At 40.5% G+C, this 125321-nt stretch overlaps 2 protein-coding genes across 12 annotated transcripts; one reads left to right on the forward strand and one right to left on the reverse strand.

The window, feature by feature from the left end:
• Positions 1-7101: 7101 nt before the first annotated feature.
• Positions 7102-83422, forward strand: LOC104846195 (zinc finger protein 669-like). The gene is made up of 5 exons (XM_064279905.1): positions 7102-7166; positions 13967-14063; positions 69592-69715; positions 69788-69883; positions 70935-83422. The coding sequence occupies exons 1-4, from the start codon at positions 7102-7104 to the stop codon at positions 69856-69858; spliced, it is 357 nt and encodes a 118-aa protein (XP_064135975.1). The 3' UTR covers positions 69859-69883; positions 70935-83422.
• Positions 83423-85947: 2525 nt separating this feature from the next.
• LOC100664952 (zinc finger protein 420-like) lies at positions 85948-120816 on the reverse strand. 11 transcript variants are annotated; one of them, XM_010593259.3, is made up of 6 exons: positions 120708-120804; positions 120256-120336; positions 111349-111586; positions 100881-101004; positions 98919-99069; positions 85949-98557 (listed from the first exon to the last, which is right to left on the reverse strand). In XM_010593259.3, exons 3-6 carry the CDS (start codon positions 111349-111351, stop codon positions 96820-96822), a joined length of 2016 nt encoding a protein of 671 aa, XP_010591561.1. In that variant the 5' UTR covers positions 111352-111586; positions 120256-120336; positions 120708-120804; the 3' UTR covers positions 85949-96819. The 11 variants fall into 11 exon arrangements, with proteins under 11 accessions (XP_064136914.1, XP_064136913.1, XP_064136915.1 ...); XM_064280844.1 differs by lacking the exons at positions 100881-101004; positions 120708-120804 and adding an exon at positions 100708-100810 and having other exon boundaries at positions 85948-98557; positions 120256-120701; XM_064280843.1 differs by lacking the exons at positions 100881-101004; positions 120708-120804 and adding an exon at positions 99150-100810 and having other exon boundaries at positions 85948-98557; positions 120256-120701.
• Between the last annotated feature and the right edge of the window lie 4505 nt (positions 120817-125321).

Below are 125321 nucleotides of genomic sequence, written 5' to 3' on the forward strand. Positions count from 1 at the left end.
TCCTTAGTGTTTTATTGTTTTCAGTGTTCTCTTAAATGGAATTGTTTTCCTTGCACTGTGCATAATGCTTGGTTTAGGACTTTGCCTGACTCCCACAGTGTGGGGAACTCAGTGTTTCAGTAACAACTTCTAGGTATCTGGAATTCAAATATTTTTGAATTTTTTTAATGTTACCTTGGAATGCTGAAAAGCACTGTGATAGATACAGACGTGGGTCCTGGTTGCTATAGAAAAACATGACAGTAATAATAGATTTTTCCATTATTATAATTACTAAAGTGATACATGTTCATTGTAAAATTTCAGAAAAAGTAACAAGAATGAAATGTTATTGTTGTTAGGTGCCGTAGAGTCAGTTCCGACCCATAGCGACCCTAGGTACAACAGAACGAAACACTGCCCGGTCCTGCGACACCCTCATGATCGTTGTTACCTTTGAACCATTGTTGCAGCCACTGTGTCAGTCCATCTCGTTAAGGGTCTTCCTCTTTTTCTCTGACCTTCTACTTTACCAAGCATGATATGAAGTAGCATTTATTAATATTCCCTCTCCAACAAGTAGGTATTATCACCTTCATTTGATACATGAATAACCGGAACACTAATGTCTGTTTAGCTGCGGGAGTCCTTGTACAGTGCTGTAAAAATGACACGGCAGAAGCATTCGGACCTCCTCTAACTTTTCAAGAGGGAAGGAGAGTCATTATCAACATCAACAGCCCACGGCTGATTCCTATGAGGCAGAAGTTAGCCATACCTCCTCTTTCCAACTTTTTTTATTTATTTTGACAGCAACCATCCCTCCCACAGCACTCTCTGTTTCTTTCTTGGGTTTCATAATTCATTGCAATGGCCACACAGAACTCAGAGGCAATACTCACGATAATGGGATTTATTAAAGAAGTACTAGGTTACACTTCAGGTTAGGGAATACTCAGGATACAGTTCTTTGATCAGGACAGCCTCTTAGCCATGCCCATAGGCAGGCTACTCCCTGACCCTTGGTTCCTCGGCGCCTCGGCCCTGGGCCCCTTGGCCTGGCCTCTGCCCTGCTCAGCCAAGTGTTACAAAGCTCTTTAGCTCCACCGATAAGTGCCCAGAGGCACCCCACTCCACCAGTAAGCCTCTGCACGGAAGAGCTCATCTCTTTAGCTCCACGGGGTGGTGACCCTAGCTCCGCTGTGTGCCCAGAAGCACACTACTCCGCCAGCAAGCCTCCTGCCCATAATTGTTCAGCTTTCTTGCTCCATGGGCCAGGAAGCCCACAGCACTGTCTCTGCTGCTACCATTTCTCTGTAACTGCTTTTCACCATCTGTCTCCATATCCAATGTTATAAATCTTTCTCTCTCTGTCTCCTGGGTCTAGGAGGTTCTCAGTGCAGGGATCCCAAGCCCAAGGGACATGCTCGACTCCTAGCTTTTCTTTTGTGGTGGTAGTGAGGTCCCCCTTTTCCGCCTCTGGGGTGGCTCATTTTAAGCCTAGCAGGATTGCAAAGCTGAACAATTCCTTTGTTAGGGTTCCATACACCTTATTTGCATTGTCCCTCTATTAGCCCACTTGTCCAGTCCCCTTGCTGGGCCTCAAGCACCTTAACTGCACGGTCCCGCCCAATCATTTGGTGGGAGCTACAAGACTATGGCAAAACCAAAAAACAAAACTCATTGCAGTTCAGTTGATTCTGACTCATAGCAACACTATAGGTCAGAGTAGAACTGCCCCATAGGGTTTCCAAGGAGCGCCTGGTGGATTTGAACCACCAGCCTTTTGGTTAGCAGCGGTAGCACTTAACCACTATGCCACCAGTGCTTCCAACTATGGAAAGAAAGGCCATATAAAAGTCATCTACCACATTGCAGGTGCAAACAGTTAATATGCTCACCTGACAACTAAAAGATTGGAGGTTTTCGTCCACCCAAAGGTGCCTTGGAAGAAAGGCCTGGCAGTCTACTTGCGAAGAATCAGCCATTGAAAACCCTAAGGAATGAAGTCTACTCTGACACACATGGGGTTGCCATGAGTCAAAGTTGACTCGACATCAACTGGTGGAAGTGGTGATGTCTGGCTGCAAAATCCATGCTCAGAAACATTTTGTTACATTGTTCCAATTCTTAACTTTTTCACATGACTTCCATGGCCGTGACCTTTAAATACTCAAACTACTATAAAAGAGAAGTCGTTGGACTAAACCAGAAGGAAATAAGTTTCCTGAACAAACTGAATGCTTCGAAGGCCAGCGTAGCAGGTGCAGGGGTTTGGGAACCATGGTTTCAGGGGACATCTAGATCAATTGGCATAATAAAATCTATTAAGAAAACATTCTGCATCCTATTTTGGAGAGTGGCGTCTGGAGTCTTAAACACTAGCGAACTGCCATCTAAGATGCTTCAACTGGTCTCAACCCACCTGGAGCAAAGGAGAATGAAGAACACCAAAGACACAGGGTAAGGATGAGCCCAAGAGTGAAAATGGGCCACATAAATCAGAGACTACACCAGCCTGAGGCCAGAAGAACTAGATGGTGCCTGGCTACAATCAGTGACTGCCATGATAGGGAACAAAACAGAGAATCCCTGAAGGAGCAGGAGAGCAGTGGGATGCAGACCTCAAATTCTCATAGAAAGACCAGACTTAATGGTCTGACTGAGACTAGAATGTCCCTGGAGGTCATGGTCCCCAGACCTTGTTAGCCCAAGACAGGAAACATTCCCAAAGCCAACTCTTGAGACAGGAATTAGACTGGACTATAACACAGAAAATGATACTGGTGAGGAGTGAGCTTCTTGGATAGAGTAGACACATGAGACTAAGTGTGCAGCTCCTGTCTGGAGGGGAGATGTGAAGGCCGAGGGGGACAGAAGCTGGCTGAATGGACTCGGAAAAAGAGGTTAGAGAGAAGGAGTGTGCTGTCCCATTAATGGCAGAGCAGCTAGGAGTGTATACCAAGGTTGTATGAGAGATTGACTTGATTTGTAAACTGTCACTTAAAGCACAATAAAAATTTTTTAAAAAGAAAAGAGAAGTTGTCCCAAACATGGTTTGGGATGGAATCTTTTTACATGAGGTTATTTTGCAACCTCCTTCTGGGAAAAAATAGCATTCCTGATGAAAATGTGTAAGTAATTTTAATATTTCATTAATTTAACTTTAATGGAACACAGTCTTGTTCTAGTGGATCAGTCACCTTTGTACCCTGCTGACCGACATTCAAGAATATGATGCCTTTAAACTTTCTTTTCTTTTTGTATTTTCCTGTAAAGGGTACATCTTTCATTGGCTTACCAATGGTGTCTGTCCATGAAGCAAGACTGTGATAGACCTTGACAAGTTCTCATACCTAAATTGTCTATAGGGCTTTCTTTAACATTTTGGGTTTCCATCTCTGCCATGGAACCTAGCTTTATTATAAATCCAGAAGAAATTGATCCCCTCACCTGCCTACTGCTTACTAACCTCCTCCTACCTTCTCCCTCATCCTCTCCACCCTTCAATAATGTCTGTTCCTAATTGATCTGGACTGAAGACACAGAGATGGCCTAGTCTCCTTTCCCTACTGCTACCCATCTTGGAGAATCCTTTCTTTTAAATGATCGTGAGGCACACCTAAAATACCAGGGGCAGTTTTTCAATAAATATGTGGTGGGAGGGATGTCTTATGAGGATAAGCTTAACTACCCAGGAAAGAGGAGGGTACAGCAGCTAGTCTTTAAGGTCTTCACCTAACTGATCTGGACAGAGACTGTTTAGCCAACTCCTCCAACACAAGAGAAGGCAGTCGTCTTAGAGCCTGAGGGAATCATTCTTAGGGAAAATAAACACCACTTCCTGTGGTAGACCGAAAACAAAAGAAAACATAATAAGATAAAATATGTTTCAATATATTCATGGATAATAGAGCCATGATTAAGGAACCCTGTAATGCTTGGGAAATGTTTCATGCCAGTCAGGGGCAAATCACACCCCCAATGTGTTGTTGAAGATGCTATTGTGCAGGGTGGATCATTGATCCAATCCAGAAATTATCGCTTTTTGGGTTTGGTTTCCAGAAAGGTTTTGTTTTTATCATTTTGATCAGGATTACAGAAAAAAGGGATAAATTAGTTAGTCAGCATCTTGATAACTTTCCCCATGATAAAGGGCAGTGAGGTAAGTTGGCCGTAAAGAGGGCTCAAATACTATAATATACCATCACCTAACGTTGTTATCGTCAAGAAGGTTGAATGTACCAGCCATGAGTTATTTTTATCAAGTCATATCACCTCCATCAGTCTGTTTGATATGAGATTGGAGATAATAACAGTACCTTTTACATAAGGTTTATGAGATCATCTGCTTGTGTGGTGCTTTTCTTTCACCCTTTCCTCCTTTGTTTGGTAATGATATTGTGATTTTCCTTTGGGTAGTTGACTCTCTTTTATTTTGGCCCATATAATTCAAATATGGCTGGCCTCACTCTTCAGCTTTAAGGATGGGCAGGTGACCCAGGCCTGGTAGTAAGAGAACCCTGGCACAGCGATTGGTTCAGCTGTGGGCACGTTAGCTGCACAAGGCCAATCAGAATTCATTCTGGGATATTTGCAGAGGCTGTTGGGGGAACCCCTCTAAGTTTATCACCTTGATAGGATGTAAGCATGGAGTTGATGGCTTTCATCTCATAATGACATGAGGACAGGCTGAGGAGGAAGCAACTTAGAGGGAAGCAGAACAGAAAGAAAAAAGTGTTCCATTCCCGTGCCCATGTCTATAGACAGCTGTCACAAACACTGCCAAGTATATGAGCCAAGTTGTTTTTTCATTTACTCGAAAATTTTTCAGTTGCATTTTTGCCGATTGCAACTGAAAAATTCTTCACTAATTTTGGGTTATGGGGGTGATAAAATGAGATTATACAACTAAAATATTTAACAAAGAGAACCAAAACCCACTGCCGTCGAGTCCATTCTGACTCATAGCAACCCTATAGGACAGGGTAGAAATGCCCGATAGAGTTTCCAAGGACCGCCTGGCAGATTTTAACTGCCGACCCCTTGGTTAGCAGCCATAGCACCTAACCACTATGCCACCAGGGTTTCCTACAAAGAGTAAGTGCTCAATAAATAATATCTACTATTATTATTAGTGCGGCTGAGTCAAATGGATGTGGATTTTCTGAGACATGCACTGGAAAGATGGGACAATTTAAGAGCTGAAAACCATTATGAGAGTAATTCAAAGAACTTTGGAGGTTTGTTACAATTCCTTGAGGACACAAGGTTGTTGAACAAATTGCTCTCCGAAAAAAAGGCATAGCAGCACATAATTTGTTTTTTTAGACAATGTGATTTTTCTTTCCAAAGAGGTGATAGAAAGGCCAATGCAGACATTTTTAAGTGGAGAGCTGAAGTTACAGAATGTCATTGCTTTTGGTGTTCAATTCAATATTACAAAGTGTGAGGAGTAGAGGGAAGAGGAAGAAAAACAGGAATATATATCATTGCATCCAATTGTTCAGCCTACTGAATATAGACCATAAGTTGTGATCTGACATTTTGGTTTTTGTACTTGGTGAAACTATATATGGATGAAAAAGAAAAAGCTCTGGATATCAGTTCTTTGCATTGGACAAATCTGCTGCAAAAGACCTCTTTAAAGTGTTGAAAAGCAAAGATGTCACCTTGAAGACTAAGGTATGCCTGACCAAACCCATGGTGTTTCAATCGCCTCCTATGCATGTGAAAGTTGGACAATGAATAAGGAGGACTGAAAAATTGACACCTTTGAATTGTGGTGTTGGCGAAAAATACTGATTATACCATGGACTTCCAAAAGAACGAACAAATCTGTCTTGGAAGAAGTACAACCAGAATGCTCCTTAGAAGCAAGGATGGCAAGACTGCATCTTACATACTTCAAACATGTTGCCAGGAGGGATCAGTCCCTGGAGAATGACATCATGCTTGGCAGAGTACAGGGTCAGTAGAAAAGAGGAAGTCCCTCAAGTGTTAAAAAACAAAGATGTGAACTTGAGGACTAAGGTCCACCTGACCCAAGCCATGGTGTTTTCAATTGCCTCATATGCATGCAAAAGCTTGACAATGAATAAGGAAGACCAAAGAATCGACGCCTTTGAACTGTGGTGTTGGAGAAGAATACTGAATATACCATGGACTGCCAAAAGAACAAACAAATCTCTCTTAGAAGAAGTACAACTAAAATGCTCCTTAGAAGCAAAGATGGCGAGACTATACCTCACATACTCTGGACATGTTATCAGGAGGGATCAGTCCTTGAAGAAGGACATCATGCTTGGTAAAAGGGAGAGGGTCAGCGAAAAGAGGAAGACCTTCAGTGAGATGGATTGACACAGTGGTGGCAACAATGGGCTTAAGCACAAAAATGATTGTGAGAATGGCACGTGACTGGGCAGTGTTTTGCTTTGTTGTATGTACATAGGGTCTCTATGAGTCAGGACAGGCTCGATGGCACCTAACAACAACAACACCAGGCATTGGGGAAAAAAAAGCAAAACCAAACCCGTTGCCTTTGAGTTGATTCCGACCCATAGGGACCCAATAGGACTGAGTAGAACTGCCCCACGGGGTTTCCAAGGAGCAGCTAGTGGATTTGAACTGCCAACTTTTTGGTTAGAAGCCTGGGCTCTTAACCACTGCACCATCAGGACTCGAAAGAAGTTTTAATCATGGGCACCCATAAGGGGTATGGCCCAGAGGGGCAATGGGCAACTACAACTGGTGAGAGACTGGGCTACAAGGTAGTAATGGGTTTTTGGCTGGGAGGGCTAGTTAGAAACTACAAATGTTGAGAAACTGTGTAACAAAATAGAAATGTCCATGCCAGAAGCTAGGTGAAAGGGCAACTAGGAGGAAATATTCCATGCCAGGGTGACAAACTTTGTCGGTCCCAAATTGGCCTTAGGACAATCAACCCTGTGATGCCTTGGCATCATTAAAGTGGATATAAGACAGTGGTTGCTTGTATGGTAGTAATGTTAAAAGCAAAAAGCACTGAGTTAGTTAACTATTTAATTCAACCTTTAAGTAAGGTGATTATTAGGAATAATCTCATTATTATCATGACCAGTGATTAAAACCTAGTTTGTAGCCATGCACCCAATTTCACGAGTGACAACCAGGAAAACAGACTTGGAATCTCGGGTTCAGTGGGGCTGGTAGGCATCATTGTAGCTCACTTTGAGCCCTCGTGGTGCAGTGGTTAAGTGTTCAGCTGCTAACCGAAATGTTGGCATTTCAAATCCACCAGACTCTCCTTGAAAACACTATGCGGCAGTTCTACTCTGTCCTATAGGGTTGCTGTGAGTCAGAATTGACTTGACGGCTATGTGTTTCAATGGGTTATTTGTCTGCTAAGGGCAGTACAGATGATGAGACTTCTCGCTGAATTTTGCAGAGATTGACTGGGACGTCTCTAGTGCATTGTGTAAGTCCAAGGTGACTGGAGTCACAAATGCTGATATCATCTCCTGTGGTGAGTTGGTGGGCTTGGGGGAAATCATCCGCAATGATGAACTCTTGGGCCGGGGGAGGGGGGGGTTGTCTGAGGCGGTGTCATCAGTTGTGGTGTGGGGGGCCACACCAGCCCAGGGTAGCCCACCAAAGCAGCTATCTATTGGGGGTATGTTGGGGCATTTGGGCATAGAGCCTGGAGGAATATTTGAGCTGTCTGATGTAAGATGTTTCTGCACTCGCCCCTGGAGCTGCTAGTGCTGCAGACCTCTTTCACATTTTCAGAGTCATCAGGAGCTGTCAGCCACAACTGAGGGGCGTTCTGGGCTCACGGATAAGGTACAACCCTTAAAGAATGGAGAAAGGATGGATAATCTATTAACATAGGAGTAGACATTATTAAAGGACTTCATGTATGATGAGTTTTTATCCTTTTATAGGCACGACACACTCTTTTTTAAATATACAAAGAGGCTGTAGAAAGTTTTTTTTTTTTTTTTAACGTTCACTTGAGCTCCACCATATGTGTGATGGAGACCAACTCCCACTGCTGCTCGTTCGGTTAATCCCAAGGAGCTTCCCAGGTACTCGAGGGGCCTGGGGAAGGGTGGCCTCCGCCATGGCATCCATCAAGGGACTGAGGGCAGGGGAGGCCACTCCTCCCCCACATGTGGAATATGCCAGAGGGCCCAGTTTGGCTCCATCCTGTATCATGGAGGCCTTGGTAGCCATACCAAACTTGTGAAGTGCTGCTCACACAATCCAAGGCATAATGGACAGATGAATATAGAAAGTCATAGGCTTAGGGTCTTTGAGAACGTCTATTTTCCAAGAGAGCCCAGTATGCAGTCAACAGTGGTTGCTCTAATGATGCTAAGAAGGACAGTTTCTTATATCAGACACCCATGGCAATTACGGCCATCATGGGAGTTTCAGAGACTCCAGAAGGCGTCAGAAAATGTTGTTAAAGTTCTACAGTGAGGGAGCGTGGGAGCAAAAACTGGAGTGCCTGTTGATTTTAATTTGGACGGATTTTAGAGCCTTTCATGGGAGGATTCCTATTCAAGGTGGACTGCTTTGTAAATAGCAGCATTAGTGAGTTTAAGTAAACATTGTCAGTGAGGAATATGTTGCCTTCAGAACACAAAAGAGGACTAAAAAATGTTGGAGTGGCATGTTCTTAATTAGTATGTTGAACAAATCTCAGGGTAGTGTCATTAATTAATTAAATTAAGATGGGTGCAGTTAAGACCTTGCCTATAAAAACTGTGTGTGGTGGCAAGGCTGCTGAGGTGCCTATGGGTAGTGTGGCAAAGGTATATTGTGTCCTTTCAGAGATGCAGGCAAACTATGGCTGAGAGGCTATTGAAATAGACACTAAATAGGAAACATTAGCTAAACTTATAATAGCAAAATATTTACTGGTTGCCGATTGGAAGGAGGCAGTAATTTTAATATCAGGTACTAGGTGTGGGGACCATAGAATTAAGTTTTCAGTAATCCACTGTGAGGTGCCTGTTATTCCTTCTAGGTTTAAGAATGAGCAAAATTGTGTTGTGAAATAGAAAGGTCAATGGAGATAATCCCTTTACTGATTAAAGAAAGATTCTTACATAATAAGTTTTAATTCTTGAAGGCACTGTTTTAACATATGTTGGGCCATATTATTTTAATGGAGGGTGCATGGGGTCCCATTTTGTCAAGACACTTTGTAAATGTCAAAGACTTAATTTAATGTTAATTTATTACTCATTGTGTCAGTGTGTCCATGCCAGTTATGGGATATTTTAGGGCAATGAGTGCTGTAACCACAACAAATGTTGGCAAGGCAATAATTTTGATGGTTAAGATGAGGAATATTTTTTTTCCTTTATTTTTATATTCAGTAACTCCCCTAAGATTACAGGTGGGTACCATGTTTAAACTTAGTGGAATCCCCAGGAATAAGTGTAATTTGAGTCTCTGTATTGATTAATTCATGAAGGTTGCTGTTATGGATTGAATTGTATCCCCTAAAAATATGTGTCAACTTGGTTAGGCCATGATTTCCAGTATTGTGTGGTTGTACTTCATTTTGTGATTTTAATTTTTGTATGTGTTGTAAATTCTAATCTCTACCTGTGGTTAATGAGGCACGATTAGAGGATTAGGGTGGGATTCTAACACCCTTACTAAGGTCACATCCTTGATCCAATATAAACGGAGTTTCCCTGGGGTGTGGCCAGCACCTCAGGGAAATGAGCAGCGGGGGGGGGGGGACCTCATACCACCAAGGTACCAGCACCAGGAGCAGATTGTGTTCTTTGGACCTGAGGTTCCTGCACGGAGAAGCTCCTAGACCAGGGGAAGATTGATGACAATGGCCTTCCTGCAGAGCCAACAGAGAAAGCCTTCCCCTAGAGCTGACACCCTGAATTTGGGCTTCTAGCCTGCTAGACTGTGAGATGAATAAACTTCTATTTTGTTTGTTAAAGCCATCCACTTGTGGTATTTCTGTTACAGCAGCACTAGATGACTAAGATGCCAAACGGTGCAGTTAGCAGATACTAAAGCTAATTTAGAACTTATGTCGTACAGGCATAAAAAATCAGTGGCCATGTATCTTTTATTGTATAAGTTATTTTTACAAACACACACACAAACAAAATGATAAAGGTAGCAACAGGAGGCCTATAACTATGTAAATATTCTACTCAGAAAAGGTTGGCTTTTGACTCCTCTCACAGTAGGTATCAAGCTAATTGATCTGGTATTTAGTGGGATATAAGAAATGAAAGAGGGAGAATCCTTAGTATCCTTTTACTTCTTCACTGCTCAGATAAAGAAAAGACTGTTCTGAGAAGGGAGATAAAACCAGCCAGTTAGTAGCAGAACCAGGACCAGAACCTGGGACTCCTTCCTCTCTTTTATTGTCTCTTTCCCAGATTTTGACTGGCAGAAAACGGTTTGTTTAGACTAAGATGCAAAAATATAGGAATGGAATTTGATTTCCATGCATACACAGAATTGAGCTTTGTGTAACCAGGAAATCTTGGATGAAAAGAAATAAAGGAAGTGTCCCTCTTCCTGCAATATAATGCAATTTGGCATCTATGCTGTTAAAGATGATGTTGGCCTCAGCGGACCATTGATTTCCCCCAACTTCAGCATCACAATCTCCAGCTCGACCCACTAAAAACTAAATCCTTCTTCCCAACTACTAAATGTTATTCTTATTTAACTAAGAATTAAAATTTTGTTTTAATTCTCAGTGTATTAAAATTTTATTTTGCCTCTATTTACTACTTGGAGCCCTGGTGGCACAGTGATTAAGAGGTTGCAGCTAACCAAACGATCGGCCGTTTGAATCTACCAGGCGCTCCTTGTAAACTGTATGGGGCAGTTCTACTCTGTCCTATAGGGTCAATGTGAGTTGGAATTGACTCTATAGCAATGGGTTTGGGTTTTTTTGTTTGTTTATTTACTACTTAGTTTATGATCTTATTAACTTTATATTTTGAATAATACTAAGGGGCTTAAAGAGCATCAATAATTCTATCATAGTAAAAACCCTTTGTAATTAAAAAAAAAAAACTCACTGGCAATAAAAACTGTCCCTCATACTATGTTATCTTGTTGTGGAAATCTGTATTTTTTCCCATGAAAAGTAATTAATGTTTATTGTTTAAGCCACTTAGTTTTGGGGTTGTTTGTTATCCAGTAAAAGCCAACGAGTACACAATCCTTAAAATGATTTATGTAATACCAATGTAAAAACGGGAAAAGGCATTTTTAAGTAACCCCTGACTATGATTCAGGCATTATCAAGGAACAGCTTGGCATAGAATTTCTTACTTGGAATGAAGAAACAGTTGTCATTTATTTCAGGAACAAAGCAAGGATGTCTTCTCTTGCCATTTGGTTGTTGATGAAAATACACACAGCAGATATAATTTCTTTTAATACATTCCTGGAAATGAATTATGCGTTAAAGTAGGGCAGTGCCTTACTACATTAAGTTTAAACCCCACTAGTGCCAATTTCAGTTTCCCGAAACCTCACAAAGACTTACTCATTCCACTGTACCCATTCTCACTGGCTCTCCTTTCAAAGCCCTACGGCTTTGATGCCTTTGATTATATCGTCTCCCTGCCTAGAATTTCCAAACATTCCTTTGATAATTTGAATTAAAAAGTGGAGAGCTTCTCATAGCATGACTGGGAGGACACCCTGTTTTCTGAGAGATAACAGAAAGTCTCTGGCTGTTCAGGAATCTTCAGTGGCAATTTGACATCATTATATTTATTTTTGTATTAATTGTTTCCCGGGGGAAAGTTTTTCCCTCTGAGCTTCCTATTTTATCCATTATTTTTGTGCAAATGCTTGGTGGTCCTGGTGATGCAATCATCTTTACAGAAATATAGACAGTACATACAACTTGCCTGGGTTGTCAGCAAGCTGGACGAGATTCCAGATGGATCACACTAGCAGCTTGCTTTCCAGACACAGACGATCCCCACCGCTCCTGGGCCTCACCAGCCCAGACAGAACACAGCCCCATTCCTCTGCTGCATTCTCCCAAAGGAGCAGAGACTCCTCATCATATCAGTGGAGATATTTTAAAATGAAAGTTGAAGTTATAGAAGGGCATGGTTTTGGTCTTCATATCAATTCACCAAAGTATGGTAAGTAGTAGGGAGAGGAAGAAAAGCAGGAGAAAATGTAATGTTACACCAAACCATTTGGCTAATTGAACAAACAGAACAAAACCAGTGGTCTGGGCTTCGGTTTTATACTTGGTGTAATATGATAGTGATACAAAAGAAAAAAAATGTAGGGGATATCAGTTCTGTCATGTTAATAAATGACCTTCATTAACATCAGCAGGATTTACTTGATTTTACTGATAGAAAACAAAAGTCATCATAACTGGACTAATAAGCAATATTGTGATAAATGGAGAAAAGATTGACATTGTCAAGGATTTCATTTTACTCAGATCCACAATCAACGCCCATGGAAGCAGCAGTCAGGAAATCAAATGATATATTGCATCAGGCAAATCGTCTGTAAAGACCTCTTTAAAGATGTCACTTTGAGGACTAAGGCATGCCTGACCCAAGCCATGGTATTTTCACTCACCTCATGCATGCAAAAGCTGGACAATGCATAAGGAAGACCAAAGAATTGATGCCCTTGAATTAGGGTGTTGGCAAAGAATATTGAATACACCACGGAGTGCCAAAAGAACTAACAAATCTGTCTTGGAAGTATAGCCAGAATGCTCCTTAGAAGAGAGTATGGTGAGACTTCGTCTCAGGTACCTTGGACGTGTTATTAGGAGGGACCACTCACTGGAGAAGGACATTATGCTTGATAGAGGATCAGTGAAAAAGAGGAAGACCTTCAATGAGATAGACTGACATACTGGCTGCAACAATGGGTTCAAATGTAACGAATATGAAGATGGCACAGGACCAGGCAGTGTTTCATTCTGTTATACACAGGGTTACTATGAGTCAGAACCAACTTGACAACACTGACAGAAAACATATTTGTTTTGTTTACGGAATCATCTTCCATCAGATGTTTTTATATTCCATTTAAATTTTAATTTTGAACATTATGTATCAAATTTAAACTGATCTCTCTCTGTAAAGATGAAATATTTAAAAAGGATTGTAAGATTTTCATCTATAGTGTAATAACTCTGAATGCTTACACCTATTAACAACATTGCAGTCTTCGACTAGGAAGGAGAACCTAACAAAATGTGTGTGTTAGAGGAGAAATAATAGATTTTTGTAGCAATGAAGAAATACAGTGCTGTGTAGGACTGGAGAACCTGGAACTATTATTTTTAAGAGTGACTAAAACATAACATTCTGGGTCAAAATGTAGGAGGCCTATGCGTTAGACGAAAGTCTGTGGATTTCTTAAACTCAAAAATAAATAAACACCCGAAACTTTTGGCATTTTAGGGGATAAGGAAATATAAAACCTAAAAATTAAGCTCCTGGAAAACAGAAATATGTTTTCATTACTGACATAAATTTAAAAAATTCCTGTTTTGTAATAAGAACCATGTTGGATAGGAGGCAATGGGACACCTTGACGATGACTCAATGATCATTTTGTTGTGAATTTTTGTTTAAATTTATGTGGTGGGGGACTGGATTTTGGAATCACATTCCTGGCATTTCCATGTAATCTGTGTCCAACAAAATAAAAGATAAATTGGACTTCATCAAAATTAAGAGTTTTTGAGCATTTAAGAGCATAATCAAGAGAGTGATAAGACAACTGATAGAATGGGAGAAAATATTTGGAAACCATACATGTGGTAAAGGTTCAATATCCAGAGTATACGAAGAACACCTTCAAAAAGACAAATCTACAACTTAAACAATGAGCTTTTGGCTCGGATTCCACTTGCTGGGCCCCTGGGCCCCACACGGGGTGGCCCCTCTCTCCGTCCCGCCCCCCCAGTCCTCGTCCCCCGCCCCCACCATCCGCGTCTGTTCAGGTCCCGCCTGAGTACGTCCCTCTCCCCCAAGACCACCCCGAAGCAGAGGCAGCAGCAGCGCGTCGCGGGCGCGCGACCAGCGGCCGCGGGAGACGAGGTGGGTCTGCGCCGGGGCTCGGCCCAGACGCGCGCGGAGGGCGGGGAGCGGGCGCTCGGCCCCGGGTCGCTCTGGGTCGCTCTGGCCTGGCTCCGGCCCTCTCCCCGGGCCCTGCTCCCAGAGGAACTGCCCGTATTCGGCGATTCGGCGAGAGGGCGCGGCCTGGACTCCTCGCCAGGCCTCGTCTCCGCCTCCCGGCGTCGGGGCCGCGCTCTCCGCCATTCGGGCGCCGGGCGCCCACTTCGTCGGGCCGCCGCCTCCTCCGAGGGCTCTTCCTGCAGGGCGGGGACCCGCCTCGGCCGGGAGGACCGCGGGGACCAACATGCGGTTGGGACCCCTGACTTTCCCCGTGATCTTGGACGCCTGGGCCGCCGCGCCTCTCGTTCACCGAGCTGGAGGGCTGCAGGGCGGGCGGACTCTCCACAGCCCCAAACCCCGGGCTTTGCTGAGGGGTCCGGGGGAATCCTTTAGGATTAGGAAGGGGGTGACTACAGACACTCTGCCCCCCGTTCTCATCGCTCTGCTTTTGCCCTGGCAGCCGAGCCAGAACCCCAAAGCCGCCTGGGTGGGGTTCTGCAGCGAGAAGCGGCGTCATCTTATTCGATTTCCAGCCCGACCCAGCCCACCTATGTACGGGCCTCCTTCCACTGCCTTCTGGCATGTATTTTTTTTCTTATAAAAAGTCCGAGGGTCGTTCTTATCTTTATTCCACTTTATGTGATGTGTTTATAATTCTCTAGCTGCTTTTAAGTTCCTCTTTATCCCTGGGTTTCCGCGGCTTGATTAGGCTGGTTTTCTTTCTATCGCTCTTGAGGTTTATTGACCTTTTTGTATCTGTAGCTTATTGTTTTTATCAAATTTGGAAATAATTTGACCAGTATTTCTTTAAATATATTTTCTGAAACCCCTTTCTAGGATTCCAGTTTTATACATTTATATAAAACCTGTTACCTATTACTTCTCTATATAAATTACACCTCCGTTGAGTCAAAAGGTTTTGTTCACATTTTTATTCATTTTCTCTTCTTTCTGTGCTTCATTTTGGATAATTTCTATTTCTGTACTATCTAATGTGCTGTGAAACTTATCCAGTGAATTTTTTATCTCAGAAATTACGGTTTTTAGCTGTTGATGTTCCATTTGATTCTTTTTTTCATACCTTCCATTTCTTCCCTCCTTATGTTCGTGTTTTCCTTTATATCCCAGCACCAGCTTATCAGAGCTGCTTTCATGTCTGTTGCATCTCCAAGTTGGTGTTCCTGTGCCCAGGTCAGAGCCGAGCCCCTGCCCACTGCTCCCAGGCCTGGCTCCTGAATCTTGACTTCCTTTCAGGCCGTTCTGTTGCCTGTCAGTCGTGGCTCCCACCTCTGCCACACTCTTCTCTTGTGCCTTCACTGCCTCTCCCGAGCTTTCTCTTCTCTTGGTCTTTCCTGACCCCCCTTCCCTCAGCCCTGGTGATCTTCAGATTCCAGCTAAACAGCCTGGGTTTGAAATGGGAGCAGTTTCTTCTTTGAAGTGGTACAAGCAGGGCCTGGGTCCCCAGCTGTTTTAGACTGAGTGACTGCATGTGTAGCCTTCAGAGATGGCCTGGCCCGTGGAGAATGCTCCAAGTGTTAGCCACACTGGTGAATGTGGTGGTTCTCCTCCTTCTTCTCAGGACTTATCTAGTGGTGATCATGGCCACCATCACCACACTGCCCAAGCTTTCCCTAAATAATCCAACCCACACCTTCGTTCTCTCTTAAATGAACTAATGTGTGTGTGCTCAGTGATTTAGGAAATAATATTGGTGCCATTAGCCACTGTCCCTGAGCATAGAGAATGTGACCCAGCTGGAGTTGGAGTCACAAGAGCTCAGCAAGACTCACAAGAACACATCAACTGGGCCCTGAGGTATGAAGACTATATAGATAGAATAATCTTGAAAAATATCTTTTAGGGAACCTTTCACTTAAGCCAGAACACAAAAGACTTTCCACTCTTATCTTTTTCTATTAACATTTAGTGAATAGAAATTTGATGGACCAATGAAGACCCTCCTGACAGTTGTTACTGAAACCTGTACCAGTGATCTTTAAGAAAGACAATTCAGAGTGTTGGATGACAGTTTTTAGCCAATCTGTGAAAAAGGTGAAGCTATCAATGGTTTTGCCCATTTGTAATGTTAATATATACTCATAACTCAGACATGGCTGTGGCAGTATGCTTGTCTGTTGTTTTCCCAGTCTTGCTTACTCTGTGATATTTCCTCGGACTCAGACAGACAGGCTGTGGCAGCATGCTTGTCCGTGTTCCCACTTCGGTCTATTCTGTAATATTCTCTGGACTTGGACAAACATGTCTGTGGTAGCATGCTTGTCCGTATTCCCATTCTCGTTTATTCTGTAATATTCTCTGGACTCACACAGACACGGCTTTGGCAGCATGCTTGTCTGTTTTCCCATTCTTGTTTGTTCTGTAATATTCTCGGGACTTGGACAGACATGTCTGTGGCAGCATGCTTGTCCGTTTTCCCATTCTTGTTTATTCTGTAATGTTCCTTGGCCTTGGGCAGACAAAACTGTGAAATGTGCTGGTCCGTTTCCCCATTCTTGCGTACTCTGTAATATTTCCTTGGATTCGGGCAGACATTAACTCTGGCAGCATGCCTGTCAGCTTCCCACTTTTGTCTTTTTGAATATATGCCAAATAAAACTTTTTTTTTGCTTTACTGAACTTTGTGATGTTTTTCCCCTGCAACATCAGTGTGACACAGTTTGGCACCACACCTTTATCCTTCAAACGTTTTAATGTTAGGGTGAGCAGACTAGGGCCTGTGAGCCAAATCCCGCCCTTGGCTTTTTTTGTACTGCCCTCAAGCCAAAAATGTCTTTCGCATTTTCAAAATGTTGTAAAAAAAAAAAAACAGGAAAAATATGTGATGGAGACTTACATGGCCCAAAGCCTAAAAGTACTTGCTGTCTGGCCCTTTAAAGATAAAGTTTGCCAACCCCTGGTCTATAAGGTCTTCATGGCAAGGACAGTGTTTGTCTGCCAGTTAAGTTTTAAAAGTTGCATAGGGTGTAATTTCCAGTGTTGTAAATATTGACATTTAAAAAAAAGATATTATATTCCCCTTCTAAATGTTTCTGCTAGAGTCTATATACTGTGTAAACTTGAGACACCCGCCATCGTTTCAAAAAAAAATTATCAACAAGCTCTACTTTGATGGTTGGAAAATTCTCCTTGTTTCTTTTTCTCACACACATAATTACATTCTACTTCTCCCTCATGACTTTATCTTGGTGTAAATATTTTTATGCTTAAAAGGATTTTTTGTTGTCCTGTCATACCCTTCTGTAAGAAAATGTGTATTAATTTAAAAGCTTCTGTAATGATACGACTCTATGTGTAAACATTTTCTTTTCATTACTGCTATTATTTGACCCACTCCTGGCTTTCCTCCTTAGTGGCTGGCTACCCCTCCTCTGTGTCATTTGCTAGTTCCTTCCATGTCCCAACCCCATAAAGTAGGAATTCCTCAAGGTTTTGTCCTTGGACCTCCACCTTCAGTACCTACATGACCTTATGCAATCTTTCTGGAATCTAGGTGCTTTTAAATACCGAATACCTCTCCCTTCAGCCCCACCCTCTCCCCAACACCAAAACTATCGCTCAACTGCCTATTCAAAGTCTCCGCTTGGCTCTTTAGTTGAAATCTCAAACTTAACGTGCCCAGTAGTGAACATCGCACTAGGGCCTCTCCCTCCTCCCCCTCCAAACACTTTGCTATTAGGCTGTCTTCTGACTTGTCTTCCTGATGGCACCTCTGCCCTTTCAATTACAAGGTCAAAAACCATAGCGTCTTCTTTGACTCCTTTTTTTTTCCCCTCACTACACACCTAACCTCTCAGTGAATCCTGTTGTTGCTACCTTCAAAAAATACTTCAGCTGGTCACCTGGTCTTAAGTACCATCAATCACTCACCTGGAATACTGTAAATAGTCTGTTCCCCCTTCCCCCAGCCCTCCCAGTCTGGGCTCCCACTTCTGCCCTTGCTGCCCTGTGGTCTGGTATGTGCTCCTGCTCCTCCTCTGCTCAGAACCTTCCGGGGGACCCATCTCACTCTGAGTAAAAGCCAACATACCTAAGAGTGGCCTGCAAGGCCATGTGCAGTCTGCACCTGTCACCTCTTTGGCTTCAGCTCCTACTTCTATCCCCTGCTTTCTCTCTGGTCACACTGGCTTCCTTCCATGGTCTTCCGTGAGCACTCAGGCAGTCTCACAGGCGTTCTTTTTCTTCCTGTCCAGGAGTAGTCCTCACCTAGATGCCCCCCCGACCCTTTCCACGCCTTTTTTCTCTCTTGACCACCCTTTTTAGAGTTGCAGCACCTCCCACTGACTAGCCCTTAGCTCTTATTCTAGCATATAGTTTACCTGATTATTTTGCTTGTCTCCTTTCCACTAGAATAAAAACGTCATAAGGGTTGGAGCTTTTCTTTTGTATATTGGTGTGTCATCAATTCCTAGAACAGTGCTTGGAACATAGTAGGTACTTGTCAAGTATTTCTTGAGTGGCGAAATGAATCAAAACAATAAGTATATTGTTAATTTTTATGATTATTAAACATGAAATAACATTTTACCAGAAATGTATCTCTGAGAATGAAGGGGTTATTACTAGCCTTTTTCTCTGATTTACTTGAGATGTATTTGTGAATGAATATTATTTTATGCTGGAAAGAAGGCTTAGTATCAGTTTTCTTCCTGCCTTTTTTCTTTATATATGTAAGCATTGAGAAGTGCTTATTCACAGAAATAAGTAGACAGACAGAAAAGGTGTTATATCAATGCCATTCTGTCCTTGCAGTTCAATGTTAATGGCCAAAAATCATATAAAGTATTTCCTAGGTCTTTCAGTTGGCTATCATATTAGATCCTTCGCCATGTTGCTGAAAGTAGAGAATTGGTATCCACTTGATATTGTCATTTAGCTATCTTCACTTTGCAGTTTCTGAGGTGTGCACCAAATCCACTTTGCAAGACCCGCCTAAGGTCCACTAGTCGTGCCTTTTACTTTCACTCTGAGGGCATCTTAATTTACCTGAAATACTCTGAAAGAGTTGAGAAATTTGCAACATTGTTAATTTCAACAAATCCTTACAGCTTACTATTTAAAAAATCTTATTGCATGTTTTATATTTTCTTCAAAAACTTCGGGCTTCAGATTTAGCACATTTAGTTGATCAGAAATGTCGGCCATATCCATTAACAGGCGGAAGCTATTCTTATTGTCAAACCAAACAAACAGCCAAATCAGACTCAGTGATCTCTTGGGCAAAGCCTTACTTCACTTTTCATTTCTAATAACGTGCACCCCGCAGACAACAATTTCACTCAGAGTTTTAATTCCCTGCTAGATAGGAGAGGCATGGATCCAGTCACCTGAGTGGAAGAAGGTGCCATGGGTATAGCTTATTGGTGCTCCCTTTGTTTCTCATGGGGGTGATGCATTCCTTTACAGTAGTCATGGGATTGAAGTGTAAAGTCACTGAATATTTTAATCATCACTGCCATTGCCATTACAAAATGTGTGAACTCAAACATTCCAACACAACCGCAGATACCTTGTTTATAACACCTTGCTTTGCCCTACACAGAAATGTGTGTAAGGTGGGGAAAAGCACAACCCTACCAGAATGCCTTCATTCCAGCAGGCTTCACTGGGACCAATAGGTCACAGGGTCCTTTTCTCCTCTGGGGATTCTTTTACACCTAGAGCAGTAAGTGTATCATATTAGAGTTAGGAGAGATGAGAGACATGTTTTTCTTTTAAAAGTGGGAGAGATTTAGTGAAAGGGGAGGTGGAAAAGGTACACTGGCATGACAACTTGACCCTGAGCATCGTTGGCAGATTCTTTTTAAGATGGCATCCATGTGCAAGTGGACCATCTAGAAATTGATTCCCTTGATGCTATCTCTGCCCATAAGTCTTTGTTCTCCTAGAGAGATTCATAACCTCATTTGAAGATACTTCTGTTGGGTTCCTTGAAGACAGGAGAGGGTAGACTCCAAAGCACAGGAAGAGGGAAGGGTGATTCATCTAGCAATCATGGTGGGGGTGTGGAAAAGTTTGGACGGATTGAAGACTGTAGTGCCAGGAACTTTCTCCCACTGCATTTCATGACTGTATTGTAAAGCCCAGTTACCTTAGAGGCAGAATATTTTCAGCCACAGCAGCCGTGGGTATTAACCTGGAGTTTCCCTGTTCCAGACTTGGATATAGTGTTCTGTGCCGTGGTTCATATTGTGGTCATAGACATGCTAAATGAACCCCTCTTGCTAGCTCCAGAGTTGGGCAGACCTCCCTCCACAGTCCATACTGGAAAAGGCAAGCTTGAGAGACAGTTCAGAGTTTCAATGATAGAGAATTCCTCAACTGCGTAATCCTTGAGAAAATTAGAGTAAACAAGAGATACTTCCAGTATTAGTAGTTGGTGCATAAATTTGAATAATAGTTGTATTAACTGGTCTTCCATGTAGGGGTGTGAATATTATTCTATCACGGACAGTGTTGTACTTCATGATAGATCTTAAAATGCTGTTTGTCGACAATGAATGTGATGATGTTCCTTTTCTGTTTGTCCTTCTTGGCAGAGTAGACCATATGACTGTCTGATTCAAAATGACCAATACCAGTCTATTTCAGCTACTAATGCCTAGGATATTGATCTTGAAGCGTTCCATTTCATTTTTGACAACTTCCAATTTTCCTGGATTCATACTTCTTACATTCCACTTTCCAATTACTGATAGATGTTCCCAGCTGTTTCATCTTAATTTGAGTCATGCCACATCAGCAAATGAAAGTCCTGAAAACTTTATCCCATCCACATCATTAAGGTCAACTCTATTTTGAGGAGGTAGCCCTTCCGCAGTCGCAGTCGTATTTTGACTGCCTTCCAACCTGAGGTGTTACTGGGTGGCAATCCCAGATTCTGCTTGACGTGACTTGTATTGGCCAATAAAGAAGAGACTGAGTTGGGAGAGCAGAAATGGCGCCTGTATTTCATTGCACAAGGAAAGGAGGCAGTTGGAGCTGCTTCTGCCAAGACTGCTCAGTGAGGGTGAGGGGAAAGTTTATTTTTAAAGGGTTTGCAAGTAGGGATTTCATACAGTTACGTCAGTGACATTCTTAATCATACTGTGCAGGTGCAGTAGGGTTTAATATAGCTTCATGCAGGATTTCTATGGGGCAGGCCAAGCAAAGGAAACAGGATTCTGATGCAAAGCTGCTTCAGGCAGTGAAATTTTCCACAGCCTGGGGACATCTGCCCTTTTCCCTCTGTTTCTTTTTGGACATTGATCATTCTGGACCAGTGTCCATTTTGAACTGTAGCCCAGCTCAGAATTCTTTGGCATGTTCTCAGGGACAGTCAAATATTGGATCTAGGCTTGAACATTGTAGCCACTGATTTACTGTTTTGTTTTGTTTTGTTTTTTTTGAATTTATTAGTTGCTATGCAGTGTGGTTTTTATAGGCAACTAATAAATTCAAAAAAAAAAAAAAAAAAACACAGTAAATCTGTGGCCACAATGTACCACTGACTATTCACTAAATGTTAAAAGACAAAGATAAGAGTGGCTTTTATGCTCTGTTTATGTGAATGTTTCCTTAAAAGGTGCTTTTTCAAGATTGTTATAGCTGTTGTCTTTATACTTCTTGGCCTGGTTGATGTGTCCTTGTGAGTCCAGCTCCAGCTGGGTCATAATCCTTATGCTCGAAGACAGGGAATAATGGCCCCAATATTATCTCCTAAATCATTCTTCTCTTTTGATCGGAGATTGGAGATGACACATTGATGATTAATACCTGGACCAGATGGTGGCCATGGCATGCCCTTTAAACTCATGGTGATGGTTTTGCACTGGATACCATCTGGTTCTTCACCAGGATCTTAAATAAGAGCACCATTGCCATGAATCACATTGCCAAAGTGAGCAGATTCGATGTACATCCATATTTTATCATGAGGCCTTCTTAAGTGTGTAAGACAATAGAAGATAAGTTTGATTATGCGTAATACTATTAGGATGCAGACTAAGAATATTTCTATTACTTGCAATAGTGATTTAGCTCGTGTATTTATTCTTGATGGTAACTAACCAAAGAAATCTGGTGTTTGTAAGGGTATTACAGTGTGTAATCAAGTAGGTTGCTGTCTAATTCTATGTATATCCTGTTTTACTTCTCCTGTGTTATTTATCTGGATACATCAAGAAGTATTTGCACTTTCTTGAGCTAATAAAAAATCTCAGGCTATTTTGTTACCTCATGTCACCTTGGCTAATAAGGTCAGAGATCACTATTGGGTTTCTATCCCATTTGCAACTTCCTGTGTTCTTTGTCCCATAGTGATTCACAAATATCGTAAAGGTTTCTTCAATTCAACTATACCATAAGTAAGAATTAAAGCTACCAACCATACCCTGCGTGTTGGATCAATGGGTTTTCTTCAGGCTCTCATTTTACAATGTGGAGCAATTTAACATTACCTTTCTAATATTTTTAGCATCATTACTATGAATATGTAAAGTAATCATAAATTCCCAAAGTGTACTACCCACACATTTGCTAGGAGTCTAAATTTTCTTTTTTTTTTAAACAAGAGATTACCCACATAAATTCACTGTCAGCTGGAAAGGGATCATCTAAACTAGTACAGTTTGATAAAAAAAAAAAACAGTTTGATACATTACACAAAAACGTATATCCATAAGGAGCACACAAAGTTTGCCTAGAGGAAACAGAAGGTATAGAAAAATTTACATGTGACAACCAAGACTCCATTAGAGAATACATGATTGGCAAGATAATGCAGAGATAACTTAAGACCTCTTCTGTTGGAGGTCTTAAGTTAATCTATTTAAAGCATAAATCTAATGCTATTCTGCTTTGTAAAATCATAGCTCAAACTCCAGACACTTCTCTGGTTATATTTATAACTTTGCTCAGGTTACCAACAGGAACTTCTAATTCGAGAGTTACAGTATCTAAATTCGTTTGTCAGATAATTTAAGAGAAAAACAGTTTCTTATATTGAGAAAGTAGTACCTTAAAACATCAGCAATATTCCCACATAAAACCCATAGTAATCCTTTCGTTTACTTGGTCTTATGTAGTGAATTTCTGTTCCATGTGATTAAGACAAAATGCTCTAGATCAGAAGCAACCTCTCAGGACAAAAGGAGACAGGAAAACCGTATAAACTCACCAGACAATACCACACAAAATGTGGGGATCCTAGCTTCTTAAAGTTCATATAGCAATTTTTGGTAAGATCAACTCAATTCAATGGAGAAAACATGTTCTGACAAAACTTATTAACTTGCCAGAGCCTCAGATGGAGGAATACTAGATAGACCTTTTGACAAAACCTGAGCATCAAGCAAAAGTTCTCCAACAAGGAAAGAAAGGACAATTCAAATAAGAGCTCATTTTCCCAAAGTGGCCACTGAAGTGTCAAATTACTTCTACTATATTTGATTTATAGTGTTTTTAAATATGAACCCCAAACTAATGTCCCCATAAAATCAAACCAAAACCAAACCCGTTGCTGTCGAGTTGATTCCGACTCATAGTGACCCTATAGGACAGAGTAGAATTTCTCCATAGAGTTTCCAAGGAGTGGCTGGTGGATTTGAAAAGCCGACCTTGTGGTTAGCAGCCAAGCTCTTAACCACGGTGTCACCATGGCTCCAATGTCTCCAGGTTCATTTATCAAAGATGCTCAGCTCTAAGATTTTACCTTTTGGTTTCCTTCTTTTCTGAATGTAATTCACTCTGCTGGCTAGAGACCTAGTCTCTTATTTTAGACCTTAAATATACTAGTTCCTTCAACTGGGAAGTATTTTAAAGTAGGTACTGATGATTTTAATTTTAACCCTGTGGTTCTTTATTGAGAAACTATCATAAAACAGGTAGGGAGCTACCACTTCTCCATCCAAATTTTGTAAAACAGGTCAGGAGCTATTATTTTTCTCTGTAAATTTGGCAGAACAAAACACTATTTCCAAGGTTTTCTGTGAGTCACAAAAAGAACTCTAACAAGGAACGCCATGGGGTTTGAACAGTGTTTCGCTTGGACCAATGTGTACCTTTGTTGTGCAAGAGTTTGCTTGTAGGTGGCAGGCAGCCTAGTGCTCTGGCCTGTCTCATGACCACCTTATCCTGTCACAGGAGTCTTTAACGCTCATGATGAGCACCAGCAACCGCCCTAATGGCTTTTACTGGTGGACCTGTGCCCAAATTTTGCGGCTCATAGTGTGACCCAGATCTCTTTGAAGATAGAAATACCTCATTAATGTTTCAAGTGCCTGAATCCCCATACTGAGCTGCAGTTCACCAAAAGAGTTAGTGTCTTAGTCATCTAACCCAGTGCCATCAAGTCTAGTGCTGCTATAACAGAAATACCACAAATGGATGGCTTTAACAAAGAGAAATTTATTCTCTGACAGTCTAGGAGGCTAGGAGTATGAATTCAGGGCACCAGCTCCAGGGGAAGGCTTTCTGTCTCTGTCAGCTCTGGGGGAAGGCCCATGTCATCAATCTTCCCCTGGTCAAGGAACTTCTCAGTGCAGGGACCCTGGGTCCAAAGGATGTGCTATGCTCCCGGTGCTTCTTTCTTGGTGGTATGAGGTTCCCCATGTCTTTCTGCTCGCTTCTTTCTTTTATATCTCAAAAGAAATTGGCTTTAGACAAAACATAACTGCCACTAATCCCTCCTCATTAACATCAGAGAGGCAGGATTTACAACACACAGGAACATCACGTCAGATGACAAAGTGGTAGACAGTTACACAGAACTGGGAATCATGGCCTAGCCAACTTGACAGATATTTGTGGGGGTCACAGTTCAATCCATGACAGTTAGTAAATATCACTCTTCACCAAATGATCAAACAAAAATCTAAGAAAGATTCTCCTTAAGCAAACAACCAGTTTTCAGAACAAATATGCCAAACAAAATTTATGAAAACATGAGAAAGAGAACAAAAAAGAATAAGCAAAGGCTTGTTTTCCGGGAGCACTCACCCCGTCGAAGGGACATGAAGTGTGAACGTGTGGGTCCAGAAGATAAGAACTCTTTGCTGGCTTCTGCTCCGAATTCCAGATCTCCTCAAGGTCAGCTGGATTTGTAACTTTAGAATCCCTGCAACGACTACACTATTAACCATCCTAGGGTAAAAGCACCACAAAGTTTAGTAAAGCAAAAAGAAAGGTTTTATTCGGCATATATTTAAAGAGGCAAAAGTAGAAAACGGACAAGCATGCTGCCAGAGCCTTATCTGTCCGAGTCCAAAGAAATATTACAGAATAAAAGTGGGAAAACGGACAAGCATGCTGTCAGAGCCACGTCTGCCTGAGTCCTTTTTAACAGTTCTTAAGGATGCATCCTAGTGAGCTGCATTCTGGGATCCCTTGAACGTTCCCCATTCCCTGAACACTTATAACACACTCACACAGCCTAATTCGGTGCACCAACCTAATAACAGAAACGTAGAGCCTTTTACGCCCTCAATGGTCAATTCCTCCTGCTGCTCAGGACTCTTCTAAGGCCTTCCTAGGAATTACCTTGTCATTTACCAAATAATCACAGATACCTAATGCCCTCAAGGGTGAATTCCTCTTGTTTCTTGAGACTCTTCTAAGCCCTTACCTAGGTACTCACCAGATAACCCAGGCGTGTTTTGTGCCTCCCACAGAGGAGTCACCACTGGTCCTAGGTGGATCGGCTTCCAGAGCTGCACCAAGGTCTCCAGGAGAAACCTGATGGCGCCGGACATTGCAGCTGGGCTGTAGTTCGATCACCCAGGAATCGAACAGATGACTCCTCTGGGTGGCTTGCCAGAAATGTTACCAGGTAGAAACCCCAGGTTCTTCTCGATATGACTTATATTGGCCAATAAACAAGAGACTGAGGTGCGAGATCAAAAGAGGCACCTTTGTTTTGTTGCTCAAGGAAAGGAGTCAGTTGAGCTGCTGCTGCCAGGACTGCTCAGTAAGGGCAAGGGGAGAGGTTATTTTAAGGGGTTTTGTGGTGAATTACTTACTTTTGTGTGTGGCCTTTATAGCCACTGTCTTGTAGCTCCCACCTGGGTGATTGTGTGATAGGGTAGTGGCCTACAAAAGGGATTAGTCAGTTTTGCCTTAAAAGAGAGCCAATTCCATAGCAAAGAGGAGAGTGCACCACCACCAAAGGAGGAGAGACCCACAGTGGGCTTCCTGGCCCATGGAGTGAGAAAGCTGAGTGCCTTTGGGCAGAGACCGAGGGCCAAGAAGAAGTCTATGCCTGACCCACAAATTTGGGACTTGCCAGCCTCCAAAAATCTCGTGAGCCATTTCCTTTATATGGTCTGTGAGTTCCATGAGACATTGCAAGAAATTAGGGGACCCAAAGATGGAAGGGAGAGTAGTTGATGTTAGAGATGATGGAGTGGTACAGCAGCTTGGAAAAGTTAGACATTTGGGACATCTTTAACCTACGCCTCATAGGAACCAGTTTTGTGCTGATCCTTATAAAAGAAATTATTTGTTTAGGTTTACAGGTAGGACGTCCATGCAAGTTATGTCAGCTAACGCAGGTGCAATGGGGTTTACATTTAACTTCATGCATTGCCAGGATTTTCATGGGGCAGGCCAAGCAAAGGAACTAGGATTCCGATGCAGAGTTGTGGGGCAAGCCAAGCAAATGAACCAGGATTCCAATGCAAAGTTGTGGGGCAGGCCAAGCAAAGGAAACCGGATTCTGATGCAAAGTTGCTTGAGGCAGTGGCATTTTCCACAGCCTGGGGACCTCTGCCTTATAAGGCCATATCTTCTGGCCCAGTATCAGATAATGTTATACTGCTATTAAGGTTTTCAGTGGCCAAGTTTTTTAGAAGTAGATTGCCAGGTCCTTCTTCCTAGTCTGCCTTATTCTGGAAGCTCTGCTGAAACCTGTCTGCCTTGGGTGTTCCTCCTGGTATTTGAAATACCAGTGGCATAGCTTCCAGAGTCACAGCAACATGCAAGCCACCCCGTACGACAAACTGACATGTGAGTGGTGGATTAGAAATCTTAGACTATTGAAATCCGTGTTTAAGCTTCTATACACATTACGAAAATGTGGGCTTTTCTCTGGACCCTGATGGTGCAGTGGTTAAGAGTTTGGCTGCTAACCAAAAGGTTAGCAGTTGGAATCTACCATCTGCTCCTCAGAAACCTTATGGGACAGTTGTAGTCTGTACTATAGGGTCGCTGTCAATCAGAATCTACTCGAAGGCAATTTTTTTTTTTTTTTTTGTAGGCTTTTCTCTTGCGTCGCTCTCAGTCAGAATTGACTGGACAGCAATGGGTTTTTGATTTTTTTTTTTCCTCTATAGAGGAAATAAAGACAGCAGTAGTCAAATCTTAAATCCAAGGGGAAGCCACGGAACCGCAAGGTCACAGATTGGAGCCCTCTGGTTTGCCAGTGGAACCTTTTCCTTGGTATAGGGTGTCCCAGAAACCGGAAGTGGAAGTACATACCCCCCGCTGGCAGCCAGTTTGGTTGCACTCCTGATCTGGTGTGAGGTAGGCTTTGCATCTGTGACTGTCTGGCCTGGTCCGTTTTCAGGTGACCAGGCAGGCTCCAGTCCTGGGGTCTAAGAGTGCTGCTTCTGCTCTCTTGCACTATCCTGGCTTCTCTACCCTCCCTGGACTGCTCCAGAGAGACGCGCCACTTCCTCTAGCAGGGCTGTGTACCTACGGCTGATGGCACAGGTGCTTGTCTGACTCCACAGCCTCCTCTGAGAACCCAGCCCATTACTACAGCCTGGGTTGCAGCTGGGTCGGGAAGGCAGAGTGTTGGGCAGCACTGGGTCTCCTGATGCATTAAAAGGTGAAGTCTTGTAAATCCTCACTGATTAGAAGTGTGGTTCCCATACCAAAAGTGTTAGCTACACCTGGGAGTTTGTGAGAAATGCAGAGTTGGGACTCTTGGCGAAGCCCAGGGTACTTAGCCTGAGTCTACATGCCCTGCTCCCACTCCTCCAGTCTGCCACTCACCATGCTACCCTTCCTTTTCTGTTCTTCATCAAGGCAGGACTTTGTTAAGTATTGCTAGTCATACAAAAAGTGAGATTGTGGTGAACACTGTATTCCCACTACTTTAATGGTTAGAGGTCTTCAAGGCAGATGATGAATTAAGAAACGTTAGTTGGAACTGGTATCCCAATTTTTTTTTTTTATCCCAATTTTAGGAGGAATATATTTCCTCGAGTAATTTCTTTGGCAGTAAGGCAGAAATTTTCAGCATGATGGTGTGAAAGGCAATATGGCCAACCCTAGTTCTCTGATGTAAAATGTGATGTGGCTGAAGAAGCTTAATATAGACGTTGAGTGATTTATAGAGATCACACACCCAGTGTTTCTCTAAGATTTTAAGCCTTGGCTGAGACAGGATTTGTGCAGGATTGGATGCTGGTAATTCACTCACAGTTTCTGCTACTAGAGAGTCATACTTCTTAATAGGTTGAAGGCTTCTTGAAGCAAAAGCCATTCATATTCCCAGTGTCAGAGCAGCAGATATTGGGAAGGAGGGCAATGTGGAGGCAGGTGTAATTAATCAAAATAATTGAAAAGATCCTAAAGGGTCAGCCACACTAGATTGTTGCAAAAAGTATCTTATACTTTGTAATAATTATTTTACAAAGAACTATTGTTTAAATAAGGTCAGCTGTGTAATTGTTAGAAAGTCATTTATAGTAAATAATGTTGAATATGAAGAAGTAAAACTTGATGTGTAAGTCATGTGAGTGACATCTGTAATATGACAGAATAATGCTTTTTAAACCACACATAATTATGTATAGTGAAGGTAGTATGTACATATCAAATATATTGAATGTAAGAGCAACAGAAGGATATTATTGTACATAGAAAAAAAGGTAGGAAAAATGTATAGACACTGAGAGTTAAGCAGCAACTGCATGTATCATTTCAAAAAAATGTAAAGTATCTAAATTTAAGTGTCCTGTGTGAAAGAGCACGCTAAAGCTGAGGTGCTTGAAATAACTAAAATGGCTGACATAGTCTAATAAGGACTCCATTTTGTCCTAGCCTCCTACTTCTACTTATTAGAGTATGTGACCTTTGACAACACTCTTGACTAAGATAACTTGTTCTGCAGCGTTCTGACATGGCCCACCCAAAATGATGCAGTAAACAGAAGGAAGAAGCTCCAGGAAGCAGGAAACTGAGACTAAGTTTGGGTACCCCAGCTGTCTTAGTTATCTAGTGCTGCTGTGACAGAAATACCAAAAGTGGATGGCTGTAACAGGCAAATTAATTTTCTTAAAGTTTAGGAAGCTAGAAATCCAAAATTGGGGTGCTGACTTTAGGGGAAGGCTTTCTCAGTTAGCTCTGGAGGAAAGCCCTTCTCCCTTCTGTTTCTGCTTCCTGATTACTTGGAGATATCCATGTGTCTTGGCATCTGTCTTACCCCCATCTGTGTTCTGCTGGTTTATTTAATCTCTTTTGTATCTCAAAAGAGATTGACTCAAGATACATCCTACACTAATCCTGCCTCATTAACACAACGAAGACAGCCCATTTCCGAATGGGATTATAACCGCAGGCACAGAGGTTAGGATTTACAACACATATTTTAGGGGGATGTAATTCAATACATAACATCCACACTCTGGCCCCCCAAAATTCATGTCCTTCCTTTCCACATGCAAAGCATATTTATCTCACCACATCATCCCAAAAGTCTTAAATCAACTCCAAATCCCAAATCTCATCTTCTGAATCATCTAAATCACATATGAATGAAACTTCAGGCATATTCCATCCTGGGGCAAAATTCCTCTTCATCTGTGAACCTGTGAAATCTAGAATACATCTTGTCTGGTGGAACAGGCACAAGGTAGACATTTCCAGTGCAAACAGGAAAAATTAGAGGGAAAGAAGGGGTAACAACCACCAAGCAAGTCCAAAAGCCAGCAGAACAATTTACATTAGTTGAAAATAATCCTCTCTTCTCTGAGACCATCTGGGTAACAGCCCTGCCCTCCAGACCTTGGGTATTGGCCATGCCCTCTGGATTCTGGGTAGAGACCCTTTGACCCTGGGTTTCAGCTCCGCCTTCCAGGACCACTTGGAAGACGACTCTGCTCCGTAAGCTTGGGTGACTCCATTTTTGTAGTCCATATGAATGGTGATCCCATCCTTTTGGCCCAGTTCTTCTGCCCCATGAGCATGGCAGCCCCACCTCCTTAGTTTTAGGTGATGGCCCCATCCCCCTGGCACACTTTTAATGGCAGCCCACACTCCAGAACTGAGTTGGCAAAGATCCGACTCAAAAACCTAGGAGGCTGTGGCCCTATCCTTTGAGATCCATGACATTGTGTCCCCACCCTTTGGAACCTAGAAGGCTCTGTATCCCATATTCCTTCCAACAGTTCTGCTGATCTCTGAGCTGCTCCAGGATGGTCTTTTTCTTTTCTTGAGGGGCAAAAGATATAGCTCCTTTGGCCTTTTTCCTGCCTGTAGAATTCCAAGAGGCATGCAGAGTTCTTTCTTTTCATTCTTTCTCTGTCCCCTTCAGTCTAAGCTGATGGGTTTTCTGCTGTGGTAGTTGGGTACCATCAGTCACAGGCTTAATCTCTTTAACAAAAGATTATGTAGACACATCCTTGGTGAAACTTCTAGGACACGTGCCCCTAGTTTGAACAATAGAATTTTCCAAATCTTTAAGCTCAGTTTTCCTTTTGCACAGTGTGTTGTCCTTCTCTTCATCTAAGATAATTCTTGTCTCCTATCTAGTTAGTGAATTCCCCTCTCCCTCCCTCCCCATCCTCATAACCATCAAAGAATGTTTTCTTCTATATTTAAACCTTTTCTTGAGTTCTTATAACACTGGTCTCATACAATATTTGCCTTCCAGATTCCTCCATGTCGTGAGGTGTTTCACAGATTGATCATTGTTCGTTATCATTGTGTAGTATTCCATTATGTTTATCATAATTTGTTTATCCATTCATCTGTTGACACCTTGGTTGTTTCCATCTTTTTGCTATTGTGAACAATGCTGCAGTGAACATGGGTGTTGCCCTTGGCTTTTCGACAAGTAGTTTAGCCACTTCATGTCAAACGCAAATCTTCATTCAAAACCGGTGAATTTTCTTAGTTTAGAATCTAAGAGTTACACCTCAGAAATTCCAAAATATTAACTCTTTTTTTCTAAAGGCCTATTACATGCCAGGACTGTGCTCTTACTTCCCTCTAGCTTGAAGCTGAGAAGGTAGGAGTAGAGCCTGTTTCAGAGGTCACAGTTTGATTCCCAGTGCCAGGAGGAGGCAGCCTATCGATTTGAGATATGGACACCTGGGTACGAGTGGACTCAGACATAAAACCCTTCCCATGGTTTTTTTTTTTTTTATGGACATCCTGGGGCACTAAGGACTCTATGACTCTGAAACCTAACATCTCTAAAACAGAGCTCTCAAAATCTTACCCCAGCAAATCTGCTTCTCACCTAGCTTTCTCATGTCAGTAAATGTGCCAGCATCCATTTTTCAGATTAGAGGAAATACTCAGTCCACTTCTATCTTTTTTTCTCTTATCCTTACCTGTAGGAAAGCAAGAAAAACTGTTGGTTTCTAACCAAAATATAACCAGCATCTTCATGGTTACAACCGTAGTCCAAGCTACTTTGAGAAATCTACCTTAAGAAAACAGCTTCTGAACTTTTTCCTACTTTTTCTTTTGTCACTGGAAGATATATTCTCTTTCAGCAGCAAAAAACACTATTAAAAAATGTAAAGGTAAGCTATCAATCACATATAGAATAAAGACACATGTGATCTTGGCCAACAAGATCCTACATGGTTAGGCTTCCTTTCGTGCTCTGACTTAAATTTGTAATACCCTTATGTTAAGTGAGCTCTTGACACATTTTTTTAAAAATTCTTTCAAAGATGTCAAGATTTTCCCTGCCTTTCAGCCTTTGCTCCTGGTATTTTCTCTGACTCAAGAAAAACTGTTTATTGTAAGAATTCTGTAATTCAGGTCTCACTTCACATGTCACCTGAGAAAGTGTCCCTCCACCCTCAGTTACTCCCACTTGTTTCTATGTTTAAATATCACTGTAGTTGGCCAGAATGAGGTAAATTCAATTAAGGTGGCCAAAGGTGGCCATTAACCCCAATTATGTAAGTACAACCAAGTTGAATTGAATGCTACCTTTGCTTTTATCAGCTCTGTTTCCCTGTGTAACAGGCTTGCAGCAAACAAAAGACTGTGAATCCCTGCATTGTGGTAATGGCAGCTTTCACACCTGCACATCCTCTCAGATATGTTGGTTATTTAGGGTTTCAATGAGTGCAGTAGAGCTGTGGTGTCCGCTAGCTGTATGTGCCTATTTTAATAGAAATTAATTAAAAGTAAAGAAAATTTGTAGTTGTTTTCTAAGGAACTTAGTTACATTAGTCACATGTTAGGTGCTAACTAGCCACATGGTACTAGTGGCTACCATATTGGAATATGGAAATACAACACGTCTATCATCACAGAAAGTTCCATTGGATAGTGCTTCTTAAGAATATATGCAACACATGGTAATTTGTGTGTGTGATTATTCTGTGTGTATCCTCAATGGTCAGTGTCATAGGCCAGAAGGAACAAGAAAACAAAATATGTAGAGCCAGCTCATAGGTTAAGGAGGCCTGGTGGCATAGTGGCTAAGTGCTCGGTTGCTAGCTAAAAGGTTGCGGGCTCTAACCCACCAGCTGCTGGGAGAAAGATGTGGCAGACTGTTTCTATAAAGATTACAGCCTTGGAAATTCTATGGGTCGGTTCAGCTCTGTCCTGTAGGATCACTATGAGTCAGAATCAACTCAAAGGCAGTGAGTTTCAGTTTTTGTGTTGTATGGGAGACAGTTTTAAATAAATAATGAGAAACCAGGGACACTGATAACATATGAAAATAGAACCTTATCCTAGAGTCAGGCTACACTGCTTGAAAGGGAAAATTATTTAAGTGAAAATAAAAAAATTTTGCTTTGGCTATACACATGGTTGAGCAGGGTTGATGGCATGTGGGATGAGTGGGGGTGGAAAGAGTATTTTTCTTTAGAAAAATTAGTGTGTAAATTCTTGAGGCAGCACAGAACCCACTATCATCTATTCTTTGATGAGTATCAGCTAAAGTTGAAACAGGGAATACAAAGTAGGAGGAGGTGCAGGCCACACTGGAGGAGGCAATTGCAGTAGGTCTTTAGAGCTGTGCTGACGACTCTGAGCTTTTGTGAAGGCCAGTGGGCAACCATAGATGGTATTTAGCTGGGATGAATGTGACTATATTTGTGATTTAAAACAGAACACACCAGTTCCTGTATTGGAAATAGATTTTGGAAATGATAACCATGAATGAATGAAGTCAAGCAAGAGTTGTTATGGACTAGTTAAGGAAGAATGCGAGGTGGCCTAGACATGGAGGATGGCTTGGGATCAGGAATGACATAATGTAGGTATAGGTAGTTCAAAGGGCCTCAGTTGATAGAATGTTCATCCTTCAGCTGTAGGCTATAGAGCAGTGAGTGCTTCTCCATGTGGATGTGGACAACTGGGGATCTTGTTAAAATGCAGTCTTTGATTCAGCAGGTCTGGGGTGGGACTCGAGATTCTATAAATCTGACAAGCTCGCAGTTTATGCTGAAAAGCAGAAATATAGAAATAAGGATGTGGGTTAAAATTACAGAGTGCTATTAGAATAATAAAAGGAAGGACAATGCCTGAAGGGTAGACACTGGTATAAAGATCACCTAAGAGAATATTTACACTGAGACCAAGAAATAAAAGAATTGGAGTCAGCTGGGTTGGCAAGCAGGGTGGAAAGCCAGTGGAACAGAGGTGGGAGACTGCTGTTTAGAGAAAACCTAGTGGTGTTCTGATTTATTGGTTCTTCGGTTTATTAAAAGGTTGAAAGAGAAAGTGTTCAGGAATCCTCCCAGATTTCTGGAAATCTTGAGGACTAGTGTCATGGCCTGAGAGTGAAGAAAGAAAGAAAAAAAAACTCTAGGGGAAGAAAGATGTTAATTGTAAAATCAATTGGAAAAATATTGATCACAATTAACAGTGCTGTATATGAAATGAAAATGAAACAAAACCAAATCAAAACAAAGGAGCTTTAACTACATATAATAATAAATCAGTGAAGCATGTTGAGTTCATTCACCAAAATTGGAAAATATGTTCTCCTTAATAAAATTCACACGTTAATATCAAATTAACAGTGTATGTGTACTGATCTGCAAGGGGCAAAGTTAAATAGATGAACCCACAACCTCAACTTTGGACCTCTGAGACGAGTTAGGAAATGAGCCCTGAATCAGGGACTGTACCAGTGAAGGCTTTTGCAGGGAACTTTAGACAGCAGATTGCAGGCAAGATTGTGAGCACCCGCCCCCACAATCCTCTTTCGTTCTAATCTCCCAGCTTGTAAATGTTTTTCAGAGAAACCAGCTAAAACCAGACCTCCCCCTCCCCCACCATGCATGTGCTGTAAGACAGTGACCTGAAGTTAAACCCGAGCTCTGAGACTCAAACCAAGAAACTAAAAAACACCAGACTTCAGAAGCGGGGGTCCATCTACTACTTCCATGCTAATTCTTAGCCCGGTCCCACAATAAATATACATGTCACTTCTCAGGAATTTAATGAATATGTATGACTCCCCCTGTCCCACGTAACATACAAAACTTTCTCCAGCCCTTTGTTTGGTGAGACAGTGCTTTGAGACTGACCTCCTGGTCTCCTTACTTGCTGCAAGTAATAAACTATGTCAGATTTCAATCTGATTGATTGTTAGTTATTCTCAACCAGAGTACAAGCAGCAAACACATTGAGTTTCTTTAACACCTCTACCCACTAGAGGAAATCAGGTTCAAGTTTTCCAGCCTTGCCAGGCCTAGATGCCTCTCATGCTCTGAGATGAGCAAATTCCTCTGTTTGCCATCTGGTTGCCAGAAGGAAGAGCCCCATGGAGCTGCATGAAGCATACAATTGTGTGCCTGGAAGGCTGGATCCTGTTCTACCTTAAATGCATACACCCTCAGGGTGGAGCATTGCCTTGAGCCTGGGGAAGAGCTGAAGGCCAAAAGCCTGTCACTCCTTTACTCAACACTGTCTCTGACCCATCCTTCTCCCATTTCAGGCCCCAGGTTTGCCACACAGAGAGAACTAATCCAGTCTACGCCACTGGAGACCTAGGGTGACCATCTTGCATATCCATTGCAATCACAAATAAGAATTTTAGCCGCTTGACTAGCTGTATGAGCCAGACATTATTCATCTGCTTCCAAACTGCCTAGCGGCTCTGCTTCCACTCCCATCCCTCTTCATGAAGTGGTTTCTTGGTCTTATAGAAGACATTCACATAGGCTTCCAGAAATTGGAGGAAGGAAATGGTGAGCACTACAGAGAACTGGGTTATTCTTACTATAAGGGAGTGAGGCGAGATAAGAATTACTGGGGGACCAAATGTCTGCTTCTGGCCCTGGGGTTGCTCAGGGAGGGAAAGAGGTGGCAGAGGAGGCCAAAGGACTGGGCTCAGAGAGGTATCCAAAGGCCCTCCTGCAATGTCACTGGGCCTTTCTCCTGCATATATGGTTTTTCAAGGCTTGAATGCCTGAGGTCACTTTCCATATGTGACTCTCAGAGCTAGTATCATGGGGCCTTAACATTCCCACCCCTAAGCCTTGGTGCTCTGTGTTGAATGGCATTCTGCTGACCAGAGCAGCTCTGGCTGAGGAGGCTGAGCCCCAAGCCCTCCAGGCCCATCCTTGCTTGCCCCATCACTACGAACCACTTTCTTCACTTTCCCTATACACTGAAGCATTCTGTGCAGCTCTAAAACTCTAGCTCCATCTCTTACACACTGTCATGGGATAAAGAAGGGAAGACAGAGTTAGTAGGGGAAGAACCCTGACTCTTACAGAGTCCTGTGTGGGGCTCCACACACCAACCCCTCACCAAAGGAATGAGGCACAAGAGAGTGAGTCTAGCCGGATCATGTGTGGGGTCCCCAAAACTATCATTTTTTTTTTCCATTAGGAAATAGTTTTGCCTGAGGCTTTCAGGTTTTTGAGAAGCATGATACCCAGTGGAGGTTTCTGTCCTTCCAGCGTATCTGCGCCTAGAGGTAGAATTTAATTTTTTTTAATTTTTGACTGGTCTCCCACTCTTGGATTAGAATCTAAAATAAAATGTTCTTTTTTGCTAAAGCAGCTCAGGATATGAGATGGGTATATTTAAGTTCTCAGATCACAGTTTTCACTGGAAACACATTTCAAGATCAATTTGTTTTTACTGAGAGTTTTTTAATTTAATGGAGATAAAACTTTGCAAACACAGGAATGTCTGTTTTAACTTACAGCTTACTTAAATTTTGAGAAGGATCTTAAAGACTCCTACTGTCTTTAGGATATTATGCCAGGAACCCTAATGTGCTGAATCTTTTAGCCATTTTGGAAACATTCTCCTGAGTGAGGTAAAATCGACAGTACAGACTGTATCCCTGGTCACTGTGTTTAAGCAGAGAGCTCTGACGTTCAGTTTGGTGATTTGCTCAAATGCATTAGACCATTTCATAGCAAGTAGGCCCTAACTGATTAAATCTTAAATGGTTTTGTACTTGTGAATGGGAATTCCTAAGAAAGAAACACATTAAATATCACATTTGATTTGTATTATGTTTAAAAGTAAAATTAAGTTTTTCTAGTACATTATCCCTTCACAGTTCAAATCTCAATATGAACTTGAAAAGGACATTCTGTGTAGACTTCTACCTATTCTTGTTGTCATCCATACGGTTCTTCTACTTTAGCTAACCAGCTTTATTGTAAACTTTCTTAAGCATCTTGCCACTTTTTCTTCATGTAAATTCAAGGAAGTAGAATTAGAAATTTTTATTTCCCCTACTTTATTACACAAAAGGTAGCATGCTCTTTGTTCATAACAATACGTGGACAGTTTTGGGACAAAGAACTAGGTCTGGACTTTTGTCTCTGGTTTCTGAAAATAACATTAGTTTTGAACATAATACATTTGTTTTCCAAAATATCCAGACAAATAGGGACTACACAGGCCGCACACCTGGTGAACTAACTTCAGGGAGATGGGGAGACATGATCCAGTCATTGAAATTTTGGTGACTAAGGGAAAAAAAGGGACCAGGCCCTGGAGGACTTCAAGCTTGGTAAAGTAGAGGGTCAGCGAAAAAGAGGAAGACCCTCAATGGGATGGATTGACACAGTGGCTGCAGCAGCGGGCTCAAACAGAGCAATGATTGTGAGGATGGTGCAGGGCTGAGCAGCGTTCTGTAGTGTATAGGGTTGCTATTAGTTGGAGTCAACTCGATGGCACAACAAGGAACCCTGGACCTTGGAACTTCCTCTTTGGAGCTTGCCGGATTGGTGAGAACATTCATGCACAGTAGAAGGGGTAGCATGTCCCTAGGGACAATGGAAATCTTCTGCCAGGACCCCTCCCAGAGGTTGCCTAATGTACCTCTTTGCTTATGTTCTTTCTGGTTATAGTAAGTGAGCAACTGTAAGTATAGCTCCGTGGCTAATTCAGAGAAAGGGCTTCACAAGCAGTCAATTTTTGAAGACCCAGCATGGGTGGCTGGTGCAAAGGAAAGGCTGCAGGGATAGTCAATAAGAAAAGATAGAGTTCTTCTACTTGTGACCTAGTCGCAGGGAACTAGAAATAGAAAAAGGGAGGCTGGCTGGTCTGAAGTGCAGGGAGTTGTGCAGACTTCTGAGCCTGTGGCTGGTCCCCAATGACCAGTGATGTTTTGATCTGGGTTAGGCTGGCCAGGGATGAAGTCTGACATAAATTGGTGTGTTTAGGGTAAGAGAGATGAAATGTTGTGGAAGTGGTTGGTGATAAGGGAGTGATGAATGTGAGATTTGCCCACCTTGTCCCTTTTATAGTATAGTCCTTACAGCAGTTTAAATATAAAGTTGTGTGAAACTCCATAATACTGCACTTGGTGGATCTACTGTAGCTATTTCTTTTTCTTTTTAACTTCATGCCCGTGATTAGACATTTCTAAAGCTTCTAACATTTTGCTTTTACAAAGCTTGCTCTAAACCAAACCAAACCCACTGCCATCGAGTAGATTCCAACTCATAGGGACCCTATAGGACAGAGTAGAACTGCCCCCTAGGTTTCCAGGGAAAAACTGATGGATCTGAACTGTCAACCTTTTGGTTAGCAAGCCTGAGCTCTTAACCACTGCGCCAGCAGGGCCCCAAGCTTCCTCTAGGGAATATAGATGTAAATTTCTAAGATCCAGGTATCAAAAGTTTAGGCATATGAGCTGCTTCTACCTAAGACAAGTTAAAATGAAGGGGTTGTCGGATTACTTGGTAAAATTAATATATGAAAATTACATTTCTTTCCAAGTTTTAAATAATGCTATATCCTTTCCATTGTAAAGTGTATATATATATATGTGTGTATATATACACATATATATATGTACACACATATATACACACACACACCCATATGTCTGTCAGTTTGTCATTCTGTGGGGGTTTGTTGCCAGAAATTCAAGCGGATATAGAAGAGGATGTGGAACCAGGTATGTCGTTGCCGAAGTCGGGTGGATCCTGGCTAAATGCAGAAAATACCAGAAACATGTTTACCTGTGTTTTATTGACTGTGCAAAGGCATTTGACAGTGTGGATCGTAACAAATTATTGATAACATTGCAAAGAATGGGATTTCTGGAACACTTAATTGTGTTCATGAGGAATCTGTATATGGATCAAGAGGCAGTTGTTTGAACTGAACAAGGTGATACTGCATGGTTTAAAGTCAGGAAAGGTGTGCTTGGGGTTGTATACTTTCCCATACCTATTCAATCTGTATGCTGAGCAAATAATCCGAGAAGCTGGACTATATGAAGAAGAACGGGGCGTCAGGGTTGGAGGAAGACTTATTAACAATCTTGATATGCAGATGACAGAGCCTTGCTTGCTGAAAGTGAAGAGGACTCGAAGCACTTACCGATGAAGATCAAAGACTATAGCTTTAATAAATGGCTTTCAGTATAAATTACACCACAACATAAAGAAGACAAAAATCCTCACAACTAGACCAATAAGCAACATCATGATAAATGGAGAAAAGATTGAATTGTCAAGGATTTCATTCTACTTGGATCCACGATCAACACCCATGAAAGCAGCAGTCAAGAAATCAAATGATGCATTGCATTGGGCAAATCTGCTGCAAAAGACCTCTTTAAAGTGCTGAAAAGCAAAGATGTCGCCTTGAGGACTAAGGTGTGCCTGACCCAAGCCATGGTGTTTTCAGTTGCCTCAGATGCATGTGAAAGCTGGACAATGAATAAGGAACACCAAAGAAGAATCAGTGCCTTTGAATTGTGGTGTTGGCAAAGAATATTGAATCTACCACGGACTGCTAAAAGAGCAAACAAATCTGCCTTGGAAGAAGTACAACCAGAATGCTCCTTAGAAACAAGGATGGTGAAACTATGTCTCATATGGTTTGGACATGTTATCAGGAGGCATCCGTCCCTGGAGAAGGACATCATGCTTGGTAAACTAGAGGGTCAGTGAAACAAGAGGAAGACCCGCAATGAGATGAATTGACACAGTCGCTCCAAAAATGGGCTCCAGCATAGCAACACTTGTGAGGATGGCACAGGACCTGGTAGTGTTTTGTTCTGTTGTGCATAGGGTTGCTATGAGTCGGAAACAACGTATGTATATATATTTTGTTATACTTTAGATGAGGATTTACAGAGCAAACGTCTCTCATTAAACAAATTAATACACATATTGTTTTTGTGAGATTGGTTGCTAACCCCATGTCATGTCAACACTCTCCCTTCTTGACCTTAAGTTCTCCATTACCAGCTTCCCTGTCCCCTCCTGCCTTCTAGTCCTTGCCCCTGGGCTGGTGTGCCCATTTAATCTTGTTTTATGGGCCTGTCTAATCTTTTTTTTTTTCTAATCTTTGGCTGAAGGGTGAACCTCAGGAGTGACTTTATTACTGAGCTATAAGGGTGTCCGGGGGCCATATTCTCAGGGTTTCTCCAGTCTTTCTCAGACCAGTAAGTCTGGGTTTTTTTTTTGGTGAGTTAGAATTTTGTTCTACATTTTTCTCCCACTCTGTCCAGGACCCCCTATTTTGATCACTTTCAGAGCAGTCAGTGGTGGTAGCCAGGCACCATCTAGTTGTGGTGGACTCAGTCTGGTGGAGGCTATGGTAGTTGTGGTCCATTAGTCCTTTGGGCTAATCTTTCCTGTGTGTCTTTGATTTTCTTCACTCTCCCTTGCTCCAGATGGGGTGAGACCAGTGGAATATCTTACATGACTGCTCACAAGCTTTTAAGACCCTAGACGCTACTCACCAAAGTGGAATGTAGAACATCTTCTTTTTAAACTATGTTATGCCACTTGAGCTACATGTTCCCTGAGACCGTGGTCCCCACAGCCCTCAGCCCAGCAATCCCCAGGGAGTTTAGATGTTTCTATGGAGCTTCCATGACCTTGCCTTGGTACAAGTTGTGCTGGCTTCCCCAGCATTGTGTACTGCCTTACCCTTCACCAAAGTTACCACTTATCTATTATCTGTTTAGTGTTTTTGTCTCCCTTCCCCTCCCCTCCCCCATAACCATCAAAGATTGTTTCTTTTTGTTTGTAAACCTTTTCATGAGCTTTTATAGTAGTGGTCTCATACAGTAATTGTCTTTTTGTGATTGACTTATTTCACTCAGCATAATGCCCTCCAATTCAGCCATGTTGTGAGATGCTTCGCGGATTCATCATAAGGAACATTATCATTGTGTAGTATTCCATTGTGTGTACGTACCATAGTTTGTTTATCCATTCATCTGTTGATGGGCACCTCAGTTGTTTTCATCTTTTTGCTATTGTGAACAATGCTGCAGTGAACATGGGTGTGCATATGTCTATTCATGTGACAGCTCTTATTTCTCTAGAATATATTCCTAGGAGTGGGATTACTGAATCGTATGGTATTTCTATTTCTAGCTTTCTAAGGAAGTGCCGTATTATTTTCCAAAATGGCTGTACAATTTTGCATTCTCACCAGCAGGCATAAGAGGTCTAGTCTCCCCGCAGCCTCCCCAACATTTGTTATTTTCTGGGGTTTTTTTTTTCATGCCAGTAATGGCGGGTGAGATGGTATCTCATTATGGTTTTGATTTGCATTTCTCTAGTGGCTAGTGATCGAGAGCATTTCCTCATGTATCTGTTAGCCACTTGAATGTCTTTTTTGGTGAAGTGTCTGTTCATTTTCTTTGCTCATTGTTTAATTGCCTTTTTTTTTTTTTTTGTAGAGGTGTTGGATTTCCTTGTAGATTTTAGAGATTAGACCTTTGTTAGATTTGTCATACTCAAAATTTTTTTCCCAGTCTGTAGTTTCTCTTTTTACTGTTTTGATGAAGTCTTTTGATGAACGTAAGTGTTTAATTTTTAGAAGATCCCAGTTAACTTATCTTCTGGTGTTTGTGTGTTACTGGGTGGAAATCTCAGGTTCTTGCTTGGCATGGCTCATGTTGGCCAATAAAGGAGAGACTGAGGTTGGAGAGCAGGAAAGAAAACTTTGTTGTACAAGGAAAAGGAGTCAGTGAGAGCTGTTGCTGCCAAGACTGCTCCCCAAGGGTAAGGAGACAAGTTACTTTTAAAGGAGTTTACAAGTAGGGAGTTCATATAAGTTTCGTCAGTAACATTCTTAATCATACTTTGCAGGTGCAGTGAGGTTTACATATAACCTCCAAGCAAAAGCAGGATTCAAATGCAAAACTAGGGGGGATGAAGCCCAGCAAAGGAAACAGGGTTTTTAATGCAGCATTGTGGGGGCTGTGCCTCATGTGGTTTGTTGATTATGGTTTGTATCCTGTTAATTAAAAAAAAAAAAAAAAATTAACCTTGGAAACTCTATGGGGCAGTTCTACTCTGTCCTATAGGGTCGCTATGAGTCAGAATCGACTCGACGGCACTGGGATGGGACATCCTGTTAATGCCGGGTATTAGGGCCTCCAATGTTGACCCTATTTTTTCTTTTATGATCTTTATAGTTTTTGGTTTTATATTTAGGTCTTTGATCCATTTTGAATTTTTTTTTTGAATGGTGTGAGGTATGGGTCCTGTTTAATTTTTCGCAGATGGATATCCCGTTTTGCCCGTACCATTTTTTAAGAAGACTGTCTTTTCCCCATTTGATGGACGTTTGTTGAAGATCAGGTCACCACAGGTGGATGGATTTACATCTGGGTTCTCAATTCTGTTCCACTGGTCAATGTGTCTGTCATTGTACCAGTACCAGCCTGTTTTGTCTACCATAGCCATGTACTAGGTTCTGAGGTCAGGTAGTACGAGTCTTTCTACCTTATTCTTCTTGTTCAGTAGTTCTTTATTTATCTGGGGCTTCTTCCCTTTCCATATAAAGTTAATGATCAGCTTTTCCATTTCTTTAAAGAATGCTGTCAGTATTTGGATAAGGATTGCATTGTGTTTGTAGATTGCTTTGGGTAGAATTGACGTTTCCATATTGTAAAGTATATTATAAACAAAGAATACATGAAGCTTTTCATGTAAAGTTCTAATAACACTAATTTAAACACTCGATTGTAAGTAGAATTTGGGGAGTTCTTAGAGCCTCTCAGTGTGTTCTGCCCTGATCTCATTAACCTGGAGGTAAAATATAGAAATGTATTATTAGTGTTATTTCTGTCATTACAGCTTTGGCACCTGAGTCTAAATTCATAAACTATATATTGTTGAGTTTTTCCTCTTTTCACATTTCTGTACATGCAATGACTGGGTTCTGTAGTGAATTGTTTTTCTCATGAAGTTTTTGAGTTTCATACATGTTGGTGTCTGTAGCGCTAGTGTATCCATGTTCCTATGTTTGTGTGTTCCCATTGTATGAATGGGTCGCAATTTACCTATTCATTGTACAGCTTACAGGATTTAGCTTGTTTCGAGTTTTTGCTCTTGTGCATAGTGCTGTGTATTCATTCTCTTTCCAGGCTCCCAGTGCTCTTCTTAGACAAAAGCTCTCTAGTGAGGTGAAATTGCTTTGTTGCAGATCATAGCCAAGTTTTAAATTTACTAGGAGATGCCAATGTAGTTCATCAATTTTCTGTACCACAAAGTAGGTATAGGTACTCTTATGTTTCATTTTCTTGGCGATGTAGGGATTATCAAATAAGTTTTGTTTTGTAATAGGTATGAAATGGTATCTTAGTTCAATTTTATTCTGTAAATTATCTTAAAGTTCTCCAGTATTGACAAGGCTGTGCATATTTTCTCACTGTTAATCCATCTTTCTGTGAACTTTTAGGACTTCTGTATGGTGTTTTGAAATAAATTTTTCATTTATATGTATTAAAATATTGTTTACTAGTATATTATATAATCACTTTTTACTGCCTTTTGATGAATGGTTCTGAATTTTAATGTAGTCAGATTTGTCCATCTCATCCCTTATGTCTTACTCTTCTTATTTAACAACTTTTTCTGTATTCTGGTGTTATAAAATCATTCTTTATAACTCCTGAAAGTGTTATAATTTCACATTTTAAAACTACCTATTTGGAGTTGACTTTTGCATATGGAGTAAGTAGGAATACATTAATTAATCCAATTAGATGGTTAGTTGATTCGACCCCACATATTAAAATGTGTGTAGTTTCTGAAAATGCCCTGTGGTGCTTCCTCTGTCATGAGTCAACTTTCCATATAGGTAGGTGGCCTGTTCTCAGGGCATTTATTTCCCTTCATCTAATTTGTGTTTTTTAATACTGATACTATGCTTTCTAATTTATTTTATGCTTTTTAATTTATTATAGCCACACACACACACACACACACACACACACATTCTCTCTGTCTCACAGAGTTTTATATATACATAAATACATGTTTGGACAAGTCCATGTGCAGTATTCCTTAGAATATCTTGGCTATTTGTGGACATTTGTACTCCCACAGAAATTTTTGAAGGATTTTTTAAATAAGATGTATTTGGTTAGAATAAGTTCTTTGGAAGTAAGGTATATTTGGGTAGAACAGTGTTCTACTAAAGGCACGCTCTGTTTTTTTATTTATTTCTTTCAATCTGGATGTCATTTAATAATGTTTCATAATTTTTTATTAGGATTTTTTATTTACTTTGTTACACTCCTAGGTACATTTTGTGTTTGCTAAGATACATGCTATTCTTTTAAAATTAATTTTTCAGCTGCTTAGTACTAGAGTGTGTAAGTATATAACATAAAACTTACTTTGATATTTTGCAACCTAAAACCGTACTAAAATCTCTCAGTCCTACAATCATCTGCATACTCTTTTGGGGTTTTACATACACAATTATTTAATCTATAAAATAGAATGAGCTGTGGCTTTTTTCCTTTAAAATGCTTAATCCTTCCTTTTTGTGTGGGGGAAATACACTGTTTAAAATCTTTAGGATAAGGTTGAATATGAATGGAATAATGAATGTCCTTGTTTTTCATCAGCTTTTCTGGAAATTTGTTGAAGTTTTCACTATGTATGTTTATTGATGTACTTTTTTTGTGTATGCCCGTTTTTAGATAGTGCATGTTTCTTTCCATTTCTAAATTTGGTTAAGAGTTTTTACATACACGCAGAAAAAATTGTACTAAATATACAGTTGAATGAAATATAAAATAAATATTCATGTAATAGATATACCTTCAATCTTGCTGTCCCCCTCATGAGTTATTTTTTAATCACAGTCCTCTTCTACTCTCTTGATGTAACGAATATCTCGATATTTATGAGGATCAATTTCTTTGCTTTTCTTTATATTCACCTATGTATCGCCAAATATGTTCATTTGAATTTTGATGCTTTTTATATTGTCAGTAAATAGAATAACACTGTATGTACTCGTTATGCCAATTCTTCTAGTTCAGATTTGTATTAGGACATCCATGGGCGGTTCATTTACTTTAATTGATCTCTAGTGTTCTCTAGATGGAGTATATTGTAATAATATAGTATGAAAAAGTTCTATTTTTGTGAATATTTGCAAAATTTCCATTTTGGGACTGCTGTTAACAGTATTTTTTTTTAAAATAATTTTTATTGTGCTTTAAGTAAAAGTTTGCAAATCAAGTCAGTCTGTCACACAAAAACCCATATACACCTTGCCACACACTCCCACTTACTCTCCCCCTAATGACACAGCCTGCTCACTCCCTCCACTCTCTCTTTTCGTGTCCTTTTCGCCAGCTTCTAACCCCCTCCACCCTCTCATCTTCCCTCCAGACAGGAGATGACAACATAGTCTCAAGTGTCCACCTGATCCAAGAAGCTCCTTCCTCACCAGCTTCCCTCTCCAACCCATTGTCCAGTCCAATCCATGTTTGAAGTGTTGGCTTTGGGAATGGTTCCTGTCCTGGGCCAACAGAAGGTCTGGGGGCCATGACCACCGGGGTCCTTCCAGTCTCAGTCATACCATTAAGTCTAGTCTTATGAGAATTTGGGGTCTGCATCCCACTCCTCTCCTGCTCCCTCAGGGGTTCTGTGTTGTGTTCCCTGTCAAGGCAGTCATCGGTTGTAGCCGGGCACCATCTAGTTCTTCTGGTCTCAGGATGATGTAGTCACTGGGTGATGTGGCCCTTTCTGTCTCTTGGGCTCGTAATCACCTTGTATCCTTGGTGTTCTTCATTCTCCTTTGATCCAGGTGGGTTGAGACCAATTGATGAATCTTAGATGGCTGCTTGCTAGCATTTAAGACCCCAGACGCCACTCTTCAAAGTGGGATGCAGAATGTTTTGTTAATAGATTTTATTATGCCAATTGACTTAGATGTCCCCTGAAACCATGGTCCCCAAATCTCTGCCCCTGCTACGCTGGCCTTCGAAGCATTCAGTTTATTCAGGAAACTTCTTTGCTTTTGGTTTAGTCCAATTGCACTGTCCTCCCCTGTATCGTGTGCTGTCTTTCCCTTCACCTAAAGTAGTTCTTATCTACTATCTAATTAGTGAATACCCCTCTCCCACCCTCCCTCCCTCCCCCCTCTTGTAACCACTGAAGAATGTTTTCTTCTCAGTTTAAACTATTTCTCAAGGTCTTATAATAGTGGTCTTATACAATATTTGTCCTTTTGCAACTGACTAATTTCACTCAGCATAATGCCTTCCAGGTTCCTCCATGTTATGAAATGTTTCACAGATTCCTCACTGTTCTTTATCGATGTGTAGTATTCCATTGTGTGAATATACAATAATTTATTTATCCATTCTTCCGTTGATGGGCACCTTGGTTGCTTCCATGTTTTTGCTATTGTAAACAGTGCTGCAATAAACATGGGTGTGCATGTATCTGTTCATGTAAAGGCTCTTATTTCTCTAGGAAATATTCCAAGGAGTGGGATTGCTGGATTGTATGGTAGTTCTATTTCTAACTTTTTAAGGAAGCGCCAAATCGATTTCCAAAGTGGTTGTACCATTTTACGTTCCCACCAGCAGTGTAGAAGTGTTCCAATCTCTCCACAGCCCCTCCAGCATTTATTATTTTGTGTTTTTTGGATTAATGCCAGCCTTGTTGGAGTGAGATGAAGTCTCATTGTAGTTTTGATCTGCATTTCTCTAATGGCTAATGATCGTGAACATTTCCTCATGTATCTGTTAGCTACCTGAATGTCTTCTTTAGTGAAGCATCTATTCATATCTTTTGCCCATTTTTTCGTTGGGGTATTTGTCTTTTTGCAGTTGAGTTTTTGCAGTATCGTGTAGATTTTAGACATCAGGCCCTGATCAGAAATGTTATAGCTAAAAATATTTTCCCATTCTGTAGGTAGTCTTTTTACTCTTTTGGTGAAGTCTTTGGATGAGCATAAATGTTTGATTTTCAGGAGCTCCCAGTTATCTAGTTTTTTTTTCTACGTTCTTTATAATGTTTTCTATACTGTTTATGCCATGTATTAGGGCTCCTAATGTTGTCCCTACTTTTTCTTCCATGATCTTTATTGTTTTAGATTTTATATTTAGGTCTTTGATCCATTTTGAGTTAGTTTTTGTGCATGGAGTGAGGTATGGGTCTTGTTTCATTTTTTTGCAGATGGATATCCAGTTATGCCAGCACCATTTGTTAAAAAGACTGTCTTTCCCCCATTTAACTGTTTTGGGGCCTTTGTCAAATATCAACTGCTCATATGTGGATGGATTTATGTCTGGATTCTCAATTCTGTTCCATTGGTCCGTGTATCTGTTGTTGTACCAGTACCAGGCAGTTTTGACTACTGTGGCAGTATAATAGGTTCTAAAATCAGGTAAAGTAAGGCCTCCCACTTTGTTCTTCTTTTTCAGTAATGCCTTATTTATCTGGGGCCTCTTTCCCTTCCATATGAAATTGGTGATTTGTTTCTCTATCTCATTAAAGAATGTCGTTGGGATTTGGATCAGAAGTGCATTAAATGTATAGATTGCTTTTGGTAGAATAGACATTTTTATAATGTTAAGTCTTCCTATCCATGAGCAAGGTATGTTCTTCCACTTATGTAAGTCCCTTTTGGTTTCTTGCAGAAGTGTACAGTAGTTTTCTTTGTATGAGTCTTTTACATCTCTGGTAAGATTTATTCCTAAGTGTTTTATCTTCATGGGGGCTACTGTAAATGGCATTGATTTGGTGATTTCCTCTTCGATATTCTTTTTGTTGGTGTAGAGGAATCCGACTGATTTTTGTTTGTTTATCTTGAATCCCGATACTCTGCTGAACTCTTCTATTAGTTTCAGTAGTTTTCTTGAGGATTCCTTAGGGTTTTCTGTGTATAAGATCATGTCATCTGCAAATAGAGATAGTTTTACTTCTTCCTTGCCAATCTGGATGCCCTTTATTTCTTTATCTAGCCTAATTGCTCTGGCTAGGACTTCTAGCACAATGTTGAATAAGAGTGGTGATAAAGGCCATCCTTGTCTGGTTCCCTATCTCAGTGGGAATGTTTCAGGCACTCTCCATTTAGGGTGATTTGGCTGTTGGCTTTTTATTAATGCCCATTTTTATGTTGAGAAATTTTCCTTCTATTCCTATTTTGCTGGGAGTTTTTATCATGGAGTGTTGAACTTTGTCAAATGCCTTTTCTGCATCAATTGGTAAAATCATGTGATTCTTATCTTTTATTTATGTGGTGGATTCCATTAATTGTTTTTCTAATGTTGAACTATCTCTGCATACCTGGTATGAATCCCACTTGGTCATGGTGAATTATTTTTTTGATATGTTGTTGAATTCTATTGGCTAGAATTTTGTTGAGGATTTCTGCATCTACATTCATGAGGGATACAGGTCTATAATTTTCTTTTCTTGTGGTGTCTTTACCTGGTTTTGGTATCAGGGATATGGTAGCTTCGTAGAATGAGTTTGGTAGTATTCTATCCTTTTCTGTGCTCTGAAATACCTTTAGTAGTAGTGGTGTTGACTCTTCTCTGAAAGTTTGGTAGGACTTTGCAGTGAAGCTGTCAGGACCAGGGCTTTTTTTTGTTGGGAGTTTTTTGATTACCTTCTCAATCTCTTCTTTTGTTATGGGTCAATTTAGTTGTTCTGCCTCTGTTTGTGTTAGTTTAGGTAGGTAGTGTGTTTCTAGGAATTCATCCATTTTTTCTAGGTTTTCAAATTTGAGTATAGTTTTTCATAGTAATCTGATATGATTCTTTTAATTTCAGTTGGGTCTGTAATATCACCCATCTCATTTCTTATTCAGGTTATTTGCTTCCTCTCCTGTTTTTCTCTTGTCAGTTTGGCCAATGGTTTATCAATTTTGTTGAGTTTTTCAAAAAACCAGCTTTTGGTCTTGTTAATTCTTTCAATTGTTTTTCTGTTTTCTATTTCGTGTAGTTCAGCTCTAATTTTTATTATTTGTTTTCTTCTGGTGCCTGTGGGTTTCTTTGTTGCTCTTTTTCTATTTGTTCAAGTTGTATCGATAGTTCTCTGATTTTGGCCCTTTCTTCGTTTTGGATATGTGCATGTAGTGATATAAGTTGGCCTTTGAGCACCGCTTTTGCTGTGTCCCAAAGGTTCTGATAGGAAGTGTTTTCATTCTCATTGGATTCTATGAATTTCTTTATTCCATCCTTAATATCTTGTATAATCCAGTCTTTTTGAGCAGGGTATTGTTCAGTTTCCAAGTGTTTGATTTCTTTTCCCTGCTTTTCCTGTTATCAATTTCCACTTTTATGGCCTAAGGTCAGAGAAAATGCTTTGTAATATTTCAATGTTTTCGATTCTGCTAAGGCTTGCTTTATGACCTAATATGTGGTCTGTTTTAGAGAATGTTGCGTGTGCACTAGAAAAGAAAGTATAGTTGATTGCTGTTGGGTGGAGTGTTCTGTATATGTCTACAAGGTCAATTTGGTGGATTGTGGCAATTAGATCTTCCGTGTCTTTATTGAGCTTCTTTCTGGATGTCCTGTCCAGAAAGTGGTGTGTTGAAGTCTCCTACTATTATTGTGGAGCTGTCTATCTCACTTTTCAATGCTGATAGAGTTTGTTTTATGTATCTTGCAGCCCTGTGATTGGGTGCATAAATATTTAATATAGTTATATCTTCTTGGTGTATTTTCCCTTTAATCATTATATAGTGTCCTTCCTTATCCTTTCTGATGGATTTAACTCTAAAGTCTATTTTGTCAGAAATTAATATTGCCACTCCTGCTCTTTTTTGATTGTTGTTTGCTTGATATATCTTTGTCCATCCTTTGAGTTTTAGTTTGTGTCTCTAAGTCTAAGGTGTGTCTCTTGTAGGCAGCATATAGACGGATCTTGTTTTTTAATCCATTCTGCCACTGTCTGTCTCTTTATTGGTGCATTTAGTCCATTTACATTCAGGGTAATTATGGATAGGTATGAATTTAGTGCTATCGTTTTGATGTTTTTTTGTGTGTGTTGACAGCTTCTTTTTCCCACTTGATTTTATGTGCTGAGTAGATTTTCTTTATATATTGTCCTTTCCTCATATTTGTTGTTGTTGATTTTGTTTCTGCTGAGTATGTATTTTTCCCATGTATTTTATTTTGATGAGTAGGATAGTTTGTCTCCTTTGTGGTTACCTTATTATTTACCCTTATTTTTCTAAATTTATAACTAACTTTTATTTCTTTGTATCGCTGTATCTTCCTGTCCATATGGAAGGTATATGATTACATTTCTTAGTCCCTCTTTATTATTCTAATGTTGTCTTCTTTTAAATAATAACATTGCCATTAACCTGTGTTGGGCTTTTTTCTGTTTTGGATTTCTCTGTTTGGGTTGACTTCTGGTTGCTCTGCCCTGTGTTCGAGTGTTGGATAGATACCTGACATTATTGATTGTCTAACCGAAGAACTCTCTTTAGTATTTTTTGTAGTTTTGGTTTGGTTTTTACGAATTCCCTAAACTTCTGTTTATCTGGAAATGTCTTAATTTCACCTTCATATTTAAGAGACAGTTTTAATGGATATATGATTCTTTGCAGGCAATATTTCTCCTTCAATTTTTTAAATATGTCATTCCATTGCCTTCTTGACTGCATGGTTTCTGCCGAGTAGTCCGAGCTTATTCTTATTTGCTCTCCCTTGTAGGTGACTTTTCTTTTATCCCTCGCTGCTCTTATAATTGTCTCTTTATCTTTGGTTTTGGCAAGCTTGATTATAATAAGTCTTGGTGACTTTCTTTTACGATCTACCTTGTGTGGAGTTCGATGAGCATCTTGGATAGATATCTTCTCATCTTTCACAGTATCAAGGAAGTTTTCTGCCAACAAATCCTCAACAATTTTATTTGTATTTCCTTTTATCCCTCCCTGTTCCAGTACTCCAATCACTCGTAGGTTATTTCTCTTGATAGAGTCCCACATGATTCTTAAGGTTCTTTTTTTTTTAATTCTTTTTTTCTAATTTTTCTTCAAATATATTAGTGCCAAGTGATTTATCTTCGAGTTCAGAAATTCTAGCTTCTACTTCCTCAATTCTGCTCCTCTGACTTTCTGTTGAGTTATCTAATTCTGTAATTTTCTTGTTAATCTTCTGAATTTCTGATTGCTGTCTATGGATTTTTCCAGCTTACTAAACTTTTCATTATGTTCCTGAATAATCTTTCTGATATATTCAGTTGCTTTATTTGTGTATTCCTTGGCTTGTTCTGCGTATCGCCTCATTTCCTTCCTGATGTTTTGAAGGGTTCTGTATATTAAACTTTTGTATTCTGTATCTGGTAATTCCAGGAATGCACCTTCAACTAAAAGATCCCTGGATTCTTTGTTTGCAGAGCCTGTTGAGGTGATCATGGCCTGTTTCTTTATGTGATTTGATACTGACTGTTGTCTCCAAGCCATCTATAAGTTACCGTATTCATTTATGCTTGCTTACTGTGTCGTAGCTGCTTGCTTTGTTTTGTTTTGGTATACCCCTTTGGGTTGCTTGAGTGAGCTAGCTTTATTATTTTCACCTTTGGAGCTCTGGTGTCCTGTCCCCAGCAGTCTAGAGCTGTTATCAGGTATATCAGTCTAGGAGTCCATTCAGTTTTCTTGTATGAATTCAGCTCAGGTTTCCAGGTAGCTGATATTAAGTGTGTGGTACAGGCTCTGTCCTACAGTCTTAGAGGGGCAGGGGTGATTGGCGTATATACCCGTATCTGATTGCAGCAGGGGGTCACGCTCTGAACAAGACAGGGGGCTAAGAACCAACCCCCAAGTGTCTCTGAGGAAAATGCGTCTTTGTTCTGTAGAGCGTGCTGGTGGGTGGGCTCTGCAGAGGGACCATGCAGAGGCATCCAAAATTTTTGTTGTCAGGACTGGGAGGTACCAGTTATCCCTGGATGTCTGTCATAGGTGGCTGGGTGACCCAAGTGGAGCTACCAGTCCTTAGGTGCATGTTGTGGGTAGGTGAGGACCTTGTTTAATAGTCAAAGCAATGTCAAACGTCAAACACCCACCTCTCCACCGCACAGCTGAAATGGTTGATGTTTCCCAACAAGGGCCTATTCTCCCAAAATAGGCCCACACAGGTCCATGTAATAGGGAAAGGTGCTCAAGGTCCATGGACGGTTTTTTATGCCTGGACAGGAGCCGCTTCTGTCCTGAGCTCCCCCAGTTAATGGAGCTAGCAAATTATCTTTTACCCCCAGTTGCAAGTTTTTTCCTTCCCCAAGGCGGGGACGACGGCTGTAGCTGCTCACCAGGTTCTATCTGGGGCCCAGGGATTCAGCCACTGAAGCTGCCTTAGGGGTTGGGGGGAGGGGAGCGTGGTGAAACATACGCAAGTACTTAGCTTTTGCCGAGAGTGCCCTTCTCCTCAGGTTCTGGAGGTGTGAGTGGGCTGTGTGGCTGGCTGCTTCTCCCTGAGGAAACTGTGGCTGAACGCTAGGACCAGCCTGCCGCCACCACCGCCACCGCTGCTGCTGCCGCAGCTCTGGGAATGGTGCCTGAGGGCTCCCTGCGATTCAGGTCCGGTAACTCCTCTCCACTTATGAAAGGTCTCTTCCTTCCCCTGCCCCGCAGTTCATTGTATTAGCTTGCCTTTGATGCTCAGGGCTCCCAGCTTGTCACAACTATACTTGTTTGGCTTGTTTTTTCGGGTCTTTGCTGTAAGTAGGGCTCAACAGAAGCGTCTGTCTATTCTGCCATCTTGGCTTCGCCTCAACAGTATTTTTAAGTTTCAGCTCTTATATTTAAGTTGTTGACCCGTTCTGAATCAGTTTTTGTACACGATATGACATACGAGTCCAACTTCAACTTTTTGCATGTGGAAATCCAGTTCTCCCAGGAGCATCTTTTGTAGATTATTCTTTTTACATTACAAACCCACCCACTGCTGTCAAGTCGACTCCGAAAACAGCTCTTTAAAAAACATTTATTTTCTATTATCTTACTCACTTGGATGTCTTATCTTCATTTCAGTCTCAACATGCCCCACGTAACTTTTGCATCCTTTCCTATAAGTTCTGCTCTCCTTGATGGCTTCCACGTCTATGTTGATGGCACTCCATCTTCCCGTTTTCCTGGGCATAAGTCTTGATCTCATTCTTGCCATCTTTCTCTCACACCACTTCAGTCCATTAGGAGCTTCTATTGGATCTCCCTTAAAAGTAGCTAGAAACTATCCGTGGCACACTCACTTTTATTGCTATCATTCCAGTCTCAACATTTCTTATCCGTTTATGGCCATAGCCTCCTAATAGATCTTCCATTTTCTATATTTGCCCCTACACAGAGTTCTTTTAAGAGCTATTAGATCAGTTTTCTTCTCTGCCGAAAAGCCTGAAATTGCACTGCATTTCACCCAAAAGCCAGAGACTTTATAGTAGCCAACATGTGCCCTAGAACATGATATATCCACCTAACCTAACCACCTTTGCAGTGTCCCCTACTACTGCTCATCCACATCTCACTCTGCTCCAGTCATGCTGGCCTTTGCCTCTGCCTACAGTATTCAAGGCACACTCTCATATTCTGGCCTGTTTCCTCTTCCTGGAACAATCTTTTGTCAGATGTCCTCTTGAATAACCCCTTCACATCCCTAACCAGTTAAACCAGTTGCTTTTGAGTCTGTTCCAACTCATGGTGACACCATGTGAGTTCAGAGTAGAACCATGCTACATTAGGTTTTCATTGGCTGTTATATATCAGAAGTGGATCACCAAGGCTTTTGTCTAACGCACCTGTAGGTGGATTCAAACTGCCAACCTTAAGGTTTGTACCTGAGCACTTAATCATTTGTGCCACCCAAGGAATTGCCTTCACATTCCTAGGTCAATATTGATCTTTTTGAGGAATCAACAAATGGTTTTCTATAGTGTATTTACCATGTCACATCCCACTAGCAGTAGATGAGGGTCCTAGTCTCTCCACATTGTCAACAGCTGCCATTTTATTATTATTATTATTGCCTTCCTATTGAGTGTATACTGGAATCTCATTGTGGTTTTGACTTCTATTTCCCTAATGACTAATGCCACCAATCATCTGTCACTTGGTTGTACCGTGGTGATTTGCAAGTTGCTGTGATGCTGGAAGCTATGCCACAGGTATTTCAAATGCCAGTAGTGTCATCCATGATGCACAGACTTCAGCTGAGCTTCTAGACTAAGGCAGACTAGGAAGAAGGGCCTGGCAGTCTACTTCTGAAAAGTTGGCCAGTGAAAACCTTATGAATAGCAGCAGAACATTGTCTGATAATAGTGCTGGAAGATGAGCCCCCAGCTTGGAAGGCACTCAAAAGATGACTGGGGAAGAGCTACTTCCTCAAAGTACAGTTGCTCTTCATGATGTGGATAGAGTCAAGCTTGCAAGACCTTCATTTGCTGATGTGGCATGACTAAAAATGAGAAGAGACTGCTGTAAATGTTTGTTAATAATCGGAATGTGGAATGTATGAAGTATGAACCTGGGAAAATTGGAAGTCGTCAGAATTTAAATGGAACACATAAAGATTGATATCCTAGGCATTAGTGAACTGAAATAAACTGGCATTGGATGAGAGAATCATATGGTCTATTATGACGGGAATGACACATTGAAGAGAAATGGCATGACATTCATCATCAAAAAGAACATGTTAAGATCTATCCTGAAGTACAGTGCTGTCAGTGATAGGATAATATCCATACGTCTACAAGGAAGACCAGTTAATATGACTATTATTCAAATGTACACAGCAATCACTAATGCCAAAGATGAAGAAATTGAAGATTTTTATCAATTTCTGCAGTCTGAAATTGATCAAACACGCAATCAAGATGCATTGATAATTACTGGTGATTGAATGTGGAAGTTGGAAACAAAGAAGGGTCAGTAGTTGGAAAATATGGCCTTGGTGATAGAAATGCTGCCAGAGATCCCATTATTCAATTTTCCAAGACAAAATGCCTTCTTTCAACAACATAAACAGTGATTATACACGTGGACCTCACCAGATGGAATACACAGGAATCAATTCAACTCCATCTGTGGAAAGAGACAATGGAGAAGCTTAGTATCAATGTCAGCCTGTCACAGGCCAGGAGCTGACAATTGCTTATATGCAAATTCAACTTGAAGCTGAAGAAAATTAGAACAAGTCCACCAGAGCCAAAATATGACCTTGAGTATATCCCACCTGAATTTAGAGACCATCTCAAGAATAGATTTGACACATTGAACACTAATGACAGAAGACCAATTGAATTGTGGGATGACATCAAGGACATCAGATGTGAAGAAAGAAAAACGTCATTAGAACGAAAGAAAAGACCAAAATGAATGTCAGAAGAGACTCAAATTTGCTCTTTAACATAGAGTAGTTTAAAGCAAATGGAAGAAATGATGGAGCGAAAGAGCTGAACAGATTTCAGAGTAGCTTGAGGAGAGAGAGTAAAGTATAGTGAAATGTGTAAAGATCTGGAGTTAGGAAACCAAAAGGAAAGAAATGCTCAGCATTTCTCAATCTGAAAGAACTGAAGAAAAAATTCAAGCTTTGAGTTGCAGTATTGGAGAAATGACAAGGAACCATCAAAAGGAGATGTAAGGAATACACAGAGTCACTACCAAAAAGAATTGATTGACATTCAACCATTTCAGGAAGTAGCAAATGCTCAAGAACCAATGGTATTTTAGGAAGAAGTCCAAGTTTCAGTTAAGGCAGTAGCAAAAAACAAGATTGCAAGAATTGATGGAATACCAAGTGAAATGTTTTAATAAATGGATGTAGCACTGGAAATGCTCACTCGTCTATGCCAAGAAATTTGAAAGAGAGTTACCTGGCCATCTGACTGGAAAAGATCCATATTTGTGCCTATTCCAAAGAAAGATGGTCCGATAGAATGCAGAAATTATTGAACAGTATCATTAATATCACACCTAAATAAAATTTTGCTGAAGATAATTCAAAAACAGTTGCAGCAGTACATCGACAGAGAACGGCTAAAAAATCTAGTGAGATTCAGAAGAGGATGGAGGAGGGAGGGATTTCATTGCTGACATCAGATAGATCTTGGCTGAAAGCAGAGAATACCATTAAAATTTTTACCTGTGTTTTATTGATGATGGAAAGACATTTGACTGTGTGGATTGTAACAAATTATGGATAACATTGAGAGAATAGGAATTACAGAGCATTTGATTGTGCTCATGAGGAACCTGAGCATAGACTAAGAGGCAGTCGTTCAAGCAGAACAAGGGGATACTGACTGGTTTTAAATGAGGAAAGATGTGCATCAGGGTTCTATCTATTCATACTTATTGAATATGTATGCTGAGCAAATAATCAAAGAAGCTGGACAATGTGAAGAACAAAGTGGCATCAGGAATGGAGGAAGACTCATTAACAACCTGAGATATGCAGATGACACAACCTTACTTGATGACTTTCAAAGAAGACTTGAAGCACTTACTGATGAAGGTCAAAGCCTACAGACTTCAGAATGAGTTGCAGCTCAATATAAAGAAAATAAAAATCTCACAACTGGACCAATAAGCAACAACATGATAAGTGCAGAAAAGATTGAAGTTGTCAAGGATCTCATTTTACTTGGATTCACAACACCCATTGAAGAGGCAGTCATGAAATCAAACACCATGTTGCATTGGGCAAATCTGCTGTGAAAGATCTCTTTAAAGTGTTAAAAAGCAAAGATATCAGTTTGAGGACTAAGGTGCACCTGACCCAAGCCATGGTATTTTCAGTCACCTCATATGCATGTGAAAGCTGAACAATAGGGAAGACCAAAGAAGAATTGGTGCCTTTGAATCATAGCATTGGAGAAAAATATTGAATATACCTTGGACTGCCAGAAGAACAAACAAATCTGTCTTGGAAGAAGTACAGCCAGAACACTCCTTAGAAGTGAGGATGGTGAGACTTCATTTCTTGCACTTTGGACATGTTATCAGGAGGGACCAGTCCCTGGAAGAGGACATCATTCTTGGTAAAGTAGACGGTCAGTGAAAAAGAGGAAGACCCTCAACAAAATGATTGACATAGTGGCTGCAGTGATGGGCTCAAGAATAAAAAGGATTGTTAAGGATGCTACAGGGCCATACAGTGATTTATTCTGTCTTATGTAAGGCCAGTATGAGTTGGAACTGACTTGGTGGCACCTAGTCATTAGACAACAATGACTAATAATGTTGAGCATCTTTTCTTGTGCTGTTTGTATATCTTCTCTGGGATTATGTGTATTTTGGTTTGCCCATTTTTTAAATGGGTCATTTGTCTTTTGTTGTTGAAGTTCTTTTTATTCTTTGGATATCAAACCCTCTTTAGTTTGCCCATTTTTAAATGGGTTATTTGCCTTTTGTTGTTGAAGTTCTTTTTATCCTTTGGATATCAAACCCTCTTCAGATTCAGATTGTGAATATTTTCTCCCATTCTAGCTGTTCTCTTTTCACTTTGTTGATAATGTCTTTTGATGCACAAAATTTTCAAATTTGGTTAAGTGTAATTTATCCATTTTTTTTATTTGGTTGCTTGTCCTTTTGGTGTCATATCTAAGAATTCATTGCCAAATTCAAGATAATTAAGATTTACTCATTTGTTTCTTTTTCCAAGTTTTGTCATTTTATTTCTTATATTTAGATCATTGATCCATTTTGAGGGAATTTTTGTATATGCAGCAGTCCCTTGATGGCGCAAACGGTTAAGTGTTTGGTCACTAATTGAAAGGTGGAGATTCTTATCCACCCAGGAGCATCGTGGAAAAAAGGCTTGTTGAACTACTTTTTGAAAGATTACAGCCATTGAAAACCCTATGGCGCTCAGTTTAACCTGACTGGCGTAAGGTTCCCATGAGTCGGAACTGACGGGATCTTAATGTTTTGTTTTTCTTTTGGCATTTGGTGTGAGGTCCAATTTCATTGTTTTGCATGTGGAAATCTAATTGTCCCAGCACCTTTGTTGAGGCTGTTCTTTCCTCATGAATATTTTCAGTATCCTCATTGAAAATCAGTTGACCATAGATTAGTTTTATTTATGGACTGTCAGTTCTGTTGCATTGGTTTATATGTCCATCTTTATACCAGTGTGACTCTTTATTAGTGCAGCTTTCTATTAAGTTTTGAAGTCAGGAAATGTGAGTTCTCCTACTTTGTTCATTTATTTTCAAGATTGTTTTGACTATTCAGGACCCTTTGCAATTCTATATGAATTTGAGGATTGTCTGATCCATTTCCGAAAAAAAAAAAAAGGCCACTGGAATTTTTATCGGGATTTTCTTGAATCTTTGTACCACTTTGAGTAGTGCTGACATCATAACAATATTGAATCTTCCAATCCGTGAAGACGAAATGTCTTTGAATTTATTTAGGTCTTCGTTAATTTTTTTCTGCAGTGTATTATACTTTATAGTGTACGAATTTTTCACCTCAGTGTAAATTCTTTTAAATATTATTGTAAGTGGAATTGTTTTCTTAACTTTTCATATTATTGATTCACAATGTACAGAAACAAAACTGATTTTTACATATTAATATTGTACCCCACAACTTTGCCGAAATCCTTTATTAGGTCTAGTAGCTTTCTCATAGCATCTGAAAATAGAGAGAGTTTTATTTCCTCTCGGATTTTGTTGTTTTTACTTTGTTTGTCCTGCCAAATTTCTCTGTCTGTGATGTCCAGTACAGTTTTGAATAGCAGCAGTGAAAACAGGCATCCTTGTCTTTTTGATCTTAGTGGGAAAGCTTTCATTCTTTCACCACCAAGTATGGTGTTAGCTGTACTGTTTTCATGAATGCCTATTATCATGTTAAGGGATTTCTCTTTGATTCTTAGTGTGTTGAATGTTCTTATCATCTAAGTGTGTTGAGTTTTGTGAAATACATTTTCTTCATCTGTTAATATGGCCATGTGGTTTTTCTTCGTATTATTGATGTAGTGTATTCTGTTGATTTTCTAATGTGTAACCATTCTTCTTGCACACTGGGATAATACCTCACTTGGTCATGATGTATAGTTCTTTTAATATGCTTTTGGATTTGGTTTCCTAGTATTTTATTGAGTACTTTTGCATCTGCATTCCTACCAACATTTGCCTGCTTTTTTTTTTTCTTTCTTCTAGTCATGTCTGTGAAACCCTGGTGTGTAGTGGTTAAGAGTTCGGCTGCTAACCACAAGGTTGGCAGTTTGAATCCATGAGGCATTCCTTGGAAACCCTATAGGGCAGTTCTCCTCAGTCCTATAGGGTTGCTATGAGTCAAAGTCAACTTGACAGCAGCAAGTTAGTCATGTCTGTGTCTGGTTTTGGTATCAAAGTAATTCTCACCTCATAGAATAGGTTAGGAAATGTTCTTTCCTCTTCTATTGTTGGAGAAGAATTTAAGTGAATTTTTCTTTAAATATTTGTCAGAATTCAGCAGTGAAGCCATAATGTTTTGTTCTATTCATTGTTGGGATGAGGTTGACTACTGAGTCTATCTCTTTACTTGTTATAGTTCTGTTGAAATTTTCTGTTTCTTCTGAGTTAATTTAGGTAATTTGTGTGTTTTTAGAAATTTGCCATTTCATCTAGATTATCTAATTTGTTGGTATACAGTTGTTCATAGTGTTCTATTGTAATCCTTTTTATTTCAGTATGATCCATAGTTATATCTCCACATTCATTTCTGATTTCAGTTACTTGCCTCTTTTCTTTTTGGTCAGTCTAGTAAAAAACTTTGTCAATTTTATTGATCTCTCTTAAAAATCACATTATTTTTGCATTGATTCTTCCACTTGTTTCCCTATTCTTTATTTCGTTTATATCCACTGTGATGGTGGTGATGGTGTTAGGTTCCCTCGAGTCGGTTCCGACTCATAGAGACCCTATGTACAGAACAAAGCACTGCCTGGTTCTGCGCCGTGCTCACAATCCTTGTTATGCTTGAGGCCATTGTTGTAACCACTCTGTCAATCCATCTCTTGGAGGGTCTTCCTCTTTTTTCCTGACCCTGTACTTTACCAAACATGATGTCCTCTTCCAGGGACTGATCCTTCCTGACAACATGTCCAAAGTATGTAAGACAAAGTCGCCATCCTTGCTTCCAAGGAGCATTCTGATTGTACTTCTTCCAAGACAGAATTTGCTCGTTCTTTTGGCAGTCTGTGGTATATATTCAGTATTCTTTACCAGCACCACAACTCAAAGGCACCAATTCTTTGGTCTTCGGTATTCATTGTCCAGCTTTCACATGCATATGATACGTTTGAAAATACCATGGCTTGAATCAGGTGCACCTTAGTCTTCAAGGTGACATCTTTGCTTTTCAGCCCTTTAAAGAGGTCTTTTGCAGCAGATTTGCCCAAATGTAACTCATCTCTTGATTTCTTGACTTCTGCTTCCATCGGTGTTGATTGTGGATCCAAGTAAAATGAAATCCTGGACAATTCAATCTTTTCTTTATTCATCATGAGGTTGCTTATTGGTCCAGTTGTGAGGATTTTTGTTTTCTCCATGTTGAGGTGTAATCCATACTGAAGACTGTGGTCTTTGATCTTCATCAGTAAGTGCTTCAAGTCCTCTTCACTTTGTGCAAGGAAGGCTGTGTCATCTGCATAATGCAGATTGTTAATGAGTCTTCCTCTGGTCCTAATGCCCTGTTCTTCTTCATATAGTCCAGCTTCTTGGATTATTTGCTCAGCATACAGATTGAATAGGTATGGTGAAAGGACACAACCCTGATCCACACCTTTCCAGACTTTAAACCACGCAGCGTCCCCTTGTTCTGTCTGAACAACTTGATCTATGTACAGGTTCCTCATGACCACAATTAAGTGTTCTGAAATTCCCATTCTTCGCAATGTTATCCATAATTTGTTATGATCCACATGGTCGAATGCCTTTGCATAGTCAATAAAACACAGGTAAACATCTTTCTGGTATTCTCTGCTTTCAGCCAGGATCCATTTGACATCAACAACGATATCCCTGGTTCCATGTCCTCTTCTGAATCTGGCCTGAATTTCTGGCAGTTTCCTGTCGATACACTACTGCAGCTGCTTTTGAATGATGTTCAGCAGAATTTTGTTTGCATGTGACATTAATGATATTGTTCGATAATTTCCGCATTCAATTGGATCACCTTTCTTGGGAATAGGCATAAATATGGATCTCTTCCAGTCGGTTGGCCAGGTAGCTGTCTTCCATATTTCTTGGCATTGATGAGTGAGCACCTCCAGCACTGCATCCATTTGCTGAAGCATCTCAATTGATAGTCTTTCAATTCCTAGAGCCTTGTTTTTCACCAATGCCTTCAGTGCAGCTTGGACTTTTTCCTTCAGTATCATCAGTTCCTGATCATAGGTTACATCTTGAAATAGTTGGACGTCGACTAATTCTTTTTCGTACAATTACCGTGTGTATTCCATCCATCTTCTTTTGATGTTTCCTTTGTTGTTTAATATTTTCTCCATAGAATCGTTCACTATTACAACTCGAGGCTTGAATTTTTCCTTCAGTTCTTTTAGCTTGAGAAATGCGAGCGTGTTCTTCCTTTTTGGTATTCTGTCTCCAGCTCTTTGCACATTGGTTTTCTATCTCCACCTTTTGAAATCTTCTGTTCAGTTACTTTACTTCATCATTTCTTCCTTTTGCTTTAGCTGCTTGATGTTAAAGAGCAAGCTTCAGAGTCTCTTCTGACATTGATTTTGGTCTTTTTTTTCTGTCCTGTCTTTTTAATGAACTCTTCGTTTCTTCATCTGTGATGCCCTTGATGTTGTTCCACAACTCGTCTGGTCTTTGGTCATTAGTGTTTAGTGCATCAAATCTATTCTTGAGATGGTGTCTAAATCCAGGTGGATTATACTCAAGGTCGTACTTAGGCTCTCATGGACTTGTTCTAATTTTCTTCGGTTTCAACTTGTACTTGTATATGAGTAATTGATAGTTCTGCAGTCGGCCCCTGGCCTCATTCTGCCTGATGATATTGAGCTTTTCTGTCGTCTCTTTCCACAGATGTAGTTGATTTTATTCCTGTGTATTTCATCTGGCAAGGCCAGTGTGTATAGCTGCCGTTTATGTTGATGAAAAAAGGTATTTGCAATGAAAAAGTCGTTGGTCTTGCAAAATTCTATCAGGGATCTCCGGCGTCATTTCTGTCTCCAAGGCCGTATTTTCCAACTACTGATCCTTCTTTGTTTCCAGCTTTCACATTCCAATCACCAGTAATTATCAATGCATCCTGATTGCATGTTTGATCAATTTCAGACTGCAGAAGCTGATAAAAATCTTCAATTTCTTCATCTTTGGCCTTAGTGGTTGATGCGTAAATTTGAATAATAGTCATATTAACTGGTCTTCATTGTAGGCATATGGATATTATCCTATTACTGATAGCGTTGTAATTCAGGATATATTTTGAAATGTTCTTTTTTTGTTTGTTTTAAAGAGCAGAAATTTATTGTCTCAGAGTTCTGGAGGCTAGGAGTCCATAGCAGCAGATTGGCTGCAGGGGAAGGTCACTCCTTGACTGTAGCCATTGGCTTGTAGATGGTTCTCTAGCATTCCTTGGCTTGTAGATGGTTCCTCATACGGTCTCTTCCTTGTGTGTGTCCATCTCTCTGTGTCTGTGCTCCCCTTTATAAGACACCAGTCAGAGTAGCACCCACCCTACTTTGAAATGTGACCTCATTAACATAAAAAAAGAAGACCCCAATTTCCAAACAGGATAAGCGTCACAAGTACAGGGGTTAGGACTTCAGCATGACACAATTCAATTCACAACACAGACTGAGGCCAGATCCGTGTGACTCTGTCAGCCACACTAAAGAGCTTGGAATTTATCCTCAGTGCAGTGAGAAGCCATTGCAGGAATTTAAACAGAAGAGACTGTAGAATGGTGATTCTAAATTAGGGGTGATTTTGCCCACTGGGGAATATTTGACAATGTCTGGACGTATTTGGGAGGTCACAGTTGGGGATGGGCACAACTGGCATTTACCAAGTAGAGACTAGCATGCTGCTGAACAACCAGGGCCACTAAGCATCTAGTCTAGGGCTCAGAATAGAACAGAACCCTCAGTAGGGGGAGGGGTTGTGTTGAGTGGCTCCAGCGAGGGTGAGAGGAAGGCCCTGGGGTATATGTTGGGGGTGCGGGGGGTTGTGTGACCGAGGCAGCTCTTGAAATGTTCTTTTTGAAGATAAATGCAATGCCATCCTCTTCAAGTTGTCTTCTCCGTTAGTCTCTTATTATTTCTGTCCTTATGATATCTTTGGGCTTAGTTTCTTCTTTTTCTATTTCTTTGTGATGTAATGTTAGGTTATTGATTTGAAATCTCCCTTTTGTAATGTAAACATTTACCACTATAAATATTCCTCCGAGCACTACCTTTGCTCCATTCCCCAAGTTTTGAAGTGTTGTTTTGGTTCTTATTTTTCTGTAAGTATTTTCTAATTTCTCTTCGGATTTCTTACATTAGTCACTAATTATTTTATAGTATGTCATTTAATTTTCACATATTTGTTCAATTTCTTTTCCTTCTGTTGCTGATTTTTTAGTTTCATGGCTTTTGGTCAGAGAAGATGTAGTTTATGATTCCAGTCTTTTTAATGTATTGAGACTTCTTTGTGATGTAATATGTGGTCTGTCTTGGAGAATGGTCCGTATGCACTGGAGAAGAACGTATATGCTGCTGTTGCTGGTTGAAGTGTTGTATATATTCCATGAGGTCTGGTTACTTTGCCTATACTCTTGTTCAACTCCTCTTATTTCCTTATTGATATTCTGTCTCGTTAGTCTAGCCATTATTGAAATTGGTATATCAAAGTCTCCAATTTTGATTGTGGAACTATTTCTCCCTTCACTTTTGTCAAAGTTTTGTTTCCTTTCGGGTCTTTTTAAAGGTATTTTCTTTGTGGTTACCATGGAGATTACATTGAACATCATGGATTTATAACAATGAAAATTAAATTTTTACAAGTGAACTTCAATAGTGTACAGAAACTTAGATTATAGCTCCATCTCCTTGCTTTAAGTTTTTTTCTCAGAAACTACATTTTTATCCATTGTGTTCCCAGTAACATAAGTTTACAAATATATTTATGAATTTGTCATTTAAATCATGTATGTCATAAAAAGTAGAGGTATAAACCTAAAATGCAATAATACTGGGTTTTTATTTGCATATATAATTGCCTTTATTGGACATCTTTATTTCTTCATACAGCTTCACATTCTCTTTGGGGTTTTTTCATTTCAGCCTGAATAACTCCATTTAGAACCCTGGTGGCATAGTGGTTAACTACTACGGCTGCTAACCAAAGGGTCGGCAGTTCGAATCCTCCAGGCGCTCCTTGGAAACTCTATGGGGCAGTTCTACTGTGTCCTATAAGGTCGCTATGAGTCGGAATCGACTTGACGGCACTGGGTTTGGTTTGGTTGGTTTTAGCAAGGCAAGTCTACTGTAGTGGTAACTAACTTCCTCAGCTTTTGTTTATTTAGTTACGTTTTAATTTCACCCTCATTTGTGAATGATAGTTGGTGGATGTAGAATTCGTGATTGATAGTTTTTTAGTTTGTTTTTTCCAACACTTTAAATATGTCATCCCACTGCCTTCTGGTCTCCGTGATTTCTGTTAATTTTATTGAGGATCCCGTGTGTGATAAGCCACTTTTCTTGTGGCTTTCAAGATTCTCTTTTTGTCTTTGGTTTTTGACAGTTTAGTTGCAGTAGCTTTCAATGTGGATCTCTTGGAGTTCATTGAGCTTTTTGGATATGCATATTCATGTCTTTCATCACATTTCAGATGATTTGGGCCATTATTCCTACAAAAATTTTATTGTCCCTTTCTCTCTCTCTCCTCTTTTGGGTATCCCCATAATGCATATGTTCGTCCTCTTGATTCTGTTTCACAAATCCTTCTGGCTCTATTCATTTTTATTTATTTTTTCTTTCTCCTCCTCAGACTGAATGATTTCAGTTGTTCTATGTCCAAGTTAGTGAGTCCCTTGGTAACGCAAACATTTAAGCAATTGATTACTAGCTGAAAAGCTGGTGTTTTGAACCCATCCAGAAGCTCCTTGGGAAACAGACCTGGTGATCTGCTTCTAGAAGGTCACAGCATTGAAAACCATATGGAGCAGTTGTACCCTGAATATGTGGGGTTGCCATGAGTCATAATCACCTCCACAGCAACTAACTAGAGCAATATCCAACTTCACTGATTCTTTCATCTTCCTGCTCAGATATGCTGTTCAACTACTCTAGGGAATTTTTCATTTCAGTTACTGTACTTTGCAGCTCCAAAATTTGTTTGGTTTCTTTTATACTTCATATCTCTTCATTGATATTATCATTTTGTTACTACATTGGTTGCCTTTAGGTCTTTGTCTGTGACTCTTATATCTGTTTCTCTCTAGCATGCTCTGGGACTGTGGTTTGCCACTGCTTTAAGACTCACCTAACAAGGGTTAGTTCAGACATGGGCAAGTTGAAAATGCCACAAAGCTTTTCTAGTATTTTGAATTCACCTTTTTCTTGACTCTGTGTTCACTTGGCTGTTGTAAACCTTTGACTGATTTCCAATGTTCTGACAAAGTTGGTTCTGCCAGTTTCTGCTTTTTTGTTTGTTTGCTTGTTGGGTGTTTCCTGGGATACCAAGCTTGGAGCTACCTATGTCACCATCTTGCTGACCTGTGTCCCTTTTCTCTCCATTCCTTTACTTTTAATATTTCCGTGTCTTTATGTGTAAAGTGGATTACTTTTAGGCCAAGTAATTTTTGTATTTTAGTTGTTTTATTTAGACAAAATGATTATTGATATAGTTGTATCATTAACTACCTTATTTCTTATTGTTTTCTATTTGTTGCCCTTTGTATCTTTTTTATCTTCCACATGTTTCTGCCTTCTCTTTTTTTTATTGAGCATTTTGTGTGAGTCTGTTTTCTCTCCACACTTAGCATACCAACTATACTGTATTTTTATGCAGATAACGTGTGCCTTTTACCTGTGTTTGCCAACTGCACCCGCCTCAAGTGAGGTATTTTTGTATGCATGCTAATTTTTTTTACAGCAACATATTAAAAAAATTGGCATAGCAGTGCTGACAAAAATACCTTGTGGGAGGAGGGTGCAATTGGCAAAGGAAAGTAGAAGGCATGCATTATTTCCTTAAAAATATTTATAGTGGTGACCGCAGAGTTAACATTATAAATTTACAACTAATCCAAGCCCACTTTGAAATTACACTATAGCTTCCTGGGTAATGCAAGTATGTTATAACAGTATTCCCAGTCCCTTTCTCCTATTCCTTATAACATTGCTGTCCTTCATTGCACTTAACTATAAGCTATAATCAGTGAGTCTATTTTGCCTATTTTACTTTTAACAGATTGTTATGTTAATTAGGAGTAAAAAATATAAAATATTTTACCCTCACTTCTTCTTTCTCTAATGTTCTTTCTTTTTATACACCTGATTTTCTGACTTATATCATTTTCCTTCTGTTCTGTGAAGAACTTTCTTTTATATTTTTTGCAAGACAAGTATACTGGCAACAAATTTTCTGCAGTGCAGTAATCACTTTTATATGGCCTTCTCCCCGTGGTGTTGTAACTCCCACAAAATGAGTGGGACTGTCTTAGTTATCTAGTGCTGCTATAACAGAAATATCACAAGTGGATGGTTTTAACAAAGATAAATCTATTTCCTCACAGTAAAGTAGGCTAGAAGTCCAAATTCAGGGCATCAGCTCCAGGGGAGGGCTTTCTCTCTCTGTCGGCTTTGGAGGAGGGTCCCTCTCATCAATCTTCCCCTGGACTAGGAGCTTCTCTGTGCAGAATCTGGGTCCAAAGGACACGCTGTGCTCCCGGCACTGCTTTCTTGATGGTATGAGGTCCCCCTGTCTTTCTGCTCACTTCTCTCTTTTCTATCAAAACAGATTGCCTCAAAACACAATCCAATCTTGTAGCTTGAGTCTTGCCTCACTAACATAACTGCTGCCTACCCCCAACCTAGTGACACAGTGGTTAAGAACTAGGGCTGCTAACCAAAAGGCCAGCAGTTAGAATCCACCAGGCACTCCTTGGAGACTCTATGGGGCAGTCCTACTCTGTCCTATAGGGTCGCTGTGGGTCAAAATCGACTCAACGGCAGCGGGTTTGGGTTTTTTTTTTTTTTTTTATCTTCCCTCATTAACATCGTAGAGGCAGAATTTACAAGACACAGGAAGATCACATCATATGACAAAATGGTGGACAATCACACAATGCGAGGAACCATGGCCTGGCCAAACTGACACACATATTTTTGGGGGACACAATTCAATCTGTGACAGGGACTATGTAAATAAGGTACATGGAACCCTTGTAGGAATTGTACAGTCAGCTAATGCAAATAAGGTTCACGGAACCCTTGCAGGGGTAAGATAGTCCAAATAAGGTGCGTGGGATCCTTGAAGAGGTTTGGTCAGCTTTGCCATCCTGCTAGGCTTAAAAAGAGTGAATCCTAGGGTTTGGAAGGGGACCTCATTACCATGAGTAGGAAAGCAATTAGCAGAGTGTGTCCTTTGGGCCTGGGGTCCCTTCGCTGAGTACCACCTGGATCCAGGAGACAGAGTTATTACATTGGAGATGGCATGATAGGGAAAGATGCAGCAGTAAGCATGTTGGGATTCAGGGGAGCAGAACCTGGAGACCAGGATGAGACAGCATGGTGGTTTCCTAGCCCACAGAGTAAGGTAGTTACAAGGGATTTGCCAACCCACAGAGTGAGAGATCTGAGCGCCTTCTGGCAGGAAGCTTCCTAGCAGAGTGGGGTCCCCTCTCAGGCTTATCATCAGAGCTAAAGAGCTCTGTAACACTTACGCAGGCAGGGCAGGGGCAAGAACAAGGGCCGAGGTCGAGAGCCACGCTTGTTTATGGGCATGGCCGAGCAGAAGCTGTCCTGATTTAACAACTGTATCCTGAGTTGTTCCTGTTACTTCCAGGTTGATCCTGAGCCTAATATGTAACCTGTTACTTCCCTAATAAATTCCATAATCATTACTGTGGTCCGTGAGTTCGGTGTGGCCATTGCAATGAATTATCAAACCCAGCAGAGAAGTAGAGAGTACTGTGGGAGTGGGATGGCTGGTGTCAGAATTGTTAAAAATGTTGGAGAGTGGAAGCATGTCTGACCTCCACCCCATAAGAATCAGTCTTGGATTCATCTTTGTTGTCCTTTCCTCTTGTGAAGATGGAGGACCTCTGCCATTACCATTTTACAATTCTTTAATATTTGATTGTCTGAGAATTCTGTATTTTTCCTTCACTTTTAAACAATAACTTCGCTGGACACAGAATTCTAATTTGGTAATTTTATTTCCTTTCAATCCTTTAATATTTCACTCTACGCTCTTCTTGCTTACATGGCTTCTGACACAAGTATGCTGTATTTAATGTTCCTCCTCTATAGGAACAGTGCAGTTTCTCTAATGGCTTCTTTTAGTATCTTGTCCATGTCTTTGATCTTCTATAGTTTAAAAATAACATGACTAAGGGTACAGTTTTTGTGTTTTTCATGCTTGGTGTTGTCTGAACTTTCAGATCTGTGGTTTTGTGTTTGTCATTAATTGTGTAAAATTACCAGCCTTTATTACTTTAAATATTTCTTTTAGTTTCTCTCTTCTTCTGGTATTCTCATTATGCATACATTATACCTTTTATTTCACAGTTATTGGTTATTTTGTTTCCTTTTCCCTCTTTTCAGTTTTGGATGTTTCTATTAACCTGTCTTGAAGTTCCGTGATTATTTCCTCAGCGGTGTCTAATCTATTGCTGATCCCACTAAAGATGTTCTTTATGTCTATTTTGGTTCATTTGATTTCTAGGATTTCCTTTTGAGTTTTCTTAGAGTGTTCATCTCTGCTCACTTTGCTCATCTCTTCTCACATGTGGTCGACTTTTTCCTGGGCAGCATTATTATATGAATCATAGTCATTTTAAAATCCTAGTCTGATAATTCCAAAATCCCTGCCATATCCAGTTGTGGTTCTGGTGCTTATTTTGTCTGTTCAAGCAAATTTAAAGCTGCCAGTCCTTCATGTTTCCCTGTTATTAGTATCTCATCCTGTTTAAACCCTGTACTTCATGTTTAATTGAGCATTCTGGCCAGGTGGGTCTTATGGTAGGAGGTGAAATTAATTTTTTTCCCCAAAGAAATGATGATCTCAATGTGGAAATAGATCTTTGATTTGTAGATAATTTCTCTCCCTTCTACTATATGTTCTGGGAGTTCTGGACCATAAATATAGGGAGAAATGAGACTGGAATTGCTCATAGTCTAGCTGTGGAGAGATAAGTGTGTCAGATAGAGTGTTAAATCTATATGATAAGATGCCAAGAGTCAGGCAGTAAATGCAGACAGCCAAGGGATGGGGCTGATAGCCACACTCTAGAGTAGAGCACTGAACCTTGTGTCTCCTCCCTATGAATTCTTATTTTCTCAGGATTGTCAGTCTCACTATCCTTTTTGCAAACATTGTGGAAGATGTTAGCGTGCTGATAGAGAATATCTGTGATGCTTTAGGACTCAGTGTTACTTAAGGATGCGGCTGTGAACTTTATCCAGGAAGAGTGGGCTTTGCTGGACTTTTCTCAGAGGAGACTCTTCAAAGATATGATGATAAAAACCTTCAGAAACCTGTACTCAGGTAAGAATGGTTTCACTTTTCTGATTTACTTCTTACTCAATGAATATATTGTACTCATTGACCTTCTTATAGGTCTTGTGTTGAAGAATAAAGTCTCAAACGTGATGGATATTTTCACTGCCCTCATAGACCTTAGAATCTAGTAGCTTCTCCATGAAAGTGAAAAAGGTATGTGTTGTATTGATTATTTCTCTTGTCCTTAAAAGCCTTAAGGCTCTTTATGTGTTTAAGTGTGACTTTTCGTTTCCAGGGTCAGTTTGGGATAAAGAGAGATTAGTGGTTGGAGCCTCATTAGAGTTTTATTGTGTTTATTACAAATTATACAGAATAATTTTGCTGAAAATAATCTCAGACTTGTTCATCCCTAGAGCCCCTGGAGACTAAAGTATTGGTGAAATGTCAGGGAAATGAACTCCTCTGCCTTTCCCCATGAGCATATGTCAACCACACTAATTTTTTCTTCCTAGGAACAAAGGAAAGATTTTAGGAGAGTGGAAATAGGATTTATCCAGAGCCCCAGTATCAGGGAGCACCAGGAAGGCAAGAATTGTTTGAAGGACCAGCCCTGCTGGGAAAGAATTCCAAACAACAACAACAAAAAACTGTTGCCATTGAGGTGATTCCAACTCATAGCGACCCTACAGGACAGAGTAGAATCACCCCATAGGATTTCCAAGGAGCGGCTGTTGGATTTGAACTGCCAACCTTTTGGCATAGTGGTTAAGAGCTCGGCTGCTTTGAATACACTAGCCACTCCTTGAAAACCCTATGGGGCAGTTCTACTCTGTGCTGTAGGGTCACTATGAGTTGGCATGGAATTGATGACAACGGGACAGAATTACATTTGAATAAATCAACTAAAAAAAAAAATCTTGTTTCGAGGACACTGAACTTCCACACGTACCTAAGCTGACTTTTTATTTTTTATCAATCCTCCCACGCCTTCTCTGTTTGTGGGAAAAGACCCCCCCAATTCCTCTTTAAATATTACCTTTCCAATTTACTCTCCTACATACACCCTATTTATATCACCATTACTTTCAATCGTCATGGAACTGTTTCTTAATAAATTTTTTACCGTTTTGACCCTTGCCAAAGTCCTAGAACAGCCAAATGCCACAAAGTCTTTCATCATACCTGCCTTGTTCCTCATAAAATTTCCTGTTTTTTTTTTTTTTTTTTATATACTGTGAAACTTCACTTAAAATTATTGGGTCAGTTTTCCAATAGACAAAAGTTGTCCATGAAGAATGACTCCTGGTCATCCACGATAGGAGTAATCTGTGAATTCCATAACATTGAAGATCAGTGCAACAACCAGGGAAAGTCTGTAAGGTAAGTATCATTCATATGACAGTGAGCAGTTCCTCAGGAGTGAGTTTTCAGCTGTCATGATATTTCTGTGTGTGTGTGTGTGCATGTATGTGTGCATGCATAAAATTAGTTCAAAAATGGTATGTTCACATAATTTTCACAACACAGTATTTCCATAAATGTGAATCATATATTTAGTATCTGAGACATAGTTCACTGGTACACAATTATCAGAAAACCCTTTTTATTTAGAAAGACTGTGACAGTAATGATATCACCTTCTTTGAGGTAATTCAAACTATGCAACATGAGACAACTCAGGGCAAAAAAGACATATTCACTGTGTATGGTAATTATGAAATGTATCAAATTTAATTCTATCAATTTGCTGTCTATATTTAACAGAAGATATATGGGAGAGAGTCACCATGAAAGTAAAGAAGGTATAGTAGAGAAAAATAATGAAGGTAATCAGTATGGAGAAACTTTCACCAGGATTGTAGATCTTACCGGGTTCAAAAGAATTCCTACTGGAGTAATTCTTCTGAATGTTGAGTGTACAGAAAATCCTTCATAGGCTTCATAGACTTTAAACATCACATCAGATCTCACGTTGGATACAAACCTACCAGTGTAAAGAATGTGGAAAAGTCTGTGGTTTCCTTCTTACCTAAAACCTTGTGTAAGAACTCTTACTGAAGAGAAACTTTGTAAATGTAAGAATTCTAGTGAACCCTGTAGTTGTTCCTCACATTTCACTATACATATAAGAATTCAGTGTGGAAAGAGGCCTTATCAATGTAAGGGACGTGGAAAAGCCTTTCATTATTCCTCACGCCTCACTACACATATAAAAAGTCACAGTGGAGAGAGGTCTTATGAATGTAAGGAATGTGGGAAAGGCTTTAGTTCTTCCTCAAAACTCATTACATATATCAGGGCTCACAGTTCAGAGAGGCCTTATGAGTATAAGGAATGTGGAAAGCCTTTATTAGTTCCTCATGCCTCATTAGACATATAAGAACTTATAGTGGAGAGAAGCTTTATGAATGTAAGGAATGTGGAAAAGGCTTTAGTGACTGTCCATTCCTTAGTAGACATATAAGAATTCACAGTGGAGAGAGGCCTTATGAATGTAAGGAATATCGGAAAGGCTTTAGTTGTTTCTAACACCTCACTACATGTATAAGTTCTCACAGTGGAGAGAGGCCTTATGAATGTAAGGAATGTGGGAAAGCCTTTAGTCATTCCTCACACGGTGAAGAGAGGCCTTTTGAATGTAAGGAATGTTTGTCATTCCTCAAACTTCACTAGACATACAAGTTCTCACATTTGAGAGAGGACTTACTAATGTAAGAAATGTGGGAATGTCTTCACGTGTCCCTCATCCTTTGCAACAATATACATATAGGTATCATTGGGTAACATGCATCCTTTATCTTTTCTGAAACCTGAAAAAAGAAATATGGCAGAGAAACCATATAAGTGTAAGGAATATAGGAAAATTTTTCATTTTCTTCCCTACTTTCAGTCACATTCATGTATATGGAAAAGTCTTCCCTATTTAACTAATGGAACATGTGAGAAGTCACACAGAAGAAGTATCATGTAAATGTAAAGTACTAGAGAACATCATGTGAGATATTACATTTTGGATTGATCCTGTATATATAAAAGGTGGTGAAAGCCTTCAGTGTCCCTCCTCAGGATGCCTATGAAACCTCGCACAGTTGAGGTACCCTGTAACTGTCAGCATTGAGAAAGCCATCAATCATGTAGTTTCTAGATTTCTGCACAAGGATATTTATACTAGGGGAGGAATCTTATCAGATGTCCAAATGTGAAAATTACCACTGCTTTATACCCATGTGCATTAATTTCTACTTTTTATTTTCTGTTAAACATTCAGGTGATAAATATTCCCCTAAGATTCCTTTCAGTCCTATTCTAGGTCATACATTTTTATAAGTGTTGTTTGCATTTTGTTCCAATTTATATAAAAATTCTCATTAGAAAGTTTATCAGTATGTGGTTGTTTTGAAGTATGTGTTTTCTTTTCATCAACAAAGTCATGTTTTAATATTTTTCAGTACAAAGCAGCATGCCCTAATTGTAGAAAATTTGATTTGAACTGAAAATTACATGTTAAAAATATCACTTAGGATATCACAACTCTTGGCGTTTTGTTTGATTTTGCAGCCTTTCATTACTACAAATAATGGCTTTAATATAATCGGGATTGTACAGAATGTTTAGCGTGCTAGTGTAATTTTTTGCATTGCATATCATTTCTTTCTGAATATTATCAGGATACCTGGTTTACTGATGATTAAACTGCACAGAAAGTTTTAACCCAAAATCATCCCACAGAAGTGCCCTCCTCTGAAATGGTGGTGTAAGAATCAGGGTTTGCATGGATAGTTGACTCATTCTGGGACCCTAGGCAATGGTATGACATATAGAGCCCCACCATGACCTACCTGCTGTGGATCTTCTTTCCCATGCACCCACAGAGCCTGTGCTCAGTCACAGAGTCCTGTTTTTGGTAATTCTGACCATCCGTGTGTCTCTCAGTTTGTCATACTGTGGGAGCTTGCATGTTGCCAGGATACTGGAAGTTTTGCCACTGGTATTTCAAATACCAGCAGGGTCACCCTAGGTAAACAGATTGCAACAGAACTTCCAGAATAAGACAGACTAGGAAGAAGACCTGGCAGGCTACTTCTGAAAAAATTGCCAGTGAAAACCTTATGAATAACAACAGAACATTGTCTGATACAGTCCCAGAAGATGAGACGCTCAGGTTGGAAGGCAGTCAAAATATGACTGGGGAAGAGTTGCCTCCTCAAAGTACAGTTGACCTTAATGATGTGGATGGAGTCAAGCTTTTGGGACATTCATTTGCCAATGTGACACTACTCAAAATGAGAACAAAGAGCTGCAAACATCTGTTAATAATCAGAATGTGGAATGTACAAAGTATGAAACTAAGATAATTGGAAGTTGTCAAAAATGAAATGGAATGTATAAACATTGATATCCTAGGCTGAAATGGACTGGTATCGGCATTTTGAATCAGACAATCATATGCTCTATCATGATGGGAATGACAAGTTAAAGAGGAATGGTGTCACGTTCATTGTCAAAAAGAACATTTCAAGATCTATCCTGAAGTATAACACTGTCAATGGTAGAATAATATCCATACACCTATAAAGAAAACCAGGTAATATGACTATTATTCAAATTCACGCAGCAACCACTAAGACCAAAGATGAAGAAATTGAAGATTTTTACTAACTTCTGCAGTCTGAAATTGATCAAATATGCAATCAGGATTCATTGATAATTACTGGCAATTGGAATTCAAAAGTTGGAAACAAAGAAGAAGGATTCGTACTTGGAAAATACGGCCTTGGTGATAGAAATGATGCCAGAGATCTTATGATAGAATTTTGCAAAACCAATGACTTCTTCATTGCAAATACCATTTTTCAACAACATAAACCAGGACTATACACGTGGACCTCATCAGATAGAATACACAAGAACCAAATCAACTACACCTGTGGAAAGAGATGATGGAGAAGTTCAATATCATCAGTCAGAACAAAGCCAGGGGCCAGCTGGACCAGACCATCAATTGCACATATGCAAGTTCAAGTTGAAACTGAAGAAAATTAGAACGAGTCCACAAGACCCAAAATACGACATTGAGTACATCCCACCTGCATTTAGAGACCATCTCAAGAATAGATTTGACACATTGAACACTAAGGACCAAAGGAGGAGTTGTAGAATGACATCAAGGACATTATATGTGAAGAAAGCAAGAGGTCATTAAAAAAGAAAATACCAAAATGGATGTCAGAAGAAACTCTGAAACTTGCTCTTGAACATAGAGTAGTTAAAACAAAGGGAAGAAATGAAGAAGTAAAAGAGCTGAACATAAGATTTCAGAGGGCTGCTCAAGAAGACAAAGTTAAGTACTATAACGAAATGTGCAAAGACCAGGAGACAGAAACCAAAAGGGAAGAACATGTGTGGCATTTCTCAAGCTGAAAGAACTGAAAAAAATTTCAAGCCTCGAGTTGTAATATTGAAGGATTCTACGGGAAAAATATTAAATCACACAGGAAGCATCAAAAGAAGATGGAAAGAGTACACAGAGTCACTGTACCAAAAAGAATTTGTTGACGTTCAATGATTCAGGAGGTAGCATATGATTAAGAACTGATGGTACTGAAGGAAGAGGTCCAAGCTGCACTGAAGGCGTTGGCAAAAAACAAGGCTCCAGGAATTGATGGAATACCAATTGAGATGTTTCAACAAATGGATGCAGCTCTGGAAGTGCTTAATTGTGTATGCCAAGAAATTTAGAGGACAGCTACCTGGCCAACCAGCTGAAAGAGACCCATACTTGTGCCCACTACAAAGAGAGGTGATCCAACAGAATGCAGAAATTATTGAACAATATTGTTAATATCATACAAAAGTAAAACTTTGGTGAAGATCATTCAAAAGCAGTTGCAGTAGTACGTTGACAGAGAATTGCCAGAAATTCCAGCTGGATTCAGAAGAGGATGTGGATCCAGGGATATCATTGCTGATGTCAGATGGATCCTGGCTAAAAGCAGAGAATACCAGAAAGATTTTTACCTAGGTTTTGACTATGCAAAGGCATTCAACTGTGTAGATCATAACAAATTATGGATAACATTGCAAAGAATAGTTATTCCAGAACATTTAATTGTGCTCACGAGGAACTGTACTCAGACCAAGAGGCAGTAGTTTGAACAGAACAAGGGGATACTGCATGGTTTAAAATCAGGAAAAATGTTAAAGTTGTATTCTTTCACCATATTTATTCAATCTGTATGCTAAGCAAATAATCCGAGAAGCTGGACTATCTGAAGAAGAACACTGCATCAAGATTGGATGAAGACTCCTTAACAACCTGCAATATACAGGTGATATAACCTTGTTTGCTAAAAGTGAAGAGGACTTGAAGCACTTACTGGTGAAGATCAAAGACCACAGCCTTTAGCATGGATTACACCTTAACATAAAGAAAACAAAAATCCTCACAACTGGACCAATAAGCAACATCATGATAAACAGAGAAGAGACTGAAGTTGTCAAGGATTTCGTTGTACTTGGATCCACAATCAACACTCATGGAAGCAGAAGTCAAGAAATCAAATGAGGCGCGTTGCATTGGGCAAATCTGCTGCGAAAGGCCTCTTTAAAATGTTAAAAAGCAAAAATGCCACTTAAAGGCCTAAGGTTCACCTGATCCAAGCCATGATGTTCTCAATTGCCTCACAGGCATGCGAAAGCTGGACAATGAATAAGAAAGACCGAAGAATAATTGATGCCTTTGAATTATGGTTTGATGAAGAATGTTGACTATACCATGGACTGCCAGAAGAATGAACAAGTCTGCCTTGGAAGAAGTACAGCAACAGTGCTCCTTAGATCCGAGGGTGGTAAGACTTCTTTTCACACACTTTGGACATGTTACCAGGAGGGACCAGTCCCTGGAGAAGACATAATGCTCTGTAAAGTAGAGGTTAGCAAAAAAGAGGAAGACCTTCAATGAGATGGATTGACACAGTGGCTCTAACCATGGGCTCAAGCATAAGAATGATTGTGAGAATGGCACAGGACCAGTCGGTGTTTTTTTTCTGTTGTACATAGGGTTGCTATGAGTCAGAACTGATTCAACGGCACCTAACAACAGATGGACTATGGACCAAGACAAGACCTGAGGCTGCACTCGCTGGGCTGCACTGGAACGGTAACCTCTGATCCTCCTGGTGTACACACCCATGACAGCCTGGACAAGGTGGGAGCCCAGGTATGGTTACTTAATTGTGGTGATAACAAAAGGGGTTCTTAGGCCTGGAGGTTTATTTAGTGCCACTGTGCCCCAGGCTGCTTCACTAACTCCTCATGTAAGGTGCCTGGCAGATGGTTGCTGCTGGTAGCAGAAGCCTTCAAATTAGAGTTTCCCTTGACCCAGCAATTACCCTTGTAGAGTCATCTTGTGGAACTCCCTGGGCACTAAAACGGCGCCTGGATAGTGGAAAGCATGATAGATAGTGGAAAGCATGAAAGTCAGTGTCTAACAGGAAGGAATTCGTTAGATAAATGACTGGCTGCACAGCAGGGTATTGTACTGCCACCTAAAGGAGTTTTTTTTCAAAGTTTGGAAAGTCATTCACTTTTGGGATGGGAGTTGAGAAATTCATTAACCTTACACTCAGTAGCATAATCAAAGTTCTGAACAGTACCTGTCTTCTTTCTAAAAATCTCCCTCATGCTGCCTCTTTTTAGTCAAACCTCTAAAAGCCCCTATGCGAATCATGCAGTATGTTGCTTTTTGATCCTTTCACTTAGCATGATATATTTGAGAATCATCTGCACTGATGAACGTATTGATAGTTTGTCGTTTTCTTTTTTTTGCTATTCAGTATTCCATTGTATATACACACTGTAGTTGTGTTTTCACCATGTGGAGGATATTTGCATATCCCCTTGTTATGAATAAAGCTGTTAAACCATTCTTTCATAGGTTTTATGTCAACATAATTTTTAAATTTTTCTTGCATATATCCCTAAGAGTGGGATTGCTGTCATATGGTAAGTTATGTTTAACTTTTTTAAGAAACTGGCAAACTTTTTTAAAGAGGCTGTGCCATTTAATATTCCTAAAGTAACCTATTCTGCCCGTTTCTGTTGGGATCTAGAGAGGCTCTTTTCTAGGGGAATTAACACACTTCTGTTTTGCAGGGGAGGTGTTCGGGTGGTGACTCATCTGACAAGCAGCCCCACGTTGGCTGAGCAGAGGGGTTGACACGTACCAGTATCAGTTAGACCTCAGGCCCATATTTATCAAGCTCCACTGCTGCAGCCAGCTTAGTCTGAGACCAGGGCCAGACAGTCTTTTGTGGAAAATAGTTTCTCTTCAGGTCCCAGCTGTAGGATGTGGCTGCTGTGCCTCTTTACCACAATGCCAGAGGCTGTCGCCATTACTACACTCCTGACGTGGTAACTGGAAAAAAAAAAAAAAACTAGTGCCATCGAATAGGTGTGCAAATCTGCTCACTCCCTCCACCTCTGCCGGCTGTGCAGATGTTGACATGTCAGAGGGTGAGGATCCATATAGGTGGTGATCTTGGGTCAAAGGTCACAGGTTCACGGCTCATTCCTGATTGATTCACCCTCAGTGGGTGTTCAAGAGCCATAGCCACTTCTCCAAGAGTCCAGGTCTTTTCGTCCACTTCTCCAAGAGTCCAGGTCTTTCCGTCCACGCCGGCTTGTTGCTTACCCTAAAGTGCTGGAATCAGCTGTCTGCGTGGTGCTTGAGTCCTTGAGAAGAGGGGGGTCAGCTAATGTGGATGGGGCTTTTTCATTTGCTGTGCTCTCCCCTCCCAAAGCCTTCAAAGCAACATTTGTGTCCTGTCTCCAGAAGGAAAAATTTATTTCCACATTTTGTATCAAGGAAACTGTCCCCAGTCTTGTCCTTTCCTCCTCAACTGGCGATTCTAGCATATTCTGGTAACACTGGGTATAATTTCCCTGTCTTTGGGTGTTGGTTATTTATTTTGATAAATTATATTCAGGTGAAAAGAGAATCTTTTTCAGGTTATTAGGGAGCCCATACATCTAACATAAGTAAATCTATGAGTGTGTGAATGAATATAAATACAAACCGATCACGAAGAAAAGCTCTACATTCAGTATGCAGATTGAATGAGTCAGGGTCCATGCCTTGCACCAGAACCAGTTGACTAAATGCATAAAATTCTTTGAAGAAAATATAGAGTGTGGCTGTGGAGCCTAGTTTTTACCTATGGATTAGAAAGGACAACAAAAGCACAAGCAGCAAAAGACAAAGTAGATAAATGGGACCTTATAAAGGTTAAATACTTTTGTTCATCAAAAGACTTTTCAAAAAAGTGAAAAACCCGCCAGAGCTTAAAAATATAAAAGTGCGTAAGAAGTACGAGAATGCAAGACTATAGACTGAAAGAAAATTTCCAGAAACCATATATCTGATAAGGGTCTAATATCCAAAATATATTAAAAATTTCTATAACTTAAATAGAAAGATGAACAACCCAGTAAAAAAACAGAAAACAAAATACTGGCAAAGATAGGAAAAAATTGAAACCCTTATCCATTGATGGTGGGAAGACAAACTGGTATAGCCACTCTGGCAAAGAGTTTGGCAGCGTCTGAAAAAGTTAAACCATACTACCATGTGAGCAAGCAGTTCCACTTACAGGGGTATACCCGAGAGACTTGAAAGTACTGAAGGAAACAAACACAAGTACACCACTGTTCATTGCAGCACTATTCATAATAGCCAAAAGTTGGAAACTACCTAATATCTATCGGCAGATGAAGAGATCAACAAAATTTGGCACATACATACAATGGAATATTACTGAGCCATAGAGAAAAATAAAGCCTTGAAACATCCTGAGTGAAAGAAGTTAATCACAAAAGGACAAATATTGTATTATCTCACTTATATAAAATAATAAGAAAAGGTAAAGGTATAGAGACCAATGTTTATGAGTGTTTATCAGGCCATGGGGAAAGAGGGAGCCATGGTGTAGGAAGCAGTGAGGGATTGATTATGCGTGATGATTGCACGTGATTAATATAATTAATATCACTAAACTGCACACCTGAAAAAAATATTAAATTGCAAATGTTGTTACATACAGTTTTTTGTAAAGATAAGGGGAAAAACTTCTACTCACCCTTGTTCTCGTATCTTCTCTAACTCCTCACTTCCAGATTGCTGAAAGTCCCCCAGAGCTTTAAAATATAAGTGTATGAGAAGAGAATGCAAGTTTATTTTTGTCAGTAGCAGAAGTTGGAATTTAGTTTACCCTAAAGAAAGCCTGTAGTTCTAGTAAAAGGAGCACACATAACCCTTGACTTAGATTCACCAGTCTTAAGATTTTGCCTCATCTATCAATATATCAATGCATTATTACAATGAAACATTTAATGGTTAATTGCAGACATACATTTCACCCTTTAATATTTAGCATCTATTTCCTAAGAATAAGGACGGTCAACAAAACGAAAGTAAATCTTCAATGTCCCACACAAGAAGACGTCTCCAGTTACCTATTGTTGTTACTAGGTTTTTTGAAGGTAAAATCTAAACAAGATTTACACATTGCCTTTTTACTTTTAGATCTCTGTAGTCTGTTTTACATAGTATATTTGCCTTCAGTTTTGTTTTGTTTTAATAACATTGACTCTTGAATATTACAGGTAAGTCATTTTCTGGTAAAATATCAACATTCCAATGGTTTTCTCATGATTTTTAAAATTAGTTTGTCTCCTGTATTTCTTGTAAAGTGGACGTTGGGACTAGAGCGGTACTGTTTAATACAAATGTAATGCAAGCCACAGATGGAATTTTAAAAAATTTAGTAGCAATATGAGAAAATGATACATGTAAACGTGAATTTTTTTTTTAAATGGTATACCTTACTTAAACCCAATATATCTAGTTATTATGAATGTAAAAATTTGTTAGTGGAATTAACAACTAAATTATATGGTCAAATGAGTTCCTTTCTGTGGCCTTTTGCCTTGGTTCTTTGAGAAAAAGTTTGAGAGATTTTTCCCCTAACCCCTTTGCCCTAATTTTCTACCCTAGAGGGTGTGTTGCTTTTGTCCAGGTTGATTGACATTTCTTGGGTAAGCTGTAAACAACTTGTGGTTTTGATACTTTTTGCCTGTACCTGGGCTGCAGCCTGCCCTGTGATTGACATGCACCTTGCAGGGACTCATCACTAGACTATGCAAATGAAGTTACTATAAACTATGCAAATGAAGTTACTATGGCCTAGTATGCAAATATAGTATCTGTGGCCTACTGAGAGGGCATTGGTAGTAGGACCATGCCTTAATATTGACAAGGGGTTTGTGGATACAAGCAGCCAATTCCACAGAGGTTTTTCAGACAGGAAACAAAAGCAGAAGAGAGAAGAAGCAGAGAAAGAAGAGGCAAGGAACCTCCTAAAAGAGCTGTAACATGGGTCAAAGACTGTAACTTGTAAGTTAGCAAAAGGCCCACAAGGGGCCTTGTGGCAGAGCTGATGGCACAGAGGCCAAAGGCAGAAAGGCCTGTCCTCTAGGATCCAAGAGGAGGCCTCTACCGAGGGGGCACGCACAGCAGAGAGAAGGGCCTGCTTGCTTGCACGGCCAAGAGGAGCTGAGAGAGCTGCCCTGCACCAAAGAAGGGATAAATGTGCTCTCCACTTCCAGACCTTGCCTGCATGCTTCCTGATCCTGAGTTGTAGCCTGTTGATCCTGATCCGAAGTTGTACCCTGTTACTTCCTTAATAAACCACTTAGCTATAAGTATGGTCTGCAAGTTCTGTGTGGCTGTTGCAATGAATTATCAAACCCAGAAGAGAAGCAGAGAGTGCCGTGGGAGGGACGGCTGGTCTTGGAATTGGTAAAAAGTTTGGACAGTGGAGGTATGTCTGACCCCCACCTTACAGGGATCAGCTCAACGTGGATGGAAATTTTTCATTGGAATTGTTTTTTTTTGTAATAAGTGTCTCTAACATTTATTTCTTAATAATAAATTTTCTTGACAGACATGATCTGTCTGATACACTAAAAAAAAAAATCACTGCAGTCGCACAGCACAGAGTGATTTATTTATTTTTGCTGCAAAGACTTGTTTTCTTTTTTTTAATTGTTCTTTACAATTTACAGAACAAGGTTTTACAGAAGGTTTATAGAACAAACTAGTTTCTCATTAAACAGGTAGTACACATATTGTTTTATGACATTGGTTAACAACCCCACAGCATGTCATCACTCCTCCTTCTCAACCTTGGGTTCCCTATTACCAGCTTTCCTGTTCCCTCCTGCCTTCTAGTTCTTGTCCCTGGGCTGGTGTGCCCCTTTAGTCTCATTTTGTTTTATGGGCCTATCCAGTCTTTGGCTGAAGGGTGTCACTGGAATTTCTCTATCAGTATTTACATTTCATAGAATTAACTATTGAAAAAGTAGATTCATGAACCAAGTTTATGCCAAACATACTTTTCCCATAATTGAATCAAATTTACTGTTAAATGAATTTGAAATTAAATAAAAATAAGAATTGAATTTGCACTAGCCACATTTCAGGTTCTCAATAGCCCCAAGATGTTAGTAGTTAACTATGTTAGACTGTGCAGGGCTAGAGGATTTAAAATTTCCTAGGTGATGTTGTCTAATTCATGTTGTATGCTAATATGCATTGCCATCACATCAATTCCGACTCATAGTGACCCTATAGGACAGAGTATAACTGCCCCATAGAGTTTTCAAGGAGTAGCTGGTGAATTTGAACTGCCAACCTCTTGGTTAGCAGCCTAGTGCTTAACCACTGCACCACCAGATTCATCCATGGTATGTTTCATGGACTCTTCATTCTTTATCATTACATAGTATTCCATTATATGTGTGTACCACATTTTGTTTATCCATTCATCCATTGGTGGACAGTGTTATGTGATTTTCCTATGTGTTGTAAATCCTACCTCTATGATGTTGATGAAGTGGGATAGGTGGCAGTTATGTTAATGAGGCAGGTCTCAATCTACAAGGTTGGACTGTGTCTTGAGCCAATCTCTTTTGACATATAAAAGAGAGAAGCAGAGAGACAGGGGGACCCCGTGACACCAAGAAAGCAGTGCCAGGAAGAGAGCACATCCTTTGGACCCGGGGTTCCTGCATGGAGAAGCCCCTAATCCAGGGGAAGATTGATGACAAGGACCTTCCTCCAGAACCAACAGAGAAAGCCTGCCCCTGGGGCTGACACCCTGAATTTGGATTTCTAGCCTGATAGACGGAAGGAATAAACTTATGTTTTTTAAAGTCATCCATTTGTGGTATTTCTGTTACAGCAGCACTAGATGACTAAGACTCTTAGGGACTGTAGGTGCCCTACCAGATGGCCCAGTGCAGGATTGCCATCTTGAGATGAAGCAAACAGCCTTCTTGAATTAGGAGCACAGGAAGGTAACTTCATGGAATCCTCAGTAGGAGACAGATACTGTGTAGACAAACCTGGAGAAAGCAAGGTGAGCAGAACTTGAAATAGGTCTAAGGAGGAAAAGTGCAGGTAAGTGGGCAAGAGCCCTAGGGATCCAGAGCAGGAAGGGAGCCAGAAAATAAGGACAGAACTACTCACCAGCCATGGTCCCTAATAACTTGGGTGGGTGTCTCTGGGAGAGCGGAGGATCCTTGGAGGGACGTCTAGGGATCCCCCACACAACCAACTCCAGACAACACCTCTCCTTCACATTTGGTTGGGGTTGGGTCCTGATCACTGACTGTCCTCTGCAGAGAGTGCCTCAGCACCCATGCCAGAGACTGGGGAATATGTTTCCTCCTTCCTCCCCTTCTACCCTCTTGGGGACCAGCGGTGAGTCCTACACCTCTTCCAGCCTGGCAATCTACAGTGCATGCTCCCACACTGTTGGACCTGTGACTGCAGCCTCATATCCACTCACACCCACCCTCATGGTGTGTACTCTCACTCTTGTCAGATCTGCAACTGGAGACTCCTGCCCCCTCCGACCACCCTCGCACTGTTATGCCCCAGCAACTGGAGGCATGAGAACCGTGTCCCCCTGCTCCCACTTAACTACCTGCCTGGCAACCAGTGGTACAAGTTGCCATGGCACCCACCCAGTGAGCAGTGACTCGTACACCCTTCTCCCTCCCAGCAACCAGCAGTACACACACCGCCCAACACAGTAACCAGAAAGAATGTTCCCTGCACCCACTTTGGTGACCAGCCAGATATGTCACCTCACCAGCAATGTCAATCATCCTGACAGGCACCATCTACACCTCTGCCAAACAATAAGCAGGAGATCCTAGTGCCCTCATCCAACATCCACCCAACTTTAACACACATCCCCACACCCAAATAATTCCTGAAGGCCATCAGCACTGGCACCGAAATCCCTTGATAACCCACCACCTACTGGATGCCAGCTCATGCATGCACAGCAGGCTTACTCTGTCCATTCGGTTAGCATTTTCTCTCAGCATATACAGAGATGTCCTTCCCTGACCTCCATAGGATGCACTAACTGGTAGCACCAACCCAGAAGGACCGCAGGGTCCCACAAGGGCTGTGAAAGGGCCCTGACCATGCAACATTTGTCACCAATATCAGAGAAAAAACCTGCTCTGCCACCTCCAGTCAATCCAGTAAGTGAAGACATATGACCCTAACCATAGAGGATTCACATGTGGGTGTGACCCACCATACGCACTCGTGAGAGGAAATCATTCCTAGCCAATAGACATCTCTGAAGTTACACATATGCCAAATCCGTGAAACAACAGTGAATACAAAGGAAGAAAGACATTCTAAAGAGAAAGAAGAGAAACAGCTCCAGATAAAACAAAGCACAAAACAAATAGTTATAAAATCAATATATATATAAATTAATTAATGCCTTAATGCCTTAAAGACAGCAGACAATAACAAATCATATGAAGAAACACAATAAGATGGCTCAAACAAGTGAACAAAATAAAGGGACAGAATACCTTCCTGAGGAAGAAATAGTAATAGAGCTGTCTGATAAGGAATTCAAAAGACTTGCACATGGGATACTCAAAGAGATCAAGGAAAACACTGACAAAACCCTGGAAGAATTTAAGAAAACAAACAAAAAAAACCTGTTGCAGTCAAGGATAATTCCGACTCATAGCAACCCTATAGGACAGAGAACTGCCCCATAGGGTTCCCAAGGAGCGGCTGGTGGATTCTAACTGCTGACCTTTTGGTTAGCAGCCGTAGCCCTTCACCACAGTACAAAACAAAAAGACAAATAGACTATTAGAGACCATACAGAAACAACTAGAAACCCAGATACAAAAGTAAAGTGGTCAGAGATGAGAGGGAACTCATACCACCAAGAAAGAAGCACCAGGAGCAGAGCACGTCCTTTGGACCCAGGATTCCTGGTGCTGAGAAGCTCCTAAACCAAAAGAAGATTGATGACAAGGACATTCCCCCATAACCAACAGAAGGCCTTCTCTGTGAGCTAATGACCTGAATTTGAAGTTCTAGCCTCCTAGATAATAAATTTCCATTTGTTGAAGCCACCCACTTGTATTTCTGTTACAGCAGCACTAGATAACTAAGACAGAATTTGGTACTGGGAGAGTGGGGTGCTGCTCTAACAGATACCTTAAATGTGGAAGCAGTTTTGAAACTGTGAATGGATAGAGGCTGGAAGAGTTTTAAAGTGCCTAATAGTAAAAGGTTAGATTGCCTTGAAGAGACTGCTGGAATTATGGATGTCAAAGGCAATTCTGGTGAGGACTCAGAAGGACGTGAGGAGAGCTGTAATACTGGGGATGGTGCAGATGGCTAGAAGCATCAGCAGAGAAACAGCAGCAGCAGAACCAGGAGACCAGCATGAGACAGCACTGGAGCCAACCCATGGAGTAAGAGAGCTGGATGCCTTTATGCCAGAGGCTTCCTGGCAGAGTGGGTTGCCTCTGGGCACTTACTGGTGGAGCTAGGCTTGCCAACCCACAGGGCAAGAGACCTGAGTGCCTTTGGGCCAAGGTTTACTTGCAGAGTGGGGTGCCTCCTGGCACTTACCGGTATAGCTAAAGAGCTTTGGAACACTTGCCCAAGCATGGCAAACACAAGGCTGGCCCAAGGGTTCAAGAGGCCAAGGAACAAGGAAGCAGAAGCTGAAGAGACAAGGAGCATGGGAAGCAGAGCTGCCTCAGTCTCAAAGGGTAGGGCCATGACCTCTGGTGTCTCAAAAGGTGGAGCCGTGGCCTCTGGGGTTTCAACAGGTCGGACCTCAGCCTCCCAGGTTTCAAAGAGTCAGATCTTCCCCAGCTCAGTTCTGGAGCATGGGGGCTGTCTTTCATGAGTGCCAGCGGGATGGGTCCAGATGTGCTGCGCAAAGCTGAGGGGGTGGGGCGGCCATGCCCAAGGGGCAGAACAGGGCCTGCCAAGGCCTGGGGGTGGAGTAGCCACTCAGATGGACTAGGAGTATGAGGGAGCAGATCTGCTGTTCCAGTGGGCCTGGAAGGCAGAGCTGAAGCTTAGTCCTGAGGGGTCTGTACTGAGAATCTGGAGAGTATTGCCAACACCTGCCAACACCCAGGGCCTAATTGCCTAAATGGTCAGAGAACAGAGGATTATTTTCAAGGCTTGTGAGCTAATGTGTTCTGCTGACTTGTTGGGTGCCTGTTATCTCTTCTTTCCCTCCAATTTGTCCCATTTGTAATGGAAATGTCTACCTGTGCCTGTGTCAACATTGTACTTTAGAAGCTGATGACTTGTATTCTATACTTCACAGGTGAAGAGGAATTTTCCCCCAGGAGATTTTGGACTCGGAGTTGATTTAAGACTTTTGGTATGATATGATGGGGTGAATGTGTTTTACATGTGTCGAGGACATGAATTTTGGGGGGCTGTTTTAATCATCTAGTGCTGCTATAACAGAAATACCACAAGGGAATGGTTTTAACAAAGAGAAATTTATTCTCTCACAGTCTAGTAGGCTGAAAGTGCAAATTCAGGTCAGCTTCAGATCAGGGGAAGGCTTTCTCTGTCAGCTCTGGAGAAAGGTCCTTGTCAATCTTCCTGTGGTCAAGGAGCTTCTCAGTGTAGAGACCCTGGGTCCAAACACGCACGGTGCTCCCAGTGCTTCTTTCTTGGTGGTGTGAGGTCCCCATGTCTATCTGCTTGCTTTGCTCTTTTATATCTCAAAAGAGATTGGCTTAAGACACTATTTAATCTTGTAGCTCTCGGTAGAACTGCCAATAATCCATCTCCTCAAAATCACAGATATAGGATTTACAACACATAGAGAGATCACATCATATGACAAAATGATGGACAGTCATATAATGACCTAACCAAGTCGACAGATATTTTTGTGGAACACAGTTCAATCCATGACAGTGGCCAAAGGAAGAAATGTTAGGGATTGAATTGTGTGTCCCCCAAAATGTGTGTCAACTTGGCTAGGCTATGATTCCCAGTATTGTGTAGTTGTCTACCATTTTGTGATCTGATGTGATTTTCCTATGTGTTGTAAATCCTAACCTCTGTGATGTTAATGAGGCAGGATTGGAGGCAGTTATGTTAATGAGGCAGGATTCAATCTACAAGATTAGGTTGTATCTTGAGTCAATCTCTTTTGAGATATAAAATAGAGAATTAAGTAGAGAGGAGAGGGACCTCATACCACAAAGAGAGAAGCACCAGAAACAGGAAACAGCGTGTGCTTTGGACTCAGGGCTCCCTGTGCTGAGAAGCTCCTAGACCAGGGCAAGCTCGATGACAAGGACCTTCTCCCACAACTGACAGAGAAAACCTTCCCTGGGAGCTGATGCCCTGAGTTCACACTTCTAGCCTCCTAGACTATGAGAATAAATTTCTGGTTGTTAAAATCTCCACTTGTGGTATTTCTGTTATAGCACCGTAAGATAACCAAGACAAATGGCAACTGGATAACACCTTACTTCTATTGGGTAACAGAAGAACTTAAAAAAATGAAATTTAAAAAATTCTTAGAACCAAATGAGAATGAAAACACAACATACCAAAATCTTTGGGACACATAACAAGAAGTCCTCAGAGGAGTATTTATAGCAATAAATGCAGACATCAAAAAAGAAGTGAAGTCCAAAATCAATAGCTTAAACATAAAATTCAAACAAATAGAAAAGGAGCAGCAAAAGAAGTCCACAGTCTCCAGAAGAAAGGAAATAGTAAAGATCAGAGCAGGAATAAATAAAATATAGAAAACAGAAAAACAATAGAATCAACAAGACTAGCAGCTGGTTCTTGAGAGGATCCATGAAGTTGACAAATCCCTGGCCAAAATGATAATGGAAAAAAAAAAATGAGAAGATATAAATAACTGAAATAAATGATATGGGAGACATTACAACAGAACCAACTGAGATTTTAAAAAAATTAAAAAATCATGACAGAATATTATGAAAAATTGTACCCTAACAAATTAAAAAACCTAGAAGAAATGGACAGATTTCTAAAAACACACTGCCTACCTAAACTAAAACAAATGCACAAAACCTAGAGACCTACAACAAGAGAAGAAATTGAAGATGTCATCGAAAAAACTCCTAATGACAAAAAAATCTGGCCCAGATGGCTTCACTGGAGAGTTGTACCAATCATTTAGAGAAGAGTTGATGCCAGTTCTACTCAAACTACTACAGAACATAGAAAAGGAAGGAATACTCCCTAATTGACTCTATGAAGACAGCATAAACTTGATACAATTTGTGTTCAGATTGTTGAATGGGAAACTACTTTGCTGTATAAACATTTACCTAAAACACAAAAAATGTTTAAAAAAAAAAGTCCCATGTACAGTAAGTGAAGGTGATTTTGATGAAGACTTTGTTGCAAGTAGGAGCTGGTTCAGTTGTTTCAAAGTTAGGGCAAATTTACGTAACATTCAAGTGCAAGGTAAGCAGCAAGTGCCGATGTAAGTGCTGTGATTTTTCTGAAATGCTGAAAAAATTATTGAGGAGGGAGGCTATTTCACAGATCAAATATTTAATGTAGACAAGACTGGCTTATTTTGGGGGAAAATTGTCTGAAAAGACCTACATTTTGAAAGAAGAAAAAAAATGCAGCAGTACATAAGGAATCGAAGGCTAGACTAATGTTACTGCTTGAGGGTAACGCATCTGGGGATTTCAAGCTCAAGTCTTTGCTTGTGTGTTGTTGTTGTCGTCGTCAGGTGCCATCGAGTCGGCTCTGACTCATAGCAACCCCATGCATAACAGAACGAAACACTGCCCAGTCCTGAGCCATCCCCACAATTGTTGTTGTGCTTGAGCTCATTGTTGCAATCCACCTCGTCGAGGGTCTTCCTCTTTTCCGCTGACCCTGTACTCTACCAAGCATGATGGCCTTCTCCAGGGACTGATCCCTCCTGACAACATGTTAAAAGTATGTAAGACGCAGTCTCGCCTTCCTTGCTTCCAAGGAGCATTCTGGTTGTACTTCTTCTAAGACAGATTTGTTCGTTCTTTTGGCACTCCATGATATATTTAATATTTTTCGCCAACACAATTCAAAAGCATCAATTCTTCTTCAGCCTTCCTTATTCATTGTCCAGCTTTCACATGCATATGATGTGATTGAAAACACCATGGCTTGGGTCAGGCAGGCACACCTTAGTCTTCAAGGTGACATCTTTGCTCTTCAACACTTTAAAGAGGTCTTTTGCAGCAGATTTACCCAATGCAATGTGTCTTTTGATTTCTTGACTGCTGCTTCCATGGCTGTTGATTGTGGATCCAAGTAAAATGAAATCCTTGACAACTTCAGTCTTTTCTGTTTATCATGATGTTGCTCATTGATCCGGTTGTGAGGGTTTTTGTTTTCTTTATGTTGAGGTGCAATCCATACTGAAGGCTGTGGTCTTTGATCTTCATTAGTAAGTGCTTCAAGTCCTCTTCACTTTCAGCAAGAAAGGTTGTGTCATCTGTGTGACGCAGGTTGTTAATAAGTCTTCCTCCAATCCTGATGCCCCATTCTTCTTCATATAGTCCAGCTTCTCGTATTATTTGCTCAGCATACAGATTGAATAGGTATGGTGAAAGAATACAACCCTGACGCACATCACATGTCTGTCAGTTTGTTGTACTGTGGGGGCTTGCGTGTTGCTGTGATGCTGGAAGCTATGCCACCGGTATTCAGATACCAGCAGGGTCACCCACGGAGGACAGGTTTCAGCTGAGCTTCCAGACTAAGACAGACTAGGAAGAAGGACCCGACAGTCTACTTCTGAAAAGCATTCGCCAGTGAAAACCTTATTAATAGCAGTGGAACATTGTCTGTTATAGTGCTGGAAGATGAGTCCCCCAGGTTGGAATGCACTCAAAAGATGACTGGGGAAGAGCTGCCTCCTCAGAGTCGACCTTAATGACCTTAATGATGTTTTCGCTTGTGTATTGCTCCCTAAATCCGAGGTCAGCTTACTATTATTAAGGCATGTCTTCCTGTTATTCATTAGACAAATTCAAAGGCTTGAGTTAAAATTGCCATCTTTGAAGATTGATTCTTGAACCATTTTGTCCCTGCTGTTGAACGTTATTTCTTGACCAAGAAAATTCCTTTTCAAGATTCTCCTTGTGCTTGACAACACATTCGTACGTTCAAGTATTTTAGATGATCTTCACTCCAACCTAAAGGTCATATTTTTACCCCCAACACCTCATCCATATTTCAGCCAATGGACCAGGGAGTCATAGCCTCCTATTATGACGGTGCATGATCTCACAAGAAGTCAGGGCTATCTGAGATGATGTGATGAGCTTAATGGAGTTCTGGAGGAATTATTACATCTATGATGCCATCGGAAACCCTGGTGGCATAGTGGTTAAGTGCTACGGCTGCTAACCAAGAGGTCGGCAGTTTAAACCTGCCAGGCGCCCCTTGGAAACTCTATGGGGCAGTTCTTCTCTGTCCTGTAGGGTCGCTATGAGTCAGAATTGACGGCACTGGGTTTGGTTTTTTTTTTGTTTATGATGCCATCAGAAATATTGCTGGTTCTCGACATGAAGTGAAACAGTCAAATATGAAAGGAGTGTGGAACAAATTATGCCTCCAGTTTGCCATGCTTTTGAATATACTATGGACTGCCAGAAGAACGAACAAATCCGTCTTGGAAGAAGTATAGCCAAAGTGCTCCTTGAAAGCAAGAATGATGAGACTTAGTAACACGTATTTTGGCCATGTTATCAGAAGGGACTAGTCCCTGGAGAAGGGCATCATGCTGGAGAAGGGCATCATGCTTGGTAAAGTGAAGGGTTGTTGAAAAAGAGAAAGACCCTCAATGAGATGGATTGACACAGTGGCTGCAACAATGGGCTCAAATGTAGCAAAGATTGTGAGGATGGCACAGGAATGGACAGTGTTTCGTTCTATTGTACATAGGATCACTGAGTCAGAACCTACTCAACAGCACCTAACAACAACTGACAACATCGCCAAAGCCAGGCAAGGTGTGGTTGATATTGGTAATTAGCTGCAGTTAAACAACAGAGAAAATAATGTTGTAGAGTGACTTGACTCCCACGCCAAAGAACTAACCAATGAAGACCTTATGGAACTACAGCAGCAAATGATAGCATTTGAAGGCCAGGACCTAAAATCTCTAGAACTGAAAAAGTTTTTGATGAAAGAGTTAGCTGAAGCCTTTCATCTCATTGAAGCAGAAATGCCCAAGATAGAGGAGCAAGATCCATATACAGAGAGGTTCACCATAGTTTCCGTATAGTTTCTGAGGCCTCAGCTGCTAGAAGATCATTTGAAGAGAAAAAGGAAAGCTCTGTACAAACCTCCCTTGATGCCTGCTTCAAGACATTGACTCCAGTAGTAAACCCCACCCCTCCAGCAGCAGAATCAAACCAAGACTCTCCAGTACCAGGTCCATCCTGTCCAATACCAGGCCGATCATCTTCAACAGTTGCCATTTCTCCATCATCATCTAACTATTGTTATGTTACCTCATGACTGCCCCTTCCAGTATTCAAGATATGGAGTATTAACCTTTAATCATGATCTTTTGTTCTTTTTTTTCTAACTCCACTGTCTTAAGAACTTTTTTTTTTTTAGTCTGAACACATACACCCATACACACACACAAATTCTCACACGCTTTCTCTTCAGTACAGTGTCATATGTACTCACATGTATTGTTCTGGTTGTTGTTAGGTGCTATAGATTGTTCTGACTCATAGTGACCCTCTATACAACAAAACGCTGCTCTTTCCTTGCACCATCCTCACAATGATTGCTGTGTTTGAGTCCATTGTTTCAGCTCCTGTGTCAGTCCATCTTCCTGAGGATCTTCTCTTTTGATGACCCCTATTTTTAAAAAAACATGATGTCCTGCTCCACAGATTGGTCCTTCCTAAGTAACATGTTGAAAGTACTTGAGACAAAATCTCACCATCCTTCTAAGAAGCATTCTTGCTCTACTTCTTCTGAGACAGATTAGTTCATTCTTCTGGCAGTTGATGGCATATTGTTTTCTTCACTAGCACCATAATTCAGAGGCATCAATTCTTCAGACTTCGTTATTCATTGTGCAGCTTTCCTATCCATATGAGGCAATTGAAAATCCCATCGCTTGGGTTAGATGCACCTTAGTCCTCAAAGGAACATCTTTGCTTTTTAGCATTTTAAAGAGGTCTTTTGCAGATTTTCCCAATATGTTGTTTTATTTCTTGACTACTACTTCCATGGGCGTTAATTGTGGATCTGAGCAAAATCCTTGACAACATCAACATTTCCTGCAACATATTCATGATCATTGGGATGTTTGGGCACATTGTTGTGGCTATTAGGGCGATAAATCTCATTCAGGGTTAACCTTGCTTTTACCTAACCTCTACTGTACCAAACATGATGACCTTTTGTATCACCTGGTATTTCTGGTTACATGGTAAGCCATATTTTCCACCTTAACATAGGGAAAGAAAAGCAACCCTGTGTGGTGAAAAATTATTTTATGCAAAGAGTTGGAATGTCTCTGACTTTCATGAAGTAGTCAGGGCACATTGTGTAACACATTCTAAGGTGACTCAAGGTGTGAGGCACAAAAGACCCATCATGTAACATAACAATAAGCACCTCTACCTGAACTCCAGATAGGAGATGGGGCTGGAGAGTGAATTCAATCATATGACCAATGATTCAATCACTTGTGCCTTAGTTAAAAAACAATAAAAACTCTGGGCAGTGAAGGTCAGGTGAGCTTCCTGGTTCTTGATAAGACTCCTATGCATAGGTGGAGGGAGCGTATAAAGTACCATGAGATATGGGAGCTTCCTATTTGAGACCCTCTCAAACCTCGCCATGTGTGTCTCTTTTTTATGCTGATTCTGATTTGTATCCTTTTGCTTAAAATCCAATTTTAAGTACAGCACTTCCTGAGTTGAGTCATTTTAGCAATTTATTGAACCAATGAGTAAAGGGCACCATCAAATTTCAGTTAGTTGGAAATACTGGTAGCCCTGGGAGCCCCCAAACTTGTGGTTAGTGTCTGAAGTGTTGGCCAGACATGTATGTCTAGAGGACTGTACCTTTTATGAGATCAGATCTTGCTCCAGGTACTTAGAGACAGAAGAATTGCATTTGCAATTGGTATCAAGGGACCATTTAGAGTGGAGATCAGAAGTAGACAAGCACAGGAACAGACACTTTAAGCCCACAACTGGGAGGAAGTATAGGTTGGCAACCAAGAAAGAAGCCTTGGTGCAGGGCACTGGGTTTCTTTTTATATGGTCTTTCTGGCCATGGTTTTGTAACACCCAAAAATACTTGGGTGGGATTATGCAAATAAGGTGCCTATGGCCTACCAAGGAGAGTGGTTAGTTTTTCCATCTCACTAAGCTTAAAAAGAGCCAAACCCACAAGTTATGGGGGGGTGGCATCGTTACCATCAAGAACCTGGAGTGAAGCATGTCTGCTGGACCCAGGGTCACCGTGCTGAGAAACCCCTAGACCCAGGAGACAGAGAGACAGCTGTAACACTGGAGGTGGCACAAGACAGCAGTGACATGGGACCAGCAGATGGCTGTAGTGGGCTCACTGACCCAGAATGAAAGAGTTGAGCACCTTTGGACAAGAGGCTTCCTGGTGGAGTGGGGTGCCTCTAGGCACTTAATGGCAGTGCCAAAGAGTTGCAACCCTTGCCTGAATAGGCAGAGGCCAGGACCAAATGGGGCCCCACAGCAGTGACCTGCCTGCGGACATGGCCAAGTTGTCTGATCAAAGAATTGTATCCTTAGTTGTTTCTGTTACTTCCAAGTTGATCCTGATCCCAAATTGTAACCTGTTACTTCCCCCCAATAAACCACATAATCATTAGTATGGTCTGCAAGATCTATGTGGCCATTACAACAAATTATCAAACCCAGAAAAGCAGCAGACAGTGCTGTGAGAGCGACAGCTGGTGTCAGGAACGGGTAAAAAATTTGGAGAGTGTAGGTATGTCTAACCTCCACCTCACAAGAATCAACTTTGGGCAGATGCTGATATTCTCTTCCTTGTGCACTTAGACAAAGTCTAATGTAACACCATTTTATATTCACATTGCTAGAAGGTTTGTCACTCACAGAAAAAGAACATAATACAAATCCACATTTTATGATTGTCTTGATCTATTTTTTGCTTCTGCTACAGTATCTCTTTTGCCTACTCTTTGATAATAGAGCTGGGCCTTATATTTTTCTCCTTGGTCAATATCCAGTGTATGGAGGACATTACAGGAAGAAGGGCTTCCCTTTCCGATCCCACTGAGATCGCTTCCCAGGCTTCCAGTGGGGGCCCTTTTGTACCTAATTTATTCCATGTAGGTTCTCCAGTGCCGAGCTACTGCATAGTGCACCACTTGGACATTGTAAGTTTTCTCCAACTTTCAGTCTGAGCAGTGGTGGCATATCCTGGAAACTCATACACTTGATTGTGGCTGAATCTAGATGAAACATCCCACACCCTCTCCCCAGCAGATGTGGGGCTGCCTATCAGGTAAGCGGCCCAACCAAACTTAATTCCCTAAAGCCAGTAGCACACGGAAGTTTGCTAAATTCCTTCCAAAACAGCCTCTATAAATCCCAGTAACAACTGGAATTATACATCATTGGTGGAATATAAAATGGCACAACCCCTTTGAAAAACTGATTGGTTGTTTTGTATAAAAGTAAATAAAACTACCATATGACACACTCATAGGGATATATGCACACAAAAAAATAATAAAATTTATGTTCACATAAAAATGTGTGCATAAACATTTTTAGCTGTTTTATTCACAAAAAGAGGAAACAACACAAATATCCTTCTACTGGTATATACACAAAGTGAGATGTGTATACAATGGAATACTATACAGCAATAAAAAGGAACAAACTATCAATACATTCATCAACATACATAAATCTCCAATCCATGATGGTAAATGAAAGGAGCCAGAATCTAAAAGCTACATACTGAATGACTAGTATAGGGACAGTTGCCAGGAATTCACATTGAGGAGAAGGTGGACTAAAAAGAGGCAGCACTATGGATTACTTGGAGGTAAGAGCTATTCTGTGCTTTCCTTGTTGTACTGATTATATGAATTGATATGTGTCAAAACTCATACTACGGTACATTCCAAAAGTAGATTATCATTTTTAAATTTAAAAAATATACCAAAAACCCACTGCTGTCGAATCGATTCTGACTCATAGCGACCCTATGGGAGGCCAGGTGGTGCAGTGGTTAAGAGCTTTGCTACTAACCAAAAGGTTGGCATTTCAAATCCACCAGCCGTTCCTTGGAAACCCTGTGGGACAGTTGTACTCTGTCCTGTAGGGTTGCTATCAGTCAGAATTGACTCAACAGGAATGGGATAAAAAATATACATGTTATGTAAAATATTTAGTACAACACTACACATACAGGAACAATCAGAATCTTTCAGAAAATGCTACTTTGCATACAAAGAAGGCTAAAAGAAAATACTCAAAACAACAACTGTGGCAAGAATTTGAATAATTTATGGGTTTTCCTCATGATTTACTGTTAAATTTTCTATGAGACCATACTGCATTAGAATGTGGAAAAGTACAAAAAGTTTTAAAAATACCTGTTAAATAGAAAACAAGTTTCAAGATATCCATATGTTGATGAGATTTTGCAATAAAGAAAATGTGAATATAACAGCAAAATGACATTTGGATACTTATTTAAAGCCATGTGCTACAATTGAAAGGGTACTTTGGCTTCAATCACAATTTCTCTATGGGTGTGACGTCTCATAGGGGTTACTAAGAAAGGACAATAAAGGTTTCCCTCATCTTTTACATTCATAGGATCAATCCACAGTGTAATAAATTACATGTTTTGTAAGAATTCCATAGACTCACAGATGTTTCCATGTTCCTTACATATACATGACAGGCCTCAAATCTGACTTGTCACGTATTTAGTAGAAGTAATTAGTGAAGGAAACCCTGGTGGCATAGTGGTTAAGTGCTATGGCTGCTAACCAAGAGGCTGGCAGTTCGAATCCCCCAGGTGCTCCTTGGAAACTCTTATCAGGCAGTTCTACTCTGTCCTATACGATTGCTATGAGTCGGAATCAACTCGATGGCAGTGGGTTTCGTTTTGGTTTTTGAATTAGCGAAGGCTTTCTCATATGTGTGAATTCTCACAATCTTAGGTAGTATGAGAGGAAAAGCAAAAACTTTCTTTACATTACTTGGTTTCTATCCAATGTATTTTACGTTTTCAAAAAGATGAGGGACGACTGAAGCTTTCCAACATTACTTACACATGTATTGTCTTTCTGGTGAGCCTTCTCTCTTTCCTTTCATACATAAGGCCTTCCTCCACTGGGAGATCTTACATGTTTAGAGAGGCATGAGAAAGAACTAAAGACCTCCTCACAGTCTTTACATTCATAAGCTCTCTCTCCACCATGACTTTTGTGTTCCTCACGGTAAAGAATAGCAAAGGCTTTTGCACATTCCCTTGGAAACCCTGGTGGCATAGTAGTTAAGTGCTATGGCTGCTAACCAAAGGTCAGCAGTTCAAATCCACCAGGCGCTCCTTGGAAACTCTATGGGACAGTTCTCTGTCCTATAGGGTCACTATGAGTTGCAATGGACTCAACGGGAACAGGTTTTTTGTTTTTTTTTTTTTGGTTTTGCACATTCCCTTAATCAAAAGGCCTTACTCTGCTGTGAATTCTTATATGTGCAGTGAGGTGTGATGACTGACTAAAGGTTTTCCCACATTCCTTACATACATAAGGTCTCTCTCCAGTGTGAGCTCTTTTATGTACAATAAGATGTGAGGAGTGACTAAAGGCTTTTCCACATTCCTTACATTCATAAGGCCTCTCACCACTGTGAGTTCTTGTATGGTAAGAGAGGTTTGAGAACCGATTAAAGGCTTTCCCACATTGCTTACACTCATAAAGCCTCTCTTTACTGTGAGTTCTCATATGTGTAGTTAGGGACGAGGAACGACTAAAGGCTTTCTCACATTCCTTACATACATAAGGTCTATCTCCAGTGTGAGCTCTTTTATGTATAGTGAGATATGAGGAGTGACTAAAAGCTTTTCCACATTCCTTACACTTATAAGGCCTCTCTCCACTGTGAGTTCTTATATGGCCAGAGAGGGTTGAGGACTGACTAAAGGCTTTCCCACATTCCTTACATTCATAAGGCCTCTCTCCATTGTGAGTTCTCATATGCCTAGTGAGCTGTGAGAAAGAACTAAAGGCTTTCTCACATTGCATACATTTATAAGGTCTCTCTCCACTGTGAATTCTTACATGTGCGGTGAGGCGTGAGAAACAAGTAAAGGCTTTCCCACATTCCTTACATTCATAAGGCCTCTCTCCACTGTGAGTTCTTACATGATAACAGAGGGTCGAGGACCGACGAAAGGATTTTCCACATTCATTACACACATAAGGCCTCTCTGCACTGTGAGTTCTCATATGTCTGGTGAGGTGTGGGAGACAACCAAACGCTTTCCCACATTCATTACATTCATAAGGCCTCTCTCCACTGTGTGTTCTTTCATGTTGAGTGAGGTGTGAGGACCGACTAAAGGTTTTCCCACATTCCTTACATTCATAAGGCCTTTCGCCACTGTGCGTTCTTCTATGCTGAATGAGGGATGAGGCCTGCTTAAATGCTTTCCCACATTCCTTACATTCATAAGGCCTCTCTCCACTGTGAATCTTTATATGGTTACAGAGGAATGAGGAACGACTAAAGGCTTTCCCACATTCCTTACATTCATAGGGCCTCTCTCCACTGTGAGTTCTCATGTGTCTAGTGAGGTTTGAAGAATGTCTAAAGGTTTTCCCACATTCCTTACATTCATAAGGCCTCTCTCTACTGTGTGTTCTTATATGGACAGTGAGGCTTGAAGAAAAACTAAAGGTTTTGCCACATTCCTTACATACATAAGGCCTCTCTCCACTGTGAGATCTTATATGGGTAGTGAGGTCTGAGGATTGACTAAAAGCTTTACCGCATTCCTTGCATTCATAAGGCCTCTCTCTCCTGTGAGTTCTTATATGTTTAGTTAGGGACAAGGAACAACTACAGGGTTTCCCACGATCCTTACATGTACAAAGTTTCTCACCAGTAAGTGTCCTAAAATGAGGTTTTATGAAAGACGACCAACTGCAGGCTTCTTCACATTCCTTACAATAACAAGGTTTGTATCCAGTGTGAGATCTGATGTGATGCTTAAATGTATGATCCTTGAAGGCTTTTCCACACTCACAACATTCGGAAGCATTTACTCCAGCAGCTCTTTTGAGCCTTGTAAGATTTGCAATCTGGCTCAAAGTTTTTCCACACTGATTACCTTCTTTATATGTCTTTACTTTATCTTCTTTACTTGTTTGGAGGCTTTCTACCATATATTTTCTGTTGAAAACAGGGAATATGTTGTTAGAATTAAACCTTTTTACCATTTCAAAATTAGCATACACTGTGCATTTTCTGCCCAGCATTGTCTCATGTTGCATAGGTTCATCCATCTCATGGAGTGCTTCCAATACTTTCATAGTCTTTCTAAATAACGGAGCTTTATGATAATTGTATACAGGTGAAACATGCCTCAAATACTCAATATCTGATTCACATTTATGGAAATATTGTGTTGTCAAAATAAGGTGAACACATAATTTTAGAGCTAGTTTTCTACATACATACATCTACACACACAAAAATGTCATGACACATTAAGACTCTCCTGAGGCATTGCTTACTGTCAGGTGTTTGATACCTCAAACGCCTTTCCTGGTTTTTATGCTGATTTTCATAGTCATGGAATTCACAGATTTCTCCTACCATGGACGAGCAGGAATCATTCTTCATGAATTGCACTATTATATGTTCAAGGGATAACTTTTGTCCATTATTATCCTGTTGAGAAACTGACACAATAATTTTAAGTGGTTTTGTAGTTCATAACATGAAACAAGGCAGTAAGGAAATTTTATGAAGAACAAGGTACCTGTGAGGAATGAAAGACTGAGGCAGTTGGCTCTTCCAGGATTTTGATAAAAGTCCGGAGAGTAAGAACTTTACTAAGAAATAATTTCATGATGATTGAAAGTGATGGTGAGTAAAAACCAAACCAAACCAAACCCCATTGCCATCGAGTTGATTTCAACTCATGACGATATTATAGGACAGAGTAGAACAGCACCATAGGGTTTCCAAGCCTGTAATTTTTACAGAAGCAGACTCCCACATCTTTCTCCTGTGGAGCAGCTAATGGGTTCCAATTACCAATCCCTCAGTTAGCAGCCAAGAGCTTTAACCACTGTTCCACCAGGGCCCATCAGTGACTAGAGTGTTATGAGGACAGCAAAACTGAAAGGTACTGCAAACAATGCAAGTGTGTAAAGGTAACATTAAAAGAGGAAATGGGGAAGGTCTTTTCCCAGAAACAGAGACAGCATGAGAGGATTGATGAAAAATCAAAAAAGTGAGCTCAGATATGTGTTGAAGTTCAGCCACCTCAAAGGAAAAGAGACTTTTTTTAGTTGATTTCTTCAAATGTAATGCTGCCCAGTAGGGATGGTCCTTCAAAGTATTCTTGCTTTCCTTTGCTACCAGATACACTGTATCCAAATAAGTCCTATGTCCCCTCTTTTCAGATCTTCCCCTTGCTTCAAAGACAGAAAAAATAGTGTGGCTGATATGCTGCTCATCAGGAAAATCAGATCACTAGGGCACATAAAGGAGGAAATTCCTGTGACACTGTGCCAATGTTTTCATATCCAGGGTCTCTAGAGATAGATAGTTGTGATTTTATTCACAGAAAAATAATCACGTCAAATTGGTAACATACATGGTAAAACTCAAAGGAGGTCCTACGCAGAAAAATAATCATGTCAAATTGATAACTTACACAATAAAACTCTCTAACGAGTTACTGAAGCAAAAATCTTTCATTGCCTCAAAACTGACTCCTGCAGCCAATGTTCACACTTAAAGTACTTAAAGAGTATCATTGACTCCTCTGCCGAGACATCCCCCCACTCCGTCACGGTTACCGACCACCCCTCACAGTCCGCCAAACCACAGCCTCTACCGGTAGCTTGGCCTGACCACACTGTGGCCCTAACCACAGTTTGAATTTGGTGTCAGAATCCTACGCATCTGTGAACCAAGATTTTGGTGCATAAGCAGGACCTGAAGAGCTGTGTTCTCAATCTGTCCTTGGATCTAAACATCACCGACATGATTCAACATCCAGACCTCCAAATGCAGACATGGGAGGGCTAAGGGCAGAGATTTCCAGGGACGAAATCCAACCCCCAGATGCCACTGGAAATAAAAAGCTCCCCAACCTGCTCAGGCAGTGAGCATGTGGCCTTATGGTCTCTAGACCCTGTGTTGATCCTTGTCTGTGCAGACAATAAATTTCCACTTTGTTTCCCTTGCAACTGGTGGTATGGCATCCGTCTTATTTCGATCAGCTAATAACAGAGGACAAGAACCCTCATTCCATTACATCTAGACTTTTAACCACAAGAGAAAAAAAGAGATAGTTTAATACATACGATTTTTACTTTTATAGGGAAGCCACTGGAGTCTAAGCTCCACCGAGGGCAGTTAAAACGTCTGTCATGTTTTCCAATATATTCCTATTCCTCAAGCCAAATTCTACAAGGTCAAAGAGAACAATATATTTATAAGTCAAAGAAGTAAATAAGAAAAATGAAGCCATTCTTACCTGAGTCCAGGTTCCTGAAGGTTTCCACCATCACATCTTTATACAGTTTCCTCTGAGAAAAATCCAACAAAGCCCACTCTTCCTGAGTAAAGTCCATGGCCACATCTTCAAATACCACTGAGTCCTAAAACATCACATATATTCTGAATAAGCAAGGTACCACACTCTTCCATGTGTGCAAAAGGATGGGTGAGGCTGACAGTTCTCAGGAACTGAGAATACATAGAGAGACCACACAATGCTTGGTGTTCTCGCCAGAATCTGAGTATCAGGTTCATCCCTTTGCTATCTACATTTATCTCCTGACTGGTAGTATCTTATTTCATAGATTTAACAATATTTCTAACACACTGAGCTTATCTCTCCAGTTTGACTATAATAAATTCCAGTCTTATTCGTATCTATACTTATGGTCCAGAACAGCTAGAACACATTGCATAAGGGAAAGAAATCCTCAGGCAATGAAAGATCTATTTCCCCATTCAGGTCAAAATTTCCTTGTGGAAAAAAAAAAAAAAATTCACCTTCTGTAAGACTCACCAGAACACTCAACAAAAGATGAAGCAGTGGGTGAAAGCAGGATGAGAATATTAATAACTGGGAATCACTAAAGGCCTGGAAGCTTTTCACTTTGCTTGTATTAACAACGCAAGCTTGACAGATTCAGATAGGGGAGTGATTTTGGAATTACTACACTAGAAGCGTAAAACATCTATGGATTCATATGATACGACTGCGATGGAAAATGTGCACCACATGCAACAACAGATGAGTAATGTGAGCAGAGAGATGGAAACGCTTAAGAAAAATCAAAAGAAAATCCTAGAGATCAAAAACAATGTAACAAAAATGAAGAATGTCTTTAATGACATCGGCAATAGATTAGACATGGCTGAGGAAACAGCTTAAAAATAGGTCAAGAGGAACATCCAAAACTGAAATGCAAAGAGAAATAAGAATGAAAAAAGAAAGGGGGAGGGGAGAGAATATCCAAGAAGTGTGAAACAAAAGGTATAAACGTGTGTAATGAGAATATCAGAAAGAGAAGAGAAAAACTAAAAGAAATATTTGTAGTAATAAATGGCTGATAAGTTTACAAAATTAATGATAGACACCAAACCATAGAAACGTAAGTTCAGACAACAAGCAGCAGGAAAAGTGCAAAAATCTACATGAAAGCATATCATATCTGAACTATGGAATATCAAAGAATGTATATACTGAAAGATTCCAGAGGAGAAAACATGCCTTATCTACACAGCAGCAAAATTATCAAGTGCAGTAGACTTGTGTTAGAATCAAGAAGATAGCAGAGTAAAATAATGAAAAGTACTAGGGGAAAAAAAACACCAAAATAGAATTGTGCGTACAGCAAAATTTTCCATTACAAGTAAAGGAAAACTATAGACATTCTTGGACAAACCTATTTTGAAGGAATTTCTTGCCAATATGTATGACTGGCAAAAAAATGTTAAAAGACGTTCTTCAAAGAAGAGAAGGAAACTGAATAGGTCAGAAACTCAAATGCATAAAAAGAAGGGAAGAACACTGAAGAAAGAGAAAACAAAATTTTATCTTTCTTAATTATCCTGAAGTACAATGCTGTCAGTGAAAGGATAATATCCATACACCTACAATGAATACCAGATAATGCAACTATTATTCAAATTTACACACCAACCACAAAAGCCAAAAATAAAGAAATTGAAGATTTCTACCAACTTAGGCAGTGTGATACTGATCAAACATGCAATCAAGACGCACTGATAATTATAAACCCAACCCAGTTCCGTCGAGTCAATTCTGACTTACAGCGACCCTATAGGACAGAGCAGAACTGCCCCATAGAGTTTAACCACTACGCCACCAGGATTTCCGATTTGATAATTATATATGATGGGAATGTGAAAGTTGAAAACAAGAAGGATTGGTCGTTGGAAAATACGGCCTTAGTGACAAACGATGACACAGATCTCATCACAGAATTCTGCAAGACCGTTGACTTCTTCAATGTAAATACCTTTTTTCAACAAGATTAACAGTGACTGTACACATGGACCTCGCCAGATGGAATACAAAAAAATCAAATCAACTACATCAGTGGAAAGAGACAAAGGAAAAGTTCAATATCATTAGTCAAAATAAGGCCAGGGGCCAACTGTAGAACAGACCATCAATTGCTCCTTTGCAAGTTCAAGTTGAAGAAAATTAGAACGATTCCACAACAGGCAAAGTACAACCTTGAGTATATTCCACCTAAATTTAGAGACCATCTCAAGAATAGATTTGATGGGTTTAACACTAATGACTGAAGACCAGACAATATGTGGAATGACTTCAAGGACATCATACATGAAGAAAGCGAAAGGCCATCAAAAAGATAGGAAAGAAAGAGGAGACCAAAATGGATGTCAGAAGAAACTCTGAAAGTTGTTCTTAAATGCAGAGTAGCTAAAGTGAAAGGAAGAAATGATGAAGTACATAGCTGAACAGAAGATTTCAAGGGGCAGCGCAAGAAGACAAAGTATTCTACCAACATGTGCAAACACCTGGAGATAGACACCCAAAAGCGAAGAACATATTGGGCATTTCTCAAGCTGAAAGTGCTGAAGAAGATATTCAGGCCCTGAGTTGCAACAGTGAAGGATTCTATAAGGAAAATATTAAACAATGCAGGAAGCATCAAAACAACATGGAAGGAATACAGAGTCACTGTTCCAATAAGAATTGGTCGATCTACAACCGTTTTAGGATATAGCATATGATCAAGAACTGATGGTACTGAAAGGAAGAGGTCCAAGCTGCACTGAATGCAGTAGTGAAAAACAAGCCTCCAGGAATTGACAGAATACCAATTGGTATGTTTCAACAAACAGATAAAGCACTGGAGGTGCTCGTTCATCTATATCAAAAATTTGGAAGAGTGCTACCCGGCCAAATGACTGGAAGAGATCCGTATTTGTACCCATTCCAAAGAAAGGTGATCAAACACTGTGAAAATTATCGAACAATATCATTAAAATCACACACAGGTACTTTTGCTGAAGATATTCAAAAGTGGTTACAGCAGTACATGGACAGGGAACTGTCAGAAATTCAGGCCGGATTCAGAAGAGGATGTGGAACAAGGGATATCACTGCTGATGTTAGACAGATCATGTCTGAAAGCAGAGAATACCAGAAAGATGTTTACCTGTGTTTTACTGACTATGCAAAGGCATTCCACTGTGTGGCTCATAACAAATTATGGATAACACTGCAAGGAATGGGAATGCCAGAATACTTAATTGTGCTCATGAAGAACCTGTACATAGACTGAGAGGCAGTCATTTGAACACAAGGGGACACTGTGTGGTTTAAAGTGAAGAAAAGTGTGCTTTAGGAGTTGTATCCTTTCACCATACTTAATCTGTATGATGACCAAATAATCCAGGAAGTTGGACTATATGAAGAAGAGTGTGGAATCACGAATGGAGGAAGACTCATTAAAAACCTTCGATGTGCAGATGACACAACCTTCCTTGCTGAAAGTGAAGAGGATTTGAAGCAATTACTCTTGAAAATCAAAGACCACAGCCTTCAGTATGGATTACCCCTCAACATTAAGAACAGAAATCCTCACAACTGGACCAATAAGGAACACCATGATAAATGGAGAAAAGAATGAAGTTGTCAAGGATTTCACTTCACTTGAATCCACAATCAATGACCATGGAAGCATCAGTCAAGAAATCAAATGACATGTTGTACTGGGCAAATCTGCTGCAAAAGACTTCTTTAAAGAGTTCAAAAGCAAAGATGTCACTTTAAGGACTAATATATGCGCCTGACCCAAGCCATGGTGTGTTCAATTGCCTCATATTCATGTGAAAGCTGGACAATAAATAAAGACCGAAGAAAAATTGATGACTTTGAATTAAGTGTTGGCAAAGAATACTGAATATAACAAACAAATCTGTCTCGGAAGAAGTATAGCCAGATTTCTCCTTAGAAGCAAGGATGGCAAGACTTTGTCGCACATATTTGGGACATGTTATCAGGAGGGATCAGTCCCTGTAGAAGGACATCATGCTTGGTAAAGTAAAAGGTCAGCAAAAAAGAGAAAGACCTTCAATGAGATGGAGTGACACAAGTGGCTGCAACAATAAGCTCAAGCGCAGCAATGATCGTGAAGATGGCACAGTACTGGGTAGTGTTTCATTCTGTTGTACACAGGGTTGCTATGAGTCGGAATCAACTTGATGGCACCTAACGACAATAACAAGGCTCTATGTTTCTGTATAGTTCTTCTTGTATTCCGCCTTACGGTTTCCAGAAAAAAACACGGTTTTCCAAGTTCTTTAGGTCAGCCCCTTTCTCCCTAACCAGTATCAGTGAGATAATGTCAGAGATCTCTAATACAGTTAGATTTGAATGTCACAGTCTGATTTCCATCCTAAGATTCACAAATATTCTAAATGATTTTTTAAATTTATATATAATTAATCCTCTGTAACATGTAATACTACAGTTTTGACAAAGGATTAGCCACGTAAACGTCAAGACTGCACCATACAAAACACCTTAAAATGCCCTTGTGTAGCACCATTGTAGTCAACCCCTCCTCTCTCCCAGATCTGTTTTCTATCCCTGTAGTTTTCCTTTTTCCAGAATGTTGTATAAATGGAACTATAAACTATGTACAATCTTGGTCTGGCATCCTTACAAAAAGGCATTTAAGATTCATGTCAGTGCTTTTGTGAACAGCGTATTCTCTTTCTTGCTGAGTAGTATTCCACTGTACTGAGGTACAGCGTTAATTCACCTCTTGAAAAACAAGTTGGTTGTTTCGGTTTTGATGGTTATGAATAAAGCTGCTATAAACTTTGCATCCAGAATTCTGTGTGAACATAAATTTTCAGTTCACTTGAGTAAACATCTTGGAGTAGAACGGCTGAGTCATGTAGCAAGAATATGTTTAACTTAATAAAAAATGGCCAGTTTCCAAAGTGCCGGACTATTTTGCATTCCAACCATGGAATAAAGTTCCTGTTGCTCTTCATCATCACCACCATTTGGAGGCATTGGTATCTGTCTGTTTAGTAATTATTAACAGTTGTGCAGTGATATAGGGTTGCTATAAGTTCGAACTGACTTGACGGCAACAGATTTGTATCTGGTGTTAGTGATATTTTATTGTGATTTGAATTTGCATTTCTCTAAAGAGTAAAAATGTTGAGAATCATTCTATACACTCATTTGCTATTCATATATTTTCTTTGATGAAGCATCTGTTAAGATCTTTTATGCAGTTTTTCAATTGAGCTGCTAGTTTTATTTCGGTATGAAGAGTTTTGTATATATTCTGGACACAGGTTCTTTATCAGATATGTGATTTGTAGATTTTTTCTCCCCATCTCTCGGTTTTCCATTTCCTGGCCATTCTCCTAGCTCTGGGAGGCTATATGACTTTCTCCTGGCTAACGAAGAGAAGTATATAGTCTCTTAAGTGTAATAGGGAACCTGGGGTGGAGAAGGGGAGTGTGTTGACACATCATGGGGTTGGCAACCAATGTCACAAAACAATTTGCATATTAACTGTTTAATGAGGAGCGAATTTGCTACGTAAACGTTCACCTAAATGACAATAAAAAATGTAATATATATGTGTGTATATATACATATGTAACATCTACGAATTCAACATTTTTTAGTTGTACTATTTTGTGTTATCAATTACATTGATCATGTTGTGTAATCACCACCCATAATCATTGCCAATTACCCATCACCATAAACAGTCACTCACTGCTTCCTATACAATGAGTCCTTTCCCCATGTCCTAGTAACCACTAATAAACTTTGGTCTCTCTATACATTTACCTTTTCTTGTTATTTTGTATAAATGAGACAATACAATATTTGTCCTTTTGTGACTGACTTATTTAATTTAGCATAATGTTTTCAAGGTTTATCCATATTGTAGCATGTGTTGGGGGAATGATCTGCCTTTATGCTTCCCATCCAGGCACCCCAAGTAAAGGCCGTAGGCCCAGAGCATTCTCTGATAAAGAGACTGAGAACTGGGTCATCTTTTCTCTCCCAGTTCCTTCTCCTTATCAGAGAATCCTTCCCCCTGTTCTGGGTACACAGTAACTTTCTCTGTCTCTTGCACATGCATGGGCACCACATAGCATCTGGCCAATCCCACTTCTGTATCTTTTCTCAGCAGGGAAGGAACAGGGTCTGTCAGACAAGATTGGGAGCATGCCAGATTGTAAGAGCCAGACTCGAGGGGTGGACTGAAGGGGAAACAGACTTTGCAAGGCTGAACATTAGTGCCCTCATATAGTCTGCTAGTTCACTACCATTTCCTGAGTATTCTTTATGTAAATCCCTGGCATGTAGCCACAACTATCCACTGCCACTATAAAACCTCTGCCCTCCCTCTGTGGGGTACAGAGATCTGCTTTGGTCCTGAGGATGCCAGGGACTTCCTTGTACATTAAGTCTACCTACTAAAATTCCTTTACCACCGTACTGGAGTTGCCCATCTCTGTCTTCAGTCTCTGCACCCTCCAGTTTTGGAGGCAAATTGCAAGTTACTTGTCCATGCCTGGACAGCATTATTTCAAGACTATTTCTCTTTATGCCTGAGTAATATTCCATTTTATGTAGGTACCATGTTTTGTCGTTCCATTCTTCTGTTCATGTATGTTTAGGTTGTTTTCAAATTTTAGTTTCTGTGCATAGTGCTGCCGTGAACATTGTCGTACATGTGTCTATTTCCTTCACTACTTTGATGTCTCTTGGTTATATGCCTGTGAGTGGAATTGTGGCTCACATGGAAGTATGGTTTAGCTTTTGAGAAACTGCCAAGCTGTTTTCATTAGTGGCTGTACCAGTTTGCTTTCCCAGTATCATATCAATAAGAGTTCCAATTTTTTCATATCACTGCTAATATTTATTTACTTATTTTAAATTCGGTTGTTCATTTTTCTGTTACATTATAGATTTTTTAAAATATATTTTGAATACTAGGCCTTTATCAGATATATGGTTCCTGGAAAATTTTTTGCAATCTATACATTGTTTTTCACTTTTTTGATAAAGTCTTTTGATGAACCAAAGTATTTAACTTTTATTAGGTCCCATTTATCTACCCTGGCTTCTGCTGCTTGGTATTTTGTTGTCTTTCCTGGCAATCCACTGTCAAAACCTAGGCTTCACAGTTCCATCCCTATATTTTCTTCTAAGAATTTTATAGATTTAGTTTCCACATTTAGGTCCTTAATCCATATTGAATTGTTTTTCGTGTAAGGCATGGATCCTGATTCATTTCTCTGCATATTGAAAGTAGAGCTTTTCTTCATGATAAATTTGTATTTATATTCATCCACTCACTCATTATTTTATTTACATTAGATGCATGGGCTCTCTAATAACCTGAAAAAGATTCTCTTTCTATTGGAGTATAATTTATCAAACTTCAATAAACAACACTCAAAGACAGAGAAATGACACTCAATGTTCACTAGAAAATGCTGGAATGGCCAAGCGGAGGAGGACAGGACAACAGTGGGGACAGAGTCTCTTTGACACAAAAGGTGGAAATGATTTTACCTTCTGGAGACAGGACATAAATATTGCTTTGAAGACATTGGGAAGGTAGAGCATAGCAGATGAATAAGCCCCACCCCCATTAGCCGACCTGCCTCTTCTCTCAGGGACTCAAGCCACATGCAGCCTGCCAATTCCGGCAGTTGGGATAAGCAGTGGGCTGGTGTGGGCGAAAAGAGCTGGACAATTGGAGGAGTGGCCATGGCTCCTGAGTACCCACTGCAAATGGGTCAACCAGAAATGAGCTCAAGATCTGGGAGCTTTGACCCCTATCACCACCCTTGCATCATTGCCCTCTCACAAGTCAACATCCTAGAACAATCTCCAGGCAGGAAGGAGATGAGATCAGGGAGGGACACACTGTGAGCCCATAAAAACTGACCAACGTCTATCTATTACCACGCTATGAGTCGGAATCCACTTGACGGCAATGGGTTATACAGGGAAACTTTCTGAATTCCTTGTTTATGATATAGTTGACAACAGAATATTTAAAGCATTATTGAAAAACTGAAAGAAATGTAATTTTCAGATATTAATTTTACAAAGTCTTGTGAAAACCCTTTCAGTTTTGTTTAACTTCTCTTAGGCTCAGAAAGGCTTTAATACCTAAACTTTTGATACGTGGATCTTCGAAATTTATTTTTATATTCACAGAAAAAGCTTTGTAAAAGCAAAATATTGGAAATAATCCAAGTGCCCCTTCATGGCAATATGGTTAAAAACAACAAAACTAAGATCAACTGTATCCGGCATTATAGAGTTATGTACGAATTTAGATTTAAGCACTCAGTACTTTTAGAAGGTCTCTGGGTGGCACAAATGGTTTGCACGGGACTACTAACCAGAAGAATGGCTGTGTGAACTCACCCAGTGGTTCTGTGGAGGAAAGCCCTGACATACTGCTTCCGTAAAGAGTAAGGCTAAGAAAACTCTATGGAACTCAGTTCTACTCTGTAATATATGGGGTTGCCGTGATTTGGAATCAACTCAACTGCTACAGGTCTGGAGGGTTTTTGTTTGTTTGTTATGCATTGTCGTTGTTATCAAAAAGAGTCCCTGGGTAGTGCAAGTGGTTAAGGGGCCAAAGGGTGGCAGTATAAACCCACTGAGAGGCACCTTGGACGTGAGGTGTGGTGATCTACTTCCCAAAGGTCACAGCCTTGAAAACCCTATGGAGTGCAGTTCTACTCTGAACACTTGAGGTTGCCAAGAGTAGGAATGGACTAGATGGCAACAGCGAAAAAACATTATGAAAAGATCTCCAGAAACATTTGTTAACTAAAGAGCCAGTGTAAATTCCATGCCACTTTGTGTAGGACAAGGCAAATATAACTTCCTATTTATATGTCCTTGCTTTTACATAAGCACTGGCAAGATGCTTCAGAAAGTAATAACGCTGGCTATCCAAAGGTTGTGGAAGAGGAAAGGGCTGGATGAGAACGACGGTAGGAAGAAGTATTCATAAAGTGTACCCTCTAAGCTCACACTGAATTTTGAACTTTGAAGGTATTATTTAGTGTAAAAACAGTTTAAGTAAACTAAATTATACTTTTAAATATGATATAAATCAAATAAGATATTTAATGCTTTCACCAGGAATTCTCATTTGTAATTACTAAACCATTTTAAAAATTTTGTCATTTGTACCTATTATTAAACTGTCATATATATTTGTGCAAATCATAAGAATGTAAATTAGAGCTATTTCTCTAGTGACCAGGGATATGAAAATCTATACAATCAGTTTACCTCAGCCAGGAGAAATATGATCCTAAAATGGCTAAGCTATTTAACACATTAGAAATTCTGGCATGATTTCTTACATATAAGTCTTTAAGAGTCTACTCAAGATTTAAATAAGCTTTAGAGTCACTTTTACATCAGCAAAAATAGACATTTTTTGACAAGTCTTATAACCACTCAATGGAAAAATTCTCAGTAGAAATACACAAACTAATCTAGAAATTTTATCCCACCCAACGGAAAATGTAAACACAAAAACTTAAACACACCCATCCCATATATGGAGATTCTCCAGCAAAAAAAAAAGAATACTTTTAATTTTACATTGTAATTCAAGACTCTGGAGACTAGTTGAAAATTACAGGGGTTTAATACCAGCTCTATGCAGATATGTGGAAGGACAAGGACGTACATTAGAGAATCAGGCTTCTCACACACCTGAGAACCTCACAGCAAAAGCATTCCCGCTGGAAAAAAGGATGGGTCTGGAGACCCCACACATGACTGAGACAGAATCACTGTCCCCAGTGTCATTCTTTTAGTAACATCATGAGAGCACCAAGCCCACACAGGACCCCATAAACAGAGTCAAGGCCTTCCCCTACTATCCTTCTCCATCCTTTTTATACAGCCTCACACAGTGTGGGAGGTAGAGCTATAGTTTCAGAACTGCACAGAAAAGGCTGCAGTTCCTGGGGAAGCTGTGAAAACAGTTTGCAATGATGGGACAAGGATGGCTCTGGAGGGCTTGGGGCTCAGCCTCCTCAGCCAGAGCTGCTCCAGTCTTCAGGCTCTGGTCAGGAGATTCTGTCACTAACACAGAGCACCAAGGCCCAAAGTGGAGATGGTAATGCCCCATGGTGCCAGCTCCACGGGTCACATTAAAGAAGATGACCCCTGGCATCCAGGACTTCAAAAACCATGTTTGTGTAGAGGAAGGGCTCTGTGGCAGTGGAGCAGGGTCTTAGCATGCCTCTTAGGGCTCAGATACTTGGCCTCCTTTGACACCCTTTTATCTCACTGAGGAACCACAGGGCCCAGAGCACACAGCTAATCTCCCAACAATTCATATCAAGCCTCACCCCCTTATAATAAGAATACCCCAGTTCTCTGTGGTACTCACCATTTCCTTGCTCCAGCTTTTGGAATTCTAAGTCAATGTCTGCTACAAAACCCAAAAAGCCACTTCAGTAAGAGAGATGAGAACAGGAGCAGGGCCACCAGTCATCACTTTGGACACAGATGAATGTTTAGTCGACACAGCCTGTAAGAGCAGTCGAAATCTTTATGATGGCAAGAATATGTAAGATGATACACAGGTGCCTGGACAGGACGACTGCTCCCTTTACCACACGTGGTATCTGAAATGGAAGAAGGATGGGGAGATAAGAGTTCAGTAAGGAGGCAGTGACAGGTTTTTAGCCTTCACCTCTTTCCCTGGGCAGGGCTTCTTCCCAAGCTCAAGGAAATGCTCCACCCTGAGGATATTATATATAAAACACAACAGGCTCCAACCTTCCAGAGCAGATACTTGCATTCTTCATGCAGCTCCACAGGCCTCATTCTTGGGGCAAAAAGATCACAGATGGAGGAATTTATTCCTACCGGAGCAGCACAAGCATTCAGGCCTGGCCAAGTTGCAAAACCTGAACCTGATTTCCTCCAGTGAGTCAGGAGTCTACGGCTGACATTGTGGGTTCCGCTATGTAACTTGGCCCCTTGTAGATCAAGACGCACACTGTTATTTGATATAACTTAGGTGAATTTTCAGGGACAACATATTTATCAAGTTTGGTCAATGAACTCAACATGCTTCCTTGACTTTTAATTATGTGCAGTTAAAACCCTTCTGTTGTGCCTTGTTTTGCTTTCCAAATATTCAACTCATTTATGTTCTTGTGTTGTTACATGCCATTGAGTCGATTCCAACTCACAGCAGCCCTGTATACAACAGAACAAAGCACTGCCCTGTCCGGCACCATGCTCTTTATCGTTGCCGTGCTTGAGCCCATTGTTGCAGTCACTGTCAATCCATCTCGTTGAGGGTCTTCCTCTCTTTTGCTGACCCCTCTACTACACCAAGCATGATGTCCTTCTCATTTATGGTGTTATAATGTATTGCCGTGCAGTGAATTGCTTTTATCTTTCTAGCACGGTCTTGTTACTCCCACAGAATGACTGGCCGGGACTATGCATGTAATGTGTGTAAAACCCTTGCAGGGATTGGGCAGAAACTACATAAATAAAGTCCTGTGGCCTACCAAGGTGACTGGTCAGTTTTGACATTCTGCTAGGTTTAAAAGAGTCAATTCCACAGAGGTTGAGGGGGACCTCACTACCATAAGGAAGAGTCAGGACTGGAGCACATCCTTTGGACCCCAGGTCCCTAAGCTGAGAACCTCCTAAACCCAGGACAAAGACAGCTGTAACAGTGAAGACCGCAAGACCCTGCTAGAGACAGTACGGCGGAAGCAACAGTGGTGCAGAAAAGGGAACAGCGAAAATGGTGTGCAAGCTGTCCTGACTGACAAACTGTATTCTGGATTGTATCCAGTTAACTCCAAATTAATCCTGATTCTGAACTGCAACTGGTTACTCCCCTAATAAACCCCATTACCATAAATATGGTCTGTGAGTTCTGTGTGGCCACTGCAAGGAGTTATCGCACCCAGCAGAAAACTACAGAATGCTGTGGGAGAAACAACTGATGTCAGAACTGGTAAAAAGGCTGGAGAGCTGAAGTATGTCTGATGTTCACCTCTTAGCGATCAGCTTTGGGCCGATGCAGGTTATTCTTATTCCCTTTCCTGAACTAAGACAAGGTCTGATACTACCAGATTACATTTGAGATCAAACACTATTTTTCTTACATATTTTGCGTAAACATTTGTTTTTGCCCCTCAAGTTTTGCTTTTTTTCTTTGATCTTGGGCCATAACACCAGCAGTCCCCAAGCTTTTTAGAAATCTGGGAGGACTCCACAACACTCTCTTTCATCTGTATAATAATTGGTCAAACAATAAATCAGAAAATCATTTACTTTTCTCTAAGGAGCAGTCTCTCGCTTCAGTTCCCTTTCTTTCTACCCACTTACCCACATGCCAAACTCCTACTCTTAATTATTGCTCTCAGTGTAAATGTTTTCTCTCTATCTCGCATGATCTTTATACCAGTGTTTCTCCTTTAATAACTATCTCTCCTTTTATTAATTTGTCTAGTAGCACATACAGATGGAAGGGATACACAGAGTCATTATACCAAAAAGAACTGGTTGACATTCAGCCATTTCAGGAGGTAGCATATAGTCAAGAACTGATGGTGCTGATGGAAGAAGTCCAAGCTGCACTGAAGGCATTGGTGAAAAACAAAGCTTTCAGAATCGACGAAATAACAATGGAGATGTTTCAACAAATGCATGCTGCGCTGGAGGTGCTCACTCATCCATGCCAAGAAAATTGGAAGACAGCTACACAGTCAAGTAACTGGAAGAGATCCATATCTGTACCCATTCCAAAGAAAGGTGACCCAACAGAAGAAGGAAATTATCAAACAATATCATTAATATCACAGGCAAGTAGAGTTTTCCTGAGTATCACTTAAATGCCGCTATAGCAGTACATGGTCATGGAACCACCAGAAATTCAAGCCAGATTCAAAAGAGGACATGGAACAAGGGATATCATTGCTGGTGACAGATGGATCATGGCTGAAAGCAGAGAATACCAGAAAGATGTTTACCTGCGTTTTACTGACTAAGCAAACACATTCCACTGTGTGGCTCATTACAAATTATGGATAACAGTGCAAAGAACGGCAATTCCTGAACACTTAATTCTGCTCATAAGGAACCTGTACATAGACCAAGAGGCAGTTGTTCTGGATACTGCGTTGTTTAAAATCTGGAAAGGTGTGCGTCAGGGTTGTATGCTTTCATCATGCTTATTCAATCTGTATGCTGAGCAAATAATCTGAGAAGCTGGACTACATGAACTGGGTATGAAGATTAGAGGAAGACTCAATAACAACCTGGGATATGCAGATGACACAACCTTGCACGAGCAACAAAAGACAACATAAACCGGACTTCATCAAATTAAAAATTTTGTGCATGAAAGGACTTTATAAAAAAGTGAAGAGACAACCTATAGAACATGAGAATATATCTGGTAATCATATATGATATGGATTTAATATCCAGGATATATAAAGAACTCCTACCACTCAACCGCATAAAAACAAACAAATCATTTTAAAAATGGATACAAAACTTAAGACATTTCGCTGCAGATACACAAATAGCCAATAAGCACATGAAAAGGTGCTCAATGTTATTAGTCATCAAAAAATGCAAATCAAAACCACAATGAGATACCTACCACCTCACCCCTACCAGGATGGCTGCTCTCAGAAAAACAGAAAACAAGACGTAGGGAGAAATGTGGAGAAATTGTTGCTGGGACTGTAAAATGGTACAGCTTCCATGGGAAATAGCTTGGTGGTTCTTCAAAAAGTTAAACATACAATTACCATTTGACTTGGAAATTTCCATTCCTAGGTATATACCCAAAAGGCTTGAAAGCAGATATACAAACAGATACTTTTACACCAAATGTTCACTGCAGCACTATTAATTAACAGCCCAAGTGTGGAAAGAATCCAAATGTCTATCAACAGATACATAAACAAAATGTAGTATATCTATACCAAACCCGTTGCTATTGAGTCTATTCCAACTCATATGGACCCTATAGGACAGAGTAGGTAAAACTGCCCCATAGTGTTTCCAAGGCTGTAATCTTCACAGAAGCAGACTGCCACATCTTTCTCCTGCAGAGGGACAGGTGGGTTAGAACCACTGACCTTTTGCTTAGCAGTCAAGCGGTTAACAACTGTGCAACCAGGGCTCTTATTATTTAGTCATAAAAAGAAATGAAGTACTCACAAATGCTGCTACATAGATGAACCTTGAAAATGCTACGCTAACCAGAGTGGAGGCACAATGAGAAGAATGTCTCCGGTGTCACTGAACAATTTACGTAGAAACTGTCAAATGGGGACCTATTTTGCTGTGTAAACTTCCACTGAAAACTAAATGTTATTTAAAAAATAAAAAACAGCCAGAGTAGTCAAAATAGCCTGGTACTGGTACAACAACAGATACATAAACCAATGGAACAGAATTGAGAATCCAGACATAAATCCATCCACATACGAGCAGCTGACATTTGGCAAAGGCCGGAAGACAGTTAAATAGGGAAAAGACACTCTCTTTAACAAATGGTGCTGGTGTAACTGGTTACCCATCTGCAAATAAATTAACCCAAGACCCATACTTCACACCATGCACAAAAACTAACTCAAAATGGACCAAAGACCTAAATATAAAATCTAAAACGATAAAGATAATGGAAGAAAAAATAGGGACAATGCTAGGAGCCCTAATACATGGCATAAACAATGCAGAAGAGAAGCTAGATAACTAGGAGCTCCTAAAAATCAAATACCTATACTCATCCAAAGACTTCACCAAGAGAGTAAAAAGATTACCTACAGACTGGGAAAAACTTTTTAGCTGTGACATTTCTGACCAGCACCTGATCTCTCAAATGTACATGATACTGCAAAAACTCAACAACGAAATGACAACCCAATTAAAATATGGGTAAAAGATACGAACAGGCACTTCACTAAAAAAGACATTCAGATAGCTAACAGATACATGAGGAAATGCTCATGATCATTAGCCATTAGAGAAATGCAAATCTAAAACTACAATGAGATTCCATCTCACTCCAACAAGGCTGGCATTAATCCAAAAAACACAAACTAATAAACGTTGGAGAGGCTGTGGAGAGACTGGAACACTTATACACTGCTGGTGGGAATGTAAAATGGTACAACTACTCTGGAAATCGATTTGGCACTTCCTTTAAAAGCTAGAAATAGAACTACCATACGATCCAGCAATCCCACTCCTTGGAATATAACCTAGAGAAGTTAAGAGCTGTGACAGGAATAGATATATCCACACCCATGTTCATTGCAGCACTGTTTACAATAGGAAAAAGATGGAAGCAACCAAGGTACCCATCAACGGATGAATGGATAAATCAATTATGGTATATTCACACAATGGAATACTATGCATTGATAAAGAACAATGATGAATCCATGAAACATTTTATAACATAGAGGAATCTGGAAAGCACTATGCTGAGTGAAATTAGTCAGTTGTGAAAGGACAAATATCGTGTGAAACCACTATTATAGGAACTCAAGAAACAGTTCAAACAAAGAAGAAAGTATTTTCTGATGGTTGCGAGAGGGAGAAGGGAGACGGGTTTTCACTAATCAGATAGTAGATAAGAACTATTTTAGGTGAAGGGAAAAATAACACACAATACAGGAGAAGTTAGCACAACTGGACTAAACCAAAAGCAAAGAAGTTTCCTGAATAAGCTGAGCGCTTCGAAGGCCAGCAAAGCAGGGGTGGGGGTTTGGGGACCATGGTTTCGGGGGACATCTAAGTCAATTGGCATAATAAAATCTGTTAAGAAAACATTCTGCATCCCACTTTGGAGAGCGGCGTTTGGGGTCTTAAGCAGTACCAAGTGGCCATCTAAGATACATTAATTGGTCTCAACCTACCTGGACCAAAGGAGAATGAAGAACCCCAAAGACACAAGGTACTTATGAGCCCAAGAGACATAAAGGGCCACATAAGCCAGAGACTACATCAGCCTGAGACCAGAAGAACTAGATGGTGCCCAGCTACAACCGATGACTGCCCTGACAGGGAACACAACAGAGAACCCCTGAGGGAGCAGAGCAGTGGGATGCAGACCCCAAATTCTTCTAAAAAGACCAGACTTAATGGTCTGACTGAGACTAGAAGGACCCCAGAGGTCATAGTCCCCAGACCTTCTGTTAGCCCAAGATAGGAACCATTCCCAAAGCCAACTCTTCAGATAGGGACTGGACTGGACTATGGGATAGAAAATGATACTAGTGAAGAGTAAGCATCTTGGATCAAGTAGACACATGAGACTATGTGGGCAGTTCCTGTCTGGAGAGGAGATGAATGGGCAGAGGGGGTCAGAAGCTCACGGAATGGACATGAAAAGAGAGATAGGAGGGAAGGAGTGTGCTGTCTCATTAGAGGGAGAGCAAATAGGAGTATATAAACCAAACCCGTTGCTGTCGAGTTGATTTTGACTCATAGCGACCCTACAGGTCAGAGTAGAACTGCCCCATAGAGTTTCCAAGGAGTGCTTGGTGGATCTGAACTGCGGACCTTTCGGTTAGCAGCTGTAGCACTTAACCACTTCGCCACCAGCTTCCAGGAGTATATAAACCAAACCCACTGCCGTCGAGTCGATTCCGACTCATAGCGACCCTATAGAACAGAGTAGAACTGCCGCATAGAGTTTGCAAGGAGCGCCTGGCAGATTCAAACTGCTGACCTCTTGGTTAGCAGCTGTAGCACTTAACCACTACACCACCAGGGTTTCCCCAGGAGTATACAGCAAGGTGTATACAGGTTTTGTATGAGAGACTGACGTGGTTTGTAAACTGTGACTTAAAGCACAATTAAAAAAAAAAAGTCTGTACGTATAGTAAGTTAGACACAAAAGGACAAATATTGTACAATCCCACTTGGATGAAATATTTAAAATAGGCAAATGTACAGCAACTAAAGTTTATTACTGATTACTAGAGGGGGATGAGAGGGGAAAAGGGAAAGTAATGCTTAAGAGATGCTGAGTTTCTCTGCTAAGGGTGATGGAAATACCTGGAAACTGATAGTGATGATGGCTGCACAACATGGTGAAAGTAATTAATGCTACTGAATTGTACATGTAAAAGTGTTCGAAACAGGAAAAGATTTTGTTATATATGCTTTTCCACACATACACACAAAAGAGAGCATGAAATGACACTATTACAAAAAGAAATTTCGTTTCTTGGGCTGAGAGTGTGGGTGAAAGGAGGGAAATTTAGACACAGTAGGGATGTAGGGAGGTAAATAGGTATGTCAAAAATTTAATGCCACCCTTAGGAACCCTGGTGGCGCAGTGGTTAAGAGCTATAGTGTGCTATGGCTGCTAACCAAAAAGGTCAGCAGTTCGAATCCACCAGCTGCTCCTTGGGAACCCTATGGGGCAGATCTACTCTGTCCTACAGGCTTACTATGAGTTGGAATCAACTTGATGGCAACAATTTTTTTTCTTTTATAGGCCATGCTAACATAAAGAAATAAAATCAGATTTGCCCAACTACAATGTGTAAAAAATGGACTTTTGAGATAAATGGCTCTGGATGACCTGGTTAATAATATGGAAAAATAATAACAGGACTACTTCCATTAAAAAAAAATGTGGTGAGTTATAACTGTAAATAGTAAAAAGTAATAATAATACTAATGACACTGGCATTAGCAATGATTTCACAAACAGAACACTTAACTTTAAATACTTAAAATTTCTGAAATATAAGCAGTTGCTGCTAAACTCTTTAGCATCTACATATTTTTTCCTATCTTTTGTTCTATGTAAAATATCCTTTTCTTTTATATTCAAAGCATTTGATACATATGTCACCTTCATTCTACATTTACTTGGTTAAAAAAAACATATTCTCTAGTTATATTAAAGATGCCACACACACTATTTACTCATCAACTTATGCTTCTTCATGTTGCAAATTATCTATTATAAATCACGACTTCCTAACAGTTGCATATTTCACATTTATTTCAGCAAGAGTACTTTGTAAAATAATTACTACAAAAGAGGAGGTACTTTCTGCAACATCGTAGAAATCTCATCAATTCTTCCTCCACTGACCTTCTAGAATCCGCTCAGGTGTTCTGATTAGTTTCATCACACATGCCTCCCACATTGCCCTCATTCTCAATATATGCTGCTGTGATGTTAAGAATATGCACAGCTTTTGCTGTAAAAAGTCATCAACCTATTAAAAAGTGTGTTGCAGAAACTGTGGTTGAATCACCGGCATCCAACAAGGATTCTACCTCAGCAAAATCTTAAGATCTTGGACACACTGGCTGTGTGACCTCTATAAATTGCTCATTGCTATGTTAAGCTTGTTCAGCTAAATCACACTTGACTTTTGATGAACTATGACTGGCCATACTCTCATGCAATCCTGACGAAAATGTCTGCCTTACAGCCAAAGAAATTCCTCGAAATGTGCCTCTTACTAAATATTTTTCCTCCTGCAACTGGGATAAATATGGTCCTAAACAGGCTGCCAACCCTTCCCCCCCCAAAAAACCAAACCCATTGCCGTCCAGTTGATTCCAACTCATAGCGACCCTACAGAACACAGTAGAACTGCCCCATAGAGATTCCAAGGAGCCCCTCGTGGATTTGAACTGCCAACCTTTTGGTTAAGCATCCCTAAAAAAAACCCAGGGCCTTCGCATCCCAGTGCTAAGCATCCCCAGCTCTTAAAAAGACCTCTTTAAAGTGTTAAAAAGCGAAGATGTTACCTGAGGACTAAGGCGCCCTGACCCCAAGCCATGGTGTTTTCAATCGCCTCATATGCAAATACGAAAGCTGGACAATGAATAAGGAAGGCAGAAAATTGATGCCTTTGAATTATAGAGGCCTATTTTTTATTGGAGCTGGGGAAACTGGTGGCGTGGTGGTTAAGTGCTGCGGCTGCTAACCAAAAGGTAGGCAGTTTGAATCCGCCAGGCGCTCCTTGGAAACACTACGGGGCAGTTCTACTCTGTCCTATAGGGTCGCTATGGGTCGGGATCGGCTCAACGGCAGCGGGTTTGGTTTTTGCGTTATTGGAGGAGGTGGAGCCCTGGTGGCCCAGTGGCTAAGCGCTATAGCTGCCAATCAAAAGGTCTGGGAGTTCAAATCCACCAGCCGCTCCTTGGAAACCCTGTGGGGGAATTTCTACTCCGTCTTATACGATCGCTGAGTTGGAATCGACTCAATAGCAAAGGGTTTAGTTTACTGGAGGAGATAGGAGCAAAGCGTTTAGATTCTAATTACCCTGGGGTTCCATGAGGCCCGAGAATCTGCATTTCTCACAAACTCCCAGGTGTAGATGCCGCTGCTAGCCTGGGAACCGCACTGTTGATTAACGAGGATTTACACGATTTTACCTGTGAATGCACCGAGAGCCCCACGCCCAGCCCACCACTTCTACCTTCCAGACCACGGCAGGTAGAAAGCAGCTGCAGGTAGAAAGAGTGGGCCGGGCTCTCTGAGAAGTCGGCGGCAGGAAAGAGGCGGCGGCAGCGGCTGCGACAGCGGCAACGATAGGGAAGCGGATGCGGCGGCAGCAGCAATAGCAGGAGCCGCAGGAAAGCGACCGGGTGGCAGGATAGCGGCGGCGGCGGCGCCGACAACAGGAGGCCCCGGGCACAGCCAGGCTAGAGGAAGTCAGGCCTGCGCAGGAGAGCAAGAGAAGCGCCCTCAGCCCGGCCGGCTGCACGTAATACCTGATCAGGCCGGACTCACACAGACGCGAAACCCACATCACGCGGAAGCAAAAGCGCGAGCAAACGTGGCTACTGGCATGGACGTGCACTTCCGCTTCCGGTTTCTGGGACTGTGAGACCGAGTTGTGTTCCCTGAGTTGACCAAAAGGCGCCACCCAGTGACAGGGGTGTTCAATGACTGTATCTGGAATTTGAGATCTGTGGAGGCAGTCTTTAGGACAACCCTGGTGGTGTAGTGGTTAAGTGCTAGGGCTCCTCACTTAAGGGTCGGCAGTACAAATCTGCCTTTGGAAACTCTATGGGGCAGTTCTACTCTGTCCTATATAGGGTCGCTATGAGTTGGAACCCACTCGGCGGCAATGGGTTTTGGTTTTTGCTGGGTGGGGCCACGCCGTCTTTACTTCCTTTATGGCATCCCTTCTGTTACTATTGGCATAAATGTTTTGCCACCAACTTTTTATGCCTCTGGACCTCAGATGTAAGGCGTATTCCAGGACTAATAAATTTAGCGTCAAGGTGGGTCCGTTTTGAAATGCGTGAAGCTTTGCAGACATGAGTCGTAGCCTCACTGTTGTGTGGGTTGAACATTCTATTAGGTGATACTTCTTGGATGTGTTAGTTTTGTAAACTTTTGTCCTTTATTTAAATCTTTATTTGTGTGAGATAAGGCTTGAAAGCATAATCATGGCTTCCTGTGTGATAGTTGGGGGGCCCTGGTGGTTTTGTTGTGGTTTTTGTGTGTCATATTTGGAAAACCAGAGGTTCCCTATGTAACCTAAAGGAAAGGTGCCTGCAATAAATTTTCTGTATACTTCTCATTGGACTATTGTCACACCACAGATCGGTGGCACCATAGTGCCACTAGTTTCAGAGGTGGAGTGTATTGCCAGGTCATATTTCTCAAAATCTATATTAACAATAACAAATTTAAACACACTCAACTAGTAATCATACATTTCAATACTGAACGTACCATCGAAAAAATCTTTTTTCTTTTTATATTTTTATTGTGTTTTAAGGGAAAGTTTACAAATCAAGTCAGTCTCTCATACAAAACCTTATATACACCTTGCTATATACTGCAGGAAACCCTGGTGGCATAGTAGTTAAGTGCTCCAGCTGCTAACCAAAAGGTCAGCGGTTCAAATCCACCAGGTGCTCCTTGGAAACTCTATGGGGCAGTTCTACTATGTCCTATCAGGTTGCTATGAGTTGAAATCGACTTGACGGCAATGGGTATGTATGTATGGGTATATATGCCTAGTTGCTCTCCCCCTAAAGATACAGCAGATTCCTTCGCTCCACCCTGTGTTTCTGTGTCCATTCAGCCAGCTTCTGTTCCCCTCAGCCTCCACATCTCCCCTCCAGACAGGACCTGCACACATAGTCTTATGTGTCTACTTGATCCAAGAAGCCCACTCCTCACCAGTATCATTTTCTGTCCTATACTCCAGTCCAATCCCACTCTGAAGAATTGGCTTTGAGAATGGTTTCTGTCTTGGGCTAATAGAAGGTCTGGGGACCATGACCTCTGGGATCCCTCCAGTCTCAGTCAGACCATTAAGTCTGGTCCTTTTACCAGAATTTGGGGTCTACATGCCACTGCTCTCCTGCTCCTTCAGGGATTCTCTGTTGTGTTCCTTGTCATGGCAGTCACTGGTTGTAGCTGGGCACCATCTAGTTCTTCTGGTCTTAGGCTGATGTAGTCTCAGATTTATGTGGCCCATTCTGACTCTTGGGCTTATACTTACCTTGTGTCTTTGGTGTTCTTCATTCTCCTTTGCTCCATGTGGGTTGAGAACAATTGTTGCATCTTAGATGGCCACTTGCTAGTGTTTAAGACACCAGACGCCACTCTCTGAAATGGGATGCAGAATGTTTTCTTAATAGTTTTTATTATGCCAATTGACCTAGATGTCCCCTGAAACCATGGTCTGTAAACCCCCACCCCTGCTATGCCTTTGAAGCATTCAATTTATTCAGGAAACTTCTTTGCTTTTGGTTTAGTCCAGTTGTGCTGACCTCTCCTGTATTGTGTGTTGTCCTTCCCTTCACCTAAATTAGTTCTTGTCTACTATCTAATTAGTGAATCCCCCTCCCTCCCCCTCCCTCGCTCCCTCCACCCCTCGTAACCATCAAAGAATATTTTCTTCTCTGTTTAAACTGTTTCTTGAGTTCTTATAATAGTAGTCTCATACAATATTTGTCCTTTTGCAACTAATTTCACTCAGCATAATACCTTCCAAATTCCTCCACGTTATGAAATGTTTCACAGATTCATCATTGTTCTTTATCGATGCATAGTATTCTATGGTGTGAATATACCATAATTTATTTATCCATTCATCTGTTGATGAGTACCTTGGTTGCTTCCATCTTTTTCCTATTGTAAACAGTGCTGCAGTGAACATGGGTGTGGATATATCTGTTCCTGTCACAGCTCTTACTTCTCTAGGTTATATTCCAAGGAGTAGGATTGCTGGATCGTGTGGTAGTTCTATTTCTAGCTTTTAAAGGAAGTGCCAAATCAATTTCCAGAGTAGATGTACCATTTTACATTCCCACCAGCAGTGTATAAGTGTTCCAGTCTCTCCACAACCTCTCTAACATTTATTAGTTTGTGTTTTTTGGATTAATGCCAGTCTTGTTGGAGTGAGATGGAATCTCATTGTAGTTTTAGATTTGCATTTCTCTAATGGCTAATGATCATGAGCATTTCCTCATGTATCTGTTAGCTACCTGAATGTCTTCTTTAGTGAAGTGCCTGTTCATATCTTTTGCCCATATATTACTTGGGTTATTTGTCTTTTTGTAGTTGAGTTTTTGCAGTATCATGTAGATTTTAGACATCAGGTGCTGATCGGAAATGTCATAGCTAAAAAGTTTTTCCCAGTCTGTAGGTAATCTTTTTACTCTTTTGGTGAAGTCTTTGGATGAGCATAGGTGTTTGATTTTTAGGAGCTCCCAGTTATCTAGTTTCTCTTCTGCATTGTTAGTAATGTTTTGTCTACTGTTTATGCCATGTATTAAGGATCATAACGTTGTCTCTATTTTTTCTTCCCTGATCGTTATCATTTTAGATTTTATATTTAGGTCTTCGATCCATTTTGAGTTAGTTTTTCTGCATGGTGTGAGGTATGAGTCTTGTTTCATTTTTTTTTTGCAGATGGATATTCAGTTATGCCAGCACCATTTATTAAAAAGACTATCTTTTCCCCATTTAACTGACTTTGGGCCTTTGTCAAATATAAACTGATCATATGTGGATGGATTTACATCTGGATTCTCAATTCTGTTCCATTGGTCCGTGTATCTGTTGTTGTATCAGTACCAGGCAGTTTTGACTACTGAGGCAGTATAATAGGTTCTAAAATCGGGTAAAGTAAGGCCTCCCACTTTGTTCTTCTTTTTCAGTAATGCTTTACTTATCCGGGGCCTCTTTCCCTTCCATATGAAGTTGGTGTTTTGTTTCTCCATCTCATAAAATGTCACTGGTATTTGGATCGGGATTACATTGTATCTGTGAATCCCTTATGGTAGAATAGTTGTTTTTACAATGCTGAGTTTTCCTATCCATGAGCAAGGTATGCTTTCCACTCATGTAGATCTCTTTTGGTTTCTTGCAGTAGTGTCTTATAGTTTTGTACAGGTCTTTTACATCTCTGGTTAGATTTATTCCTAAGTACTTTATCTTCTTAGGGGCTATTGTGAATGGTATTGATTGGGTGATTTCCTCCTTGACGTTCTCTTTGTGTAGAGGAATCCCACTGATCTATGTATGTTTATCTTGTAACCTGGTACTCTGCTGAACTCTTCTATTAGTTTCAGTGGTTTTCTTGAGGGTTACTTGGGGTTTTCTGTGTAAAGATCATGTCATCTGCAAATAGAGATACTTTTACTTCTTCCTTGCCAATCTGGATGCCCTTTATTTCTTCATCTAGCCTAATTGCTCTGGCTAGGACTTCCAGCACAATGTTGAATAAGATTGGTGATAAAGGGCATCCTTGTCCGGTTCCCGATCTCAGTGGGAATGCTTTTAGACTCTGCCCATTTAGGGTGATGTTGGCTGTTGGCTTTGTATAAATGCCCATTATCATGTTGAGGAATTTTCCTCCTATTTCTATTTTGCTGAGACTTTTTATCATGAATGGGTGTTGAACTTTGTCAAATGCCTTTTCTGCATCAATTGATAAAATCATGTGATTCTTTTGTTTTATTTATATGATGGATTTCATTAATTGTTTTTCTAATGTTGAACCACTCCTGCAAACCTGGTGTGAATTCCACTTGGTCATGGTGAATTATTTTTTTAATAATGTTGTTGAATTCTATTGGCTAGAATTTTGTTGAGGATTTTTGCATCTAAGTTCATGAGGGATCCAAGTCTGTAATTTTCTTTTTTTGTGGTGTCTTTACCTGGTTTTGGTATCAGGGATATGCTGGCTTCATAGAATGAGTTTGGGAATATTCCGTCCTTTTCTATGCTCTGAAATACCTTTAGTAGTAGTGGTGTTAACTTTTCTCTGAAAGTTTGGTAGAACTCTGCAGTGAAGCCATCCAGGGCAGGGCTTTTCTTCGTTGGGAGTTTTTTGATTACCTTTTCAATCTCTTCTT

Source organism: Loxodonta africana, chromosome 3, assembly GCF_030014295.1.
Source record: "Loxodonta africana isolate mLoxAfr1 chromosome 3, mLoxAfr1.hap2, whole genome shotgun sequence".
In the NCBI taxonomy this organism is placed as follows: domain Eukaryota; kingdom Metazoa; phylum Chordata; class Mammalia; order Proboscidea; family Elephantidae; genus Loxodonta; species Loxodonta africana.

Coding starts and splice junctions, on each gene's coding strand:
- LOC104846195 (XM_064279905.1), top strand. CDS start 7,102: ATGCACCCAATTTCACGAGTGACAACCAGGAAAACAGACTTGGAATCT. Junction 7,167..13,966: donor TCTCGGGTTCAGTGGGGCTG/GTAGGCATCATT, acceptor GCGTCTGTTCAG/GTCCCGCCTGAGTACGTCCC. Junction 14,064..69,591: donor CAGCGGCCGCGGGAGACGAG/GTGGGTCTGCGC, acceptor GTGATGCTTTAG/GACTCAGTGTTACTTAAGGA.
- LOC100664952 (XM_023552297.2), bottom strand. Junction 99,070..100,880: donor CTTCAGGAACCTGGACTCAG/GTAAGAATGGCT, acceptor TTATTGTGTCAG/TTTCTCAACAGGATAATAAT. Junction 98,558..98,918: donor AACCAGGAAAGGCGTTTGAG/GTATCAAACACC, acceptor TGTTTTCAACAG/AAAATATATGGTAGAAAGCC.